The following is a 131,630-nucleotide window of genomic DNA, read 5'->3' on the forward strand; positions in this document are numbered from 1 at the left end:
ATCTTACATTAGTTTTAGGTGTACAGCATGATTCAATATTTGTATATGCTATGAAATGATGACCACAATAAATATGGTTACCATCTGTCACCATGCATAGTTACAAAATTTTTTTTCTTGTGATATGATCTTTTAAGATTCACTCTCTTAGCAGCCAATTGGTTTTAACAAGTACTGTGGTGAACTTGAGAGAGTAACCATGGCAGTTGTCTATGCCAGCCAGGCACATCAATACATAGACATCATATTTCTTATAGTAAGCTTAATAATCAATTTCTACGATGTTAATACTTCCCTCTTAGTTACATAATAAACTTTTCTTATAAAAAGCCAACCTTGCCTGAGACCTGGCCATTGCTAAGCCAGCATGGTGGTTGAACTTGTGTGACTAGAGAGATGAAAATTCAGTAGGGTTTGCTTCCATGCTATTCATGGATTTCTTTCTTTTGCATAGGTATTTTTTTAAAAGTGAGTTTTATTTTCATTTAATATTGCTCTGTTTGGATTTCACATTCCCTTAAGCATCTAAAAATGTCACAGAATAGGGTCATTTCCTTTCACATTAAATATCCAATCAGCCAGAGAATTCCAAAAAACCAAAATATTAAAAAATGAATTTGAACTTGGCGATTCCATTCAGTCAACTGTCTAACAGGATATGAGGGAATCTCTTATGTGCCAGACATAATTTTACACAGTTATCCCGTTTAACCCCACAGCCTTGCAAGGTGGTATCACACCCATCATCTGAGGGCCGCGGAGAGAGGCTTGCAGAGGGTAGTAGCTTGCCATGAATTTCACAGTTAATAAAAGGCCTTAGTGAATTATAAACCCAGGTGTTTCAGGCTTTATGTAACATAGTACTATTTAAGAGACGATCCAAGGCATGGTTATCTTGCTAAGAAAGTACCAAATTTGCTGGCGGTCAGGTGATGGGGTCAACACCACTGCATTTGGAAATACTGAGCAAATAATGGCGGTAGGGGGCATCCAGCCACTTCCTACATGACTAGTTGAAACACCTTCACACACACGTTGGGAAACTGTGAGATAGCTAAACTAAGGCTCCGGACTAATTTACTTAGCTAGCAGAAAGATGCAGTTTTTGAACAAAGGGGAGACCACGGCCTAGGAGGGGAATTAAAACAATTTGCTTATTGAAGCTGCTTGGTGCTGCAGTACTGAACGGCCAATTGGCTGCACAGAAGTCTTTTCCGCCCCGCCTGAATGGATAGAGCTACTCTACCCAGTGCTCACCTTCAGATGAGAAGGCAAGTCCCATCATAAAGGATATACACAGATCCATAACACATCCTGGCAGTATGTTTCTATAAGAAGTGCGGGATGGAAGGTTTCGTTAATCCGGGATGGAAAAAAAATATTGTTCCCGGAGCGTGTATTTTGGGAGGAAATTACACCATTGAAGTCCCCTTCTTGAGATACCCTTTTCCCTCCAGGTACATCATCCTTCTTTATCGATCCGGGGGGGTGGGGTGCGTACCCGAGGCTCAAGACCGGTCCCTCCGCTGGGAGCAGCGCGGCTGGCGCTGGGGTCCCGGGGCTGGCGGGGGCGGCCGTGACGCAGGAGGCGGCCGCGGCCCAGGTCGCGGCGCGGGGGGAGGGGGCAGGTTGCTCGGCGCGGTGCGGCGCCGGCCAATCAGGAGGCGCGGTGTTTGGGGCGAAGGGAGGGGAAAGGGTGGGTGGGGGCCTCCAGGTTTTCTCGGGTGCTGGGGCAGCGCCGCCTGCAGTTTAGAGCACAGGCGCGGAGCCCCGCGGGGGTCTCCGGACGCGCCCGCCCGTCCCGGTTTTCCGCGGCTCCCCCGCCCTTTCAGGCCCGCCCCTTTCTGCGACCCAGACGCGGCTCCGACGGCGCCCGGCCTCCTCCTCTTCGGGCTCCCCGGGTCTGCCCGCAGCGCGAGTCGCCCGGCCGCTCTACGCCTGGTGTCCGGGGGCGGAGTGGGGGCGGCGCCGGCGGGGGCGCCTCACCCCGGGCCGGCGGCGGTAATGTTGCTGCGGTTGCCGCCCTTGCGGCGGGGCGGGCAGCCGGCGGTGGTAGGAGCTGGAGTCGGAGCGCGCTCGCCGCTAGCCGGGACGCCGCCCTCGCCTGCGCTCTGCTCCCGCGGCCGCCGCGGGGCGCCGGGGCCCGGCGCGGCATGAGGAGGAGGCTGCGCGCCCGCGAGCGCTCAGCTCCTCGGCCCCCAGGGCCCCCGCGGGCCCCCGCGCGTCGCGCGCGCCGACTGCGGCCCCGGCGCCCACGCTAGCCCCGCGCAGGCACGAGACGCCGCGGCCCGGACGAGGCGGCGGCGCAGGCCTGCCGAGCGCGGGCGGGCCGCTTCCCTAGCGCGGGGGCTTCCCGTCCTGGACCCCGGCGGACGCGGAGCGCCCGGGCGTGCTGCACTTTGCTGCCCCTCTCCGCAGGGGCGCCGCGGCGCGCAGCCCGCGCCTCTCCCCACCTGCAGCCCCTCCTCCCGCCGCTGCCGGGCGGATAAAAGGCGCGTCCTTGCCCTTCCTGGGCCTCCTCAGGTCCTGCCGTCCCCCCGCCCCCCCCCGCCCGCCTTGCCTCTCTTTTCCCTCCTCCACCCCTTCCTCCTCTCCTCCCGCGCCTCCCCTCCCCCGACTCTCCGACCTCCCATTCATTCCGTCCGCTCCCTCCCCTTTCCTCCTTCCCGCTCCGGCCCTTTCCCCTAGGTCCTCCCCGCGCGGACCCCGTTGCAGTCTCGGGGTTCTTAGCACATTCATGGAAGTTTAGGGCCTGGATGGTGCCCCCAAGTCCGGCCTGAGAGCGCAGCCTGAGCTGCTGGCCGGGAAGAGGAAGATGTCTGTGCTCAAGCGGATGATGCGGGTCTCCAATCGCTCCCTCCTCGCCTTCATCTTCTTCTTCTCCCTCTCCTCGTCCTGCCTCTACTTCGTCTATGTGGCTCCGGGCATCGGTAAGCACCGAGACACACCCTCCCTTCCCACGGTCACACCGAAGGAGATGCAGGATGTTACTTATGGGATTTGGAAGGTGTATAAATAGGCGCCCGGCGGAAGGCATTTTATTTGAAATGTTACAGACGTGTCAGATAAACTGCTGGGGCATGGCTTTGGTGCATGAGTTTCGTTTGTGCCGGTTTAAATAACTTAAAAGACTGCATTAAATGGACGTAGCAAAATTAGGTGTGGTGACCCCGGATGCCCTGGTCGCTTTCATGACAGCTTTATTATTTAATATCAAGTCTTTAAGCTTAAACTCGGTGCTTAATTGTAGTTTTATTCAAACACCCTCAGAATACCTGGGTTAAAAATATGAAGGAGAAACCAACACCAGGGAATGTGATTGAATTCAAGAATGTATGTATTCTAGTGTTCTAGGTCACTTTTTCAGAATGGGGTCAGTGAACATTTGTGCCACACTTCAGGAATTTTTAGGCGATGAGTTTTCTTGTGGAAACAATGCTCCATTATTTAGTCTGCTTTTCAAGGGTAGGTAGACTCTGCTACCTGTTAGGATGATTTCCGAGATAATATAATGATTAAAGTGACAGTTACACAGATAGTTTGTAGTTTAACATTTTAACCTATTTATCATATTTGGGGCCACATATACTTTTTAAGTAATCTACTTGAATTGGCTCATTAAACATTCTAATTAGTCCCCTTTGGTTGAAAAGGTGCCAATATGGCATTCTAATGAATAAAAAGTAAGAACTTCGTATGGTTATGAAAACACATCATATCTCCAAAACTTTTTCTGAGTTTTTCCTGGTTGTTATGTATTTAATGTTAAGTATTTATGGTATGTATTTAATGTTAATGTATTTAGTGTAAAATATAAGTTTAATGTTCACTTAGTAATAGTGTGTATCTCCTGTTATTTCTTTTTAGACACTAGTAGTCTTTTGAGCCAGGGCCATTTCTCTCTGGGTCAGCCAAAAATGTATGGCTTCTTATACAGTGAAAACACCTGCAGAATTTTGAGGTGGCTTAGTATCAGGGCATTATCTTGTGTGATACTAGATTATTGTCGTGAATTGCAGGGGAGAAGGAAGATGCAAACCTCACGGAGACTGTTGCATTTCCTAGGGCAGAATCACTATGTGACTTTTTCTTGATTAAATTTTTGGATTCAAGTAAGGTGTGTAAACTAAGATAATGATGCTTGAGAAGACAGAAATTGTTGACACCTTGATGTATTCCAAAATAGAAGTTTGAGGTTAAAGTTGGAACAAGTATGAATATTTTAAGGTATATTTTCCTTTAATGCAGCTTTTTCTTTAGGCGAAATAAAACCCCCTGGAAGCCTGTAGTAGAAATGATAGCGGTAGTTCAGTGGACTTGAGAGTAGTTAGCCAAATTATTTGGCTAGCTTTTCCTTAAGTCCTCTGCCATTTTGGCAGTCTTAGAAATTAACTCTTCATTCTGCAGCCGTTTTTGCCTTGCCATGTAGCTCTTTATTTTTATTTTTATTATTTTTTAAAGATTTTATTTATTTATTAGAGAGAGAGAGAGAGAGACAGCCAGCGAGAGAGGGAACACAAGCAGGGGGAGTGGGAGAGGAAGAAGCAGGCTTCCAGCGGGGGATCCTGATGTAGGGCTCGATCCCAGGATCCTGGGATCACGCCCTGAGCCGAAGGCAGATCCTTAACGACGGAGCCACCCAGGCGCCCCTGCCATGTAGCTCTTTAAAGGTCGGAAATCTTTGGGTGACGTTAGTTAATCAGACATTTAACTTTGAGAGGTTTTGCAGAAAAAGGTTTTTTGCACTTAGGCAACAGTGTTTTTACTTTCTTGGTATTTTGAGTAACTTGTTGAAGTTATGTTACTCAAAACGTTAACCAAAGGAAATCAGAATTCTGTTACTTGGTAGTCATCCTTTTTTTCCTTGGTACATTGATATATTATCTGCAGATTCTTAAAATTCGATTGATATGAAATACTAATACATTTTTCTCACTTGTGTGTAAGTTTAATGTTTGCCATAGAATAATCACTGATATGTCATAAAAATTTGGCAGTTTTCTTATAGACAATTAGGTTGACACAGTTTAAGCTACTGTTTTTGTGGGTCTTATAATTTATAACCTAAAAAAATTGATTAAAGCTAGTAAAGAGAATGAAAACCAAAACTTATAAGTGCTGTTAATTTGTTAATTTGTATATATTTCCCAAACCAGTACTATTTAGTAGATTAAAAAAGCTCCTTATTTCTCTTTTATTGGGAAGCAGTTTTCCAAAAATCGCATGTTTGCCTGAAGGCTCAAATTTTATCATTGGCAACAAATACTGTCTGGTTTTTTTTTGTTTGTTTTTTTTTGTTTTTTTGGAGTGTCAGGCTCACTTTGTTCATTTTTGGGGAAATGTAGGTCAAATACATGAGTCTAGATAACCAAGTTTGTCAGTTCTTCAAAGTAAAAGTGATAGTTCATGAAAAATGTGGCTAGTTCAGCTCACAATGCAAAATCATCATGCAAGTTGATTTTCAGGGTAACCTGAGTGGTTATGCTACAGAATTGGTCTGCTACAGAAGTGCTTTATGTATACTGCCCATTTCGTTGCAGATTTCTTCTTAGTGAGATATACCCCAAACTAGCTAGGTTCTTACAACTAACTTACATGAGATTTCAAGAGAACCTTCTTGAAATAATGCATATTTTGGCCTGAATTACATCTTGGGGCAAAACTTGTCTTGTGACTAAAATATATGTGGTGTAAGAGAGTACTTTTTATCGATCCTACATAAATGTTTCAAATGTCTTCTGTTAAAAAGTCCCTCTTATTCCTATCCACATCAACCTGTTGTGTAGACACGAGTTTTATTTCCCTACATTTTCTGTCCAGAGAGCTATTTTTGTCACGCCCCTTCCCCCAGGCAGTCCTGTTCTTGTGTTTAGTTCCTCTTCCTTAGCCTTCTTCACCTGTGCTTCTCCCTCTCTCTCTCTCTCTCTTCTGAGCACATAGTACCACACAGTTGTAGACAACATAGCCTGTTTACTTTCCATTTTTTTCTCATGTTCAGCACTTTTTTGGCTATTTGAGTGTTACTCTGCAATGAGTTCCATCAAAGTCAAACCTCATTATTTTAAGAATAATTTGAAACATTTTCCTTGACATTTCTAATTCATGCAGGAAACGCAGGGGTAGTCTTTATATTACGAACTTTCATAACAAGGGAAGCTGGTCTGCAGACACCCACCCCCACAGGAAGACCGATTTTTCCCTCGCCCACCTGGTAGAGTGAGGAGCCATTAGTTGTTTCGCATTCTCTTCCTGCCTTTGTACATGATTGCAAAAAGGTGAGTGCAGTTTCCCCCCAAGATCTTGACCTGGCTGGATTGAGAGTAGAATCCCATTTAGTGTTTAGTTTCCAGTGCAGCTTCCAACACAACATACTTACGTTATCCTGCCATAGCATCATAGGAGAAGATGAACTGGCTTACGCGTTCATTCAGCAAACACAAGTGGAGTGTCTCAGATAGGCTAGACATTGTTTGAGGCACAGAAGATACATGACTAAGACACAGTTACTTCCCTCGTGCTACAATGGGGTGAGCACCAGGAAAGAGCTGTAGCCAGTCCTTGGAACTCCTGCATTGTGAAGTGAGTGAGGGCTGGTGGAGGATTTCCAGAGGGAGCTGGTGGTTCGAGTGGGCCATTTGTGGATGGATAAGCTTTATCTGGACTAAGCGGTGGGACAGCATGGCCAAAGGTACTTACAGAAAATAGGAGTATTTCCACCTGACTACTGCTTGGGGTATGTGGTGGCAGATCAGCCAGGTTGAGAAAAAGCCTTGGGACTCCCCTGCCCAGCCTAGTGTTTTGGTGTTGAGGTCTCTAAAATTCCTGGCAGAGAGAAGCTGGTCTTGACTCACATAGGTTTATCAAAGCTGTCTGTGATTAAGAAAAAAGTTGATGTGCCTCTAATCAACGGGGTAGTATTGTGGAGAAGATTGCACAACTCCATTGGGAGTGGGGTTTCGCTGTCTGTGTGACTCACCAGAGGTTTTGACCTTTCCTAGATGTGCTGACAGGTGGTTTTATTCTTTGAGTCGAGGTGGAATCTGGTTGGGGCACTTTGGTCTGGATTCTTATGGGCCCTTTAAGGAATAACCTGGCAAGTGCTTTGTTATTTGGGCCCCTAGGCGGTTTGTGCTCTGCTGGTACTGGTGTAGCTAATGGGTGGTCAGGATGTGTGGGTATATGTATAAGGGTTGGTGGTAGGGGAGAGGGTCGCTCAGTTAGGTCCTTGCTGACAGTCGCCTGACATTTTGCCTGGGTCTCTCTTGGCCAGCTCAGAAGGTGGCAAGTTGCCCTGCAGCTTTCTTGTCATAGCCCTTTAGCCTCCTGGCCCTGGCTGGGTAAGCCTGGTTGTGTTCTTTTTGAGCTGTTATAGTTTGCTTTGTGATTCAAAGGTCCTTTGGTTTTTTCCTCACCAAGTTCTCCGACCTACATGGCTCCTTCCAGGGGTTCTTTTGATTCGGGCCATGGTGTCAGCTGTTTCTTTCCTCTGGGCCTTCCTTTGCTGGTCACTCATCTGATGCTCAAATTTTTGTCCTGGGAGTAGCAGGAAACATCAGAAGTTTTGAAAAAGGGAATGATGCAATCCTTGGTTTTACAGCATTTCTTTTAGCATGGAGCACGGTGATAGAGAGCAGAACCGGGGGCAGTGAGACCAGGTGGGAAGTTATTTCAGTAGCTCAGAAGAGTAGAACCTGATCAGGGTCATAGGAGGGTCTGGGCGGATTGAGAGGATGGGAGTAGTGACATTGAAGGAAAGGGAGAAGCTTTAAGATGATGCTTGTCTTCCAGCTTAGGCAGCCGGGTGGCTGGTCGTAGGGAATGTAGATAGGCATGTGCTTGGAGGGAGCTGTTTTGGTTTGAGAGAAATGGAGTTAGGGTGCCTGTGGTATATCTAGGAAGAACTTGTCAGTAGGTAGGGAGATGGACAGAAGGACTTGGAGCCCAGGAGAATTGTCTACCAGGAGAGAGACTGGACTGTCTTCAGCAGGTAGGTGAATGGTACTTACTTATTTCTGTCCCAACACACCTGAGTGATAAAACCAATTCCTGTAAGCAGAAGTGCCTCACTGAGTCAGTTACTCTTAAACATGGGTTGGTACGGGTTAAACCAAAATATAGGGGAGGCCCAAGCGTACTTTGAAAAGTTTCCCATGAGACTCTGTTACCCTTTCATTCCCCAGTCCCAAATAGGCAGTCCTTGTGGTCGATACCGTGGAAAGTTTGGGTGGCCGGAGAACTTAGGGAAGCTGAAGAGAAGGTAGCCATGGATGAAACCTAACAGCTTAGGGCAAATGGAGAAATAGGAACAGGAAAATGAAGGGAAAGANTACGGCTGAAGTGAGGCCTTTGTGAATGAATGAATGAATGAATGAATGAATGAAAAATGATGATTAGCAAGACAAGGTTTGAAATGGGTTAATTCTTGGAAGGAGAACTACCAATTTGCTAAGTAGGAGGTCCATGACAGCTACTCTGAGAGCAGTTTTTGTTTTGACTGGTCAGATAGCCTCGAGTTGGGTAGTAAATCAGAGGTCCCATGAAAGTGCCCTACTTAGTGGAAAGTAGGGGAAGCAGGCTTTAAGGACCTTACAAGATGGGAAGACCTGAGCTTATATAAAGGTTTAAGGACTGAGGGCAGGGTTTGAAGATTTGAGAAGGGGAACAGACATGTGATCTAGGAAGACTTCATTCATTCATTTATTTTTTTTTTTTTTAAAGATTTTATTTATTTATTCGACAGAGATAGAGACAGCCAGCGAGAGAGGGAACACAAGCAGGGGGAGTGGGAGAGGAAGAAGTAGGCTCATAGCGGAGAAGCCTGATGTGGGGCTCGATCCCAGAACCCTGGGATCACGCCCTGAGCCGAAGGCAGACGCCCAACCGCTGTACCACCCAGGTGCCCCGAAAAAGATGTTTCTTAAGAGTATGTATAATGTAATAATTTGGGCAAAGAATATATGTAAATGAAAATATTTTGTTGGGGCGCCTGGGTGGCACAGCGGTTAAGTGTCTGCCTTCGGCAGAGCCAGTGAGAAATCCTCATAGCTAAAGAGTAACTATTCTAGAGTAGAGTGAAATACCATTTGCTGTGGAGGCATGGGTTGTGGGGTGGCACTAAACTGGTTTAGGGATTATGGAGAAGGTGAACATGAAGCACAGGCCAGAAGCTTAAGTTAGGTAATTAAAAGATTGGCTTGGGGGGCGCCTGGGTGGCTCAGTCGTTGAGTGTCTGGCCTTCGGCTCAGGGCGTGATCCTGGCGTTATGGGATCGAGCCCCACATCAGGCTTCTCCGCTGGAAGCCTGCTTCTTTCTCTCCCACTCCCCCTGCTTGTGTTCCCTCTCTCTCTGGCTGTCTCTCTCTCTGTCAAATAAATAAATAAAATCTTTAAAAAAAAAAAAAGATTGGCTTGGGGGAAAAATATTTCATGCAGGATTGGAAGATTTGAAGGCTAAGAAGTGAGGGAGAAATGGAAAGTTAAAAAATAAAACCAAACGTAGGGGTTAAAGCATAGAGTACAGAGGGGAGTGTGGGCTGAAGCCAGAGAGATAAATATGGGTCTAGTTATAGTGGTCCTTGTAAACTGGGTGTGAGAGCTTGGATGTTAGCCCGAGGACAATGTCAAACCATTGAACTTATATTTTAAGTAGGAGAGTGATGTGATCAGATTTTTATTTCAGAAATATTTAGGTGGTACTGGTATGAGTGGGTTAAATGGAACAAGACTGGAATCATGGGGAGCAGGTAGAGAGAGTGGGATCAAGTATATAGGTGCACTAATTTTGGCGATGGGAGAAGAGGACATAAAGATGTTTGTGGTAGCAAAAATTAGATGAATATGGAGAAGGAGATTGAGGGAGTTCATACTTGATTAGGTAGGTATCTGGGTTATCTGTTGAGAACGAGGGGCTCAGTTTATTTGACCACATCTTAGTATAGAGTGAACCGTTTCCTAACCTAAGTTAAGAGATTTTGTTTCTGCCTTGGACCATACTAGAGGCTTAGCAAAGAATTGTTGGGTGGCTGAATGTTTCGGATTAAATCACTTCTCTTGGTATGGCAGCTCCTTTGTCCTCTTACGAGCTGACTCATCAATACCATTGGGATGTTACATGTTAGATACCTTGGGAGAATATGGAGGGCCGGGCCGGGAATTAGAAACTGTAGAGAAAATTGGATTAGTCAGTATATTAGTTATCTATAACTTTGTGAATTACCCCCAAATGTAGGGGTTTAAAAGAACAAATAGATTATTTTCTCATAGGTGAGATGGGCCAGGAATCTGGACATGGTTGGGCTGCATGCCTCTGGCTCAAGGTCTCTCACGAGGCTACAGAGTGTTGAGTGTTGATCACCGTTGTGGTTCACCCATGTGGCTTTGGGCAGGATTCAGTTCCTTGAGGCTTGTTGGACTGAGGGCCTCAGTTCTTTGCAGGTTGTTAGTTGAAGGCCTCCGTCACTTCTTGCCACATGGGCCTCTCCATAGGGCAGCTCACCACCCCATCACTTTTGCCATATTTTCTTAGAAAAGAGTCGCTCAGTCTAGTCTACATTCAAGGGAATGGGAGGCCTTCTTAGGGACGTCCGACCCCGGTCAGAGTGCCGTTCTCCAGCAGCATACGGAACTCAGGCTGTGTGGTTTCAGTATAAGTGAATCTAAATCCTATGGACTTGTGGGAAGTGCGGTATTTTTGGAGGGAAAATTAATTCATTGAAATCTGACAATGCTAAATACTATTCTTTGTAGTTATTCTTTCATGAATAAATTTGAGGTCTATTAAACAACATGGCAGAGTGAGATAAGTGATAGATGTATTCTGCGGTAGTGTTTGTCATACTGCCTTTTAATGTTTATGAAAAGGAAAAATAGCCATGTCCGTGGATACTTTTAAGAGAGAAACTCCTAATCTAGGCTTGTAGTCTCTGTATGGTAGGTGTGGTAGGTGTTCCGAATACCGGTTGGAATTTAGTTGGGAACGGAATGGGTTTTTCTCTTGAGGCGGTGTTATATAGGATGGAGAATTTCCTAACCCATCGTGTGGCTGGCCTCTTCATCACAGGGTGTACTTCAAAGCTTATCAGGCACTTGGGTTTGTAGGCCTCAGGCTCTGGTAGCTGTGGTTGCCGGTCTCCCCACCGGAGCCTCTAGGTTTGATCCTCTGTTCAAGGGGCCAGGGCCGTGGGAACCTTGGGCACAGAGGCCGTGCTGTCTCTGAAGCCAAGCTTTGTGCAAAGAAGTCCCAGGAGAAAGATTCCAAATGTAGCCCACTGCTTTGTCCACTGTTGGGGCTTCATAGGATTGTCCCTGCCACACCCCCAAACCCTGTGCTCATGGAATAATAGCCTTGTTGTAAAGAAAGAGAAGGCAAGACAGCCTCCCAAAGATTGTCATTTGCCCAAAGTCTCACATGCTGTGGGAAGAGCTGAAGTAGACAGTTTTTTGGAACAGCTGAAATGTACAGCTTGGGATAGCTGACTACTTCCACTGTTCTGGGTGGCGGGATCTGGTCATTGTTGCCCTGGAAATGATTGGGGAAAATATGAGCTCTCTGTTCTTTAGGTGAAAGGAACACCACATAGAGGAGAGATGAACCTTTTTTTTTTTTTTTTTTTTTTTTTTTGGGATAGCGTCAGGTAGCAGTGAGGGTAGTTACAACGAGGCAGATTTTAAGAAATCAAACCATTCTAACTGAGCTATAAACAATGAGATAAGTGCCTCATAGGTGCCTCATCAGGCCGGGGGTAGATGACCACCTGTTAAGGCTGGAGAAGGTGCTTTGCTTGGGAGACTGGATGGACGTCTAATAGCCTCTTAAACTCAATGATGCTGTGTTAAACTCTGCAGCACCCTTGCTGACCCAGCCTAGGGGCAGACCTGCTCCTCCACCTCTCTCCCCTGCCCCCACCCCCACCCCCACTGGCTTTTGTGACTCCCTTTCCCTTTCAAGCCTGCGTTTCATGTTTGTCTTAACCTCAGCAAGCGTGGAGGTGGGTGGGGAGGCTGCAGTGAGCCGGTGGAAGGAGGTGCATTGCAGTGATTTGCCTAGAGCTGGGTTTTCCGGGGTCACATTTGGGAGTTCCCAAGAGCACTGATTTCTACATTTACAGTGTCCCCTTCTGGTCAGTTTTCCTGGCCGTCTTAGCCCAAGCTGGCGGCTGTTCCCCCTGCCTCAGAGTGCAGTTTGCCAGTTTAATCAGAGCAGCCTGCCCCTGCTATCTCTGTCATCCCCCTTACTCCCCCTTTTCCCTCTGGTTTTCCTTTCTTTTCTCTTTTTTTTAAATTTCTGGAGGACACCATAATTTAGTATTTAAAAGACTGTTTCTTTCCAGTCCTGCCTTTTGTCAGAATAACGACAAAGAGAATACTATACAGGTAACGTGATTTGAGTTGAAGATCAGGCCAATTCGAGGTTGAAATCCCATTAACATGCCTTTGCAAAAGTAAGAGTTTACTCCAGTTAGTACTAGATATTTTTACTTCATGTCTTGGATTCACTGGAGAATTTCAGGTAACACCTCAATTTTATTTTTCTCTAGTACGTGAATCCTGTGTTGGGCCAACTTGATTTGTTATGTTTCGTGAGCATACTTGTTTTAGGTCATACCAGAACTTGGCAAAGTTTGGCTTAAAGCTACAGCAGAAACCCTCCTCAGTTAAAACGGGAAAGCTAGCTTAAAGGATGTTCGTCAGCAGTTATATTTTTGGCTATGGGGCACAGCAAAATGTTTAGGAAAACATACTTAGTAATTTTAAATCTGAAATTTATAATTAACTTTTTTTTCTCCAGAGGCATAATAAATATGGCTTTTTGCTTTCATCTTTGTTTTCATGATTAATTACTCGAGTTAGTAAAAGTCTTTGGCTCCACCAAATCGTTGTGTGATACCATTACAACAGGAGGTAAACATAGATTCTGCTATGTCTGAATGAACTGTGCATAAATTAGAAAGCTGTGTAAAGAGGATTTTGTTTAATGTAAGTTAAACTAATATAAAAGGAAGATCCTACTTTTTTGGCTTGTTTCATATGTTAATGTTTAAAGAATTCGTACAAGCAGTGTCTTTCAGACATGAAAGTATTCAAGCCTTACTTAAAGTGGTTTGCATAAATAAATGTATTTCCTAGGTTTTATTACTAGAGATGCTAATTCTGATTCTGGTTCATTTTTAATACACATCCTAGGTAATTCTGGACCCTGGGAACTTTATTTCTGACAAATACCCCAACTGGTGGGTTAAAAAAAGAAAAACCAAGTGCTGGATAGGTTTATTTTTTGAAATTAATCATCTTATTATCATTTGATCTTTCATAGAAGTAAACTTACTTTTTAAAAAGCAGATTAACTTGTGTGTAGCAGCGTGTTTTACTGGAGTTAGAGATGGCTATCATGGTGAAGAATTTTTTTCCTTCAGAAAAGAAATGGACAGAATGGATAAATACATCCTTTAAGACAACCAGGATCATGCACTTCTTTGTGAGTCTGCAGCAACTGTGTGATTGAGTTATAGGTTGATCGGAAATTTGTTAGTGTTTCTAATTATTAGAAACATACATTGTAATTTACTTAATAAGATCAGTAAAAGTGATTAAAGCATATAGACCTGCATGTTAGCCAACGATTTAAAAACATCTGATACAGCATTTGGCTAGAAAAGTCCCTTTGTAATATTGTTTCAGGTAGGTGGGTATAGAAGATTTGTACTGTAACCTGTCGTCTTGATTGAAATGTTATGTCTTGTTTTATTTTTAAATATTTGAGGCTTGCTAGTGTTAATGTGACTTTACAGAGACCATTTTATATATATTGCCTTCCTGATAATTAAGTTAATTGCTCAGAAATTATGACTTATGCAATTTCCAGTTTGACTCAGAGGAAGAGAAATTGGACTTTTTTTAATTTTATTTTTGAATCAAGAGACCTAAGGCAGAGAATTATAAGGTGCCTTGTTTATTGATTTGAAAATATGCTCTGGCTTTGGAAATCTTTTTTAAAAATTTTACTTGAGAGAGAGAGAGAGTGTGCGTGCGCATAGGGGTGAGGGGCAGAGGGAGAAGGAGAGAAAGGGGGAGAAAGTCTCAAGCAGACTCTGCACGGAGCCCATTGATCTCATGACCCTGAGATCACGACTGGAGCCAAAACCAAGAGTCCGACGCTCAACTGACTGAGCCCCCCAGACCCCCTAGCTTTGGAAATCTTTGAAATTCATTTCTCACAGTGTCCCCTCTCTCCTGCTTGTCTTAAGAGTCATTTTTCTTTCATAAAATAAAGAAGTTTAAAGGTATTTTAATTGCGAAAACACAAAGAAATCAGGGATGATTGTAAAACATATAGTTCAAATACCACTTTTTTCCCTCATGATAGAATTCTTAAGAGGATAGAGATTCATTTCACATTCACCTTATGTACTCTGAAATCATTAATTTTCAACAGTTTTGTACATGTTTTCTGGATATGTTTATGGTTTGATCTTTTAATCTGTAATTTCATTAAGTAAGTTTCCTTACTGATTGGCTTTTTAAAAATCTATTTAATTGCCTGCAGTCTTCCTTCCTCGATTCCCTCATTTCCTCCTAATTTTACTTTTCTACAGTGTGGGCTGTAATGCTTAACTCTCTAAGCTCCTGTCCTGCTTTAAAGAAGTATGTGTTTATTTTAAGTGAATAACAGTGAACTACCACATGACAGTGCAGATCGATATCTTGTGTTAGATAGTGTTTTCATATTGCCAGGTTCGGAGTCTATTTTTAGAATTATCAGCTAAGTGTAAACTAGCCTGAACTGATGATCTGATTATTTCGAAAGTACTTCTGATGTTTTAGGCTGTTTAGGCTTCTTCAGGATTTGGGTTTTTACAGAGGAACCCCCTGGACACCTTGTTTCTGGTACTGCTCGGCGAACGGTAGGCATTCAGTAAATATCTGTTGAACAAACACATGTCTCCACCCTGAACATCTTTAATAATTCTGTTGGAAAAGTCCAATTTTATTTAAAAATACTTAATTTTGATCAGTATTCAAACACAAATAATCTCCCCAAATAACTTAAAACTGCAGGGTAGAAATGGTGAAAGCACCAGTGGTAAGGAATTTCTTGTTAATTTTTAGTGTCTTCGTCAGCAAAGCTGTTAGCCGTTGGCTGAGATCTGAAATAGATCTATACCGCATATAATCACGGAATTCATTATTCCTTGATAAAATGGGATTCTGAATGCAGAGTTCTTTCATTCTCTTTATTCATTAGTCAGCCCATGAGTCACTTGAAAGATGGGGAAGAGGTTATTATAGGTTGGTAATTATTTGCACTATAGATTTCCTTGAGCCCATACCTGGCTTTGAATCATTGTCACCGTGGTAAGATACTCGGCTTAAATAGTACTTTGACATAAAGGGAATTGTTTGTTTTACAGCCTGGCACAGCCTACAGATTTGTTATTTTTTTTGTTTTTAACCCAAGCAGTACTTTGGTCCTAGGCAAGGTATGAACAGTATTTCATACGTAGTCAGGCCTCATCCTAGGGTTTACAACATTATTACCAGAGATAATATGTTTAGCTTTACCATCTTGGATGAGTCATTTCGGGGAATTAGTTGAATAAGGGCTAGATGTGGGTAGAAGAAAACGTTTAGGCGTCTGAAACAGATACTTAGAAGATTATTGTGAGTTCTGAGAGATTCCGAGATACCGGATTCGGATATCTGTAGTAATATCCAGGGGCATATATAAGTGGTATTTTGCTTTTTTTCTGCATTGTTGATTTCTTTGTATGTTCTGTAGCTAACAGGGGAAACTATTTTCTCTCCTGTAACCTGTAAGTGCCCCTTCTGGTTTCCTCCTCCTCCTTGGACTAGTTGAGATCTGGCTTATCCCTCCTTTCTCACTCTCTCATTACTGTTTACGTTGAAGATTTTCTCTCTCTCTCTTTTTTTGCCCCTCCCTCTCCTCTATGACTTTCAACCGTTGCTTCTTCCAAACTGCTGCCTCTCAGAGACATTCGGACCTGTCCTTGAATCCTAGTTTTTAAATTCTGCCTATGCAACTTACTTCTGAGTTTGTTTTCCGAGCTTTCAAATGGGGAAAAGTTATACCCACGCCATGTGGTGGTGTATTAGTTTCCTGACTACCATACACATTACCACACACAGAGTGGCTGACAACAACAGGACTTTATTATCTCGTAGTTCTGGAGGCCGGAAGTCTGAAATCAGGTGTTGTCAGGACTGTGCTCCCTCTGGAAGCTCTCAAGGGGGATCCTTCCTTGCTGTTTCCGGCTTCAGGTGCCTGTTGGCATTCCTTGCCTTCCTAGGCTTGTGGTCACATCACTCCAGGCTCTGCCTGCATCTTTACATTGCTTTCTCTTTTGCGTGTGTGCGTGCATGTGTGTATGTGTGTGTGTGCGTGTGTAAAATATCCATTGCCTTTTTCTTATCTGAGCATTTGTCATTGGATTTAGAGCCCACTCAGATAATCCAGGATGATCTCCTCATCTCAAGATCCTTAATTACCTCTGCAAAGACTCCTTTTCCAAAGAAGATAACATTTTCACAGCTTCTGGGAATTAGGATGTGCACATATTTTCAGCCTGCTACATACAGGTGGTTTAAGAATTAAATGAAATATAATTATATGTATGTGTATTTAAATAAGTTTATACATGACCTTGGTAGGTACTCAATAAATGTTAATTCATTTCCCTTCTCTTTATTTTTTTTTAGAAGATTTTATGTATTTGTTTGAGAGTGTGCGCACACTCAGGGAGGGGCAGAGGGGGAGGGAGAGGGAAAGAATCTCAGGTGGACTCGACGCTGTGCACGGAGCACAATGTACAGGTGGAGGCAGAGATTGGGGTGATGTGACCACGAGCCCAGGAAGGCAAGAAATGCCAAGAAATGCCTGATACTGGGGCTCGGTCTCATGACCCTGAGATCATGACTTGAGCTGAAACCAAGAGTCGGATGCTTAACTGCCCCAGCCACCCAGGTGCCCCTCCCTCCTCTTCAGAAGCCTCTGCCCACCAACATTCTGTATCTCGGCATGATTTTGGCAGTTAGTACAGGCATATCTCATTTTATTATGCTTCACTTTATTTATTTAATTTATTTATATTTTATTTATTTATTTATTGTGCTTTGCAGATAATGAGTTTTTTAATGAATTGAAGGTTTGAGGCAATCATATTAGCAACCCATTACTGCCATTTTTCCAACAATATCTGCTCAACTTCATTTCTCTGTGTCACATTTGATAATTGTAATATTTCAAACCTTTTCATTGTTATATTTGTTATGGTCATCTGTGTTCTTTGATGCTACTATTGTAATTGTTTTGGGTGTCATGAACTGTGCCCATATAAGACAGCAAACTTAATCGATAAAAGTGTGTGTTCTGACTGCTTCGCTTATCGGCCATTCCCCATCAGTCTCCCTCTCCTTGGGCCTCCCTGTATTCCCTGAGACACCAACAGTATTGATATTAGGCTAATTAATAATCCTGCAGTGGCCTCTGAGTGCTCACCTGAAAGGAAGAGTCGCATGTCTCTCACTTTAAATCAAAAGCTAGAAATGATTATGCTTAATGAGGAAGGGATGTCGAAAGCCGAGATAGGCAGAAGGCTGGGCCTCTTGCATCAAATAGTTAGCAAAGATGTGAATGCAGAGGAATGGTTTTTTTTTTTTTTTTTTTTTTTTTTTTTTTTAGCGTTTTATTTATTTGAGAGAGAGAAAGACAGCATGAGCAGGGCAGAGGGAGAGGGACAAGGAGACTCCTCGCTGAGCAGGGAGCCCAGTGCAGGGCTTGATCCCAGGACCCTGGGATCATGACTTGAGTCCAAGTCAGATGCTTAACCACCTGAGCCACCCAGGCGCCCCTAGAGGAGTGGTTCTGGAAGGAAAGTAAAAGTGCTACGCCAGTGAACACATGAATGGTAAGAAAGTGAAACAATCTTATTGCTGAAGTGGGAAAAGTTTTAGTGGTTTGGTTAGAAGATCCAACCAGCCACCCCTGAAGCCAGCGCCTAATCCAGAGCCAGCCCCTAACTCTCTTCAATTCCATGAAGGTCAAGAGAGGGGAGGAAGCTGTAGGAGAAAAGTCTGAGGCTAGCAGAGGGTGGTTCATGAGGTTTAAGGAAAGAAGCCATCTCCATAACATGACAGAGCAAGATGGAAGCAGCAAGTGATCCAGAAGGTCTCGTTAATCAATGAAGGTGGCTACACTCAACAGCAAATTTCCAGTGTAGACCAAACAGTTTTCTGTAGGAAGAAGATGCCTTCTAGGACTCTTACGGCTAGAGAAGAGGAGTTAGTGCCTGGTTTCAAAGCTTCAGAGGACAGGTGGACTCTCTTGTTAGGTAGGGGCTAATGTAGCCAGTGACTTTAAGTTGAAGCCATTGCTCATTTGCCATCCCCAAATCCTAGGGCCCTGAAGAATGGCGCTCAGCCTACTCTGCCTGTGCTCTAGAAATGGAACAGCAAAGCCTCAATGAGGGCACATTTGTTTACAACGTGGTTTACTGAATATTTTAAGCCCACTGTTGAGACCTACTGCTTAGAAAAAAAGGTTTTTTAACAAAATATTACTGCTCATTGACAGTGTACCTTGTCAGTCGAGAGCTCTGATGGAGATACACAATGAGGTTAGTATTTTCAAGCTTGCTAGCACAATATCCATTCTGTAGCTTCTGGGTCAAGGAGTCATTTTGACTTTCAAGACTTATTTAAGAAATACATCTCATAAAGCTTTACCTGCCATACATAGAGATGCCTCTGATGGATCTGGGCAAGGTAAATTGAAAACTTTCTGGAAAGAAGTCCCCTTTCTAGATCCCATTAAGAACATTTATGATGGGAAGAGTTCCAAGTATCAGCATTACCTAGAGTTTGGGAGAAGTTGATTCCAGCCCTCATGGAGGACTTTGAGGGGTTCAGGACTTCGTGGAGGAAGTCACTGCAGATGTGGTGGAAAGAGCAAGAGAACTAGAATTAGAAGTGGAGCCAGGAGATGTGACGGAATTGCTGTAGTCTCATGAGAAAACTTGAACGAATGAGGAGTTACTTCTGATGGATGAGCAAAGAAAGTGGTTTCTTGAGATGGCTTCTACTCCTGGTGAGGGTGCCATGAAGATTGTTGAAATGACAGTAAAAGATTAAGAATATGGCAGAGATTCTGTTGAGGATTGATTTGAGAGTGGCAGGGTTTGAGAGGATTGATTCCAATTCTGAAAGAAGTTCTGCTGTGGGTAAAAAGCTGTCAAACAGCATCATCATGCTACCAAGAAATCACTGATGAAAGGAAGAATCATTCGATGTAGCAAACTTCATTGTTGTTGTTGTCTTATTTTAAGAAATTGTCACAGCCACCCCACCATCTGTAATCATCAACGTGGAGGCCAGACCCTCCACCAGCAAAAAACAAAAACCTGCTGAAAGCTCAGATGATGATTAAGATTTTTTGGCAATAAAGTATTTTTAAAATAAGGTATGTACATTGCTTTTTAAGACAATGCTGTTGCACGCGTAATAGACTATAGTGTAAACTTTTATATGCACTGGGGAATGAAAACATTTATTTGACTTGATTTATTGTAGTATTTGCTTTCTTGTGGTCGTCTGCAGCACAGCTGCAGTGTCTCTGAGGTATACCTGTGCTCAATTCAGATCACTCCCACTCCACTTCATCCCCCACTGATGTCCTTGTTGGTGGCCGTCAGGCAGTCTGGTCCTTGTCTTCCATCCTCCCTTGTCTGGCCACATCAAGTCCTTGTAGTTGTGACCTGTTCTCCCTTGCACCTCTGCAGACCATAGTCTTCCTAACCTCGCACTTCTGGCACTTTCTCACTGTTGTTAACATTACTTCTCATCTTCACGATGATCTCGAGTCCTCTCCCCTTTTTTCTTCTGTTTTTCCACACCATCCATCCCCTTACATCTTCGTAAGTTATTTTTCATTGCGGCCAAACTCTGCTCAAGTTGGGTTGTTTCCTCCTGGATGTGCCCCCTGTGCAGCCCAGAGCCTCTGGTTAGGCTGTCCCCTCAGTGGAAATGTTCTTTTCCATCCTTCCTCCTGTTTCTTTCAGTGCCTTAAATGTAAATGTACTCTTTCTTCCCTCTGCTGAGGCCACAGGCATGCTCAAGGTTTCTTCTGTCTAAAAAAACTTCCTCGACCTTGCTCTCACTTCTCTTTTCTGAAAATCGCTTTTACTTTGTCACTATCCACTTTACTCTTCCCGACTTGCCTTTTGTTTCCATTGCTTTCCAGAAACTCTTCTTTTACAGATTGACGGTGATCTCCTAAGAGCATTTTGAAGAGGCTACGTAGTATGGTGGTGAAGAGCTGGACGGCCGGGGCCAGCCTGCTGGGGTCTGAATTCTGGCTCTGCCACCAGCCATGTAGCCTTGAGCAAGTTACTTAACTCCATGTGATGGGAATAATATTCGTACCTACCGTTAAAGGGTTGCTTGTAAGGATTAATTAGGTTAGCGTATGTAAAGCTCTTCCTTCCGGGGGCGCCTGGCGAAGAGTGTGCACCAGGTATTAGTGTGTTATTTTTTTAAGCTATTATTTTTTAGTCTGTCTGCTTAGCCTCTGTGGTGTTTGATATGGTTGACCATTTCCTCTTCTCCACCGTGTTCAAGCTTAGACTAATTCATCTTGGGGCCTTTTATCTTCATAACCCTGTTCATGGTCTCTCTCCATGTGTCTGACATCCTTTTTTTTTTTTTTTTTTTTAAGAAATATTTGTCAGCGGGGGGCACACGCAGGGGGAGCAGCAGGCAGAGGGAGAAACTGGCTCCTTGCTCAGCGGGGAGCCCAATGCAGGACTTGATCCCAGGACTCTGGGATCATGACCTGAGCCGAAGGCAGACGTTTACCCGACTGAGCCACCCAGGCACCCCTCTCTCGGTGTGTCCGAACTTTACTTTCTTACCCGTTTTCTGGATAATTTTTTCTTATGGTGATTCAGCATGGTAGTTGCCACTCTTACATGAATGTCACTCCAAATTGTATTTCTTGCCCTTCTTTCTTAGCTCCAGTCCTGCAGTTACAGTGCACCTAACTACATAATCTCCCTCTCAGAATCAGCTCCTCGCTGGATTTCTTTTTTGTTAACGGACCTACGGCAGTGTATCGTAGAGGTCAGCAACGGGGTATTGGGACCAGGGGGATGTTGTGTCCAAAGTCTTCGAAGCTCAGGAAAGCTTTCCAGGTCACTGCAGACTGGCACATTCTCCTTATCTGGAATACTTTTTTCACTGAACAAAGCTGGATGTGGAAAGGGATGGGGAGACACAGTACTAACAAGTGCGTTCCTTAGTTTTCTTAAGTGGAGAATGAGGCAAGTTCATAAATGTCTTGCCTTGAAAACTCAAGGTAGGATGTCTAGAAGCTGTTATAAACTTGATTTTTGAAGGTTTTTTTTTTTTTAAGTTGAATGTATTCCTTCCCCTCTGCCCCAAAAAGCAGAACTAGGTAAGTTAAATTTATGTCTCACAAAGAAGAGGCAAATAGCAGATTAACTGAATTAGAGAACAGGGCATGATTTTAATTAAGCAGTGGTAGTTTTTAATGTATTTCTGAGTTGTCTCAAGACCAAAGGGTAAGGCTGAGAAAGATTTCCCTATTTTCTGAAATGCAGTTTCTTTTACTTGGAATAGAAATTTTAGACAACGATTTCTTCCACCTGGTTGGTTTGCCAATAAGCCGTTACATTTTATATTAATGGTAACTAGCCGTCATATAGTTATTTGAGTGTGGGTTAACAGTTTAGGGTGTTTAGAAATCAGACAGTTGGAACCATTCTCATACTGGTTTAGTGTGCCTTGCCATACTTTGACACATCTCATTCTTCCTGTTAACAACGACTCTATTTAAACAAAACAGCTTCATTCCCTAATGGGTTTTGATCTTTAGGGATTAAACCCATGAGGACCATTAACCTAAGGAATGTAACTCAATTAGCTGTAAATGATTTAAGATAAACTAATAGATTCTCCATTTGGAGAGCTTGGTGTCTTGCATTCCTTAATTTTTTCTCCATCCAGCTAATGAATAGTAAATGCATTGTTTTGGCAAATGGTTCACCTTTGTCACAGTTGCCATCAGTCATCATCCCCTGGTGTTTTGGAAGTTTTTAGGATAACTTGGCTTTGGTGATTCTTTTCTATACCAGATTTTTTCTTTGCTGCTTAAATCTGACTTAGCTTCACGATGTCAGACAATATTCTTTATATGAATAGGTGTGTTAAAAGTAAAAGGTATGTAGTTTTAAAAAAGTTCAGTTTCCAGGACGCACCGGAGTGCACTTTCCTTGCTTGGGCCAGTATTGTTTCCAGCGGCTCAGTTCTGCTGCCCCATGACAGGTCCTTTCCATGTTTTGGTGCAGAGCAAATGTCAGAAGATATTAGATCACTGATAACAAATTTCATATATAACTTTAGGATTCAGTGATCCAAGGTGTTGTAAACCAGTTGGCATTCGTTTTCTATTTGATGGTTTTCCCCTGCATCATTTCAGTGGAATTTTAGATCTCGGCTTCTGCTAATATTAGTTGGCTTTTATTGAATGTTTTCCTACATTTTTGGTTGGCTCTTCTTTTTGTTTTCATTTTTCATTTTGTCTCTTTTCTTCTTTTAAAGTCTGCTCAAGAGCAAAAATGTAATAAAAACTTGTATTTGTAACCCCACGGGTGTAATAAATTCAAGCCTAAACAAGTTATATCTAATTATAGGACTGCTTTCTAGAGAGGATGTAGACACGCTCTTAAAAATGATCGAAGTAAAACTTATGTGAAGCTTGGATTTCTGTTGTTTTCTCTGTTTGGGAATGAAGGTAAAAGGAGAAGAAGGGTCATTGTACTCTGCTCTTCTATTAGTTTTATTTATTCTGTCTTTTGTACTTTGAGCAAGTTAAAATTTACATTAAAAATGGGAAAGGACAGGGGTGCCTGGGTGGCTCAGTTGGTAAAGCGGTTAAGCGTCTGCCTTCAACTTGGGTTATGATCTTGGGGTCCTGGGGTTTGAGCCCCTCATCAGGCTTTCTGCTCCGTGGGGAGTCTGCTCCCCCCCCAACTCCTGTGCATGCATGCGTGCTCTCTCTCTTACATACTATCTCTCAAATAATTAAATAAAATCTTTTAAAAAATGGGAAAGGCGGTAGTAAACATCACAGTTTGCTCATGTCTCTGTAGCATCTCAAGGAAGTAGAGCAGGGCCCAGAAAATTAGTTGGCATTTAAGATTTTTTGACTTGGCATTCATTTTTTGAGAGTGTCATTACAATGTTCGGGGGCAGCTTATTTTAAAATTGAAAGAGTCATTAACTGAGCCTTACACGGTTTTGCCATGAAAATGATCGCCCTCCTCTTGAATGAGTGGAGTTTATGGTTTTTTGGCTGTATGCTTGGAGAACTGAAAGTAGAAAGGGCTTTAGAGAACATCTCATGCAATACTGCCTTTTTTAGGTGAGGACACTGAGATTCAGTGATGAGTGGTCCAGAGCTAGGCATTGTGCTCACAGAATCAGAACCAGAAAGAGAGGATCTTTTGATTACTTCTATGCTTCTCTGAGGAGCCCTGACATCTCAAAAGGCAGAGATTTGTGTCATCTTTGTAAATTTACCAATTTCTCCCAAAGCAAGAAATTAGGGGCCTAGTTTTGAAGCACTTACCACAAAGAATTAAATGTACCCACTTGAAAATGCACACTGATTGTGATTTGTCTGCTTTTACAATCTTGGTAGGTAGATTTGTGATGGACGGGGGTGCAAAAGGGCTAAGTAATTAACTTAGTAGAGAGAAATTGCCAAAATAGATATTGATTCTAGGTCATTCTGCCCCCTAACTCTCCTTGCCCAAACACATTGAGAATCTGCAAGATCCATTGGAAGATTCATATTCATACTAGATACTATGGTGATTTATGATATATTTACTATTAGATAAGGAATCCTTGCCCTTGTGGAGTTTTCGGTTCGAGGGAGTTAATATGGAATTAGAGAAAGTATACTATAGATTGTATATTTGTAATAAAATGCCTTTTTGAAATTTTAAAGTATATTTTATGGTAGAAAATTATTTATGGATAAAGGAATTCATTATGGTATTCAGCTAGTCTCATTCTGTTTGGTGGATATTACTACTTGAATTTTTCATTTTTATTGTTTTTAAAAAAAGCAGTTTGTTTTTGTAAGTTTGTTTTTTTGGTTTCTTTTTTTTTTAGATTTTTTTTTTTTTTTTAAGGAAATCTCTACACCCAATATGGGGCTCAAACTTACAACCCCAAGATCAAGAGTTGCATGGATGCTCTTCTGTTTGAAAGCTTGCCCGGCACCCCTGTTCTTCTAAGTTTTTGATAATGGGAAATAGTCATTTTATATTTCTGTTTTCCCTTTGGACATGTTAATTGAGTCAGTTTGGGTTAATTGGGTAGTTCCCTAGTCTGAATATTATGTTATTAAATTTAAAAAAAAGCTTACCGAGTTATGATATTTCCTCTCTTTTTTTTTTTTTAGCCAACACATATCTCTTTATGGTGCAAGCTCGAGGAATAATGTTGAGAGAAAATGTGAAAACAATAGGACATATGATCAGGCTGTACACAAATAAAAACACTACCCTCAACGGGACAGGTAAGATTGCTTGCTTCTTAATTGTGCTTTGTTTCTCCTCCTTGCCTTTGTAGTCAAAAGAAGTAAACCAAATCTCTCAAGCTCTGGTTTGGCCTGTAAGGCTCCTATTAAAGATGAAGGTGTCTCCTACTGAGTGTACTGGGAGATTCTATTGCCGCTTGAGCCAGGGCTGTCCATGTTTTAGGATGTGTAAAGGTGTTCTCACAGTGGTGATGGGAGTTTTGTATAAAGACACTTAAGTTAATTCTTTTTATTAAAGTTAACTCTTGGAAACATAAAATACAAAAAGCAGCTTATGCTTTTTCAGCTCACCTATGGTAGTTAAGAAAAATCAACCACAGAGAATAATTTGTCCATATTAGTCATTCTGCCATCTCTATGCCCATTCTAACTCCTAAAATGTTTTTCCAACCATGTTTAGAAAATACTTCTTGTTTTTAATTATAGAAGATTCGTAATAATTTTATGGCCTCTAAGGGGCTTAAGGGGAAATTATATAAAAGTGGAAATCCGTAGCTGCTCTTGTCTTTGAAAAATATTATCTGGAAGTAGAATGTCCATCAGAATCACATGAGGTTAAAGCCAAGTAATAGGCCAAAGTAGTGATTGAACGAAGGCAGAACTGATGCAGATAGATGGAACTATTGTGGAAGAACGCTCAGACTCCCATGTGGCAGTCTCTCTGCAGTGTTTCCTGAAGTTATTACATGTTCCTTCAAGGTTTCAATAACGGGTTGTCACTTGTTGCGTCCTCTATAGTCTCATTTTAGACAGTTAGAATTAAAGATTTCATTTGTGTCAACAGTTCTCCATTGTACCACTGTAAATGACAGACCGATACACACACACACACACAGACACACACACAATTAATAGGAAGTCCCTATCTGCCAACCGTAGATGTTCATTCTTCAAATGTGTGTTAAGGTGGGTAATAGTTTTACCCTTCTAAAAATTCAAGACTTCAAATTGATTCTTAATTTAATTTCCCACGTGCTTCTGCAAAATCCATTCTAGTCATTTGCCTGATTTGTTTTATGATGCCACAAATCAAAACACTCTTGTTTTCTCCCTTTTAAGTTGAAAGAAATTTCTTTTAGAAAGACTGTTGTTGTACCTGATATGTTAATAGTATTGTCAAAATCTCATTAACTGGTCTTGTTTTCATTGGTCTTCTGAATAGTAGGTCAATGTTAGGAGCAGTTTAAACATTATAAAAGCTTCTTTAGGACTTGTCCCGGTTGAATAAGTTGATTGTGAAAGTGTTCATTAAAAGTTCACTTAACTGAACAGAAATACTCAGCATCTTGGATGACTGTATTCATAGAAGGGAGTGCTGGGTATCTGTGCATAATTGAGTTCCTTTCCTGGGGCATGAATAAGTTTTATGTGGGAACTCAGTTGAACTTGATTAGGAGAATTGATTACTGGGTCAAGACAAACTCTCCCCTCACCTCACACCCCACAACTGGAAGAGAAGAAAAAGGGAAATCCACTTTTCCACTTACCAACTCATAGTTTCAATACTGACAAAGCAGCTACCGCCTACTTTGATTAGAGTTGGCTTACTTTTATGAACCTTTGAAAACTTTTCTCATGGTTCCTTTACTGGTGGTAAAACGGTTCACAAGAGACAGTCCATCATTGTATCAGCTAGGCATTGGATTTGGTTGTAAGAGAGACCCAGTTGCAGTGGCTTAAGCCCATGGGACTTTATGTTCTTCTATGAAAGAGATCTGGGAGTTGGATGTCTGGGGCCATCGTGGAGAAAGTCTCCACACGCCTTCTATCTTCTACTCTGTCATGGAGTTTTATAGTCTTCGAAGGTTGTTGTGGGGCTCCAGTCTTCCTATTTGTACTTGGGTCAGTAAGAAGGAGGAAAGGAAGAGGGAAGAAGAACAGAGGGACCCTTTTAAGGAGACTTCCCAGAAGTTTCACGTGGTATTTCTGCTTACTTTGCATTGGCCAGAACTTTGTTGTAGGGACTGTAAATTATGCTCTTTGAGCTGTGTGCATTGGTGCTTTGAATGAAATTGGGGTTCTCTTACCTAGGAGAAAGGGAAAATGGAATTTGAGTAGGCAACTCTGAGACTCTGCTGTGTTCATGTATACTGAACAATTCATGTAGTCAGTATTCTTACCTAGCTACTTGGAGACATAGCATTAAGAAGAACATCCTCTCTTTGTATGAGGATCTCTAGGCTTTTGAGAGAGATGGAAGCATACACAGTTACTTATAATGTAGTTGGTTATTTCTGCACAGACTTATATAGATATCACCTGCCAATAAGGTGTACTAAGAGCTAATTGAACTCTAGGGGAATTGATTAATATGTACTGACTCATTTAAAATTTAGCACTGGATGGCAAATAGGTTGTGATATTTCTAAATACATTTGATTTCAAAAAGGGGTTTTTAACCTTGTACCTGACTTTCTGAAGCACCAAATGTAAATAGATACTACGTATAATATTTTTGCAAAGAAATCACATACCCATAATCAAATGATGCTTTGCCCTGTAGCTATGGAGTTAGGCAAATTAAGGAAATACGATGTAATCAGTGAATAATTACCAAAGCAGATGATAAGGGTCATGCAATGTTAGAACTGGTAGGTTTGTTAGAAATAGCTGAGCACACTTCCTCGTTTGATGGCTGTGTGGTCTGAATGCTCAGACACTGCCAGACTGACACAGTAAGCCAGTGGTAAACAGACTAGAATTCTCACTGAGTTTCTGTACCTGCTTTAAGCTGCCTTTTGCAGGAAGAACAAAGCCCTTGAGAGCCTGATTTGGTGCTGTTCTTCTTTTCTTATAAGTGATAAGGTCCAGTGAGAGCTGAGGAGGGGACCTGTCCAGCAGTTTTCATTTTTCATTCTTCTCTGTTTCTCCTTTCTTCAGGTGTGGCTCTAGAAAAGAGGAAGAAGGCTGGGGGCCAGAACTCATTGTGTTTTCATCCATCCATTCATTAGATGAAATAATGTCTACATTTTAAAGCGGTTGTGGTAGATCCCGTCTCAAGTGCATCTATCATGCGTAACCTTTTAAAACTCCTGATTTTGAAAGCAGTGGTTATACCTGCTGGATCCAAGCACTTTTGTGGGAATAATGATTTTGTGGGTTTATTATAGTGTAGTCTCCAAAAGCTTAAATTATTGTTGGCTGAAAGATCAGTTGTGACGTGTTCATTTACAGTAAGTTTTTACCATGTTGTAGATACTTCGTTAGATACTGGAAATCAAAGGCAATTTGATTTAAAAAAAAATAGGTATTCAGACTAGTGGCAGGGGGTGGGTGGATAGACTTACACATAATACGTTGGTATGACATAAGCACCACTGGACATAGTACCCAAGGAGCGCAGAGACCCTCTGTAAGTCTGGCAGTGAGCTGGTCCTTAGGGTCATTTGTAATTATTTGGCCAAGAATAACACGTTTAGCCCCAAAACTTTGTATTTGAAGGAAGTGAATATACTGCTCTTCCATGTCTTTGAGTTTTGTTTTGTTTTGTTTTGTTTTCAATTTAGTCCTTTAAAAATTGATCAAAGAGATGCATGGATTCTTTTGTGAAAGACTCAGTCATTCTAGCACTAAAATAAAAAGTGAAACAGTCCTCTAGGCCTTCTGCTGCCATCAGACTCCCCAGGGGGAGCTTCCATTAGCAGTTTGTTTTGCAGAAATGTCTAGAGAGCTTACAATATCTCTGAGTTGCATGTAGATTTATAAATCATAGCATGTGGCTAAGAGAAGGGGCCCAAACATTAATCGCAAGATTAATTATGTAAAACAAGAAAATACTCTTATCTAAAGTTAACTACCTGACATTAAGAAATACTTGAGAATTTTGAGAATGTTAATATTTATCTGCCTCAGGATTATAAGAAAATGAATCTTCAGAACACGTAAAGGCCGGGGACAACCTTATTTATCTTCTGTGTTTAGCTCCTGCAAACGCATGGACTGTAGTAGCTGCCTGGTATAGTAGGAGTCCCCGGAAATGTGGAAACATTTTTTGAATATAACTTGGAATTTGATCTATATCTAGATATATTTTTAAAAAGCATCTAAAGGAAAGAATCAGAACTTTAATGGACTTACATTTATTTTATGTTCAGTATCTTTAAATCTTTTGAATGTATATGGGGGACATACAGAGTATGGACTGCTAGAGGGGTCTCTATGCTCTTGGTGTGTCCCTGGGCTTACAAAGCAATTAGTGTCCACTGAATACCCCTTCCCCTTCGGCTCGGAGGATTTTCCTGTGAAGTGCTTTCCACGGCTGCTCTGGAGAGAGCTCTCGGGAGCATTCTGGCACTGGGGCTTTCCCACTTTCCTACTTCCTGGAATAGGCCTTAGCGGTTGTACATCATTCGGCCCTACTTATCATCTTGGGGTTTCCTGGCAATACATACACTTATCTTAAAAACCTCCCCCATGCTCTGCCAAGTTTATAACTAGGATTTCCATGCAGTCCTTTGGAATTGGACTTTTTCCTCCAGCTTCTGAGTCCTCGTTGGTACCGGGACCCTTTACCCTCTGCTTAGCATCCTTTGCAGGGTCCCTTCCCGCAGGCGTGCCTTGGCTTGGAAGGTCCATCGTGGAGCCCAGGCTGCATCCCCTGTCAAGTCCATTTTGATGATGAGTGAATATCTGTGTTAGGCAAAAGGTGTGCAGGGTCGGTGTTTAGTGTTCTTTGACTCTTCTCATATACTTCATGTTCAATTGCCAGGATTCTACCATTCTTCCCTAGGGAGAGGGTTTAGCTTTTACAGATTAGTAAGGTATGTGGTTTTTACCTTTTGCCTTTTGCTTGCTGGTCATGCCAGACAGGCCTCTCTTTCCAGTCATATGCCTGTTCTCCTCTTTCTTATCTCTCTGCGTGCAGACCAGTTCAGATAGGAATAATTCCGTCATCAGAGCAGATTACTGGAGATTGAGAGGATAGCTTTGCATTTTCCTAAAGTGTCTGCTAGAGCTTCATTTCCTGTGGGTACACGGTTTATGATCCAGGAGACACTAGTTTAATCAGCTGTTTCCATGTCTTATCTCTTACTGCACGTTGGTCTCATTCTCTTGGACTGGCTTCCTCTGACATAGAGGAAACTGGCAGGTCACGGTTCTCAGACTTGCATCTCAGAACCTTGTTCCAGAAAGGGCTAAAACATCACCTCTTTGGTTCCAAGTTCAGAATTTCTAAAGTTCTGAATGTCCCGGGTTAAGTCACATGCAGGGCTCTGTACCAGTCACTCATAGCTCCAGCCACTGAATAGGTATATGGGCCAGGGATTGTTCTAAGCAATTTGTGCATTTCTCTTCCGAAATCTGAAAATGACTACATGCGGTAGGCAGAGAAGAGAAACCACATTGTCTTGCCCTGTACCACAAATCTCGTGCATGTTGGAGCAAGGAGTTGAACTCCACATTTGACTGTGGTGCTCTAACCAGTGTCTTCCATGCTGTATTAACTTGCAGTATCTAAAGATAACGGACCTAATGTAATACACAGCTCAGGGCTCCCCAGGGACTGCAGCCTATGAGTTGGGAACTTAAAGATTTAAAATGGACCGCGTTACAGAAGTAAGTTGAGTGGGTAAATCTCAGTTTTTTAAGTGTGGGGTGGTGAGAAAACATTACTCCCACCCCTCAGCCCCTTGGTTACTAGAAGCATTGTGCCGTGGCTCTGTGGTCGCCCAGGATACCCTTGGCCATTGCTAGCGGAGGGGATTCCCGGGTGTACTTCCCCAATCCCTTTTGATCTTGCTCAGCCAGGGGAGGGATGGGAGCAGGTGCTCTCATAGGGTCGGGGATGACCCTGCTCTGTATGTGTGCACGGATGAGGCCAGGCTGTTCTCTAGACTTGTCCGCGAGTTCCCTTGGGAAGTCACGCTCAGAGGTCCTTTCCAGTAGCAGTGACGGGTGAACGGGAGAGCAGCCACGGCGGCTGCATTTGCTTTCCTCTGGTTCTTTATAGATAATTGCCCGTAAGTACAGATTGCGTATAGCAGGTCTTCTTACAGTGATAGTGACATATCTCATACTAGGAGCAAAGCAAAAGGCAGTTTTTTGGTTGTAACTTTTTTCTCTCTCTCTCCAAGATTATCCCGAAGGCAATAATTCAAGTGATTATCTTGTTCAAACAACAACATATCTTCCGGAAAACTTCACATATTCACCATATCTACCGTGCCCAGAAAAACTGCCTTATATGCGTAAGTGTCATCTAGTTTTGACTTAACTGTTTGCTTGTGTTATAATAAAATAATAAAAACCACATGGTTTGGGCACGCCACACTCAGATCATGACTGTGGGTGGTAATGTTTATGTTACGTAGCATGTTACCTGATTGTTCTTTTTTTGAGAAAGCGGTTTTTTTTGGAGGGGGAGGGCGATTGAAAAGCTGAAGAAAAAACTCATCCTTTGCCCAGAAGTAACCCCTATTGTGAGTTTGATAGGTATTCTTACAGGTAATTTTAAAATTATTTCTTACATAAATAGATGCTTAGATAGAAAATTATAATGATGCAAAAGTTTTAAGAATTTATATAAATGGTCTTAAAATTACAATTCTTTCTATAATTTGCTTGCTTAATTTTTAAGAACTATCCATGTCAATGCATATCGATCTATTTATTTTCCTTAGCTACTGTGTAGTACACCCTTGAATAAATATACCACATTTCAATTACCGTTTTCTCTGCTGATGGAAATTTAGGTTATTTCCACTTTTTTGCTCTCACAAAGTAATGTTCTAGGGAGCAGCGTAGTACAGTGTCTGTGTGTGGTGCCTATGTGCTGGGCATGCATACCTAAACTGGAGTTGGTGTGTAGGCTGCTTGGGTTTGTACCAAAGCAGCTGGTCAGTTTATATCCCCAACAGCAAACATGAATGTACCATGTTGATAGGGATGGACTGCAAAATTTTTACTAGTCTGATAAAAATATTTTTTCTAACCTGTTAGATAAAAAGTGATATCCGTTGTTGGAATTTTCACTTTTCTTATTACTAGTGGGTTTGAGTAACTTTTTTTTAAAGATTTATTTATTTATTTGAGAGAGAGAGCAGAGCACAAGTAGGGGGAGGGGCAGAGGAGAGGGAGAGAGAATCTCCAGCAGACTTCCCACTGAGTGCTGAGCCGAATACGACACAGGGGTTCAGGACCCTGAGATCACAACCTGAGCCGAAATCAAGAGTCAGACACTTAACCGACTGAGCCACCCAGGCCCCTTGAGTAACTTTTGATATGTTTGTGAGTGGTTTTGAATTTTCTCTCCTGTGACTCAGTCGTGGGCTTTATCAGTTCCATATTGGTTAATTAGGTTTTCATATTAATTGATGGAAGTTCTTTACATATATTCCAGCGGTGACCTACTGTCTGCTGTATGTGGTTTGATAGTTTTTCAGAGTCCCTCGCTTGTCTTTTCATTTTGTTTATGGAATCTTTTATAGAAGTTTAAGGTTATGATGTTTCCAAGTATATCAATCATGTTATTTAAAGCTTTTTGGTCTTAAGAAAGCTTTCCTTATTACTTGAAGGCCATACAAATACTCTTATTTCCTTCTAACAGTTTTACCGTTTTGTATTTAACTTTTGTGTATAATATGAGATAGAGATCAAGATAGGGAATTTTAAATGTATATATTTTTTCAAAATTATGACGACAGTCCATCCTCATCAGAAAGCCCACCGTAATCACCCAGAAGCCGCAGGGCTAATCATTTTGGCGTTTTTTCCTTTGTCTATTCCCTTGCCCCTAATTTTAAGCAGACTCTATATGTAAGTTTGTATGTTGACTTTTATGTAATTAAAATTTAAATAAACATCCTTTTGAATTGCTTGTTTGCCCTTGGGTTCTAAAGTCCTATCTGAATGTGTTTTTTATGTCTTCACATGAGTATTCTTTATTGAGGAAGTTAGCCTTTGCCTGGCATATTTGTAGGATTTTTTCAGTTGAGTGTACATCAGAATCAGTTGGATAGTCTTTTAAAATAGAGATTGTAGGGCTCCACCGTCAGAGTTTCAGACTCTGTAGATCTCGAGGAGGGTCTGAGAATTTTCATTTCTGGCAAGTTCCTAGGTGCTAGTGATCCTTGGCCCACACTTTGAGACCAACTAATCTAGAATAGATCCTGGCTATACTGAGCCTGGGGAACTCTTATAATTCTTGGTCCCAACCCATAAGTGATTTTATTAACCTGACAGGGGGCATGAGTATTTACAAAAAATTCCTGCTTGCTTCTAGTCTTGCTCTCTCTTTGCTGTCTTATAGTAGAGAATGAAGCTGTGATCTTTGTGGCTCTACATTTGTCATGACTTTGTTATTGTAGCCTTGGTTTTCTAAAAATGAATGTTTGTCTGTGTAGTACCGAAACCACTAAGTAATGTTCTGTTGAAATATTGATTACAATAATTTCATTTTCATAATTTGCATATTCAAGGATTTATAGTTTTAGGAAATCTTTCTGTTCTTGGTGTAGTTGCCATTTTCTTAATTACTGCTTTATGGGTACTAGTTAAACTCTGTTTAAAAGCATCTGCCTGCCAGGCCTTCCTACTAGCCCTGTCCTCCTCCAGGCCCATAACTTGTTATTGCTCCTGTCCTAGGGCTTGCGGGATTGTGTCAGGGCTGCTAGGCGCCGCCTTTTCTCTGAATGTCCTGGTGCTACTGTTCCTTATCACTGCTTCCGTCAGTCTTGTGTTTTCACAAGAGAGGATCACATTGGTTTGGCAAGCCACCTTTTCACAGAAGGCGTCCGCATGGGCTGCTGGCTTTGGGTCCATCAGCAACCCCATGTCCAGTTAGAAAATCAGCCACATACCCATAACTACTTAGAAAGGGGCTATGGGTACAGCCAGTGTAATGAGACTTCTTGCAAGAGGGCCTTGCATGGACCATCCAGGAGAGCCCCTTCACTTAGTCATGTGACCTCTGCAAAGGGGAGCCTCACTTTACCTATCTGTAAAATATGGGAGTGTAATATCAATTTCACAGTGTTGCAAGGCTACAAAGAAGTGTAGTGCTTGAAGCTTGATAGACATTAGTTTGATATTCCCTTTCTTTCTCACTGCTTTGAGGGTGCCAGACTTTGTAATGACGAAGGGGGTATGAGAAACCCAGGAGAAATGGGTGGAGTTAAGGGGTTCTATACTTAGCTATACATCCCAAATTGATTTTTAATTAACAGGATTATTTTCCATCTGTCATAGAGAACAGCATACTAAAATACCTAAGTATAAAATCTTATAATATCATACAAAATAACTGAATACAATACCTCCCTAAATAATAGTTAAAGGAAGTCTGTGTAGGAAGAAGTTCTCCTTTGATGAAAACTGTGCAAGTATGATGATACTTAATTTTCCTACATTCACCAAAAGTGAAGTTAAGGCTTAAAATTGGTGTTTGATTATCTAGCTATAACTTTTTAAAAAATTTTTCTCTAGTGTAACAATGGGGCTAGCAACACTGCATTGCCATAAAGATAAAGTTGGAACTTTTCCAGTTGGAATTCAGATAAAATTGATTTCATGGATTTCAGCAATGTTTTACATTCAATCAGTTACACTCTAAAACCTATTTTAATGTGTGTTATTTATACACTATGAATGACTTCTTTGTCAGTGTTAGTATTTATAGATTTTCCAGAGGGCTTAATCCACTTTCAGCTTTTTAAAATTTATGTGAGACTCTCCATGCTAACAAAGTAGAAATTTCACTTTATCTAGAGGTTAAAAATAATAAGTGCTTAGGGTGGATGTTTTGATTTTTCTGAGTAAAGTAGAGCTAGAAAATGTCATTTGTGTACTTTTCAGAATGAAGGTAGCCTTACGTGGAATTTTCCTGTCTTTTAATTCTTAATTCAACTAGAATACATTTGCAGCAATGTTCATGTATTTTGTCCTTACTGTTGTGGAATAGTTCCCTTTAGGGTTTAAAAACCTGATAATTGCAATAGCTGCTAGACTTAGGAACATAACGAAAGCTATAAGGACTTTTTGAGATGAGTTTAAATAATTCAAATGAAAATCAGCAAAGAGGGAAAAGGTAAATAAATACACTTCAGAGAAGCTCAAAGACTGTTTAATGTGACAAACCATTGTGCATATGTTTTTGTAAAAAGAGAGACGGGAGCCATTTTAGAGTAAACCACATGTGGTGGCCCTGGGTTGTTCACAGGGACAGACAGAGGAGAAACAAAGCTGAATATGATCCCGTGTCTACCAGCCAGAGCAGGTAACACGCTCAGAGGAAGGCAGTATGCTTACTGCTGTGAATGGATTCTTGTGTGATGAAAGGAGTCAGTGGTTCATTCTAGCAGGAGAAGGGAGACGTCAGTGAGAGGGGATGTCTTGCAAGATCGTTCAGTGGGCAGCTGAAGTAGCAGTGTCAGAGCACGAAGGGCTCTGTGTTTTGAGAACAGAGGGTCGTATGCTGTGATTAGGGCAGGTGTGTGGTCGGGCGTGTGGGAGGTGAGGCTGGACAGGGAGGTGAGGGGCCTTGAGGGCCATGTGGGTTCTGTGAATCCCTGGGCATCCGTGAGATAGGCCTCGGAGGGAGCAGAGCCCCTGAGCCTATTTGCTAAGGGTTGATTTATGGCCTCTATGCATATCTGTAGGGTGAGGGTGCACAGTTTTCAAAGGGTTGGGGACAAAAAAGGGTAAAACAAAAACAAAAACCCCACTGCTTTAAGCAGATGACTAATGTGACTAAGGTGGTATCCAGAAAGATTATTCTGATGAGGAGCTGAAAAGTGGATGAGAATGGGGAAGTACTAGACTCTGGAAGACCAGTGAGGAGCTTTCTGAGGGGGCCAAGAGGAATGATGAGAGCAAGTGCTGAAACCGTGGCATTGGAGAGAGGACAGGGCACCAAAGAGAAGCACCAGGGGTGCCATTGGCCGGATGTGGTGACCAACTAAGAGATCAGGGCTCATGGGAAGGTTTCTGGCTTGGTGACTGGTCACTGAAACAAGTAATGCAGGATAAACATCACATTTGGGAAATGGGAAGTTAATGAGGAAGTTAGCATTGGGCCCCTTCTTTTTAAAGCTCAGGAGAGTTGATGTGGGGTCTGAATTTCATCAGCGAGATCCAGGCTGGAAATAGAGGAAGTGAGACAGGATACTAAGGGTGGGTCCCTGGAGAGCACCAGCACTTGTGGGGGCAGGGGGTGAGGGGGCATCTGTAGAAGAAGGCACACAGTCATGGGCCGAGAGGAGTCAGAGGACAGTGTCCCAGAGGCTAATGAGAAGAGTGTTTCAAGGAGAGAGTGTTCTGTCTTGTGACATACCTCAAAGCAGGTGGAAGGACGACCTGTGAAAAGCCCTTGAATTTGGCATGAAGAAGGGGGGGAGGGCGACAGCAAGCACAGTCTCAGTAGAGGGGTGGGCTAAGAGGCAACATATACTGTCTGGAGAAGTGACCCAGAGGTGTGTGAAAACTAGTTCATTAAAAAAAAAAAAAAGTTTGGTGGGAAAGGGAAGCAGAAGGGGGTAAAGTATCGGGTGGAGGTGAGGGCAAGGGAAGAACTCTTTGGGAAGATGTGGACTTGAGCGAGTTTTAGGCATTACAGAGAGATAAGAGATGGGGAGTATAAAGGAGGAGAAGGGAAGTATCCACGGAGCCAGATTCTGGAGAAATGTACAGGAAACAGAAATCTGCTCAGGTCAAGGAATTAGCCTTGGAAAGTAGGAACCGCTTCTCCCCTGAGGCAGGAGTACAGTTCATTTGGCGATGAGGTGGAGAAAGTTAAGGGGGTTCATGCCTGTTGCTTCTGTGTTCCTAGTAAAGTGGGAGGCCACATACATATGAGAGGTTGACCAAGAAGGACTGAGCAGCATGAAAGGGAGAAGAAAATATTTAAAAAGTTGTCATAGCGGAGTCACCTAATCACAAATGAAAGGTGACTAAGTGGTTAGCTGAGAGAGCCCGCCTACCCTGGGGGGTCAAAATGCACAGATATTGTGATGCTTGCTTTGTTGAGAGCTTACCGTGTTCAAGGCAATGTATTGGGTACTATCACTTAGGATGAGGTTAGTGTGTGTGCTTATGTGCTTTTCTTACTGGTGTTATTGGGTAGAGGATTCAGGCATGGACAGTTATTGCTGAGGCGTGTCAGGTCAGCAAGGGAGGGGAAGGAAGAATATTTGTGAGCGAATAGGTGTGGCTTAGTCCATTTGGGCTGCTAAAACAAAAATACCATAGACTGAATGACTTAAACATTAAGTATTTATTTCATCATCAGGAAGGCCGGAAGTGTTAAGATTAAAGAGCTGCAGCAGATTCAGTGCCTGGTGAGGGCCTGATTCTTGGGTCACAGATGGCCATCTTCTCACTGTGTCCCCATGAGGTGGAAAGGGCGAGGGATCTCTCGGATATCTTTTATAAGGCTCCTAATCCTGTTTATGAAGGCTTTGTCCTCATGACCTAATCACCTTCCAAAGGCCCCACCTCCCAATACCACCATATTGAGGGTTAGGATTTCAACATAGGAATTTCAGAGAACACAGACATTCAGCCTGTTACGAGGGGCTGTGATTGGGTAGAACTCACGGAGCTGTGTTTCTCTAAGTGTGCCCAGGGATCATCCGTGCCAGAATGAGCTTGGGATACTGGTTAGAAGTGTAAGCCTCTCAGCCGAACCTCAGATCGACGGGGAAGGTCAGGTTTCCTGGTTGCAAACCCCAGAATACAATCTGGCTTGGTTTGAGGGGAAGGGGTATCTGTGAAAGGATACTGGGCAGTCCTCGGAAAGCCTGGCTGGCCACAGAGAGGATGAGAGGCTGCACGGCCGCGATGAGGCCCAGACTCCCCCGAAGCATCTCTTGCTTTCACTCAGCAGAGTCACAGTTTCCACCATGGTGCTCGGGTCTGGAGACCAGAAGTGCCCCTAAAGCTGGAAGCTTCTGCCAACTGGTTTTACCAAAAGGTAGTTTTGTAAAGTGCCCCTGTCCTCGTGGTGTTCTCTCCTGTTCTGCTGGTGTATGTGGTCACGTGACTGCTCCTATCGGCTAGAGAGGATGGAAGAGTGGGTTCTAGCGTCTTCCTCTGGAAGGCAGGACTCAGTGGTGGGCAGTTCAAGCACTTGAAATGTGTTCACATGAAGCAAACACGATCCAGGGTTATCTACTGACAGAGGAGTTTTGAGAATGGGGCCAGTCACCGTCATTCTAAACAGCCATGCCTGCTGATTCTTAGCCATACCACCAAATTTAGTGAGCTGCTTTATTAGAAGACCAGATAGATGGGAAAAAGTAAGAATTTGGCAGAGAGAACTTGAAGCCAGAGCTGACTGGCTTTCAACTCTGACACTGCCAGTCGTTCTGGGTGACAGTGATGCTGAGGGGGTGAATACAGATCTGGGTTTGTAAGGATGATGGACAGGGAGGGGTGAGTACCTCCCTGTCAGTAAACAGGTCTGGATATTCGAAGGTGGTATGATTAACAATCATAAACTTCAAAGGGGGTGGAAGTAAACATTTTTTTTGTAAAGTGTAGGTGTAAGTCTGTGGAACACCTTCTTTATCCCTGGCTCCAAGACTGTAGACTTAGGAAAGTGAGCACTTAGCACAGTTTGGAAGGAAGAACACTTGTTCATTTAAGATGATTAGTGAGGTGATTTTCTAGAAAAAACACTGAGGTGCGGCATTTGGAAATTTCTTGACAATGAAATGGTTCCAGAAAACACATTTGAAATCACAGGAGGAGTATATGACATACTGTATTTTCTTTTTTCTTTTCTTTTTTTTCTTTGCTTTCCTTCCTTCCTCCCTCCCTTCCTTCCCTCCTTCCTTCCTTCCTTCCTTCCTTCCTTCCTTCCTTCCTTCGCATATATTTTCTTGACAAGACACACCATTAATTACATGATGGCTTTTTGGGAACAGGAAGAAGCAGTACACTAAATGCACCCATTGTGGGGTATGCCCTGTGTCAGTGTGCTGAAACATTAAACGAGTGCATGTGTCAGAGTTGAGGAAATAAGTAATAGTTGTGGACTGTGACTCTAGAGGAGGTCTTCAGCTTCTCAACAGTCGGGGACTAGGAAAACCGTGCGGAAAAATGTGCTAAAGGCTGTGAGACCTTGGGGGCTGGAACAAAGGCTCATTGGGTGGGTTAGAAGGCAAAGGTAGGGACAAAAAGCAAAGACTGTTACCTGCAGGTTTCAGTTAGTCATTCAGATTAAAGCAGGAGAAAACCATAAGCAAAGGAGAAAATTGGGTGTTAAGAACTGTGTGTTATGGGCAGGATTAGGGGATGAAAACTTGGGCTGGCTGGGGGCTGTTATTTTGGGTCATCTACATGTGGGACACCTTTTACACAAATGTCTTATAGATGTATTTTAGCTCCTGATGGAGCCAGCGGGTGGAGACACAGGTAGAAAGGAAGCAGAAGAAAGAGAGGTAAGACAGAATTTGGACGTGGCCAGCTTTGCCCTTCCTACCCATTCATTCATTCGTTCGTTCGTTTTTTCATTCATCCCTCCAGTGTGCAGGCATTGGTCATGCGTGGCTAAAAACCACTCTGTGTTTAAAATACTTAGATTTGGGGGGCGCCTGGATGGCATTAAGTGTCTGACACTTGGTTTCAGGTCATGATCTCAGGGTCGTGAGATTGAGCCCCACGTCGGGCTCCATGCTCAGTGAGGCGTCTGCTTGAGAGTCTCTCTCTCCCTCTCCTTCCGCCCCCTCCCTGCTTGCACACTCTCTAAATAAATAAATAAAATCTTAAAAAAAAAGAATTCTTAGATTTGGTTACTTCAGTAGTTGAGTAAGAAATTACTTGTGTAAACAGACATAAAATTCCAAAAGTTGGGGTGCCTGGGTGGCTCAGTTGGTTAAGCATCTGCCTTTGGCTCAGATCATGGTCTCTGGGTCCCGGGATCGAGCCCCATGTCAGGCTTCCTGCTCAGTGGGGAGTCTGCTTCTCTCTCTCTGTCTCTCCAATAGATAAATAAATAAAATCTTTTTAAAAAAAATTCCAGAAGTTGAAAAGCCTAAGTAATTCCCCATTGGGAATAGGCAGTTTCTAGTGTTGGCTTCAAAGGGGGCAGTGGGTGACTGGGGACAAGATGGCTGTAAGCGAATAGCCTCAAGCTGTGCTCAGGCAGCTGTCCAGAGGGTGGGGGAGAGCATGTGCTCTCTTATCATAACAATAAAAATTTGACTTCGGAGTGGAATTCACCCAATGGGATATTTCTTTAGGAAATTCAGGTCTTTCTCAACACTGTCATCAGATCGTTCGACTGTGCACATTTGAGGGCAAAGTGGTGATAAAAAGCCAGGGTATCCAGAGTTAGGCTTTAGATGCCAAAAAATAGATAATAGGTCCTAAGCCCAGTGAAGGAGTCACAGAAAGCTGTTGATTTATAGGGAAAACAACTCTCTGGCTAGAGATAATATATGCCTTAAATTTTACTTGAAATGTAAGAAAAAATGTAAATATAAGTAATTCATATGTATTGACTATTCTTTTAAGATTAAATTGTATTTTAGTAGAAAAAGTAATATCCTAAGTCATGTCATATGATACCTCAAATGCATACTACCATGAGCCTGTGGTTTGGTCCTGTATGTACCTGATGGACCCCAGAGCCATTTAGGTTTCCAAACTGTGTGGCATTATTGCATAATTCATCATTAAGAAATTATAGTAAATGTCGTATATAACCAATGGTGCAACTAAGTTTTTCTCATACATAAAAGAAATAGTTTGGCATGCAGGCTTTGTTGCCAGGACTAATGGGTAGCTTACAGTTGACTTTCATGCTTCCACTTGACCCCAGTTAGGGCCCTGCTCTTTCCTTTCTAACCCCATTTCTGCCTTCCAAACAGTGAAAAATCAAGACTTGATAAATTATGTTATTTACGTGCTGATAGCACTGCTAGATACACTGTTTTCAGCAAATATATTTATTTTTCGACCTTTTAATTTCTCTCCTTTTTTTAAAAAAGATTTTATTTATTTATTTGACAGAGAGAGACAGCCAGTGAGAGAGGGAACACAAGCAGGGGGAGTGGGAGAGGAAGAGGCAGGCTCCCAGCGGAGGAACCTGATGTGGGGCTCCATCCCAGAATGCCGGGATCACGCCCTGAGCTGAAGGCAGACGCTTAACAACTGAGCCACCCAGGCGCCCCTTAACCTTTTAATTTCTAATTGGGGAACGAGCACATGTGTCATTGGAAGAGCTCAGATTAGCACAGGTGCGGAGTGAAGATTGGGGGTTCTCTGTGAAGCTCAGTGGGTCCTTCCTCTCCAGTTGCCCTAGAAATCTCAACAAATGAAATAAAGGGGGCTAGGCTGGCTGACTGCTTACTTCTCTACAAGTAAAGAGAGATGTGTCCTCTCCTGGTTTCACAGCACAGGAATGCTTCTTTGAGTGGAACCTGAAGGGGACATCCAGTATGTAAAGGAGGTGAAAGTAGTTTCAGTGTGTGCAGTGGTAGGAGGACCCCAAGTCCTCCCTGACCACAGGCTCACCTTGAGAGGTTTGTTTGGAAACCACATCAGCAGTAGTTCCTCTGCTCAGTGCCTCTTCCAGGCCATATGCCCCTTTCCCGTCACTTCCTGTGCATGGGGTCTTTTCCCCAAGACCATGTGTTGAGAAGCAGGAGCTGGTGTATTAAGAAGACCCAGATTATGACCTGCTGAATGGGGCACAAGCCACCTACATGGGGTTGGCAGGTAGCTCCCTGAGCATCTGAGCTCCCACTTTGGGGATGTGAAACCCAAACCCATGGGGTTGTTTTGACGAAAGTTTCGGTTTCAGGACAGCCCCACAAAGGAAGTAGATTTAATAACTTACAGATCCCAGAAGCAAGGGGGCGCAGTGAGCTGGGAGAAGGGCAGCACTCTGTTCCACGTGGAGTGAGCAGGAGACCGAGCAGGGGAGCCAGCACCTAATCACTTAAATAGAGTGGTTGGGGCAGAGGTCACTTAACTTTTTTGTGGTCTTCATTCTACATGGTTATTTTAAAAGGTGCCCTAGCAGAAGCAAAGCAGGAACTTATGGCGGAAATCCTAAACTCAGGTCCTTATCTAAGTGTCCGAATTGGGGTGTGAGCAGGGTTATCATACTTTGAAATGCCCAGGCAACAATTCAGAAAAACAAAATTGTTTTTTCAGAAGAACAATAGTTGTTTTTCTCACCACATTGACCCCGTGATGCCTAGGCATTAATCTTTAGAGATCATAGGCACTATTTGGACAGTGGAGATGTTGGACACTGGCAGGGTTTTTGGTCACCCAGTGCATAAAACACTTGAGCAAAGCAAAAATGGCCATCAATAATATCAATAGACAAACAACAGTTTGAAATGCTGTCCGTAACTGCCCTCCCTGTTTGTTCGGGTCCAGCCACGAAAATAAGCCAAAGCCCCTGGATGAGGTTAAAGTAGGTATCTGATGAAACACTTGGATGAGATTATGGAATACTTGTACCTGTTGGGCCATGCCTTGTAAATTTGTCTGAAGTTTTCCAGAATTATTAATACACATGGAGCAGGTGGGGCCCTTCCCAGCACATAGAGCTCCTTCCCTGGCCAGTAGGTAACCTAAAATGGCATGGTTATCCAGAACTGTCTGTGCTAGAGAATCAGGTGTTTGTATCAGGGTTAGTCTTTGATGTCGAAGCCCCGTGTGTTCAGCAGGGCAGCTGACAGGTTGGTGTTTGTCTTAATAATTTGTTGTGTGCCCGGTGCGGTGGCACCTAGCCCAGCTCCAGTGAGGGATAGCCGCAGAGCTCGGCACAATATAACGGGGTTGAATTCTGCATGGTTTTGACGTGAGGGGCAGAGAGATGCATGTGCGGCATTGTGTTCAGTGATTTCTAAGGGAAGCTCCAGCGAGCCTAAAGTACGTTGGTGTGACTAGACAGGACTCTTGGGGGATGGCACGGAGGCAGACGCGTTGGAGGCTGAGCGAAGAAGTGCACGTGCAGAGAGCCACGTATGTGTGACGGCCCCAGCGCACTGCACCCACAGTGCACCCCGACTGCTTAATCAGGGAAGCCAAAATCAGTTGGAGGTTCCTCCTGGGTGGTTGGGCCTGAAGGCCCAAGACCATGGGGGTGGTTCTCCTTGGGACGGGGTGGAGATCACACTCATCCATGTGGTGTTGGTGTCGGTGCCTGGGCGGATGGAAGATTGTAAAGGGCACTGGGGGCCTCCTGCCAAGTATCACGTAGTGCTCTGCAAAGTGTCCTGCGTGAGAGCAGTTGAGCAGTAGAAAGAGGCCAGGCAAGCCATAGGGACACTTGGGGGCCTTTCTGCTGGTCAAATGGGGACAGGGTCAGTAAATCAGCTTGGTAGGCCACTAACTGGGGAAACAGCCTTTTTTGAGCCTGGTAACATGCCTAGCAATTATAGTGACCCCCAAAACGAGCTCTGATTTCTGCCTATTGTATAAAAATATGAAGACTGTTGGAAGGCTTGAATGGAAGGACTATGTATTATGTGTGTCCTAGTGGATAATTAGAGAGCTGTATGGGTGATTGTCCCCCAGAGGAGAGGCAAGCTCTGGGGAACTGCTGGGTCCACTCTTGGAGGTCAGAGTATGGGACCTCAGATCCTGCTGCCAGGGCTGGGACATTCTGTTTGCCCTCGTGGTGGGCTGGGAGTCTTTTGAGGAGCCCATAGCGCCTGAACAAAGGCTTCTGACTTGCGTCTGAGCTGTCTCGGATTAGAGACCCCTGATTTCCAGAGCTGCCCATACAGAGGGGCCTGTTGGTCATTGTATGTGGGAGGGAGCTGAGTCCAGGAGCCAGTCCTCCAGGGAGACTGATAAGGGGCCTGGAAGCCCTATATCTCCTAGGGCCCTCTGTTGGGTCACTAGCTGGAGGAGCAGAGGGGCCGTTTGCCTTTACTGGCAAATAAGATCTAGCCTTCAGGAAAATTATCTCTTTCATGTCTAGCTACAGCATTGATGTCGTCTAATGCCCATTATGCTGCATCTAACGCTATAGTGATTTGTAACAATATGGCCTTATAATTGAGGCGGGGAGGGGAGCTTTAAGAAGAACTCCTTTAGAGGGGCATGGGTGGCTCAGTCGGTTAAGCCTCCGACTCTTGATTTTGGCCCAGGTCATGATCTCAGGGTCATGGGGATCCAGTGAGGTCATGGGATCCAGTGAGTTGGGCTCCCTGCTCCACAGGGAGTCTGCTTCCCTTCTTTCTCTCCCTCTGCCCCTCCTCCCACTCTTACTCTCTCTCAGAAAGAAATAAATAGATCTTTAAAGAAAAAAAAAGAACTCCTTAGATTCTGGCCCCAAGGACACCTTCTGGGTTGGAAGTGGTCGGGTGCGGGGGGGGGGGGGGGAATCTGCAGAAGCAAGATGTTCAGCAAGATGTTATACGTATTGATCCATCCCAGTTTTACAGAGGAGGAGGCATGCTTCACCCAGGCTTGTCCACTCACAGTGAACCTGACCTGTTGTAACTGAGATGGATGGATGGGCCTGGGGCCCAGCCGTACGGACCCTCGTTAGGAGAAGCGGAGCCGCCTTGTCCTTACCCCTGCGGACTCCGGAGACTTGTTGGGGAGGTCTCTTCCTGAGAGTCTCTTCCCTTTTTTGTCTTCATCTCCTGCCTTGGTAGCTCAGTTCACTTGGGAGTGCTGTTGCTGTGGTGATAAGTCCGGAGTCTCCTCTAAGGTGTTTCTAATAAAATAGGCCTTTAGTACCTTGCGTGGGTTTTTTTTTTTTTTTTTTTTTTTTTAAAAATTTTTTTTTTTTTTGTACAAATTATGAATTTTGGGGTCTTTGGCCAATCTGGCTAGGGCAGGCATCTCAACTGCTGTAACCAAGAGCTTGGAGCCAGTTCCAGAGACCTGTAAGAGCCAATTAGCACTCTTCTCCTCCTCCCCATAGGCAGATTTTTCTAGAAAACCTTGACATTTCTATCCTGTGTAGTTACTTGTGTCTTTCTTTTCACACTGGCGGTTGGATGTTTTGGTTGTATGGGTAGTAACCTGGGATGGAGGTTGCCACTTCCCTAACTCATATACTGCCACCTCCTGTTCCAGGCTGTCCCAACCAACCCTCCAAGTGGTCGGGGTTCACCTCCACCAGTGCGACATGTGTCGCAAGCCTCAGGAATGTAGCAGCCACGATGAGGCATGGTGATAGGCCACACTGCTCAGTACAGCCCCGGCCATTTGAGCAGGGGTCCTACAAGGGTCTGGGGGTTTTTCAGCCTCCTCTGGGAACTCAGGAGGAGCTGCTATCCTGTGTTCAGGGACCCTGCTTTTAGTGAGAATTTGTTTTGCTCTACACCACGCCAGGGGTGGGACTCCTGATATCCTGTGGGGCTGGGGGATCATTTGCAACAGTAGCAAGGAATGTGGCAGCATCGTGGGTGCTGGCCCGGCAGCACCATGATACCCCGGGCAGAGCTGCCCCTGTCGTGTGTCAGGGCAGGCTTTCGAAGCTCAGCACCCCAGTCCCACCCACTACCACCGTAGGCCCAGCAGCCAGCCTCCCCTTGTGGCACTAATCTAGGGGAACTCTCCTTGCTCCTAGGATCTGATAGCCGCATCCCCTGTGCCTGCCTGGGGAAAGGAGGCAGAGCCCTGGTGTTCGTGGTTAGCTCACCTGGACCCACTGCTGGGACTTATGCATACGAGTATTACCAGTTACCTCCAGACCTGATACGTAGCAGGGACTTGTTTAGAGACTTGTGGGAAACACACATACCTCAGACTGGGGCCTGCTGGGGGTCGTCTCTGCAGGGGAGTGTGACTTTTACAACAGTGACAATTCAGGGTGGGGATTTGTGGCAACACCTGGCCGCCACAGTAGACAGCGGTGCCCAGCAATGCCACAGACTGCCAGCAAGCTGGGGCTCCTTCCCAGGGAGACGGAGCAGTCTTGAGAGGCAGTTAGTAAGCCATTTGTAGCTCCAGGGCTTTGTATGGGGATACAGACCGCACCCACAACCCCATCCTCATTGCCGGTTGTGTTGAGAAGCAGGAGCTGGTGTATTAAGAAGACCCACGTGGGGTTGGCAGGTAGCTCCCTCAGCATCTGAGCTCCCACTTTGGGGATGTGAAACCCAAACCCATGGGGTCGTTTTGATGGAAGTTTCAGTTTCAGGACAGCCCCACAAAGGAAGTAGTGTCACAAGATTTAATGACTTACAGATCCCAGAAGCAAGGGGACGCAGTGAGCTGGGGGAGGGGCAGCTCTCTGTTCAGGTGGAGTAAGCAGGAGACAGAGCAGGGGAGCCAGCACCTATCACTTAAATAGAGTGGTTGGGGCAGAGGTCGCTTAAGTTTTTTGTGGGCTTCATTCTACGTGGTTATTTTAAAAGGTGCCCTGGCAAAAGCAAAACAGGAACTTATGGCGGAAATCCTAAACTCAGGTCCTTATCTAAGTGTCCGGATTGGGGTGTGAGCAGGGTTATCATACTTGGAAATGCCCAGGCAGCACTCCAAAAAACAGAGTTGTTTGTCTCATCACACTCCACGCCACCCCACTGAATTCGTGTTTCCTCTTCCTGCTGTCTCTCTGATCACACTGTCAGTGTTCCCAGTGGTGGCAGTCTTATCTTGGAGGCCTGTCTCCTTCCCCCACTCCCATAGTAATGTTGCTGTGACCCCTGGCACGACAACGTCATGTCACTGGGTCGTCTTTGGCCTTCAGCCAGTAAGAGATGCGATTTCAGAGGAAAGAGCAATAAGCCCATGGGAGGGCTGCTGCGGGACTCTGAGGAATGTGCGTGGTGGGGCAGTTGGAAGGGAGGTGAACTCTGGGTACCTCGGGCGTTGGAGGAAGCAGTGGCCACTGGAGGCCCTGCCCACCGAAGAGAGAGAGAAGGCTTGCCTCCAGATTTGCCAGCGCCTGTGTGTTTGAGATGAGAACTAAACTAAATGAGGCTGGAGAGAGCTGTTGACCATAATGGCGATCGCCACTGTATCAGGTCCTGTCAAGCTGGAAAATGGGCAAAGAAATCGGTGTCAACAAGCACATAGAGAATCCCAGCTTCAGTGACTTCTCTGAACTGCCTGTAATTCAGCCTAAAATGACTATCATTTTTGCAGTCACGCATACCATTAAATGCGTCAGATTTATTTGTGTGAATTTTATTTGATTACGGTGGTAGATTCTGTTTTGGTCAGCGGAGTCTGTACTTAGGCTAATCAGTCTCATGTCGTGACCTGCCCTTCTCTGCACGTTCGCAGGTTATTCTTTCCTTTAGGTGAATCTTGTCACGTGGAAGGCCGAGTATTTGGTTATAAAAGACCACAAACATTGTCCGGAGAGCTGGCAGACATGAGAAGGTTGCACATTTTTTCCTCAGCTTACCCTTTGAAATGTGGACATTTGTATTTTAAAATACTTCTCTCTGGCATGCCTCAGTGCTTAGTGGAAGCTGCTGGTATTCCTGCCTACTTAGGAAGAAGGGAGGGATGGGAAGAGAGGCAGCTGTGAAGCCTTAGAATATAGAACCACAGGAGAAAGGGAAAGGGCTCTCTCCAGGAGGAGCTGAGGATTTTATATGGGGAATCAGGGCCACTCAGGCTCAGAGGACGAAGTGGGAAACCTCATTTGTTGGTGCATAGTTCATGAGACGAAGAGGGAGACAGAACTTAGTTCTGTAAGTTCTTAGTTCTGTTTTTGATGGAGTTAATGGGAATGGCTTTCCATCCAAGAGTCATTCCTGTTTTAGTGGCACGCGGCAGAGAAGCTGCTAGTAGAAACACCTCCAGAAATATATTTGTTAATTCAGAGAGTGAATGCCTACTAGGCCAGGAATATCTTAAAAGCCTAAAGTTTTCCGGTTTTACGTATCAGGTGGATACTGGGTAGGTGCGAAAATATGAATTTACTGAGTTGTGTTTGCAAATTCTCTGAAGAAATGGGAGTACAGTAGGGGAGAGTGATACTAGCCAACGTATATTGAGCGTGTACCTTTGTGGCTGATGGCTGTGCCTGGCCGTTCACACGCACTATTTTATCCAGTGGATGCAGCCACACTGGGAGGCAGGTCTCACCATCTGCTTTTACAGAGAAGGAGGCTGAAGCACCGAGAAGTTCAGTAGTGTCCCTAGTGCACAGAAGGTAGGATTCGGCGGCTCCCTGCCGGTCTAACTGCTTCGTTACCTCTCACGTACTGTGCTCTCATGCTGCCTGTGTGGATCACGTTGAATTTAAAAGACTTGAATAAGTTCTAAAATTACAATAATAAGCTAATTTGTAATGACATGCAAAAGTTTCCCAAAGAATAATAAAATATTCACTGTAGTCCTCAGAGCAAAAAGTTTAAACAATCTGATTTATCTTTGGCTGATTTACCAAAGGTAGTGGCGTGATCGTATGATGTATCATCCAGACCAAACCTGAAAGGGGGTGATACTAACAGTTATGTGGTGATAACAGGAATAAACCGTACTGTCCTGGTAACTAAGTTACGCCATCGCCCAACTGACTGTTGTTTGTCTTGCTTCATATTAAAACCGTTCTTCACGTGTTTGACCTTCTAGGGGGATTCCTCAATGTCAATGTAAGTGAAGTCAGTTTTGATGAAATTCATCAGCTCTTCTCCAAGGATTTAGATATTGAGCCAGGAGGTCACTGGAGGCCTAAAGACTGTAAACCCAGATGGAAGGTGAGGTGAATTTTTTCGTAAGTAATGTAATTGTTCCTGTGCGTCTGAGGGAGGAAAAGTGTGCTTGGTTCAGAAGATATAGTGAAATTTATTTGTCTCTGAAAATTTAAGACTTCAGAATTTTTGTCTTTAACGTGTAGGTATTCACAGTCCAAGGATGGTTTAGTAGTGTTACACGTGACGACTCCAAGCGTACCCGTGTGTTTACAAACTCTGTGCTCCTGTGTTGTCCCTCGGAGACCCTGCTCATAAGTACCTTGTTGGAGATTGGCTTGGAAAACAGATTTTTTTTCCTGTTTTCCCCGTTTCCTTCTCTGCCTTCTGCTGCTGTCCCGAATGATTACTGTCACCTGCAGGCACAGCCGCACCAAATCCTGGAACTGCGACTTCCAGCTGGGCTCACGCTGGGGTCCTCACAGTCCCAGAATCCTAACGAGGCGGCTCCGAGGTCCCGGGGGGACACAAAAAGGAAAACTTTGGGTTCTTCACCCCTATTTCATTCAGAAGGCAGAGCACAAGCTTTTTATCTTTTTGACACGTCAGAGTTCTAGTTAATGTTGTGTTTGAAAAACTATAAGGGAACGGGTCTGCCTCCGCTGCTTAAAATAAATTGAAATCACAGTTGCTCACAGTACTGTGAAAGTGGCTAGTGAGTGCACATTCCCGTACGGTGGTTACGTTTGAGTATTCACATAATTCAAGTGAAAACCACGTATGATTAAATCAAATGTGTGTCCTTAAGGATTGTGATATAGCCTTCATTTGGGAAGAGTTTTCAGTTCCTCTTTTCAATATTAGTATTTTCTAAAGTATTTGTCTTTTCATACACAAAATCACTGCTGAGGACTAGAATACAGATAAAAGCCCTCGGACTTAATTGGCCTTGAACTCTTTGTGTTTGGGGAAGTGTGTTATTTATATCTGCATCCGTAAGGCAGGACATTTATCTTGTCTAAGATAAGCACTAAACCCAGTTTTGTTGAATGGCGGTTACGAGATAAATAAATGCCTCATGACAAATTATTAAATAAATGTTTGGGTTTTTGTGCTTCAAACACATTGTAAAGCTGCTTAAATGGATTCCAGTACAAATTTTGGCAAATCATTCATTTTACAGTTGTCTGGTCAGATTCTGTTAATAAGTGAATCTTCATATTTCATGATTGATTTTTCTAATACTTGTAGATAAAATAGGGCCGAATTCACACAATTCTACTTTTTAAAAATGTCCTGGGCAAATAAATGATTTTTCTTACTTGGGTGATGAGTGTGTATATTGAATACTAATGAGAGAAAAAAGCACAATTAATCACAATGGCTGTGGGGTGGCAAGGTCTGTTGATGTGGGTACTGCATACTGCTCCAATGTACACGGTGTGGTATAGTGAAATAATCTGGGATTGAAAAAATTAAGTATTCTTGTTCTTTCGTCATTGGTCTATATCAGACACTGGATTTTAAATTTTATGGTTTTCTTCTTCTCATTTTCTGGGAGAAAGGTATATCACACACAGAAGTAGTTCCTGTTTAAAGATTTTAGTAGACTGTGAACTCCACGCGAATGACTAGGTGACAATATTGGAAGTGCAGTTCCTAGGAGCAAGCTAATTCAGGGATCTAAAAATAAGCTTATTTTATTTAGGAACCGTATGGTAATGCTGCTCTTATTTCAACTTGACGCAAACCCTTCTCAGAATACAGTTTCTAGTTCTGAGCTATGCAGCTAAAGGTAGGAGAGGAAATTTGGACATCATTCAGAGGTGACTTGAACTTGCCGTATTTAATTGAGTAAGGACTCTCCCCCTCCTCTCCCTGCCCCGGACTTGTTTACGTTCTCCTAATGTCCCATTCCAATCTTGGAACAGAGCTGAGGGAGAAGGAGAGAAAAAATTACTAGATTTATGTTACACATGTGCTACCAACTTGATTCTTCATATTTGATGTTCTTTTTTTAAAAAAAAATACCAATTAAGTTCATTGATGGCCAATTAATTGGAACTGAGATCTTCTAAATCTGATGATTTCAGCAATTCTCAGGTATTTTTGAACACTAGAGGTTCAAGTGGAAAAGTCAGCACACACTGGAGGCCTTATGGAGGGAGGCAAGCTTATTTCTATAAGGAGACTTGAAGGGGAAGATGGTGATGCTTTTCCAAACATTAAAAGTAAAGTGTTCACCTGTGGCATTGCCTTTCCATTCAGGGGTCAGGGGGAGGTCTGAACTGCTTCTGCCTAAAACCTAAGGGCTTAAAGAACCAGGCAGCTGCCCACTGCACATTATCTGCTCAGAGGCATAGGGTTCCATTTCTCATCCCAGATGGCTCAGAGACGAGTCTTAGCCACCTGTTCAGAACTACCAGGGTGTTTAGTAAAAATGACGATTCTTGAACGTAATGCTCAGACATTCTGATTCTGTTGCTGGAAAGGGACAAGAACCTGCCGTTTTTATCAAGTGCCTCCTGTTTGAGAAGCTCCTGTAGATACTGGAAATGGGGAGGCAGAGGGAGATGAACCCAGAAACACTGCAGGAGAATGAGAGCACAGCGGCTTCTCCTGTGTTCCGTCTTCGTCAGTGGCAGAGACCAGTGTGCCCTTGCTGGAGGCAAGCGTGAAGCTGGTCGTTTAGGGACACCGTAGCTGCTGGTGTGCTTGAAGTTTGGAAGTAGGACAAATACTTGGTGGGAAATGTATGTAGAAAACATTTTTCTTGCTAATCTCTTCATGGTGAATATAAGAGAAAATAAGCAAGTGAGAAAAATAGGTGCATAAATTCAGTAAGATTAGTGGTTTAAAATGAGCGCAAACTGAATGGGATAATTTTGCTTGAATAAGAGGTGGTGAGGAGAGATTCATGAAGACAAAGTGTTGTTTTGCAGAAGATAATGACCAGATGTTGTGTGTCTCCACTGGAAATGCATCAACAGGAGAGTGGCTCCAACAGTGAATTCAACCTTGAAATATATTATTGCAGAACACTGAGACCTTCATTTTCTAGACAATAAATTGTAAACTGTTGAGAATGTCATTCCACAGCCACAAGAAGGGACATGCGAAATGAATTTTTAAGATACTGGTTAGCTTTATTTTAATAAAAACTATTCAGAATATTTGATAGCCATCTCATTAAAAAATGGACATTTGTTTGCTATTAAGACAACAGTTTAGCTTATTTTGAATTTGCCAAGACAGTGGTAATTTCTTTTCTATTATTCTCAGTTTCTTTATAAGATTAAGAAAGAAAAACAACTCTTGATATTTTAAATGCTTCATTGAACAAACGACTGTATTAGGGACTATGACTTTGTCTTGTTTATTCTTATATGTTCAACTCATCAGTCAGTGCAGTTGTAGTTAATTAATATGGACTCCACAGCCATTTAATAGCTTCTTTCCTTAAATATCTATAATTCTCCTTAACTGCTTTTATAGCCCATTTACATTATGTCCTAGGCGGCTAACTTGTGGCCAGATTCAAAATGAGGAAGGGCAAGCTTGATGCTTATTTCTGCAGAAGATATCATGCTGTTCCCTTCAGATAAGGCCAGTGGTAGGGATCTGTTCTCACCATCTGACCCCTTTCTCTCCTTTGACTTTTCATAGCAGTTTGCTCTCCTAAGAGTGAACCGAGGGGTCCCTAATGGCTTTGGGAGTTGTATTGATTTGGGAATAGTGTGGCTCTGCTGGCAGTGGTCACTGACTCCCAGCAGCAGGTCCGAGTCACTGGGGAGGGGGCAGAAGGGACTCTTAGCTGTGGGGTAGCTTTGCTCCGGCTGCCTTGTCGTCCTCAGTTCAAGAGGTGTCTTACGGATGAGCCAGATGGGAATGGGATCCAAAGTGGGGCTGGCAGAGGCACCAGAACCTCTTGAGTTCCTACCACATACCAAGTAGAAAACAGTGTGAACATGAAGACAGCAGTGTCATAGTGGCCATCATGCCTTCCTGCTACCTCATCACCATCAAGGAAAATTAGTGGTGGTGTTTCTAGTTTAGACATTCTCAGTCTAAACTACATTTTGTGGGCTTTTTAAAATAAAACTATTTTAATAACTGAAAAATTTCTCTCGTTTATGATCCTGGTAACGTAAAATACACAAGTAAATGTTACTTTTTTCCATTGACTATGTCTAATGTCACGTCCTAATTTCACAAATAGGATTAGGTCCTAAACCTGTGCCCTTTCAATTATTTGCATTTATTCATTCACTGGTAAAAATTATTTCATATAAGTGAATTTCAATAAGTCCCAGATTTAACATTCCTACAAGATTTTCTGTTATAACCAGGTTAGACTGTTGGAATATAGAGTGACACATTAATATTGTAATTAGATATATTTTGACTGTTATGTTCTTTGAAAATCCAATGATTTGGGGATTTATAATTTGTATAAAACTTTTAATTTCAACTTGTATTAGAAAATTCACAATTACAATAAATCCAGCTTAGCTCAGAAACTGCTAAGAAAAGTAATGTTTAGAAAACATTTCATCTTTTTCAAGGGCAAAATCTAAATTGTAGGGCAGCTTAGTTTTTATGACAGAGTTTGGATCCAGGAAATAGAGGATTCGAATAAGTGATGGTTGACAATATTCATTTATTCTTATTTTATAAGAACACGTTTTAGATAGATGGTGTTTTTTAGTCTTGATTTTCAGAGTCCCAATACATTTTTTTTCCTATTAGAAGAAACATTGATTTACTGAGAAACTGTTTAATTTCCATATATGTGGGGTTTTTTTTGTTCTTTAGATTATGTAAGAAACATTTCTTTGGCTGTTTATAAAGGACATATTTCTCTGTTTTCTGCTGCTTACATTACTTTTTTTTGTTAAGCTTAACATTTTAATGTAATTTTATTATCAATTTCATTTAGAACTCAGCATTATCCTACCACCAAAATAAACATAACATGTATCAAAAATTTAATTGTGAATTTTGATTAAATGAAAAATGTTAATATAATTATGAAACTTCCATGATATATAACCCTAGGCCAGATAAGCCACATGTAGGATAGTAGATATTCAAGTGGAATCTCTTTTAAATTCAGTTTAAAAGCCATGAATTTATTATTTATGATCTACTTTAAAACCTAGAAGTTACTCTTGACATATCCCTTCCCCTGACTCTTCTTATCCAATCCATAATAAACCAGTCCTGTTAATTTACTTCTTAAATGTTTCAAAAATTCATGTACCTCTCCTCTTCACCCTCCCCTCAGTTCTAGCTACCATTGCCTCTTGACTAATTGTGTTAATGTCCTAAGCAGCTCTCTGACTATTTTGGGCTTTCTCCAGTCTACTCTCCATCCCCAAATGGGGTTTTATCACTTTTAATGAATCTTTCCAAAATTTCCCATGGTGTTGATAGAATAAAGACCACGATCTAAGGAGTGGCCCTCAGAGCCCACTTATACCTCCCCAGGTTCACAAGACCCTAAGTGGCACAAAGGCAAGGGCCATGTCAGTGTTTTCTCACTGTTGGATCTCTGGTGAGAAAATCCATAAAGGTAGGACTTTAACACCTTCAGAAATTTTTAAGGATCAGTTTTTCTTTTTACCTCCAGGGCTTGCTGCTCTATTTATTTACATACGTGACTATTTTGTTTTTGAAGGTGGCAGTTCTCATTCCTTTCCGTAATCGTCATGAACATCTTCCGATTTTTTTCTTGCATCTGATTCCGATGCTCCAGAAGCAGAGGCTAGAATTTGCCTTTTATGTCATTGAACAGGTGAGAATATTGTTCTTTTCTTTTTTTTTTAATTTTTAAAAAAAATTTTAAATTTTTATTTCTTTAGAGAGAGCATGTGTGTGAGTGGGGCACAAGGGCAGAGGAGAGGGAGAGAGAGAATCTCAAGTGGGCTCCATGCTCAGCACAGAGCCCTATGTGGGACTCTCTCTCATGACCCTGAGATCATGACCTGAGCCTAAATCAAGAGTTGGGCGCTTAACTGATCCACACAGGTGCCCCTAGGCTAGAAAATTTTTCAAAATGGTAACTTAAGTATACTGGAACTTAATAAACTCTTAGATATGGTGGGATTAAAAATGTTTAGCTTAAGGTGAATCTTTGGTTTTATATTTGGGTAAATTCTCATTTGGGATTGAGCGTGATCTATCTATCTATCTATCTATCTATACACATACACACATACACACATACACACATACACACACACCATGTTTTGTTAATGCATTTATCAGTTGATGTGCTCCTGTCATTTTTAATCATCATGTCTTACCTATTAAAGGGAAACAGTTTTCAAATTATTCTTCATATTACCAGCTAGTTTTTTCTCTATAAATATTTTTCATGTCTCAATATTCCATATATGCAATTTCTTTCAGTCTTATTTGAACCCCTTGAGGATATTTACCATACTTTTGATTTTTTCCACTTCTGTCATTGCCTAGTTTTATAAAGTATCATCTTGGATTTCTTTCCTCATCTTTTCCCTACCCCACCTCCCAAGCACTAGGGCACTTGCTGAATTTTATCAGTGATTTCTAGGTAGCATTTCTAAGATAGTGCATTTTGTTTGTGTTTCAAATATATTGTAGCTTGGGTACTTTTGGTTTTGACATTGATAACCTCATTTTATCCTGATATTCCTTCTTTTTACTCACACTGGACCTGACTAAAAATGGATGTCCTTACTTATCAGTAGACAGAAAGTGACCTAGCTTATATTATTAGATGCTTCCGGGTTTGTTTCTTTGTGGAACATATTCAAAATTTGTCCTAAGAGTATTACATATAATATGCTTTCCCAGCTCTTTTGTGGCTTATTCTAGATCTGCTCTTCACTTTTTGCCTCTGTTTTTTCCCCTGGAAATACTTGGTATTTATTATAATTTATGCTTCTCTGTATGTAAATCATCCTTTTAAGGTGATTTGTTCCTGTGCAGTGATGCATATAATGCGTATATACTTTCTAATGTGACAACCTATACTGTGAAAATTGATTTTTTTTTAATCTGATAACAAATCAAAATTTCTAGCTTCTTTCATGATAGCCCTTGTTAAAAAACCTCCAGGTCAGTTCTACCAACTGCTAGTTTCCTCTTTTGAAACGTCAGTGTCCTTGCTGTGTTGGGAGGTGGGATGGCTGCGTCTGCATTTTTACGGTCCACTGCGCCCCCAGCTGAGCGGTGAAAGAGGGCACTGGGCTTGTGTTTTCAAAGGCATGTTCTTCTGAGAGTCCAACACCACAGAATTATTTTGTGTGTGTGATGAAGCGACCTTTGCAGAGCAGCTAATATCCATATTTTATAAACCTCTTCAGTCTAAATCTCAGCCTTGATCAATATTAATTCAGGCCCATGTATTTGATAGCGGGTGGTTTTGAGGTAGTAACATTTTTACCATGTATGAAATAGAAGAGTGATTTTTCTGCTGGGCCGGTGCCCAGAAGCGCGAAGCAGTTGAAGAACAGCTTAGAACCCCTAGTGAAATATGGAAGAGTGTACACATACTTACCACTTCTTCTTTTCAAACTCCTAAAACGAGAGTGAAAGAAAAATACTTAAAAAAAAAAAGTGTTTAAAGCAGAAGGACAAAGAGATGGTCGTTGAGAGATTGCAACATATTTCTGGAAGTCAGGAAGCAGATGGGACACTAACAGCTCCCTTAGTAGAGCAGAGAATGTTCAAAACCATGTGCGTTGAGGGCGATTGTGACAAGCGTTGAGTCCGTTTGCTGGACAAAGTCCTGTGGATCTCGGCAGTTGAAAGATGTCGCCGATGGACTGAATTTACCCAGCTAAGGTAACAGGATTATTTAAAAGTTTGATTACAAAACACTCATATTCCCAGTTCCTCATCTTTGCTTATGTTGCAAGGTGATTACTCCACCGTGTCTTGTAAAAAATGAAAGTTTAAGTTTATCCTCTGGAGAAACCACACCAAAGGAAGTCCTAACTGTGCTGGCCCAGCTCACCTGGGGGGCCTAGGGTTAAGTAAGTTTGCATGCCAACCCTAGGGACCCTCAGGCCCTTTTCTCCATCTGGTTTTTTGAAGCCAGCAGTTAGGCATGAATCCCCCCACCCCCTCCAACTGAGGTAGGGCAAGAGTGGTGTCTTTGTTAGAGAAACAGATTAGCCCCAGGGAAAAGATGCCTAATCTAATATTTAGGCATTTCCAAAGGAAGAGGCCCGCTCACCGCTTTATCACCTCCATTTAGCCCTTTCCTTCATTCAACAATGGGGCTACAGCAGTGAACACAGCAAGGCAAGGCCCCTCATTCTGGTGAGGAGAGAGAGACAATAAATAATTTGCCATTTGTCAGGAGGTGTTCGGGGCTAAAAGGGCAAAGAGAGCAGTAAAGGCAGGAAGATGTGCTCTTTTTATACAGAGTGTTCAAGGAAGGCCTCTTGGAGGAGGTGAGGTTGGAGCAGCCCTGAGTCATGTGAGGGGATGTGGATTCCAGGCAAGTGTGTGGTGTGTTTGTGGAGAGGTCATCTGGACATCGCTGGAGCGGTGGGTGCGGGACAGTGTTGGGAGGGAAGTCAGAGAGGGCGTGAGAAGCAGCTAATGGAGGGCGGGGCAGGCCAGGGTGAGGACCTGGATTATCACAGTGAGGCTGGGAGACGCCGGAGAGTTTTGAGTAGTGCAGCGACGCGATCTAACTGAGGCTTTGAAAAGATGACTGTGGTGAGAGCAGATGGAGTGGGGCCAGGGCGGAGATGAGGGCAGCCCCGGAGCTTTTGCAGATGTGCGGGCAGGAGGAGACGTGGGCTTGTGCCGCTGGGGTGGCGGAGGGGGAGGCGAGCTGTGGCGCGGTTTGGCTGGCTACACTGGGTTGAAAAGTAGTAGTATTGCTGACGAATCGGATGTGCATCGGGAGCGATGGAGAATTGTCAGCAGTGCCAGGGCGTGTGTCTTCAACTAGGGTGTTGCCATTTTCTGGGCTATGAACGTGCAGGACACAGGGGAGAGGAATGGGGCTTTTGGTTTTTTATTTCAGTTTGGTTTGGGGATTTGCTTGTGTACATGTTGTGCGTGTGTGGCGTATGTGTTTGAGTCAAGAGTGGGATGCCACAGACCTCACATGCGTTCGTGGAGACTCTCCCCAGCTTTTTAGTGCCTCACTCTTAAGCGCAGATGCTAAGGCTTCTCAGAATTCGAAGAAAGTCTGCACAAAAGGAGACCAAACCAATCCAACAAGAGGGAGTGTAGAGAATAGAGAAAATGAAGGAAAATCTTAAAAGAACAACAAAAGCTCATAGTCAGTATCCACAGAGAGTAAAGATAATGAATCTGCAAAAATGGGACATCATAAAGGAAGAATAGTCAGAATAAGGATGTTATTGTAAAAGAAAATGCCCTAACTAAAACAAAACTTTTACAATGGCTGGAAGATAAACTTAAGAACATATCTCCTAAATAGAACCAAAACATAAGAAATTAAGAAGATCAACTGGTACCAGTATGGCATGGGGGTAACCACTTCCAAGATGGCCCTGAAGGATTTTGGCCTCTGTGTAGCCAGGCCCCTGTGTGGTCTCTTCCTGCAACAAATGTGGGCTGACTGGCACGGGCAGCCCAACTGCAGAATGGCAGCATGGGATTTCTGAGGGCAGGTCCTGAAAGACCTTGCTGCCTCTGCGTCGGTCTCTTGGATCCCTCACTGTCAGGGAAGCTAGCTACCAGGTCATGAGGACACGCAAGCAGGCCTGGAGGGGACACCGGCTTGGCAGCAGCACCTTGCTGGCTGTGTGAGCGAGCCGCCTCGGAAGCAGATCCTCCAGCCGAGGCCCAGACGTCACGGAGTAGAGAGAAGGCATCTGTGCCGTGCTGTCAGAATTCCCGGCTCACAATTAGCTGTAGACTCACTAATCCGAGTTCTGGAAAAATAGAGCAGGAAAAACCTGGGCAGGGAGTGGAGGGGAAATGACCAAAGAAATAATATAAGAAAATTTCCCAGAAGGAAAGACACGTCTTCAGATTAAAGGAACTCACATGTACACACGAATAAAATATAGATCCACTGTGAAGCATGTTATTTTGAAATTTTAGAATACAAATTAAAAAAAAGATATCAAGAAGGTTCTGGAGGAAGAATTACCAGTGATTATATATCAGGATCATAGGAACCTTCTCAGTAATGCTGATAGCTAGAAAATTGTGGAGCCATGCCTTTATAATCCTAGGGGAGGGATGCCAGGGGGCTCAGTCAGCTAAGCCTCTGCCTTTGGCTCAGGTCATGATCCCAGGGTCCTGGGATCGAGTCCTGCATTGGGCTCCTTGCTCAGCAGGGAGCCTGCTCCCTCTGCCTCTGCTTGCCGCTCCCCCTGCTTGTGCTCTCCCTTTCTGCCAAATAAGTAAATAAAATCTTTAAAAAAATGATTCTAGGGGAAAGTGATTTTTAACCTAGAAATTTTTACCCAGCTAAAATGTCAGTCAGGTGTTAGGGTAGACTGATGGCATTTTCTAGCATTCATTGAGTAAATATATATATAGATATTTATTACTAAATATTATATATAAATACTATAAGTTTATATAAATATAATATAAACATATATATATGTTTACATTATACATATATATGTTATATGCATTTATATATAAATATACATTATATATAATATAGATATTAGTATATACATATATGCATACAGATGTACATTATATGCATTTATATATACATATACATTATATATAATATATTATTAATATAATTATATAAATATAATTTATATTTATTACTATATATATATTTCTTTTTTTCTTCTCATGGACCCTTATTTTGGAAGCTGCTGAAGGATATGCCTCAGCAAATGGAGAAAGCCAAGTCAGGGACAGGACAGGGGTGATGTTAGGGAACAAAGAAGTCCTAGGATGAGAGGTGCCCATGGTCAGACCAGTCCAGACTGGAGCAAGAATTCAGGGCGGTGGAAGTTGAAATTGGGCTTGAGAGGGTGGAAAAGGAATTGATAGATGACTTGATGTGTTTGAATTACATCAATTATTAATAAGTAGAAGGCATATCTATTGGGGCTTTTGCACAGAGTAATAATACTTACATAGAAAACTAAGAAAACAGAAGCTGGTTATTATTAATCCCAGTTTGAAAAAGAAAACAGAATTGTAATTCACTTGGCACTCAAGAAATATTTATGCAGTCCTAATAATGTAAACACTATTGGTTTAGCCAAAAACTGATATAACTGTATTGGGAAAATGTCTGGAGAAGCAGTGGGTGGGGTGGCGTGAATCCTCAAGTGACCATGGTACGAAGTCAGGAGACAATGTCTAACGTTAACGAAACCGGGAAATGTCTGAACTCTCATTACCTTGCAGTATGGAGAGAAGTACTAGAGTAAACTACTAGAGGAGGTGAAAGGCTCTGCTTATGGAAGATGAAGATGGGTTAGACATAGAACTTCTTATATATAAAGTATTATGTCCACATTTAATAAAAAACAATTTTTTCAAACCCTAGCGGAAAGGAGTTCATTCACATTGATGTTGATGTGCCAGTAATGACACTATAATTTAACTCCCTTCCTTTTTGTTCTCCTTTTCACTGGTGAAGAAAGAAGCTGTAAAAAGTAAAGTGATTTCTGTTACCTCAAGTTAGTGCAGGACTCAGGACTATAGATTAGTCATTTCTCACTCCCGCGGCACCTCTGGGGATGACTGTGTCTGGTATCTCCTCTGCTTCTGTCATCATCCTGTTTTGTTGTCTGGTTTGGAAATGATTTTGAGAAATATTGCTAAGGCGTGGATAATTGCTCTTTAATTTCCTTCAGATACAGAATGAGGCAATTTAATTGCCAGTGCACCTTCATATAATTTCCCTCATAAGTAAAAGGAAGTGGATATTCCATAGGAAGTAGGGTTCTGTGTAAAAGTGCCTGTCTTCTTTTCCCTTAAAATGTTCTTGGTCTGTGTCATAAGCAAGAATAATAAAAATAAGAAGTGTTTGTTTGCCCGGGCACTTTAATAGATTTTTCTTAAAATAAAGGAAAATAGTTGTAATGAAGTTGGGTTTTGTGTATTCAGTTCCACTTGATTTTGTCTCTAGAAATGTCTGTGTCTTTATTGTAAGTATTAACAGTGGGGAGTTAGCTCTCGCTGGCCTTGTTCCGTAAGCGGGGAGGCCTACCGCTTGTCCAGTCCCAGTTAACTTCATACTTCTCTTAGTCTTAACACATATGGAAAGCTTCACTAAAAAAATGCAACCTATATTATTTTTAATGGTTTTGCTTTTTTCCCCCGGTCATAAATGATCTATATTCTCATGTATTTAAAGTAAAACAGGAACGTTCTGTAAATGCACTAGGTAACAGCAGTGTGTTCTTATATGTAGCCAAAGCACAAAAGAATGTAGTAAGTAGATCCAAACAGTGTATTGGAAGATCCTGACATGTTTTTTATTTTATCTAGTTGATTTGGATGTATTTACTATTACTATTATTTGACCTCGATTCAACAAGTTAGAAAGCCATAGAAAAGTCAGATGACAAAGCCTGACTCCGTTTCTGTTCTCCTTTGTGAAGACTGGCACACAGCCTTTTAACCGTGCGATGCTCTTCAATGTGGGCTTCAAAGAGGCCATGAAAGACAGTGTCTGGGACTGCGTCATCTTCCATGACGTGGATCATCTACCCGAAAATGACCGAAACTATTACGGCTGTGGAGAAATGCCACGTCATTTTGCAGCAAAGCTGGATAAGTACATGTATATGTGAGTAATATGCATTCCTCCTGATAGCGGACAGTATACTTACGTGTCATTGAAGTGGTAGCTCTCTTAATGTGCCTGGATCTGAGAGGGCTCAAAAGACTAAGAGTATCTTTAACTGCACTTCGTCCTCACAGGGAGCCAGGATATAGAGTCACTTGCCCACCGGCTAGGTGCTTCCTCATGCAGAGGTTCGCATGTGGGTTGATGGGAAAGAGAACCTGGGTTCTCTGTGAAGCAAATGTAGATTTAACTTCTGGTTCCACACTTACCAGAGATAGGACTTGGTTAGTTCCTTCTGTCTCTGCATGTTGGTTTTCTTGTTCGTTGGAGTAGTAGAGTCCGTCCTAGGGCCGTAGGAGACCACACACACCCGTAGTAGAGTCCGTCCTAGGACCGTAGAAGACCACACACACCCGTAGTAGAGTTCGTCCCTAGGGCCATAGGAGACCACACACACCCGTAGTAGAGTTCGTCCCTAGGGCCGTAGGAGACCACACACACCCGTAGTAGAGTCCGTCCTAGGGCCGTAGGAGACCACACACACCGGTAGTAGAGTCCGTCCCTAGGGCCGTAGGAGACCACACACACCGGTAGTAGAGTCCGTCCTAGGGCCGTAGGAGACCACACACACCGGTAGTAGAGTCCGTCCTAGGACCGTAGAAGACCACACACACCCGTAGTAGAGTCCGTCCTAGGGCCGTAGGAGACCACACACACCCGTAGTAGAGTTCGTCCCTAGGGCCGTAGGAGACCACACACACCCGTAGTAGAGTTCGTCCCTAGGGCCGTAGGAGACCACACACACCGGTAGTAGAGTTCGTCCCTAGGGCCGTAGGAGAGTAGAGTCCGTCCCTAGGGCCGTAGGAGACCACACACACCGGTAGTAGAGTCCGTCCCTAGGGCCGTAGGAGACCACACACACTGGGCCTGCCCTGTGTAGTCACACGTAGCACATGGCGGCTCTCTTTTTTTTTTTTTTTTTAAGATGTTATTTATTCATTTGAGAGAGAGAAATACAAAGAGATAGTGAGAGAGAACACAAGCAGGGAGAATGAGCAGGGGGAGAGGGACAAGCAGACTCCCAGCTGAGCAGGGAGCCCCACGTAGGGCTTGATCCCAGGACCCTGGGATCAGGACCTGAGCTTAAGGCAGACGCTTAACCGACTGAGCCACCCAGGCACAACCTCCCCCAACACATTTACCCACATCTGCCTATCTACTGATCTCAGGTTTCTCCCAAACCACTGATCTGGGAAAGAATAATCTAACTGGCGTGGGAAGCCCAACAGCGCCACAAATGCTTATCAGCCCTGTTGAACCCCAACTGGTGCTATAACTGGAATCCTTGCTTCTCACATGTAAGCCTCATGCAGTCTCCTGGGACAGTGTGATTGTCTTTGGGGTCAGTATTGCTGTTAGTGTCTTTGGGTGCCTTTGGCCAGTGGGGCCAAGATTGCTTTCTTCTGCACCCAGTGAGTTCATGCAGGAGCTGCTCCCCCATCTTCTGTGCCCACACCGGATCTCAGCTGGCATACAGCACTTCTTCCCCACAGGGAATGACATGAGAGTCCTCCCACAAAAAAAAAAGAAATCTGCTCTCTCTCCTTCTCTGAGGCAGCTTTGCTCTAGTCCTGGCCGGAGTTCTCTCAGCTTGGTTAATGGATGGTGTGCATGGTCATATTTCCCTGCTGGCCCCCCACATTGACCGGACCTCCGTACAGGCTCTGGCATGCCCCTTCCCAGTGGCACGTTTGGGGCCACAGGAGTTTACTCAGAACTAAGTCTAGGGATGCTACCTTGAGTTCAGAAAACCAATTTATATCCAAATGATCAACTTAGTTTGACAAATTTGAGTTAGGGAAAGGTAAGGAAAATAAAGCCAAATTTTAAAATGTAGTAGTCATGTCTCAGAGAGAGACAAGTGCTGTATGACCTCACTGACATGTGGAATCTAAAACAGACAAACTCACAGATACAAAGGACAGACTGGTGGTTGCCAGAGCGGTGGGAGGGGCTGGGGGAGGCTAAAGGGGTTAAAAGGTACAAAGTTCAGTGTCAGATAAATAAGTCCTGGGACGGAATGTACAGCATGGTGACTAGAGTTAATGATACTCTATATGTGAAAGTTGCTAAGAGAATAGATCTTAAAAGCTCTCATCACAAGAAAACAAAGAATTTTGTAGCTGTGTGTGGTGATGGATATTAACTAGATTTATCGTGGTAATCATTTTGTAGTGTAGACATGTGTGAAATCATGTTGTGCACCAAAAATGAATACCAGGTTATATAGGTCTATTATATCTCAATTAAAAAATCATTTATCTAAATATTAGTACATTTCAAAATAATGTATTTGTAAATACCGTGGGTATTATTGTATCATACCAAACAGGTATGATTATTACAGGAATAGGCAGCTAGCTAGTCATTTCAAAATTAAATGCTCGAGTTGTATTTACTGATTTATATTTATCCTGGTCTATGTAATAAATAACACATTTATAATGACGTTCTGTTAATTTAGAACACTTTATGAGCTTAACAACGTCTAACATCTCATTGACAGCTATTGATGTATTCAATCAAGTTTACTTTGGCGTGGAAATCTTATCAATTTTTGAACACTGGGTTGTGAGTCTTACAAAGTAACAGTACTGAATATTAAATTTCATTTATTGTAAGTGTTTTACTTAGTGTTTTACCTAACACATTTAGATGTTTCGCTAGACTGTGAAAATGTTTTCTTTCTTGGTATACTTTACATTTCCCAGAATATGATTTAATCAGCACAATTGTTTGTATGGAAAATAAGAATATATTTTGCAAAGCACATTATAAGACTGAAAACTTGATTTCAGATGGCAGACTGTTTTGATTTCATTTTTAGAATGCTGTATTCTGCTTTCTTTTTAGTCTTCCATATAAAGAGTTTTTTGGTGGTGTAAGTGGACTGACTGTGGAACAATTTAGAAAGATCAATGGTTTTCCTAATGCCTTCTGGGGATGGGGAGGAGAAGATGACGACCTTTGGAATAGGTATGTTGAGGTACAAATTGCTTAATAATAGAATTTGTATAAATTTCATTTCTATTAGTTAGATTGCACTTTGGTCTTCCAAGAAAAGATTTTCTGGGATGGAAAATTTTTGAGGTTTCTAAATCCTGCTTTGTGCTTCTGCTTTTCTTCATTTAGAGTGCCTTCTGGAATTATTGACCACTCGCTAATGATAGCATTCTTTTGCATTTCGAGTTGAACTCATGTAATGAATTTTTATGTTACAGTGTATTCCTTCATATTTTTATTTCCATGTATTGTAGAGTTCACTACGCTGGATATAATGTAACAAGACCAGAGGGAGACTTGGGAAAATACAAGTCTATTCCTCATCACCATCGAGGTGAAGTCCAGTTTTTAGGACGGTAAGTTTAATATCACTTTCAGATAACAAGGTTTCAATATTATTTGATATATGAGAGATTTGTTAAAAAAAACATTGCAGCCAAAAAAAAATCTTCTGCAGGGAATTTTCTATTGATCTTATTTTTCTTTATAGAAGTAGAATATTTTTGTGCTTGTTTTGAAGAGATATACATATATATTTGTGTTATATTAAAGAGCCCAGTTAACTATTTATATGAAAAGTGTTTCTTTAACATAAGATGTATTAGTTCATAAAACATTTTATTTCTTTTTTTTTTTTTTTTTTTAAAGATTTTATTTATTTATTTGACAGAGATAGAGACAGCCAGCGAGAGAGGGAACATAAGCAGGGGGAGTGGGAGAGGGAGAAGCAGGCTCATAGCAGAGGAGCCTGACGTGGGGCTCGATCCCACAATGCCGGGATCACGCCCTGAGCCGAAGGCCGGCGCCCAACCGCTGTGCCACCCAGGCGCCCCAAACATTTTATTTCTTAAGGATGTCTAAGTTGTAAGTGTGAAAAATAAATTTTTCAGGAGGCGTTTTAAGACTCGTAAAAACGCTAATTTAGATAATGGTTTTGAAAAATTTTTAATCATGTATGAAAAGTAAGAATTGAAAAAGCTTTAAATGCTTTAATTATAAGAACGACCTTGGGCATATTTGTTGTCAGTTTTTCTTTTTGTACGTGTTGCTGTTATTTTTCATTTTTTTCTCTGACACCATAGGTATAAATTACTAAGATATTCAAAAGAGCGTCAGTACATCGATGGGTTGAACAATTTAATATATACGCCAAAAATACTGGTTGATAGGTTGTATACAAATATATCTGTAAACCTCATGCCAGAGTTAGCTCCAATTGAAGACTATTAAATAGCTCTCGTGGCAAGACAGACAGACTGCAGTGCCGGCTGGTCAACTTGGAATGTGCTCTTACTGGAGGTCAGTGAGTGGACGCGTCGCGGTGCCCTGCCGTGTGAGAAGAAGAGCCAGCAGCCCTCAGTGTTTACAGCGTGAGAGTAGAGACATCGCCATCCTTCTCTGAGACACACCCCCATGGCAAGCACGGCAGAGACCCGATGCCCTTGCTGAAATCTGGAAAGGAAGAGAGCTCCCTACAAAGAGAAAATTTTTATACTAAAATATATAATTTAATTCAAGAGAATGCTTTATTTCTGTTTAAACATGTTTTGTATATATGTGATGTAAATTAACGTGTTCAAGTTGTTGAAAAAGAAGATGTGTTGCAGTTTTGCATGTAATTGGTTATGCCTTTATCGGACTTTTATAGACATTTTTTATTTGCATGGAAGAAAACAATGTAAATTCGCGTCACTAAGCAAAGGTTAACCCTTGTGTGAAATGAAGGAACTGTCAGTAGTTGACAGGCAACTGCTACAGCAAACTGACACTAGTTTTGAGCTTCAGACCTCCAGCCTTTTGTGTGGAAGAAGTCACAGCTTTTCCTAGGGTTTTACAGGGTAAGAAGAAAGGGCTTAGACCACTTTTCTTCCTACCGGAATTACCTGTTTTTTTCCTTGCTTGCAGTCTCATCAGATTTTGCTAAATCACAACCACATTGTTGATGCACATTGCATGAGTATTACCAAGAAAATCTTCAACATTGTGATGTAACATGATATAAAGGACCTCTTTATGTTAACTGTCTTCCATGTATCTTTGGTGTAGTTGTCAGGGATTTTGTGCCTCAAAAAATCTTCCCGAGGTTGTGTGTGTTTGTACACTGTATTTTTTTTTAATTCATAGCACTTTTATTATTTCTAGTTCAGAAGAGCCAAAAAAACCAATTTTCATTAAAAAAAAAAATCAAAACTTTTTTTTTTTTTAAAAGAATGAGCTATGGAAAACCCAGTAGTACTTACACAAATGAGTTGTACTATTAGATAAGAAATTAAATGTTCTATTTTTATGAAGATAAATGCTTAATAAATAAAAACAAACTTTAATTCTCAGACTCATAGAATTTCAAGTTTTGAAGGGAACCTTTAATGTCGGCCAGTTTTATTAGAACTATATATTTTTTTCACTTTTAAGAAATTATGTTTCTGGGGTTCTTAAAATTGCCTCACTGAAATAATTTAATAGGATTATATTAAAACATAATCAGTTATTTAAATGCACTGATGTTCTAGGATACTTCTCTGATAACAGGTCTCACTACCCGACATCCAGTATATTCCTTGATCTTAAATTTGGATTAAGTTTTCATGGTAAAACCAAACAATATCCTTAACTTTGAAAATTATCAACTATAGTTAACCAAAGATTCTAGAAAATATCTTGATATTTTCACAAATTTAAAATAAAAAATTATGTATCTATAAAATGAATCTTCAAAAACAATGCAGAACAATAGAAATCTGTCTGTGAGGGATGTTGGGATAATATTTGCCTCATGGATTGTTTACCTAAAACAGAAATATGGTTATTTATCTCAGGTTGAAGTTTAATTTTGAAGTATCATCTCTTATGGCAATATTAGTAATACAAACGACCACAAACCAAATCGTAACTTAATTGAAATTCTTACACTTTGAAAAAAACTGATCACTCTCCCTTATAATACCAAACAGAATTTTCCATATTTATTTCTCTAGCAATATTTCCAAAATATTTATCTTCCATTTTTTTGGTGGTACTCAAAAATCACGATAAAAATCAAACCTTCTGAAAAGTAAGAGATTTGTTCTGAATTTGTGTATCTCTTCGTTTTGGTCTCATAGCCAATGCAGTTTTTTTTTAATTTGGTGAAATGAAAGTCGGTTGGGAGTATTAACATTTGTGATCACTTAATAAGATAGTAGGGGCATAGGAGCAGAATTAACCCAATAATGCTTAATATTTTTTTAATACTTACATATTTTAATTGTGGGGAAAATTAGGGCTGTTTCTCTGAGTCTTATTCGTGAAACATATTTTTTGCTTTTTAATGTGGAGCTGCCCACATTTTGGAATCCTCATTTTGATACACATTTTACAGTTTCAGGAGAACTCAGTTCTGCTAGTATCTGCCTTATTTTCTTGGATTAAGTCTAATAGCCAGTTTTGTTTTATGAGTAAGCCATGTTGTTTTGTTCTCTTCAGTTTTGAATATGGTATGTCATCCTGTGAAAATCGTCTCATTAGTTTGTTTTTTGCTCTCCCCCCCTTTTTTTGTTGTGCTTTTTAAGTGCACACCTGAAATTGATTTTTGCCTATAAATGACTTTTTTATGTTTCCAGAAGAGTGATAGTTTTGCTCAGTTATCTTCATTTTATTAAAATAAACCTATTCCATAAAAATTAACAAATACATTGCAAATGGAGGTTCTTTTTATCGTTCTGTTTGGTGGATTTCTTAGGGAACGTATATTAATTGCCTACTCTGTATCAAGTGCAATGCGAGGTATGTCAACAGAAAAAGTCTTTTATTTCTGAACAAATCAAATCAAGCAAGTTGAAACCTTTCTAAAATTATGAAGACATCCTCTGATAACTTACCTGTTGTATTTCTTAGTTTCAAAGTCAAGAAACACATATATGTGGACATGGAACTATTATGAGGTCCCAATGGCACTAACTGGGAAAGTTACGTAGTGCCTTTCAACTAGACAGAGAAGTAGTGATTAATGGGCTTGTTTGTAGAAAAGAGAGGGAAAAGTGTACACATGAGTATTTTTTTAAATCTATATTTAAATTTGTATTTTGTGAAAATGTGTTCAATCAGAAAACTTACAGTATTATGCAAACACATAATTATGTGTTAAAAACTTGCTTAAATTCCTTTTCCAACCAAAATATTGATATCCATTTTAAAACAAAATGGAAAAATAACCAATACAATATTGTCCTTCTTTTGGAGGCTTCCTGCAAGTGAAAGCAGATTTTGTGTCATTTTATTTGGCCTCTGCTTGTATCTGTTATATTTCTCTGTGTACTTTTCAGACAAATATTAGTTTTGTTGCCTTGTATTTGCAAGTATGCCAATTGAGAGATCTAAAATGGCCATAGTGGTGTTTATCAGAAAGAGGAAGTGTACTTAAGATTATTTTATTAGATCCGAAAGGCTTCTACATAAATGCACTGAAATAAATGCTAGTAATTTCTTGTACTTTTTTTTTTTTTTTTTTTGCTTCTCATGGAAATGTTTGTACTTTTTTATCATTGTCTTTTATGAAATATAATGTTCTAAAGACTCCGTGTGACACTGTAATTATTTTCGCTCCGGAACTTTTTTGGGGTTATCTGGGTGTTTTCCTGATTTTGAGGCGAGCTGTGGATGAATACCTTGGTGGCACTGGAATGGCAACAGAAGCATAAAGCAACCACCGTATCTGCCTTTGCGACAGTTTTCGGTACATGCATTGATCTCATAGCTCTTAACTCAGAAAAGACACAGTAATATTTAAATATTTTGCATCAGTACAATTAATCTGTACCAGGAAGAATATTTAAGGAGTCGTTTTTAACATTTCTTCTGCTTGCGCAACTTGAGTAAACTAAGCTGGTGTGTTGTGCTCGGCCCCCTTCTTGTTTTCCAGGTATCAAGTAGTAGTGAAGATCTTTAAGGCAAATAATACCTAGGGACTAGATTTGTATCTGGACCTAGAATGTGAGATCATGACTTTTGTCCACTTATTTGTGTAATGAATTATTATTGATTTTTATGTATAGTATAAGCTACTGGGATATTGACCCTGTATGTCCCAAATAATGCCAATCGTGAAATAATAATTATTTAGTCTTTTAAATCATGCAGAGCCGTAAAATCGAGTTGGCTTAGTCTGGCCCAAGCTCCTACCTATGGTATTAATGTGTCCTCTGATGAAACATGCCAACTCAGTTTAATGATCTTATAATATATATTTTTGTCCTGTCTTAAGCACATGGATTTAAGGTTGTGGAGATATTCTGGACCCAAATTGTTTCATTTAGAGAAGGCTGTTCTTGACCATATACTGTTTTGCTCTTAATTTAAGTGACTTTAGAGAACATGGTGTTATATCACTGAAAATTATACTACAATTAGAAGAAAAATATATAGGTCATAAAAATACAACTTGTATCTTTCTCAACACATTGCTCTAACATATTTTGGTAGACCTGAATTCCGTTGCTAATTTCATCCTCCTAACTCCATCAGTTGAAGTCTTTGATCTCCAAGAAGTATCAGGCATTACCTACACTTACGGAATTTACTGTCTTCTGTGGGTAAAACAGACATGGAAACAACTGAAAAACCTACATACTATGAAATGAGGCGCTCAGTTGGGTCCCCTGGAAACGTTGGTTTTATATTTTACTAAGGCAGTATTAGGCCAACAGAGCATCTTTGGAGGAGAAGCTTTTCCCAAAGCACAGACGGTTTCTTAGCTGTGAACCCTATACGTCGGAAGGATAGTTGAGATCATTGTTTGTCTACAATGAATCTTGAGGATTTACAGTCAACTTTTAATAGGACTGTGTGGAAGGCAGTGGTTATAAGCAAAGACTCTGGCATCAGACTGACCTGAGTTTGAATTCAGAGATCCCCCATGACTCACTGTGACATTTTAGCAAAATTTTAAACCCCCGTGGGCTTCAGTTTCCTGATCTTACAGGTGAGGATGATAGGGACTACCCAAGGATTGCTGAAGAACTTACATGAGCTAATCCCAACAGAACTGAGCCCAGCGCCTGACACGCTGAGCAAAAACTCGGCTTATACTTAAGTCAGTTTTCAGCTCGAGGGTAATAAGTTTGACTTTAATGCAAATTATCTTGGATTATATTTTTTAAATGACATTGCATTCTTTGATTCTATTAGGAAATGAAGTTAGTGATTACCCTACCTATACATGGTAATGCATGTAAACAAGAAAACTGGCAAAGGTGCAAAATTAAATTTTAGCAGTACTAGTCATGAGGAGAAATGTAGCAAGTGGGAATCAGGCTCCATTTGCTCAGAGGCTGTGTGATTTTAGGGAGACAGTGTGGAAGCACCTGTTAGGATACTTTGCCTATGGAAGGCAATTCAGTAACATGTAGCTTCTCTCAGTATTGTGACTGAAAAAGTTAAATGCCATGTTGGCCTGTACTGCTTTTTTTTCTCCCACCTTGGCTTTTGGGCTTGGCTTTTTCACCTGTTTTCTTCCCAGTTTCCTCAGAAGACCCTTCTTTCTCTGCTTTCCGTTCTTTCTCCCTTCTCCTTCCTCTGATCAGTAGCTCGATTTCTAGGACAACTGGCCAAAACTGTCCAGTAGAATGCTCTAGAATGATGAAAATGTTCTGGGACTGTGCTGTCCAGTATGGTAGCCTCTAGCCACATGTGGTTGTTGAGCACTTAAAATGTGGCTGGCGTGAGCCAGAAGCTGGCTTTTTAATTGTTAAATCTTAGATAAATGTAAATAGCCCCATACAGCAGGTGATCTCTTATTCTCGAAGAACTTTAACCTCATGGTGTCCCCAAGTACATGCAGGAGGCTCTTAAGCCAATGTCCAGCTTAGAATTCTTAGCTCCCGACCCACATTATCAACTTTTGGGTCATCTCGACCTGCTTGTTCACAGAAACTTAAAACTCCCATGTCCTAAGCTGAATTTATCATATCCATCTTCAAAACCTAGTCTTCCTCTTGTTTTACCATCCACTTGGTAACTCAAGACCAAATTCGTGAGTCACCCTCCCCTTGCTTCTCTGAACTATCAGCGTTAGCTCCACCTCTAAAGTCTCTCTTCAATCTGTAGGGTCTTCTGTTTCTACAACAACTGCGTGGCTCCTCCCAGTCTTGTCTTAACGCAAAGGTATGCTTTCTGTTTTAAATCTGTCTTCCATCTTGACACACAAAATTGTGTCTTTTGAAATACTACCTTGCCTTAAATCTTTCAGTGGCTCCCCATTGCCTACAGGAAAAGGTGCAAATATTTCTGCTTCTCAGACCGGGGCCTTAATGATCTGGCCTCTGCTTGCCTCTGCAGGACCAACACCTCCCCTCCCATCCCTCTCGAACCCTTTTTCATTCTCCAGTTGCCTATGAACTACTCCCGCTGGCCTTTCCTACCCTCATCCACCAGAGGGTCTCCTACATCTCTTAAGACTCAAGCTCCTGGAGCACCTGGGTGGCTTGGTTGTGAGTTCAAGCCCAGTGTTGAGCTCCACGCTGGATTTGGAGCCTGCTTTAAAATAAATAAATAAAGACTCAAGCTCCTCTGGAAGCAGTCCCTGGCCAACCCAAGTACAGTTTGCTGCTCCCCCCCTTGCACTCCTGCCCTACGGTACCACAGCATTAAAGTGTGTCTTATGCTATTACATTTGTTCATGCATTTTCTTTTTCTCTCAAAGACTGTTAGCTCTTTGAGGGCCGCAGTCTGTGCCGTTTGGTTTTGTAACCCGGCATCCTGCATGGCACTCAGCGAATGAACCATCCTGTCAGGGCAACACTGTTTGCCATCTGTCAGGACAGAACACTCCATGGCATTCTAAATCACTGTGCTATTACTCCTTATGCCATACCTACTGAGAGCTGTATTCAGCAGATCAGGACCTTAATTAGGACTATTAAATGCCCTCATCAAGATGTGTTTCAACCTACCCATACATCTACCTGAATAGGGAGCCAGGCCCAACTTTTTACTCAACATATTTTTAAAATTTAGAAGTATTTACTAAGCTTTAGAAAATTAATGTAGGGGCGCCTGGGTAACTCAGTTGGTTAAGTGTCTGACTCTTGATTTTGGCTCAGGTTACCATCTCAGGGTCGTGAGATCGAGTCCCACATGGTCGGGCTCCAAGCTCAGTGGGGAGTCCGCTTGAGACTCTCTCCCTCTCCCTCTGTCCCCCCCCCCACTCTTTCTCTCTTAAATAATAAATAAATCTTTTTTAAAATTTTATTTAAATTCAATTAATTAACATATAGTATGTTATTAGTTTCAGAGGTAGAGAATAAATAAATCTTTTAAAATATTATTATATATTAGTATATAAAAGAAATAGAATAGTGAAGAATTCACTGCCAAAATTTTTATTAAATTAAAAAATACCCTGGGAAGTGAAAGTCATCCTTCCCGTAAAATAAATATCACAAGACACTACTGTGTTGATGGAAGAATGAGCACAGATGCTGGAAGCACCTGTTGACTTAATACCAGAGAGAAGGTGTAAATTTACCTGTGGAACATAATTTCTATCTGAGGCACTTCTTAAAATGTATTTAGTTGATTTCCAAAGACTTTATTTTACACGGTTATCCCTCCCCCCTCCTCCCTTTGTTCACCTGTTTTTCCTTCTTTCTTCTCTTCCACCACCACTGTTGTTAGAATCAGGAAAAAATCGTGGCGGGGATTTATTTTCCTGGAGTCTTTACGAAATCCTGTGAGTGCTTTTGTTCAGGCAGCACAAGGTCACCATGGTAACCAGACTTCCCCTTCATTATTGTCTTATCCCTTGACCTTGTATAAATGTCATTTTGCATTGGGTAATTAACCAGTCTTTTAGCCTGTCTGGCAACTTCTGGCAGCCTTGTTTCTGGTCTCTCCAACCCCAATATGTCCGGGCATTTATTAAGCACCTGCTCTGTCAGGCACTGGGCTGCGCTGAGGACATGAGAGTGGATAAGGCAGTTCCTTCCTCCAAGTAGGCTCCAGCCAAGCAGGGGAATGCTTGCCAAGGGCTTCTCACGGGGCCACCCCTTTGCCTCTAAATATTTTACAACCTACTTGGAAACTTGATAGAAAAGTGGGCAAAGTCTTGGACAGGGCGTGTAGAAGACAGGAGTTCACAAAGAGTTGCATCCACAGGCTCTGTGAGGGAGAGCATCCCCTCTACCATGGAGAAGGTGGGGATGGGGAGGGGAGGGGACAGGGTTGCCGGTTGAGGGCGGAGAAGGCCCTGGCTTTTCTGGAGTACTTTCTGGAGAATAGACACGTGTGTGGGATAAGTGTCTGCCTGATGGCCTGTGCTCTTCTAGGCTCTTGGGCTACAGAGAACAAGCTTTGTTTCGGGGGGAGCATTTCTGGGCTGCAGACATCTCTGGCACCCAGGCTGGGATATTGAGGGGGCAAGAAAAAAAATCCCAGAACTCACACCTGGGTTTTTTCTCGTCAAGTCCCCATGTCCCCTGGGAATTTGCCTTTCAGTCTTCTGGTGGGGTTTCATTGTTGTTTGGTGATTAGTGGGAGAAGCCAATGGAATGCTTTACCCCATCTTGTCCCACTCCTAGAAATGTCCCCGACAAGGAAAGTTCAGGAACTGTCCTGTATCTTGACTGTGGGACAGCATGGATGTTGTGACATGGCATTATAACTGCATGCAGGACTGGGAAAAGGGTGGAGGGATCTCTCCGCGTCCTTTCTTACAACTGCGTGTGAGCTCCAATGACCTCCAAGTTAAAAATTTTATTACCAAAGAGGTAAAGTGCCCTGTATGAAAGCTGATCGACTCGACTCACAGTAAGAGACATCCAACTGAAAATTACATGGAAGCACCAATTCTGACCTATCCGATTGGCAAAAATCCAGTAGTTTCACCGACACAATTGGCAAGGCTGTGGTGAGCCTAGTACTTTCATACGTGAGGTGCCAAATGTCACAGCCCATGTGGAGGGGAAGCCAGCAATATCCAACAAAATTACTAAGCATTTGCCCTTTGTCCCAGAAATCCTTTTTTCGGCGTCCCTTCTAAAGATACATCTCTGCAGATACGAAATAACGTGTACAAGTTTATTCATGGAGGTTTTATTTACAACAGCAAAAGATGGGAGCTAAGCAGAGGGAACTGGGTGAATAGTCACCCACACACTGAAGCACCTTGCAGCCATATGAAAGAGGGGGCCTACATTCTATGTCCTGATTGTACTGGTTGCCAGGCCAGTAGTGCCTGTGGGAAGAGATAAGGTGCACAAACTATATAAAATGCTGCCTTTTGTGAATGAAAGAAGGGGAACTAAAAATACATATGTGTGCTTGCTTCTCTTGAACAAGAGTCACTGGCAGGATAATAAAAATTGTGGTCTGTGTAGGGGAGGCGAACAGTGGGGTGAAGGCCGCAGGGCTCCAGCGAGACTGATTCTTCCAGTGTGATTTTATAGAGTTAGGAACTGGCATTGTGTCAATGTTTTGACAAAATCAAAAAATTGAATTTACAACAAACCCTAAAATCGATTTTCAACAGAAACAAATTAAAAAATGTATTTGGGCAAAGCAGAACAAATGTGGTCTAATGAGTGTGTTCATTAGTAATGATTAACCTTAGCAAGAATAAAGAAAACAATTCTTGTTTGATCATGGCTGCGTTATGCAAGTGTCGCTAATACCGTGTTTGCGTGTCTTACGGGCTTTAACTTCTATTCTTCCCACTTTTACCACGCATTTGTCTGTTCTGTAGATCATTGACTTTGTATTGTTAATGCGACAAATGTAATAACTTCTCTTTTGTGGTCACAGCAGTGGGTTTAGCAGCCCGGCTCACGGTCCTTGCCCAGAGAAGCTGCCTTAACCACCTCCTCGAAGGCCGCGTCCCCCGCCCCGTCTAGCTTCACCGGCCACTGCCCCCTGGACGAAGGGTAGGTAGAGCCTTGCCCAGAGAAAGCACAGCAATACACAGACCAGGCCAACCAGGTTCTCAGAAGTCTGAAGGGACACAGGGACTGAGGGAGTTAATTAGGGGGTGGGGACCGAGTACAGATTTCCTTCCATGTGGTAGGTGAGCGGGGAAGCTGGTCTGCAGAGAGAAGGAAGAAGACTTACATTGGGAATCATGCAACCCAGAAAGAGAGAGAGAAAAAGGTAGTTACTTTCATTCCTGATGGCTTTCCAGACCCAGTCCCTCATGTGTGTCTGTGTCCCTTCTGTGTGTGTTCTGTGAGATACATATGAATCCTTAAATAAATCCCTCATCATTCAAGTTAGCTGCGCTGAGTTTGTGTTTCTTAAATGAACCCCTCGTTGAGACACATCATTTCTCTTTTAGAAAGGGTTTTGACCTCATTCAAATCAAGTTTGATTACCTTGATCAGAGTGACAAGCTATTCGTAATCAAGGGTATTCAAACCTCTATAAAAATAGCCCTACTGGAGTGAGATGTCTTTGAAGACAAGAACCATTTCTTTTTCATCTTTACCTGGCACTCCTAATGGGAGTTCAACTAATACTTGCTACGTGACACTTTTTTCGGTTATGGCCCTTAGAGCATGGATTCAATTTGGGTTATTTGTTTATTTATTTGTTTTTCAAACAACCTTTCCCTAAGATGACAGAATGTAGAGTCTTTCAAGGGGTACAGCTTCAGTCTGAGTTGGATTTCAGGAGCTATGGATATTCTGGAACAATCCCCCAGATATCTGGCCCTCATTGGTCCTTGTCTAGGAAGTCCTGGGAAACTGAGGCACGGGTTTCCCATGGTTTGGGAACTGTTTGCATGGACGACACTCTGGGCTGGTGGGTCTCAATGCTGACTGACATTAGAGTCAATTGGGGAGTTTCTTAAACTGTAATCACACCTGGGCACCACCTCCGGAGAATAGATTTCACTGGTCATGGGTATTCTTGAAAATAAGCCCAAGTGACTAAAATGCAGCCGGGCTTGAAAACCAGGCAGGGAACCGTAAGTCACTGAAGTGGCCTTGCAGTTGATGTACTCATGGGGCTTTCACAGATGTAGACCTTGGTCCAGGCTGATGGCGCTGAAGTTTGGGAACCACTGCTTGAGGCCAGAACAGGCTGACATAGACCCTGCGGAGTTTGTTTTGGTCCATGCCCCCCCCCCCTTTTAGGTCATAAATTATTGTTATTTCCAGAGAAAGATGCTGGAGACTTATGACAGACTATTTATTTTAAAGATTTTATTTATTTATTTATTTATTTATTTATTTATTTATTTATTTATGTGAGAGAGAGAGAGAACGCATGTGCGTGAGTGGGGGGAGGACAGAGGGAGAGGAGAGTGAGAACCCCAAGCAGACCTGTGCTGAGCAGGGAGCCCAGTGACGCGGGGCTCGATCCCACGACCCTGAGATCATGACCTGAGCCAAAATCAAGAATCGGTCACTCAACCGACAGAGCCACCCAGGTGCCCCATTATGACAGACTATTTAATAAGACTATTATCTTGACACGTTTTTGACTATTTCATAGGACAATGTGCTCAGTACAAAGTTCACGTAGGTAATATTTCACATGCTCCATGTTTATGATGGGCCAAGTACTTTCTAAGCCTGTTTCATGTCCTACCTCATTACTGGTCCTCACGACCACCCTGAAGGAGTAAAAGTAGGGATTTGTTGAGAAGCCACAAGAAAGAGATTCAGTGGCAGAAGAGCAAAAGTTAAATGCGGCCCCTTCGAGATAAATCAGATTGCGGAAGTGGTTAAAGGACACTGGGGGCTCTAAGGAAGTAGAATAAGAGACAGTGGATAGAAATTTTATAAGCCCCAGAAATTTACAAGCCTTATGAAAACCTTTCTAGAAATTAATTCATGACTCTAGACTCCAACCTTAAAGTTCAACAATTTATTAAAATTAAGGAAAAAAAAGAACAACAAACATTGTTTTTTTAAATCTGCGGTCTGAAGGGTTTCGCTGCTTCTCAGTTACAAGGACTATGGTATTGCTTTTCTAGTGAGCTTTTGTAAGGAAATAAAATCTATCCAAAGGCTTTGGAGAATACATCGGGGGAAATAATTGAGTACTTTTTTAATAACACATTTTAGTAGCTACTTATCTAAAAACTTCTTTTGTAAGTCATTTCCTGGGAGTAAATGTAATTTTTTACTCTAGGCCTAGTAGCTAAAGTATTATAATTACCAGTCCCATGGGGAGGACGAATTGACTAGGGAGCATGAAATCACAGAACTTTAGGTCAGGAAGGAACTTTACAATCATCCAGTTCATTTCTTTTCCTTTCTCTTTGTTGTATTGGGTACCCATTAAAACAAAAAGAAGTGGAGATGGAATTTACCACTCCTCCACGGGGCAGTTGTAATGTTCCCATCACTCAGTCAATCCCAGCCACAAGACCGGGTTTAAAGCACTGATCAGATCAGTTCATTGCCTGTTTTTAACTTGACACTAGCTTCCCCTTTACCCATAGTTTCTTTAACTTCTTAGCATAGACCTTCTGTCCTCTGCTATTCGATGTGAAATAGCCCGCCTCGAATTAAACCAAGTTGCTTGCCTTTCTCTGTTTCATGGTCTCTCAAGTCTCTGTCCCTCTGCAGTTCAGTCTCCCCCCAGGAAAGGCTTTTCCTACTTATTTGCCTGGTGTCTCCTACTCAGCTTTTAAGGACGAGCTCAGACGCCCCCTCTTCTTGAGGCCTCCAGGCCCCCAGGAATCAGGGCAAGCTTTTCTGTTCTGCTGCCATAGCATTTAAATCTCTTTATGGCAATGCTGACTTCCTTTCCTCCCCTCTACTTTCCTTCCTCCTTCCCTCCCTCCCTCCTCCCCCCTCCCTCCCTTCCTCCCTCCATCCTTCTCTCCCTCCCTCCCTCCTTCTCTCTCTGTTCAGTCTTTCATGCCCATCTCCATTGCTAATAACACGAGTTCCCTGAAAACAGACTTGGTGTCTTAATTCATCCTTCTGGCTCCAGCACCCGGCACAGGGGCTGCACACATGTGTGTGTGGAAGAACCGATACACGTGCCCTGCCATAGATTCAAGGATGCAACCCCCCGCCCCGCGCCCCCCAAAGCTTCTATGTGCTAATTCCCAGAATCTGTGCAAGGAACTTTGCAGGTGTGATTAAATTAAGGATCTTGAGATGGAGACATGATCCTGGATTATTTGAGTGACCCAATATAATCACAAGGCTCCTTGTAAGAAAGGGCCGTGAGCCAAGGATGTAAGGGGCCTCTAGAAGCTTAGAAAGGCAAGGAGAACCACTCTTGGAGGTCAAATATCCAGAAGGAACACAGCCCTGCCAACACCTTGATTTTAGACTTCTGGCTTCCAGAAGTGTAAGGGAATAAATCTGGGCTGTTTTAAGCCACTGAATTGGTGGTAATTGGTTCCAGTGGCAATACACTAATACACTAGTACACATGCCTAAATGAATTATGGATCAGACCTTCCAGACTATTAGACATATTTTTTAAAATGGCTTATTAAAGGGAATAGACAATACACATTAAAAATAAAGTAAATACAGGGGTGCCTGGGTGGCTCAGTTGGTTAAGCATCTGATTCGATTCCAGCTCAGATTGTGGTCTCAGGGTCATGAGATCATGCCTCACATCAGGCTCCGCCCTCAATGTGGAGTCTGCTTGACAGTCTCTCTCCTTCTCCCTCTGCCGCCCTGCTTGCGCTCTCTCTCTTTTTAAAATAAACAAATTAAAAAATAAATAAATACAGGACAAATGTTCATCCTTTGTAGTCAAAGAATAAAAATTCAAGCAATCACAAGATATAATGATATATCTGCTGAAGCGATAAAACATTTCCAATAAGCAGAACTGGTAAGGCTTCACGTTATAGAATTTTTTGCATTAATATGTTCATACTCCAATCTTACTCCAAATAACATGCCACAGTTCTTGAGAACTTAACAAGTTCTGTGAATTGTTTTAAACATTTTTACATGTATTATGACAATTGTCATTTAAAATAACCCTTTGGAGGGGCACCTGGGTGGCTCGGTCATTATGCGTCTGCCTTCGGCTCAGGGCGTGATCCCAGGGTCCTGGGATCGAGCCCCACATCGGGCTCCCTGCTCTGTTGGGAGCCTGCTTCTTTCTCTCCCACTCCCCCTGCTTGTGTTCCCTCTCTCGCTGGCTGTCTCTCTCTCTGTCAAATAAATAAATAAAATCTTAAAAATAAGATAAAATAACCCTTTGGAAGTGGTGCTGTGATTATTTCCATTTTACAAATGAAAAAACCCAAGGCATAGAAAGCTGATGTAATCTGTTCAAGATCAAACAGCTTGTAATGGTGAAGCCAGGACTATTTCCCAGGCAATCTGATGCCCAAGTCTCCACGCCATCTAAGAATTAGGTACTTCTGGAAAATGTTAGGTCACTCACTAAATTCAACAGAAGCAAAATGCTGTATGCTTCTTAAAGATGTTCATTGTAGCACTAACTACAAGTCCCCAAAATTGAGACTCAGTATATGACATTACGAAAGTGGTGTAAATTTTTCAAAACATAAAAATTATAAAGATTGTATGGAAATATGAGAAATTGTTCATGACAACATAATTAAAGCATGAAAATAATGTTACATTATGGTTGCAATTTTATATAAATATGTTTATAGCATTCTATTAGTAAGAACATTCTATTGCGGTATAACTATGTGCTGCTATAATTTTAGTTTCTTGAACATTATTACATTCCTTTCAATAAAAGTATACTAAAATAATTATCTTTGAAAAAACCCTGCTAACTTTATTCTCCATAAACCATGGGATTGAGTCTTTCAATTTAATAATGTGCATGAGAAAGCCTATTTTGGAATCATTACTGATTTTTTGGGTACACGTTTTTCTCTTATCAAGAGAAGATGGATATTTCTACAGCTGTATCATTTGAGACATTCTTTTTTTTTTTTTTAAAGATTTTATTTATTTATTTGAGAGAGAGAGAGCGTGCGTGAGCAGGGGGAGGGGTGCACAGGGAAAGGGAGAAGCAGACTCCCCGCCAAGCAGGGATCCCGACATGGGGCTCGATCCTATTACCCCAGGACCATGACCTGAGCCGAAGGCAGACACTCAACCAACTGAGCCACCCAGAAGCCCCTTGAGATGTTCTTGGTCACAAGTAGCAAAATAAATAAATCAGTAAATCCAAAATTGTTCTAAAATTCAAAGTTTATTTAAAAAAAAAACTTTTTAGAAAATATATATAATTTTTTAAAAGCCATTTTTATAAATAAAGAAAAATTGATTTAAAAAAGCCCTGAATCAAACACACTTAAAAAATAAACTATTGGTTAATGCCAATGAAAATTCAAGAAATATTAAATGCTTCGGCTGCTCCAAATTGTCACCAAGCCTTGCTTTCTGCCTTTCTGGGACGGGCTTCCTCCTGAACATCACCCCCTCATAGGACGGCTACCAGCCCCTCCCGGGCTGCACTGTTCCAGGGGAGACGTCACATTCTTATCTCATCGTGAAAGAGAAGTCCCCGGTTTCCCTCTGATCGGACCATGTTAGGTCCCTGAGCACCCCTAAACTAAACACAGGGGCAGAGATGATGAGATTAATTCAGACAGAAAAACTCCTTGCTCCCACTCCCTTCTCCTAGAGGATTTCCATTGCTCTTCAAAGGAAACAGAATGGATGGAATGGTTGCTGGAATATTCACTATAGAGCTTTCATGGACTTTTCTGTGTATTTGCCTCTGTACAGAGGAGCCCCAGGTGGGAAGGGCCTTGACTCCTGGCAAGATGCCAAATTCTTAGGCAGGACCCTGACTCTTGATTTCGGCTAGGTCCTGATCTCAGGCTCATGAGATGGAGCTCTGTGTGGGGTTCACTCCCTGTGCAGGGCCCTGACCCCCCATGATGTGGGGCTCCCACCCTGTGATGCTGGGCTCCCACCTGTGACGCCCCTCTGTGGCCTGGCCTGGAATGGCAGTGGGTCTCTACCTTTGAAGATGCTGAAGCAGAAGCCACTCTGTAAATAGCCTTTGTTTTTTATTTTTTTTAAATAATATTTTTTTATTATGTTATGTTAGTCACCATACAGTACATCCCTAGTTTTTGATGTAAAGTTCGATGATTCATTACTTGCGTATAATACCCAGTGCACCATGCAATACGTGCCCTCCTTACTACCCATCACCAGCCTATCCCATTCCCTCACCCCCCTCCCCTCTGAAGCCCTCAGTTTGTTTCCCAGAGTCCATAGTCTCTCATGGTTCATTCCCCCTTCTGTTTACCCCCCTTCCTTCTTCCCTTTCTTAGCCTTTAGTTATAATTTGAATGCAGGGACCCTTTTGTTCTTTTGGCCCCAGCCCTAGGCAGAACATTTTAAATAGACTGTTTTCTATTTTAAACATTCCCAGTGACTAGATTCTTGACATCAGTTCCAGGATGTAGAACCGTGGCACTCAGGATTTGAACTAGGTTACTCTCAGGAGCTGGGAGTCTGCCAGTGTTTCCCAACAAACTGGTCCGTTTCTTGTAGATTGATAGGTCATGCTGCCATTTCTCACGTGTCTATATGAGGGGAAAAAACACCCTGGTAAATCCCAGAGACCTTGGAGGGGCTCACAGAGGAGCTGTCTGCCTGCTCAGAGTCAAGCCGTTCACTTATCCTTCGGCAAATGTTCGCTGAGCACTGACTAGGTGCTGGACACTGCTCTGCAGACGCTTCGAAATCCATTGCAGTGCCTTTTCCAAAAACGCTTTCCCGGGAAGGCTGTGGAGTCGGGTTCATTCAGCTCAGCCCCGCTCATCCAGACCGCTGCCTGGTGCTCTCGGGCCGGCCCCGGGGTTCTCTCCCTAAGCCCACCACTGTTTTCCACAGCAGGCTTGATGCCTCCTGGGGAGTGACATTAGTGGCAGGGCCAGCAGGTGGGTGACAGCTGAGCCGTGAGGGACAGGCCACATCTCTGGCGTTTATGTAAGCAGGCTGCGCGGAGCCCCTGTCCCCTTGCTAGCTGCCAATGGTTCCAGAACAGACCTTCAGCGTTTGCACTGATTGCCAAAGATAATTACCATCGGCCTTGGCTTTAAATTAACTGGGGCAGTTCTAACCCACCATGAATGGGCAGCTGGGAAACAGAATTGATGGGGAGCTTATTTCCATTTTGAGAGGCCGTAAGAAGTAGTGGGGCTAAGGGAAGGGTGTGTTCCATGAACTGGGAAGTAGGAGGAAGGAATGGCTGTAAAGCTGAGGGTCCGGGTGAGGCACAAAATTCCTAGGACGCGCCATGTCTGAAGACAAAATGTAGTTTAAGGCGTAAATACTCTGAATGTCCTTGTTCGACAGGTGCTATCCAAATGTTTCAGGAGCTATTTTAATACTGGCGATTTTTGTTTTCTGCCCATATGTGTGCCCACAATGCCAACTCCCAAGGTATGAGATTAAAAAGTGGCTTGATTGCTTCAAGTGCAGCATGGTTGAAATTGAAGTCAGCATCTCTGGCTACAGATCTGCGCTTCTGCCCATACTCCTGAGCGCTGGCTCGCCCACCCAACCCACTCACCGCGATGGGTGCCTGAGACTTCACGGACTCCTCGAATTCTCCCCATTCCCACCACAAAGCCAGCATTGCTACCTGCTGATTTTCTATTCTAAATACCTCTATAGACATGGAGGTCAAGGGGGGAGGGGCTGGGGAAGTAGCTCACGCGTGGAGGAACTGGCCTTAGCGTTATCACAAGCTGGTTTGGTGTTCACCATAGGGCAGTGGCGTTCCGTAGGACATGACAGTATCGCAGAACATCAACATCCTCAAGGTTGCTCTGAGACCACGACAAAGACAAAAACCAACATCACCGTGAAACCCACAAAACACCAAACCTCCCCTCTATTGAAAGGAGTCACCGCTTCTGCTTTATTACCAATTACAGTTCTTTCTCTTCTCTGATCTGCCCTCCCTACACATAAACCTCTGCGATGCCCGTAGAATTGTCCCCACTTTCAGACAGCATCCAATCTAGATGAAGTCCCACTTCCTGAGACTTTCTCAAATCATCGAATTAAAGCCCAACTCCTATAACAGGTTCTTTCCAACACTCTCAGTGAGACACTCTAGGGTTCCCCATGGAGTGTGCTCTCCCTGGCTTGAAAGAGTCGTAAACCCAAGTGGTTCAACTCCATAAATGTGCTCCTGGTGGATCTGGGCAGGAGGCAGACTGGAGACACGCAGCTGCAAGCCAAGGACCCCAAAGATTACCAGCGAGTCACCGGAAGCTAGGCGGAGGCAAGGAAGGATCCTATCCTACAGCTTTCAGAAGCGACGGGGCCCTGCCAACGTCTTGGTTTTGGGCTTCTCACCCCCAGGACTGTGAGACAATAACCTTCTGTTGTTTTAAGCCACCTGGTTTATGCTGGTTTGTTACAGTTGCACCAGGAATCTAATACACAAGAAAAGACCGAGAAACTGTGAGGGGTTGGAGGCCACTAGGAAGTCTTACGGCAATGTTGTTTTCCCAGTTTTGATAATTGTACTATGATATGTACGACGTTAGCATTAGAATTTGGATAAGGAGCTCTACATACCATTTTCCCAACTTTTCTTCTCTGAGGCGAAAACTAGTTCAAAATGAGAAGTTAAAACAACAGGGCCTGCGTAGCAACGTTTTTTTCTAGGTAGGTCTCCTGAGGCAGGGGAAACAAAGTAAAAATAAACTGTTGAGACTACATCAAAATAAAAAGTTTCTTCACAGCAGAGGAAACAATCAACCAAACGAAAAGACAACGTACAGAATGGCAGAAGATACTTACAAATGACCTATCCGATAAAGGGTTAGTATCAAAAATATATAAAGAACTTATACTACTCAAAAAAGTAATGTAATTAAAAAATGGGCAGAAGACATGATCAGACATTTCTCCAAAGAAGACATCCAGATGGGCAACAGACACATGAAAAGATGTTCAACATCAGTCACCCTCAGGGAAATGCAAATCAAAACCACAGTGACATAGCACCTCACACCTGTCGCACTGGCTAAAATCAGAAATACAAGAAACAACAAGCGTTGGTGTCGATGTGGAGAAAAAGGAACTATTGTCCACTGTTGGTGGGAATGCAAACTGGTGTAGCCACTGTGGAAAACGGTATGGAGGTTCCTCAAAAAGTTACAAATAGAATTATCACATGATTCAGTAATTCCATTACTGGGTATTTACCCAAAGAACATGAAAACACTAATTCAAAAAAATATATGTACCCCTATGTTTACTGCAGCATTATTTGCAATAGCCTGATTATGGAAGCAGCCCAAGTGCCCACTGATAGATCAACAGATAAAGAGGAAGTGGTACCCGCGCGCGCACGCACACACACACACACACACCCCACAATGGAATAGTCAGCCATAAAAAAGAATGAAATCATGCTATTTACAACAACATAGATGGACCTATAAGGTATAATGCGAAGCGAAATAAGTGTCAGAGAAAGACAAATACCATATGATTTCAATCGCATGTGGAATTTAAGACAAAAACAAACAAAAAAAGGGACAAATAGAAAAACAGACTCTTGGGCACTTGCGTGGCTCAGTTGGCTAAGCATCTGCCTTTGGCTCAGTCATGATCCCAGGGTCCTGGGATCGAGCCCCAGCGCTGGTCTCCCTGCTCAGTGGGGAGCCTGCTTCTCCCTCTCCCTTTGCCCGCCCCCTTCCCCATGCTTGTGCTCTTTCTCTCTCGAATAAATAAATAAAATCTTAAAAAAAAAAAAAAACCCAAACAGACTCTTAACTATAGAGAACAAGCAGATGGTTACCAGAGGGGATGGATGAGATAGGAGACGGGGATTAAGAGTAACTTCCTGTGAGAGCACTGAGCTCAGCTATGGAAGTGTTGAATCACTGTGTTGTATGCCTGAAACTTGCGTAACGCTTTATGTTAACTATACTGGAATTAACACACACACACACACACACACACACACACACACACACAACAGGGCATAGACTTTTTTTTCTTAAACAAGAAACAGTACTCGGGCATTCTAATTTAATCACGCCGCTTCTCTGCTTGAAGCCCTGCATTGGGATGAGAGGCCCACGCCCCTGTGCCCGTTTGCACTGCGGGTTATGGGGCAGCGCAGAAGGAGTCTCACAGGCCGGCCGCTGCCCGTCAGCCTGGCCTCCCTGCTCGGGCCCTTGCGCTCCAGCCATCCTGACCGCACTGGGCTCATCTCTGCGGACTCGCCTTCCCCCTGTGGGTGTTCATACGACTCCATTCACTCGTTACCTCTTCTCTGAGCCTTCCCTTCTTGTCCTCAGGCTGCATCAATGCCCAGCCACATCCTCACGCTGCAGAGCGCGGCCCTGGGCCCCGAGGAGAGCCAGGATGCCCGAGAGATGCCAACAGGTGTCGAGGGAGTACAGGAGCATCGCGTTTCTTTTCTGTTTATCTTGGTAACCGTGAGAAAAATATTCCTTTTCTCCATGCCCCTCCAAGTGCTGAGGGGCTGGTCTCACCCCAGAGATGAGCCTCCTGGCTTTAGCGGTGTGGCATCCTGAAACATCAGAAAGGTTAAATGGGGGTGGAAATGTACGAATCAATTCATCTAGGGGTGCCCAGATTAAGAATTTTTACCTGTGAAGTCTGGCTTCAAAGGCTCAGGACGTCCCATTGATTTTAATGGTGACCTCTGGTTCCCTAACGGTAGGATACACCACCCAGGAAAGACTTTCAACAGAGGTAATCTTGAAACAGATTGTTGCATATAAATGTCCCAATCAAATTATGTTCCGTTGAATATGTTTTATGTGGAGAGCATAGCAGCAGTTTTTTGTCTTATTTTTAGAAAGGCCAGGGACATTTTATGAGAATGAATACCTTGCCTTTCAATGACACTGCTGTTTACACTTACCCTCCACCCATTCACACACATGGACGACACTCAAGTCAAGTGACATCTGAAAGAGCTGTGACTCAGAGCATTTCCACACTGGTGTCCTGGAGCCGGCAGGTAATGCCTTGTGTTAAATTTTCAGGAATTTTATGAGCTGATTATCAAACACTGCATTAAATTATCTTAAAATAAAGGTAAGAAATACTCAAATCTCATTTCTTTCTAATCATCTTCTGTACGCTCTTGCTGTTGCTTACGACTGCTGCATCTGCGTGGTGGAAATCTCCACCACACCATGTGCTGCTCGTCCCGGCTCTGCCTCAGGACACCATGCTGCTGGCTTGGAATTGGCCGTGGTGCGGTTACTTACACCAAGACATTGGCAAACACTACAAATCTGGGCTGACTTTTTTTCTCTGAAGGGTCTGTTGTTAAACATTTACCATCAAACACACATACACACATGCTTACTTTATTGATTTTTATGTTTTTGTATATGGAGATAAATTATTGATTCAAATATTAGGAAGTCTACATGGGTTGAAGAGGTATTTTCACTCAGCTCTCCCTTGAGGCACTGGGTGCTTTTTAAACCACGTCATCATTTTTTTCTGGACAAGGCAAATGAAACCCATTTTATAAGCTAATATTCATTCCTTTTTCTGAATTTCCTTGTATACCACACCACTCCAAATCACACTAACCCACACCTCAAACCTTCATTTCTAAAATGAGTTGGTCTGGTTCCCCTGCTTCCGCTTTTAATCAATCCCATGAGCCAGAGAGAGATCACAAGCAGTCAAGGGGGAGGGGCAGAGGGAAAGGGAGAAGCAGATTCCCTGCTGCGCAGGGAGCCCAACACCCTGGGATCCCAGGACCCTGGGATCATGACCTGAGCTGAAGGCAGATGCTTAACCAACTGAGCCAACCAGGCGCCCCACAAGTTTAGTTTTCTTAAACCCAGCTTCCATCATGTCATTCCCCTGGTCCAGACCCTTCAAGGCCTCCTTATTACCATACACAGGCTTTTCAAAGAATGGATGGTAGTATAGTCCCTGTATTAGGGTTCCCCAGAGAAATATAAATATAAATATACATATAAATTTAATAAATTTATATTTAAAATAAAAATTCAATCATATTTGTATTTAAATACACACATATATATAGAGAGAAAACGATTCACTTTAAGGAATTGACTCATGTGATTGTAGGGGATGGGAAGTCTGAAATTTGCAGGGCAGGCCAGCAGGCTAGAGATCCAGGGGAGAGTTGATGTCGCTGTCTTGAGTCCAAAGGCAGTCGGCAGGCAGAATTCCTTCTTTCTCTGGGGGCCTCAGTCTTTTTCATAGGACCATCAGCTGATTGGATGAGGCCCACCCACATTACGGAGGACAATCTGCTTTACTCAAAGTCCACTGATTTCAGTGTTAATCACGTCTAAAGTAGTTAAAGGGCACAAACTTCCTGTTATGAGATGAGTAAGTTCTGGGGGTGTGATGTAGGGCATGGTAACTATAGTTAGCAATACTGTATCATATACTGGAGAGTTGTTAAGAGAGTAAATTTTGAAAGTTCTCACCACACACACGCACACAAGAGGTGACCATGTGAAGTGAGGAATGTGTTAACTAACCTTATTGTGGAATCTTTTTACAATATATATGTTTATCAAATCACCATGTTTTATGGGGCGCCTGGGTGGCTCAGTCATTAAGCATCTGCCTTTGGCTCAGGTCATGATCCTAGCGTTCTGGGATCAAGCCCTGCATCAGGCTCCCTGCTCAGCCGGAAGCCTGCTTCTCCCTCTCCCACTCCCCCTGCTTGTGTTCCCTCTCTCGCTGCCTCTTTCTCTGTCAAAATAAATAAATAAAATCTTTAAAAAAATCACCATGTTTTACATTTAAACTTACACAATGTTATGTGTCAATTACATCCCAATAAAGATGGAGGGAAAAAATGTTAATCACATCAAAAAATACCTTCACAGCCACGCCTAGAATGGTGTTTGACCAAAGACTGGGTACTGTAGCCTGACCAATTTGACACATAGAGTGAATCATCGTGGTGCTCCTCCTCTCATTTATCTATCCCAGGGTGAAATCTTTGGCCACATCCTTATTCCTGAGGTTATTGGGAAATTGATACAACATGATGAAGACCCTTTTGTTTTAGGGAAGTAAGAGATGTGTGTGTTTCTGATTAGTGGGAAAGGCCATGAATGGAATTAATTAAGATACTCTTATTTCTTGGGTATTTTTATGGGAAAGAGAGGAGGGCTGATGGGAGGCCACCAAGGTTGAGATGAAGCACATATTGTTGCTTTTGTGCATTTTTGGCGGGATTTTCTTATTAGCGCTCATTGCTATTTCAAGGGTTCGGGTGAGCAGCTCCTCACCATCTGAATAATCAGGAACCCACGGACTACTGTGGCAAATCTCTCTCTCTGCCTTTCAGGGCTTTGCACAGCTCTCTGTGTGGCTTTGGGCAAATTACTTAACCTTCTATAGCTCAGCTTTCTTATCCCAAAAAGACTTCTGAAACCTAGCATTCGGTGATTTTGTAACCTGAACTTACCCATCCAATTATCCCCCCATGATTTTTCATCTCTCTGCGTGTGACGACCCAGTTCCTGCCCTCCTTTTTGCAATGATCACACCAACCTCCGTGAAGATATCTCAGCTAATGTGCTTTTCTACAGCTTAGATAACTAGTCCTCTGTCCACCACATCTACTTTTCAAATACAACTTGTAATATCTTTCAAATACACAGGGCTTTAATAAACCAATACTGAATAGACAGACCCCCTGCGTCATACAGTAAACGATGTGGACGTGCAGTTCACAAGAGGCTCGAATGGCCAATAAGCACAAGACAGTATGTTCAGCGTCACTAGGGAAGAAAAGAAATCTAAAGAAATATTACGTGTAAATTTTGACTTTCAGAATGACATACTTCAGTGACTACAAGCCCAGGATACAATTTGGAAGAATACCATAGGAGGCTACATTAGTTTCCCAGGGTTGTTGAGTGGCTTAAAATAACAGAAATTTGTGGTCTCACAGTTCTGGAGTTTAGAATTCTAAAATCAAGGTGTCAGCTGGGCCACACTCCTTCCAAAACTCGTAGGGGAGAAGACTTCTGTTGATGGCTATTAATCCTAGGTGTCCTTGGCTCACGGCTGGTTGTTAGTCCATTCTCTGCCTCTGTCACCACATGGCCTTCTCCCTGTGTTATCTGTGTCTGAATTTTCCTCTTGTAAGGACACCAGTCATGTTGGCTTAAGGCCCACCCTACTGACTTCATCTCTACTAATTACGTCTGCAGACTCTGTTTCCAAATAAGGTCACATTCACAGGTACTGGGTGTTAGGACTTCAACATAACTTTTTAGGGGACACAATTCAACCTGTAACTGTGGCCGTGAAAGGCATAAGCCAAGATACTAACACATAACAAAGAGCAAAGGGAGAAAGAATCATTTCAGTGGAGGCAGCAGGGACAGAGGACTCTCAGGGACCAGGCAACACATTCTGCTTTATGCCAAGATGCTACATAGCTTCCAGAAGATAGATGACATTCAGAAAGGAAGGAGAAGGCTGAACGTTAAACTGGAAGTCAAATTGAGTTGATTTCAATGGACAAGATTCAATTTGTTGATGCCAAAAAGAAATGAGGCAGGAACATTAAAAAGTTAAATTCAATTCAGATACATATATGGCATATTTTCAATCTGCTTGGGCTATAAAAATCCATAGCTATTTAACAGCGGCCAAATTGAAATGTAGCATTTTATTAGTAGGCAGGTCAGTGACCAATACAGTCATTGTTAAGTATTAGATTGATTCTTATAAAATTGCCAATATTTGACCATTTAATCTATAAAAATGTCAGTTTGATGTGGATTGGCCTAATATACACGGAAAAAGGACTTGCTAACCTTGTTAACAGAATTAGAGGCATTGATTTTACCACATGGATTTGGGGCAAAGCTTAATGAATACATGTTAAAAACCTACACTCCACTTTCTTCAAATTTCTTCCTCTTTCTACACGGCCAGCTAGAGCATGGCAAGATTTTAGCTTTGAATTTGGCAGAAAATGGAATGACTGCTTAGGTATGTTTAGGCCTAAACCTTGGGTCAGACCCAGGTTGTCCTGGGGAACCCTGGTTGGAGATTGTGCCCCAGAAGTAACTATCTCTGCCCCAGCCAAATGGGGGACACCTGTGACGAGTTTCCCAGCTTGGGTCCATATTGTCTGGAACTATACCGCTCGGTGTGTCTAAGGGAGACCATGCGACAAATTCTAGCTGGGGAAATGTCAGTGAGAATCATCAGTCTCACTGCAGCACAGGGGGGAAGAAGATCATACTTTGTCTCTTCCCCCAGTCTGCCGACTGGGTGTCCCTTCAAGCCACAAAATAAACAAATCTGGGCCCTGAGTTACCATTTGGAGGAAAGCCACCCTGGGGGTCAGCAGACGAAGAATTCCTTCACCGGACTTGGCGCGGGGGAGAAAGAAACTGTGGTTTTGTGAACCTCGGAGATTGGGATTGTCATTACGGCAGCACAACCTAGCCCACCTTACTACCTCCCACCCGTCAACATCCTCAATCTCCATCTGTTCCCTCCATTTACCGCGTCGTTTCACTTTGTGTGGGCCTTGCAATCTCTGCTCTCTCGACCTAGAATAACTCCTCCCTTTTCTAGCTGGTAAACCGCCAAGATTCAGAAGTGAAATTTATTCAGTGTCCCTGTCTGACTTCTCCCGGCTGTTTGCTACGCCCTCTTTCCTCCCCTCGCTGAGCCTTGTACCCCAGCCTCGGTGAAATCACATTGACATCGTCATCTTCTCCAAAGTCTGTGAGCTCTTGAAATGCAGACACTAGATCTCATTCTTTATGTTCAGGGCGCCTAAAATAGCACTTGGCATGTAGGGTTTCTCAGTACATGAATTTTGGATGAGTCTAAGTGAATCGGGGTGTGAGGGTTCTCTGATTACATCCTCTAGTCAGCTGACTGTGGGCTGCCGTTGGTCAGAACCGGATTAGAGACCTTGAGTCACTGCAGGTCTGTCCCGGCACAGCTGGGCACTGCTCTCAAAATCAGGAAAGCACTTAAAGGGAATGCACAGAATAAAGAAGTGGGTCCTCAGAATTTGTCTTTTGCTATTCAGCGAAGGTTAGAGGAAACAAAAGCTTTCTCTTTCTCAGAATGTGTGTTTTTAATGGCCGTGGACCACGTCAAATACGTGCTCAGCTCGAAAGACATTGGAAATTGGGACTTCCCTCCAGAATTCAGCCAGAGACTTCTTTGAGTTCCTTTGCTTCTCTCTAAAATTCAAATTTTTTTTTTCTTTGAGAGGACAACAAGGGAATAAAAAAGTGAGCTCAAATGAAATGAGAAGTGCTTTAATAGGAACATTTTATTGTCTCTGCCCGAGTTTCTAGCATAGCTTATAAAGTGAAAACACTGCTTTAATAAAAATGGAATACTACTGGTTACACAAAATCCCGTCCTTTCAGCTTCAAATCCACCCAGGGAGGCGTCCCTCATTCTTTGGGGCTGCTGACGAGGGCTGTGGTGGAGTAGGAGTAGGGGCTGAGCAGGGCCGCGATGGTGTAGTGGCGGAAGCCAGAGTCGTTCGCTGTGAACACCACCTAAGAGAGAGCACAGACAGGGTCCGTTTCTATCAGAGCCTAGAAAGGTGAGTCACCGAGAGGGAGACCACTGGACGTCCAGTGCCAAGTTAATTCATTTTATCTTATGGTTTCTTTTTCTGGAACAGATTGAACAAAAAGCAAAAATCCAAATATGCCAGTAAGAAGACTTCATGGGAGACTGATGCAGCCCTTGGAACGAGATTTCATTCCTACCGCCTGGGTAGCCAGGTCTCTCTCTCTCTTGCCTGTGTTTGTTTTTTGCAAATTCACACTAAAAATCAGGGTGGTGTTAGCCTGACTGAGGGAAATCACAGAAAGCCTAAATGTTCTTGTCCATTTTCTTGGTTTTAGGAAAAGGAGGAGGAGAGGCAGTAACTGGCATTCAGTCGTCTGAGGACCGAAGAACGGGGACTGCCATTCTCACTGCACACCAGAGACCTGGAATTGTAGAACTGACAGGGAATATTCTTCCCATTTTAGAGATAAGTAAGTAAACCAGACCTCTGAGTTAGGGTTTGGCCCAAGTTGATACAGGACAGAGCCAGGTTAGAAATTAAGGCTTCTGTCTTCAAACCCAGAGATTTTTCTCCCTCTATTCCTTTGCAGTTTTTAACACGAAGAGCAAGTATGTGTTTATGTGTGTAAGAAGCAATGAAATATAGAGTAAAAGCAGTATGGGGTTCTCGTTACCACAGCAGAGTGTGCAGGGTCACGTGGGAATTTTGAAATAGACACACCTGGGTTGGAGCTCATTCGAGCTTCCTGATTGGACAGATTGCTGACCAAAGTGTTGTTCCAGGTGGTCATGTACTTCAGGCAGGGTTAGCAGAGCTTCTGAGACCCAGGCACCGGGGGAGTCTAGATGCCAGAGTGAGACAACTAGGCAGGAAGCTGGCTCAGGAGAGAGATGGGGGGCAGCGAGGAGGCCTTTAATCTTACTTATTTTGTATACAGGCCTTGGATTGAGCTTTGGACACATCCTGGATAAATGAGTTTTTTCCTCAAATGGCAGAAGGAAGCCTTGGTTGTTTGAAAAAAAAAAAAACTGACTGAACCATACTGAAAATAAAAACAGCATGAGGGCAAGAGGAGGGAGGAATCACCTTGGAATCCTGAAGGAGAAAAAAGCATTCCTTAAAGGCCAAGCGTCTGGAATCACCCAGGGAAAGCTTCTGACACTGACCTTGGCTTTCAGCTCCACTTGATTTTTCCTCAAAACTGTAGATGGCATAGTCTGCGCTCACAGTCCCACCAAGTGAAGAGGACGACTAGTTCTGCAGGAAATTTCCTAACCCTCTCGGTGAGTAAAACGGGGCTGCCCGGGTCACAGGCGAGGGAGCAGGTGGCTGACGCAGAAGTGTGGGAGGCCTGGGTCAGCAGAGGCTGGCGGGGAAGGAACTCACGGCTGGACCCCCAGCACCAGCCACAGAGGGGGACCCGGGACGTGCAGAGCAGCAGTGTGCTTTCACGTATGAATTTCTAGCATTTAGCAGAGTGCTGGACACATAGAAGGCTTTTATTTTCCTAATGTTAGTTGAATGAGTGCTAAGGGAGTCAGGACAGACAAGGAAGCTAACATCTAACGACGAGGAGCAACACATCGTGGGCCGTGTGGCCGTGAATCCTCTCGTTAGGCTGAGCCCAGGGCAGACAAGGGTTCCAAGGAGCCTGATCGTGTGTTCTGGGGTGCAGGCCGAGACTCTAGGGGCACGCGTTTTGTGGTAGGCGCCTCCAAGCCCTGCACCATCTAAACTAGTCTGTCTTGCTGCGCCACTGAGGCGGGGCAGCCAAAGGCTTCTTGGGAGATGGGGACCCCCATCTCCCTGGATGACTTGTGAGCCCCAGAAGTCAACCAGGCTCCCACGGTTTTTCTGGCAACACCGTCTACCAAAAGAACCATTTGATGTCAATTGAAAGTCTCATCCATGACTAAGCCACAGAGGATGGTTCCCTTTCATGCTGAGCTATTTTTGATGCAGTTATTTGATCTTTGACTCTGGCCAGCATGTCTGGATTCTCTTTCCGTGATAGCCATCTGTTTTAAATGACTTAAGGAATTACAGACAAGGAGGAGGCACCAAGACTGGGCCGTGGATCACTTGAAGGTTCCTACAATGTGGCTTGATTATTATTGTTTTTAGCCTGACTTCTTACAGGAAGAAGGCTAAGGCACACCTGAGGCTAAGCCCAGCTGGGGCCCTGTTGGTCATTATTTCTGCTCGTCCCTTTACTAGACTCTGGGCAAGTTATATCACTGCCCGGTGCCTCAAATTCTTCCTTTGTAAGATGAGGATAATAATAACAGCCCCAATGGTCTGTGGAGGAGGATTGAGTAGGTTAAATATAGAAAAGACAACAGTCTGGCACGTGGTGTATCCTCGACCAGTGTTATCTCTTGTGTTGCCGTTATCATCTTGAATTTGCTGTCTGGGATTAACAACAACAAAACAAGGAAAATACTAAAAAGCAACGTGCGTGTCTCTACGCTCTCACCTCTGCATATTCATGGAACGGAGAAATGCCGAGTGACTTCCAGTACGACTTGGTGTCTAATTCCACCTTGTATACCCCTTCCACAAACTTCTCAGCCGTTGTGAGCCCATGGAGCTCGCCAAATTCACTGGTTTTCCTAGAAGGTGCAAATTACAGGTTAAGTTAGGCATTAGGGGAATGAATGCCATGGCAAGGTGACACCACAGGCTCGTGCACACGCGCACATACACACACACACACACACACACTCACGACTCAAACACACAGCAAAACACACTCACATACAGTCCTTCCCATTCTGGCATATACAGACTCACACCCACAAAACTCATGCGCACCGACCACACACAGACTCACACTCACATTGATACACACTTGCAATGCACACCCGAACACTACTGTCCTACTTAATTTCACAAAAATCCTCATAAAGTCACCAGGTGTATGCTTCTCAGAAAAATGTCTGCATCAAGTCATTCTTTTCACGTGTCCAAGACTGTAAATGCAAGAAAGAGGAGCCATGTCTGCAACTGCACTCTTCCAACTGCACATCCCAGGAACACATTTTCAATGCGCAGCATTTCAGAACTTCTCTGAGCTCTGGCAATGCAGGGTGTGGTGAAAAATTTGGTGGCGAATGGCAGTTCATGAGTCGTCACACAGCAGGAGAACACAGGCAGAGGGGAAGAGTGCAAAGGATGGCATAAACCACAGAAACTTATTTCCTCAGAGTTTTTAGGTGACAAATCCAAGATCTAGGTGTCACCAGGCTGGTTTCTTCTGAGGCCTCTCTCCTTCCTTGAACATGGCCACCTTCTCCCTGTGTGTTGTTCACACGGCCTTTTTCTGGCCTTGTACATCTGCATTGCTGCTGTTTCCTAACTTCCTCTTCTTGTAAGGACACCAGTCATACTGTATTAAGGTGCCCTGCAACGGCCTCATTTTTAACCTAATCATCTCTTTGAAGGCCTCATCTCCGATGGGTGAAGAATCGTAATGCGGTTCTTGAGATTCAGTTAAAGCCCACAGAAATTTTCCTTCCTGGAGACGTAAACACTTAGCAGTATCGCTTGGTGCTGAGGGTTTCTTGGCTGCTCATTCGTTCAGTGAGTTGGTTTAGGTTTGCTAATGTGCATTTTCTTTGAAATTCGTGCTAAGGGAGATTGGAAAACACTTTATGAAAATTGTGCGGTGGCCGAGGAAGGTGAGAAGTCACTGTTGCCCCTGACATTGGGTGATCGGTCTGTGGCCGTGCTCTGCTTACGTGTCTTTCTTGTCTGTGTCCTTTTGTTACCGAGAGCACCAGCCTCCAGCCTGGCGCGGAGCAGGTGCTCCACGAGCGCTGGTTAGACACAGCTCTGGATTCTGGCGGATCCAGATAAACTACAGACGCGTGCCTTGTCAGTGCCGTCCCTCAAGTCCTTTCCTTTCATTAATAAACTGATACAAATTGTTCTTCTTGCCTAAAATTCCAAGCCAAGGACACTCAGCTTGAGTGTTTTGCAAGGGCACCGGAGAATCTGTGACACTCCTGAAATTGATTAATACGTGTGTGTGTGTGTGTGTGTGTGTGTGTGTGTGTGTGTGTGTGTGATTTCCTAGGCGCAGAGATCACAGTTTTCATTACCTTCTTAGAGTGGTCTGTGACCCAAGAACGCAGTGGACCGCTACTAGAGACAGAGGAGAAGCTGACTCCTTTTTCCTTTCCCGTCTGTCCCTTCTGGGCGCTCCCGGAGAAGCAAAGCAAGAGGAGGGCACCCTCCCCATGGCCTACTTGACCCCTGCCTGCATTCTCAATCTACTTGAAGATTCTTCAGCGAATGGTGTGAGGCACTCTCTCTTACAAGCGGCAGGGGAATGAGCTGCTAGAACGAGGTCCCAGGTCCGGGCTTGTTGGGTAGCTTACCCGGAGGCGAAGGGCTCCCAGCTCTCATCAGCAGCCTTTTTGAACACTTTCACGGCCACGTTGACAGCAGGGCTGCCTCGGACAGCGTCTAGGACCTTGACCATCAGAGGACACTTGGATCCACCAGAGCCCTGGGCATAGAGAAGACCAGTGAGAGGTCAATAAAACCGGTAAGAGTGAAAGGATCTATTCTTTTTCTTATTTTAAGGTTTTATTTATTTATTTATTTATTTATTTATTTATTTAGCTCGAGCAGGGGGAGGGGGAGAAGCAGACGCCCAGCTGAGCAGAGAGCCTGACACAGGGCTTGATCCCAGGACCCTGGGATCATGACCGGAGCCAAAGGCAGACACTTAAGCAACTGAACCACCCAGGTGCCCCTGAAAGGATCTATCCTTGATGGTGTTAGAAACCTGGAACAAGGCAAGATGTACATGCCAATTGCATTTCCAGCAGTATATATGTTGATAGTTAATGAGCTCCCCTTCTCAGTGTAACAGAGACATGAGTGCTCCCAGAGCAAGGCTGGTTTCTGCCTCCGTACATGCTGCGATCGACCGGGGATGTGTCTAATGAATTTTAAGGGAGAAAATAGGCCCTCTGAGAGCAGTTGCTTTGTGAAGCCTCGCTATTTGAGTGGAATTACTGAAAAGATGTAATGTGCCATAGGACCCAATAGTTAGTTTCTCCCCCCTAGAGCATTTTAGTTCTCTGTTGCTGTAGTCATTCCCACTTACTAGTTGTAAAGTCATGCCAGACTATTTGATGACCCATTTAATAGTATTAGTTAATTCTTCTAGAGGACTAAAGAATTCGGTATTTGACTAGAATGGTGTCTGCCAAGCCTTTCAAAAATTAATCAATAAAGACATTTTGATTAGCTGAAGGGAAATGAACTTTATAAAAGGATCCATTTCTGAAAACGTGATATTGGTAGCTTCGCGAATATCACGTCTTTATTTCTACCATCTATCTGAGGAAATGGAGCGGAGGAGCCAGGACCCTGCAGGCCCAGGGCACCAAAGCAATAGCGGGGTGCACCAGGGTCCCAGAGCTCTGCAGAACTTGACTCATTTTGAAGTTTGAATCAATGACATTTAAAAGCCCATGCGGGGTACCCTTGTCCTAGTAACAAAAGGCGGCTGGCAGAGCTGAGAGAAGTCACTTCTTTGCCTAGTGGACCTAAGGGTCTGTATAAAAGGACTTCGCAGAATCGAACACTCACCGCAGGGCCAGCCTCAGCCACGAGTACCAGTCCGGCGAGGCAAAGGAGGAGCAGACGATGAGAAGCCATCCTGCCAGGAACGCGAGGGCCTGTGTGGCGGCTGCCCCCAGCTTGGGGCTTTTATGCTCACTTCTCCCAAGCCATGCTGCTGATCCCTGCCAACTGACTCCAAACCTGCTGATTCTGATTATTGACTTAGTCAACAAAGAGAGAATAAGTAACTCACACAAATATGAACCTTGCCTAGAGAGATTAGAGTGTAGGAACATTAGCTCTATGAAATATTCTTATGCGTAACAGGTCATTGCCCGGCTAGATCACCAAAACAAAACACACAAAACCAAACATATTCTTCCCCCTGCTTGGCTGGAGGCAGCAGCAGCATTCTTGGGATTTTTTTTTCCCTCCCTTACAGATTTCTCTGCGTGGTTTTTTGTTTTATTTTTTTTTTCATTTTCTATATGTTTTGTCTTTCGTTTTAGATGCTAGACGCAAGTTGTAATACTCTATTTCACATGGAACGACGTTCGGCCTCACAGAGTTAAATACAGTGCATTAGAAAACATCACTTGGTATATGTCGGGCGGGGGGCGGTCAAGAGGAAAAACCTTTGACAGTGCTTGTATTTTAAAAAGCCTATGTTTTAGCCAAACAAACTCATCTGTAAGCTTTGCTTACTCAGCCATTTCTCCACCGGTTTTTGTGTTCTTCCCAGACAAGGTTCATCTCAACCCAAGAAATAATGATATATTTCAAACTGGCATTAAAAAGCCTAAAATACAGAGAACCAGATATCCTTCTTTTAAAAATGTTTATTTATTTATTTATTTTAGAGAGCAAGACAGCATGAGTGGAAGGGGCAAAGGGAGGGGGAGAGAATCTCAAGCAGACTCCCAGCTGAGCAGGGAGCCCAACGTGGGGCTCGATCCCACGACCCTGAGATCATGACCTGAGCTGAAACCGGGAGTCAGTTGCTTCACCGACTGTGTCGCCCAGGTGCCCGGAAAACCAGATATTCTTACTGCTTCTCCTGTGTTGATGGGCAGGAACAAGGCTACCCAGCTGGCTTTTAAACCTCAAGAATCATAATCCAGGGAAGCTGACTGACTCAGTGGAGTGTGCAACTCTTGATCTTGGGGTTGTGAGTTTGGGCCCCATATTGGGCTTAGAGCTTATTTAAAAAAAGAATCACAATCCAAATTTCTTGAAGGAAGTGGAGAGGACTGTGAGAACTGGAAGTTATGGTTGACAGCATATTCTCTTCCTCCTCCCAACTTACACACCCAGAAATTATCACTATTTCATGATTCACTGATCAAGTATCAACTCGGGTGTATGAATGCGCACGTATGTGTACGTGGCTTTGTTCGTTGATTCATTAAGACAGGTTTGTCTTTACAGAGACATGCGGAAGAGAGACAACAATTTTGGACAAATACATGTCAAGGATGGGTCGAGTTTGGAGCAGCGAGGGCTGGGAGGGCATTCCCAGAGCTGACGGAATCAGGCTGAAAGAAAGCTGATAAGAGATCATGAAGGAGAACGGCTTTCAGGGCGTAGTGGAAGGACAGGGAGGCATTTCGGGAATATGGAAATGTGCAAGTGACTTGGGAAGGGTGGGGTGATCACAGGAAAGCAGCAATGAGCAAATCCGTTTCTGAGCATAGCTAGAAATGGAATCTTAGAGCCTTAGAGTCGGCTCTGAAGTGGAGCTGGAAAGTGTTTTGAGTTTGGAGACAGATAAACCTGAATCATCCAATTCCTACTTCTATTGCCCCATTTCCAGGATGACTTTCTGTGAGCTATTTAGTAACCCAGATGTGTTATGCTTATGCATTTGTAAAATAGAAATATCTAGGGCGCCTGGGTGGCTCAGTTGGTTAATCCTCTGCCTTCGGCTCAGGTCATGATCCCAGGGTCCTGGGATCGAGTCCCACATCGGGCTCCTTGCTCTGCTGGAAACCTGCTTCTCCCTCTCTCTCTGCTTGCCACTCCCCCTGCTTGTGCTCTCTCTCTGTCAAATAAATAAATAAAATCTTAAAAAAAAAAAAAGAAATATCTAATATTTTACTTTAAAGGACCTTTCTAGTAACTTTTAATATGAGATGATACAAAAGCTCTGGTGTCAAGGATAGACATGTATGGGCTGTGGAATGTTTCTTTAAATATTCTGAAATAGTTGCTAAAATTAAAAGTTGAGACACGTTGCATAAAAATTTGTGTTTCTGGCTTCTCTTGAAAAATTAGAAAAGATGGCAGCTCTAGGCCCACATTCACACATGACAGTGGGCTCTCACTCTCAGACATCACAACTCACTAGGCCTCCCTCCAGCTCTGAGGCTAGGTGACATTTCTAGTGGCCCAATCAGGCTCGAGCTTAGTTCTTTCCTTACGTGCCCTTGTTTGAGACATGCCCGTGTTTGTCTCATCTATGTTTCTACCTGGCCTCTTGGCAACTTGGGTTAGCCATTGCTGGCCTTCCAACAGCCATTTAGATAGTGAATAACAGCTCAGTTTTTTATTTTTGTTTTTGTCTTTTGTTTTGCCAAACAGACATCCTCACCTCCTTGAACGACTCCTCTTCAGACACAGTTTCTGGAGCCCTTATCACTTAGAACTTCCCCCTCTGTCAGACTCCCACTGGCTCCTGTTTTTCTTCAAATGGGATGCTCTGATGGGGGCACATGACCCAGATGGGATCAGGCCAGCACACTGGGCATTGAGACCGTTACTTCCCTTGACAAAGGGGCTCCACTGCCAAGGGTGCACCCTGAGAGCATTTGTACCGAAGTAGCTATGACCGCCCCCCTCATCATGACACTACCCGTTGTGACCTGTTAGTCACAATGATCTAAAATCACCATATATTATCCATCGCCCTACGCTTTTATCATTTATAAATTTGACTTTATCTGTTTTTCAGCTTTATGGAGGTATGCTCGAGAAATTGTAAGCTATTTGAAGTGTATACCGTGGTGATCTGATACATGCATACGTCGTGGAAGGATTTCCCACCATCTAATTAATTAAAACATCCATCACCTCACATATTTACCTTTTTTAAAAAAGATTTTATTTATTTGAGAGAGAGAGAGAAACAAGCGTGCACACAAGTGGGGGGAGGGGCAGAGAGAGAAGGAGAAGCTGAACGTGGAGCGGGACGTGGGGTTTGATGAGGGGCTCCACCCCAGGACCCAGAGATCATGACTGGGCCGAAGTCAGATGCCTGACTGAGCCAGCCGGGCGCCCTTTATCTTTTTTATGTGAGAGAACATTTAAGTTCTACTGTCTTAGCAAATTTCAGTTATATAGTATAGTGTTACCAACTAAAGTTCCCATGTTTCACATTAGGTCCTTAGACTTTATTCAACTTGTAGCTGAAATCTGTACTTTTATCAACTCTTATTTCCCCCACCTCCCAGCCCTGGCAACCACTTTTCTACATTCTGTTTCTGAGTTTGACTTTTTTTTTCTTTTCTTTTTAATTTAGATGCCACATATAGGTAATATAATGTAGTGTTTGTCTTTCTCTGGCTTATTTCGCTTAGCATAATGCCCTCTAGCTCCATCCATGCTGTCACAAATGGCAGGGTTTCCTTCTTTCTTGTGGCTGAATAATAATCCGGTGTATTTACATACTAATTTCATTTATCCATTCATTTGTCAATTGGCGATAGACATTTATGTTGTGTCTATATGTTGGCTATTGTGAATAATGCTGCAGTGAACATGGGAATATCTCTTTGATACCTGATTTTCATTTCCTTTAGATATGTATCCAAAAATGGAATTGCTGGATCATATGGTAATTCTATTTTTAATTTTTTTGAGAAACCTCCGTACTATTTCCTTTAGTAGCCAAACCAATTTACATTCCCACTAACAGTGTACAAGGGCTCTCTTTTCTCCACATTCTGGCAAACACTATGTCTTTTCTTTTTGATGATCGTCCTTCTATCAGGTATGAGGTGCTGTCTCACTGTGGTTATCACTTATAAATTTTAACCTAATCTGGTAACCTATGTTTATGTCTTATCATCTCACCCTGTTAGTTCTATCTTCCCCTCCATCTTATTGACACCATTCAATAGTTGATTCTGTCATTCACTGCGTTAGTGTGCCCTCCAAGCCTTGTCCTTGGCCACTTTCTTGCTTTTGCCTTCTGAAGTGTCATTGATCTGGAAATCATTAATAAAATTTGAATTTGAGCAAGACAAGGAGGTGGAGGGAAAGCGGAGTCATGCAGAGTACAACGAGCAGCGTGCATCTGATTGTTGAATCAACGATAAATTTACAGAGATAGAGGTTATTTTTAACATAAAAAGAAGAGAAAAATGTTGGCAGAGACCTACAGATCAAATGGAGATGGTCTAAAGTGAACGTTAAGAGAGTGCAGGAGAAGGAGCTACAGTGCCTTTTAGGTGAGAGAAGAGCAAGGAGGAAGGAAAAAAGAGAAGAGGAGCGGAAATGCATTCTCGGTCAGAGGAACACTTGTCGGAAAAAATGGCAATGATAAATACAAGAAAAATCTAGTGTTTCCTGCCTGAGAGGCAGTCTGTGAGGATGACTGAAGGTCACATGGATAAACACAGGCACCCTAACATAAGAGGGCCTGCCTTTCCTGTGTTTGTTTGAGTTTGTGAAAGCTCTTGTAGAAAGATGGCTACAGGGGATCCACCAAGAGGGATGAGTTAAGGTCAAAGGTCACCACATTCCTGGAGTCCTAAGCGGTTGCTGTAGAAACTGTGCTCTAGGGCGAATATTAGCAGCAGTAAGAATCCATTGCCAGAAAACAAAATGTGCATTGTTGAGACATTTATGCTACAAATGTGTCTTCTCTTCCTCACATTCTGACCATGGGACTATAGGGTAGATGTTTAACTGAGGTAAAACAGACTAATTTGATGACGACATTCCTCCTATGATAGACTATGCAGTGGTTGATGGACAGCTCAGGCCTGCTCTTAATTTAAGGTTCTTCTGCTCTCTCCCTTATAATGAACAAACTTGTTTATTAATATTTTTAAAGTACAAGAGATTAACTCTCTTTTTCTTCATTTAGTTTCTGAAGGTGCCTGTGAACCGCTAGCCAGGGATCTGGTGACCCTGAAATGCTTATTAATTTTACTGCAAGTAAGCTGATTAGCCAGAGTGGAGAGGTGGCTGGCCAAGTACTTGGACTGGGTCTCCGCGGAAAGAGTGGGGGTGGGGCGGTGCCTTGGATCTTTGCAGGGTAGAGAATTCAATTTCGTTAGCTCTTCCAAGGTGAATAAGCCCCGTGGGTTTGATTAAAGGTAAGCAAATCATAAAAGACTCATTTTAAAACCATAATACCAATTTAATTAATAGTCAGATGGTTGCTGAGTAAGCAAGGAATTACAGCAAAGGAACTTGACCAATTTTTTGAAAACATTTTATCCAAAGTACTGATGAGCCTAGAAAAGTTTCCTTACTTCACCGTAGAGTATGCTTTTCTGGTGCACAAAATGCTTGTGTCTACCCTATCTGGCATGTCTTTCCTCCGAGATTGCTGAATAACCACGAAAAAGCCTTTTCCTTTGTCTTCCCTTCTTTCACTGTCCATGTGGACGATCACGCAGGTAAAGGCTAACATTAGCTAGGATACGTTAATTAGACCACATTTTATTTTTTATTAATTGTAATTTTAGTTTCATGGTTGAATCTCAGTGCCCGACCTAGTTGGGAAAAACAGTTGGGAACTCCCCAGTATAAGAATCTTCCATAGCTCTTATCCTGCATGCTGCCGTATTTGGGGACTGTATCATTGAAAGCAGCAACCATGGCCCCACACCAAGTTCTAGAACTGACCCTGTCGCTATCTGGGAGACTTTAATTTACTTTATGCCAGTAGCTCTGATGATTCAAAGTCAAGACACCCATGCCTGGGTCCACGTTCACATCTGTCTCAGCAATCACACATTTGTTAAGGATTTTATCCATAGGTAATTATTAGATGAAGTTAGAGTTTTAGTTTCTAGAGCCACTCAGAGTTCACCCAGCCCTACTTACGATGGAAAGAGGTACAGACAGGAGAGGAGATACCAGGCTCTTATCTAGTTGGCAGGTTTTCTTCGTATTTCTGTTTTTCTCTGTAGCTTTCATGCAGCTGGTGTGGCAAAACAGGCCTGAGGTTGCCTGCCCCTTAGATGGGGCTACGTGGCCATATCCTGTGAAACATAAGAATCAGGGTATGGCCTGATGAAAAGATAGTATGGAACAGACTACTGTTTTCTCCAAACATGTCTTTGTGATTGGCTGAGAGCTTAGCTCAGTTCACCAAGAGACTGCCCTGGGGTTTGGGTCCATTGTACCAGCTAGAATGAAAAGAGATTTATTCAGTTGATTTTATCTCTTTACCCATATCACCTGTAGAATCAGTTTAGAGCCATCATCCAGGATCCATGGCTCAGGATCCATATTTTGGTGACTTTTATGTATCTTTCAATTTTGGAAATATGACTAATAAAGGGATAGCTTCTGTTCATCAACTGATTAAAAAACAAGCAACTATTGAGCATTTTCTGACTGTGTGCCATTTGCTAGCCATCACCCTGAGAAATATCCAGAAGCACAGGTTTCAAAGTTGCTTATAATTTAGTTATTTTTATTTTTTAATTTTTTAAAATATTTTATTTGAGAGAGAGAGAGAGACAATATTAGTGGGGGAGGGGCAGAGAGACAGACTCCCCACTGAGTGAGGAAATGGACGTGACACGGGGCTTGATTCCAGGACCCTGAGATTACCACCTGAGCTGGAGTCAGATGTTTAACTGACTGAACCACCCAGGCACCCCCTCGAAGTTGCTTATAACTCAGTTATTAAGAAAATATATTTGCCATTCAATGGGAAACAGGTGATGAGGTAGGCAATTTATTCAGAAAAGGAGGAAGTCACTTTCAGGCTCATGGAAAGCTTCTATAAGAAGTGAGATTTAAGGGGTGCCTGGGTGGCTCAGTCGGTGAAGCATCTACCTTTGGCTCAGGTCATGATCCCAGGTCCTGGGACCGACCCCGCAACAGGCTTTCTGCTCCGCAGGGAGTCTGCTTCTCCTTCTGCTCCTCCCCCACCTGCTCGTGCGCTCTTTCTCTCTCAAATAAATAAAAAAATCTTAAAAAAAATAAAAGAAGTGAGATTTAAGTTTTATCATCAACGAGAAATACAACCTAGGTAGGAGAAAAGGAGCAGTGCGTGCGATTTGTGTCCCATACAAGTAAGGAAGCATTTGAGGGGTAGATGCTGGATGGGGCAGAAGAAGTTAGTGGCATGCACACTGTGGTACATGGAATAGAGGAAAATCCGAAATCCAGGATTAGGAACCGAGCATAGAATTTGATGGAAGCCTCAGTTTTAAAGGGCTAGACAGAGAGGTTAAGACCAGGAATGAGAATAGTAATGGGGATAACAGAGCAAGCAGGTCAGGAGGGGTAGCTGGAATTCCAGAGCCTGAAGTCTGATGGGGTCTGGACTGAAGACGATTCTGGATGCTGTTCTTCCCCCAATTTTCCATTCCTGTAGGAATATAAGATCTGGGGCACCTGGGTGGCTCAGTTGGTTGGGCGTCTGCCTTCGGCTCAAGTCATGATCCTAGGGTCCTGGGATCAAGTCCCGCATCAGGCTCCTTGTTCGGCGGGAGCCTGCTTCTCCCTCTCTCTCTGCTGCTCCCCCTGCTTGTGCTCTCTCTCTTTCTCTGTCAAATAAATAAATAAAATCCTTAGGAAAAAAAAAGAATGATAAGATCTGTAATAGCACTTAGGGTAAATGGAAAAGTCTGCTCCATTTGGAGGTGATGAGCCTACTGACTGGGGCTCCCCAAGCCCTACCTGGCAACTCCAAGGGCAGAGGGGATCATCCCTATACATCCTGTATCCTCCATTTGTTACACATGGATTGCGAATTTCAGCCATTGAGACCTAGGTCTAAGTGTTTGGTTATATTTGTTGTCGCTCTTGCTGATTTTATTGGGCCCTTGGAGCCTACTTTGTGAAGGATAAGGAGGTGGTCTGGGCACTGAGCTGTTGGGACAGAGCGCCACGGAAACCAGAGTGAGCCAAAGTGAAGAAGTGGAAGAGTATCAGGTAGGGCCTGAGGATGCAGAGCAGAGCGGAGTCTACTGTATGGATGTGGACTGTATAAGCCTAAGCAGAGGAGCCAAAACACAGCTCGGAGTTGGACTGTGCAAGCTCTTTAGTGCTTTCCTGAGAAGTCTGAGTTTTATTTATAAGCGAGAACGTAAACCTTCCTGATAATTTTTGAAAATCTTTAGAACGATGCTGTGGCCCGTCAAATGGGCAAATACATACTCTTAATAACTAAATTATATGCAACTTTAAATATATGATTTTGGTATCTCCCACTGTGATGGGACCCCTTGGCTCACCTTCAGAAGGTGTTCAGTTATAGTGAGCCTGGAACACTCTGCCTCATGAGGTCAGTGAGCTCATTGTCACTAGGAGGTCCATGTGAATGCTCACTGGTCATTGGTCACAGGTATCATTTCGATGTCATTGACTTCCTTTATAATCCTCTATATTTAATTTTCGGCACAATGAGGTTAAGGACCCGGGCAAAAAGACAGAATGAGCCCCAGCCCAGCACCACTTGGCTGTAATCTAATGGGGTCCACTGGCATACATGGAAAAAGAGAATGGCAGTCATCCCTGGGATTGGTTAGTCGTGGAAGGAAATTGTCATGTTGGCTGTTTGGATGGAAGATTTGTAGTTTTACGGACGGGACTTTCCCCAGGGTAAAGAAGAGTGCTCTGGAGACTTCCCATGGAGACAGAAGACATGTTGCCATCCTGACCTGTGAGACCGTTGGGTTTGTTACGGAATATCACTACACCGAAATGTTTATTTATGCTTCAGCATCTGTGAGCTTGGTCACCAAAAGTCCCATCTCTGAGATTTTAGATGAAACAGTGGTTCCAAGCTCCCACAGTTGACTTTGGACATTGGTTGGCCCACGTGAATTGGCAAATCCACACAGGTAATGCCTCTGAGGAAGAAGACCAGCTGGGCTTCACGTGGAGAACTGACCTCCTACAATGTTACGATAGTAATAGGGCTGGTGTGGTGTCACTGGTTTCCAAGGAAGGGACATTGTTCAACAGACAGAGTTAAACAGGAGGCTACCAGAGGGACAGGGTGTTGAGGAAGATGGAGGGTAAAAATGATTTTCCATTTTAGAACTTAAGAAGATTAGAGAGTGTCTCTCTGACAGAAAAGACATAAGGCAGTGAATAAAAATAGCAGTGTAGTAAACCGAAGGTCTTATTTATGGAACGAGAGCATTTGCATATCTAAAGGCAGAGGGCAAAGCGACAGTTCAAGTTTCGCCCTACTCAGATGGCTCTGCAGCAACATCACTGCTCATCCATTTTCCACGGAATCTGTTCTACAAGCTCCTGCCAAACTCATCTTCTTAATGCACACCTCTGATTACATCACCTCTCTCTTCAAAAGCTTTCTCTCGCTCCCCATGGCCAGCCCAATAAAGTCCAATGTCCTCTGCGTGGCATTCAGAGATGGCCGCGTCTTAGCGCTTCTCCATCTTCATTTATTGCTGTGGTTCCTCAAACACCAGCTGAGCACTGAACGGTTCCTGTGACCTGCCACCCTGTGCCTTTCTCCCCCACCCTTGTCCACTCTCCTGCCCACTTTAACTGCCCGAGGGGCAAACAAAGCTCCCAGAGGCTTTTTAGTGTGTGAAAGACAACCCTGTGTGGAGGGTGAGGCTTGAGGCAGACGTTTTCAGAGAAGAAGGAGCTTTGGGAGCCTTGCAAAGTGCTGGTGAAGGCCATGGTCACAGAGAGAAAAAGCCAGATGAAAGACAGTTATGAAGGTAGTATTAAGAGATTCTGGTGCCATTAGCAATGGAAGGCGAGCGAGAAGAAAGAGTCAAGGAGTCATGACTGGAGTACTTTAGCCTGGGAGGCTATTTAGATGATCAAATTATTTGCTCTTACAGCCAGAAATATGAAAGAAAGTGAATCTAGTTTGGGGCATGTTGAGTTTCAGGGGTTGAGAGCCAGGCGTCCATGTCCAGATGGTGGCTGGGAAAAGCCTGGGAGATGGGGCTTGGTGGGGGTGGGAATCAGCCTGGGGCTGGAGAGTCAGAGTCAGGAGCATTCGGGTTGGATTCCAGCATTTGGAGGTCACTGAGAGCCATTAACAATGAGAGGTTCGAGAATGGAACTCCGGGGTCAACTAACGTTCAGTCAGTGATAAAAGCAAGAAAAGCCTGAAACAGAGGTTTTTCCCAGGCAGAAGTTTATTTCTGTCTTGGGAGGTACTTTCTACCTCTCTTGAACATTTATGACATTCTTCAGGCTTGTTGTTACTCAGTTTCTCTGTCCAGAAACAATAGTGCCTTGAAAGAAGAGGCAATGTCTTCTTACTCTTTGCACCCACAGTCCCTCGTGCAGGACGCGGCACATGGGAAATGCCTAATAAACACTTCTCGAATGATTCCATAAACTGACGAGGTCACTTCCAGCTGCAGCTAGGTTTTGCTTTCTGTCTCAGTGACTCAACACTTGCATTGCCCTCTATAACTGACTTGCTGCATTTCTGATCTTGGCCAAACAGTCTAACTGCCATTTGCCTATGTTCTAGGTTGCACGTGCCAGACGGAGCCAGGCTGAGTCTGAGCTCCTGTGCTCCTGGTTGCATCCCCTGACCCCGTACCTTTGTTTCCCTGCCTGCTTGCCGGGGCCCATCTTCACCCAAGGGATATTCCATGGACCTCTATTTGGCTTCTGTATTTGAGGACTCATTTTCTTCATCTTTGATGATGGACTCAAATTCAAAACTTCTTTACTATGTATGATTCGGCAGGACTCGCTGCTGCCTTGACGTTGGATTGCTTCTAGAAGACGCACTCAAGAAGACAATTTCACCTCGATTTTTACTTAACTCAGAACAGGTTTGGAAATGGGAACAAACTGCTTTATTCTGAGCTGTTAGAGAAATCTCTTGTGTCTTTGGGGTCAGAGGAGGAACTTCTTCCCTACCACACATCCTGGATCAGTGTTTCCTAAAGCATTTGGCCCCAGACCAAGAGGGTCAGCATTCCCTGGAAACTTGTTAGAATGTAAATTTTAGAGAGTCACCCAAACATACTGAATCAGAAACTCCGGGGGTGGGGCCCAACCATCTGTTTTGACAAGATCTCCAGGTAGTTTTAGTGCGCTCTGTATTTTGATATAACTCATGTTAAGGAGTGAGGTTGGGCCTTGGAGTCCAGAGTCCAGTTTCTTTAACAGCTCTGCCACCACCTAGGTGGGTAACCTTGGCCAAGTTCCTTCACCTTTCCAGACTTCAGGTTTTTTTCTTTGTAACATAACATTTTTGAGTCAGCTGAGCACAAATTGGAGTCCTAGTACTCTATGGCTCTTTGAACACCACAAAGAGAACAACACAAATTCTCACGGTGTTAACAGGGGAGAGTTTCAGGGCTGGTTGGATACATTAAAAGGGCTAGGCTGGCCGGTGACCAGGTGCCTGCGGTCTCTAATGACCTCCAACCTTGTTCAGAAACAAATCCGCTTGGCCAGGTGTTCATGAGGCAAATAAGAACCTCTTTGCCAAAGTTCTGTGTTGAGAGAGGTTAAGCGAATGATCTACGACATATGGGTTCTGTTGAGTCAGGGTCCCTTACACTGGTATAGAAGGAACTATTTGCAGATATTAGTAGCTTAGGGAGACTGATGCATGAACAATGGTCAACCCAGATTTCAACAGGCAACAGAATTACCCAGATAGTGGCTTAGTGCTGCTTGCTGCTGTGTTTTAGTTACTTATGAATTCAGCAGAGGAGCTCGTTCATTGTGTTCTCAATTTAAAGAGTTTAAACTACAAGGTCACTCTGAAAATGAGTGCTGATTCTTCTAGAGAAGTAAACCATGTCATTAGCTGCCTGTATAGTCAATACAATTCCCTTGGAACACAACTCAGCTTCTATTTTTTTAATGCATATTCATGCCAACACTATAATTCTTCAGTTGGGACAAATGTCTGCATAAAAAAACAAAATGAATATATCCATAGCTTTATTGGAGTCACGTATAACCCCAGTTGGCCTTTTTCCCACTGTTTAGTTCTGAGACCCGCTCCAAAGTCTTCATGAAGATAAGTCGGCTGGCACTGGTGGGTTTGGATCAGCAGTTTTCCCAACAGCACAGCTGGCCCCCAGCATTTGCAATCTCTTATCCCCATTCCTGCAGGTGCTGTGGGGCTGAAGCCGGCTGAGACAGGTAAGCTGCCCCATCTGGCATCACGCCCATTCCCCAGAGTCCCTCACTCACTAAGCTTCTACCTGGAGACCTCAAGGCCTGTCGACATGCCATCTATCGACTCACTGCCCATTTTTATTTATTTTTTATTATTTTTTTTTAAAGATTTTATTTATTTATTTGACAGAGAGCGAGAGAGTACAAGCAGGAGGAGCAGCAGAGGGAGAGGGAGAAGCAGACTGCCTGCTGAGCAGGGAGCCTGATGCGGGACTTGATCCCAGGACCCCAGGGTCATGACCTGAGCTGACAGCAGATGCTTCACTGTCTGAGCCACCCAGGTGCCCTCACTGCCCATTTTTAAAGACGGTTACAACTATGAATAAGTGGGACATGCCTGCTCATAGTTGATTTTTAAATCTCTTTGTTGGCCGTGCTGGGGAAGGGAATATTGATGAAAAACTCAGCAGAACTTTTGTGTGAAGGAGGCAGTCTGAATTTTTGTTGCCACCACTTTTTTAAAGCCTTCCAGCTATCTCCCCACTTTCCTGGACCAGGGCCGTACTTAGATCTGTCCACACCCACCGTGGCTATGGGGGCTGCTGGGCAAACAAGTCTTTGTCTTGCGAGGCAGCCAAGCAGAGGGGAGAATGCATGGGCTTTGGTGTGAGGGAATCTTGGTTTGCATCAACTTTGCTGGACCCTAACTGTCTCACCTGGGTTTGCTGACACAGTCCGAGAGGCTTAACGTCCTTCCCCCCTAAACAGCGATGAGAATAGGGAGGATTGAATGCACCAGGGGACAAGAAGCACAGCGCAGTCATGGGTGCACAGTCATTCACGATGTTGGTCTAGTGGGTAGAGGTGGATGGGGAGACCGGCATGTTTGCCTTATCTTTTGTTTAAGCAATTTAATCTTTGGCTCTGTTTGTCGTGGATACTCTGCAAAGGAAGTTGCAAGCCCGTGGCTGTCCATTTCCAGGGCGCAGCTCTTTGGATAGGAATCACTCTATCGAAACCCAGTTTCAGATCCGTTTCATTTTGGCCCTGAATGCCATCCCTGTCATCATCAAATACGGAAGTCCTGTCAGAACGTGGAGTATTAGCGAACTCGGTAGTGGCCTCTTGGATTACGACACATGTAGAGATGTAAGTAGTTACCAGGGCGTTCAGGCGGTGTCTGTTTATTTCAGTGAGGCTCACTACGCTGCATGGCTGTCGCTGCAGGTATTCCGTGGAAATAAAGATAGCGAATCAAGGAGGAGGAGCGCTGCAGTCTCTGTTAATGCGGGAAATATGATGAGACGTGATGGCCTCCTCCTCCCAGCCACGCAAAGATAGAACTCTGAATGGTCAGCATTGCGGAGGGACAGCGGTTGGAACCGGGCCTTGCTGTTTATTGTAAGCTAAAATAGAACTCTTAAATCATATTGCTTAAGATCGAGGCTCCCAGCAAATAGGCCAAGGGTGACAGTTGCATCAGTAGCATTTAAACTTTGTCCTAGGCTTTGAGCTTCTGTGATTTCAGAGGCTTCTGTTTGGCAGGCTCAAAAAATACCCATTCAAAGGAACTGACTCTGCAGCAGGTTGAGCTCAGAAATGGGGAATGGGGACCCTGGGCGGCAGTTAGCAGAATATTACCTGACCGACTGGAGAGAAATATCAGCATTTGGCGTGTGGTTCGGTGATTAGAACCTTTTCTAATATGACATAGAAATTCTTTTTTTCTTTTCATGTAAAAAAATTTCTTGCACCTGAACCTCTATTTAAAAAAATTATCTATGACGAAAGGTTAATAAGAAGGCAGCATTGCCTTGAAACGACTTTGTGTTTTATAAATCAAATGTGCATGTGTTTTTTTTGACAAATGGTAACCCATTTCTGGATGACATAACAACTTCAATCACCTTTAGTAGTTTGTGCCAAGGATTGGCAGGTCCTTTGCCCCATCTATGAGGCCCACGGTGAGTGGTCCTAAAGGGGGGACTCTCCAGGTTTCTTCTGCTAATGCCCCCCGTCCAGGACAGTGTGCAGGCGGAGGGGGTTCAGTGAATGATGCTGATCTTGCAGCAAAGCTGGAGATGAAGTCAAGCATCGCCTTGCTCTCAAGCATCTAAAACCTCTTGCCAGCAGAGTGTGTTAGGAGCCAGGTCCACACACTGGAAACCAGAAGCAGGTATAAAGGACTCGGCCGGTAGTTCACACCGGGAAAAGGAGAGGTGCCGATGCTGGGTTGCAGGATTGAAGAAGACTGTGAAGGAAAGCTTTTTGGTGGGGGCTGGAGTAAAAGAGAAGATCTGAAGATCCAGAAAAGACAGAGGATTGAGAGGGGGAATTTCCTGACCCTTGGCCTCTCTAGACCACCTCTTCGCCTTCTCAACGTTCCCCTCCTAGCTCTCCCCTCTTCCCTTATGCCCCCATTTCGTCCATCCTGCTAGTTTGGCGTCTCTGTTTTGTGGCTTCTAGTACTCCTGGCAGAGAATGAGGAGGGTCACTCTTCCACAGAAGGGCATACTGAGTCAGCCCCAGTATGCCCTACCCTTAGCTGGGAGGCCGATCAAGATGGGATCCTGGGAAGAAGGGTCCTGTAGACCATTCGGAGTCTAAAGTCCTCAGGCTCACTGCGTAGGATTTAGGACCCTTAGGCACAGTCACTCTGAACCCACTCTGGCTTTCTCTTGCTGCTTACTTCCTGCTTTTGCCCCGCAGTTGTGCTAGATGCTTCCCCCTGTGCAGCTTTTAGTGACAAATCAGAGATTAAGACCTAAACCTCCAAGGCGGCCAGTCTCCTCCGAGCTGGGCTCATGGGAGGCGGCTGCTCTTGCTCGAAAGTGGCTTCCTTGCTTCTTCTGGGGCTGTCTGCACAGGCAGCGACTTTCTGAAGAGGAACGGGCTTGGCAGTTGGGAGCAGCTGGGAGCTGGGGAACAGGGGACATTCTCGGAGCCCTGGTACCACGTTTGGTTGGAGTCTCCGCTGAGATTTGATATTCAAAGCCATCAACTTCATTTTGCTTGTTCTTTCAATTTAGAGCTTGAACTTTCTGGGAAGGCAGTATAAAAACATGGTTTATCTGGGGATTTCGACAATGCTTGATTTCCTTTGAGAAGGATAATCTGGATGTGAATGTGTAAGGGTTGCAATTTCAAGTCCGCAGGGGGCAACTAGGGAAGTGAAAGCATTTAAAGAAAATGATGTATGCACAAAAAGAGGCATGTCTCACCATTTGAGCTCAGGAAAACTGGTCTCGTCCCAGCTTCCTCCTGCCTCTAGGGCTGGAGTGGCTGGATCAGCAGAGAACGAGGAGTGAGAGGTACTCAGCACACGTTCCTCAGAAAAGACAGAGCAGATGCTCCTTCAGTGCTGTCTTGCTGGGGCATCATTGTGGCTGTGAACTTTGGGTGTTTGCATCTCTTTACCTTAAAGATTTCTCTTATTCGTGAGTGGGATTTGTTATGCTCTGCTCTTGCAGAGAACATCTTGGTGGGCAGTCACATGTTACTGTGAAGTTGTTCCAGGATCTCCAGGCCTCCTCCTGCCCCAAGTGGAAGACAAGCTGAGGTCTCCCAGAGGTAGATAAGAGTAGCATGGTGTAGAGGAAAAAGCATGAGCTTTGGGTCAGACAGCCCTGTGTTCAAACCCTGTCCTTACTACCTGGTGGGTGATTGGAGAAGTTTCTAGTTCCTCTTCAGCCTACATCAAGGGGATTGGGAAGGACTGGAGAAAACAAGAGGTGGAATGTGCTGGTTTAACAAAGAACCAGCTCTCAGTAAATGTCTATCCCTTCCTTTTTTTTTTTCTTCCATTTGAACGGCTGCTCATAATACCTAGTTTCAGTGTGTTGCTTTCATTCAGCCAGGCCTTGTTCTTTAGCTGCCCCATTATGGAAACCTAGAATGACTGGCTTGGAAGGTACCTCCGTAGTCCCCAGTACAATCCCCCACTTTACAGATTTGAAAACTGAGGTCCAGAGAGGGCAACAGCTTGCATAGGGTGGTACCAACAGCCTTCAGTGAGGGCTTGCTATGGGCTGGGCGTTGTGCCTTTTATCCTTACAATAGTCTTGTGAGATGCTTTTTTAATCTACATTTTACAGATGACAAATGGAGAAAGTTTTGGGCAATTAATCTACACTCTACCAATCAAGGCCACACAAACCTTCATCGAGGAAACCAGAGCTGTGACTGAAACAGACTCTCTGGGCTCCGCCTTCTTCTCCATCCAGCAAGGATGCCTTCCCAACACCTGAATGGGACGGTCGACTTCAAGGTTTTTCTATGTTCTCTGAGATCAGGAAAGGTCCTTAATGAGAGGATCACCCACAGAGAAAAATCTAGAAACATTTTTAAAACTTTTTAAAAAATGAAGAGACTTTACTTTTTAGAGCAGTTTCAGGTTGATAGAAGAATGAGTAGAGAGTATAGAGAATATCCATATACCCCCTCAAATGCCCCACCCCACAACTCACGAGTGGGTACATTTATTATAATTGATGAGCCAACACTGATACATTATTATTAACTAAAACCCATAGTTTACGTTAGGGTTTGTTCTTTGTGTTGCATATTCTGTGGTCTTGACAAACGTATAATGACATCTATCCATCATTGTAGTGTCACACAGAATGAATTTACTGCCCCCAAAATCCTCCGTGCTCTTCCTATTCATCCCTCATGCCCCCCAACCCCTAGCAACATTGATCTTTTACTGTCTCCATAGTTTTGCCTTTTCTAGAATGGCATAAGTTAGAATGATACTATATATAGCCTTTTCAGATTGCTTTCTTTCCCTTAGCCATAGGCATTTGAAGCTCCTCCATGTCTTTTTATGACTTGATAGCTCATTTTCCTTTATGGCTAAATGATATTCCATTGTCTGGATGAGTTACAATTGTTTATCCATTCACCCACAGAAGGACATCTTGGCTTCTTCCGGGTTCTCGCGTGCAGATTTTTGTATGACAGAAATGGTTTTCGATTTGGCAGGTAGAATGACTGGCCCAGCCTTAAGAGTAATCTCAACTTCTCCGATTTCATTTATTTGTTTCAATCTGGTTTGCTTCCCTCATCACACACAAGGATTCCTCATTTCGCTGAGCACACGCTCCTTTATTGAAAGATGAACAATCTATATCATATAATGGGCAGAACTCCGGGGCTTGGGAACCTCTCAGGACTTAAGTTCACACAATGTCCCCTTGGGCCCTCAGACTTAATTAGATTTAGGGGAACTTAGATTCAGAAATAGTCAGCAGCCTTGGAGTCTTGACCCAAAGAAACATGTCACGTGGAAGATTCTGACACTCAGCTGGCCATTCAGGGCGCTTTGGGCATGGGCAAGATTCTTAGTAACTTTCAATCCCATTCTTCCTTCTCCTGAAGTTGGCTCAGGAAAGAACAATTTCTCAACAGCTAAAGCTCTCCAGAGCACCATGGGGAGTAAATGTGTGTGTGTGCATGTGTGTGTGTGTGCGTGTGCGTGTGTGTGTGTAAGTGTGTGGGGTGCGGCCAGAGGTAGGTAAGCAAAGAGACATACTCCACATGTAGACTAGGAGGAAATTACCTGAATTTTAATGTTTTGTTACTATTTGGCAATGGGGCTGTGGAAACCGGCATGCTTCCCAGTCGCCCTGGGGGCTCAGTCCATCCCTTTCTTTTACTGAAGAGCTGAGACTTGCATGCTTCCGGGGTTCTATTTGCTCTTATTTTTACGCAGCCATTTCTCTTCTCACTGAAGATTGAACTTTTCTTTGCCTCCGTAAGAAAGAGCCCTGCTCAGAAGAGCTGCCTGGGACAGCCTTGCTGGTGAGGCCACATGCTGTGTTTCAGACATTCGTTTTGTTAGGCTTCTTATTTTATTATGGTTTTAAAATCTTTCCAATAATCGCAGTCAACTTTAAATGAACCTAAAAATATATTCCTATGGCCTTTTGGGAATGATTTCCTTGGGCGATCAAATCAAAATACCCCTTTCTTTAGTTGTTAATATTGGAAATAAGGGAAGGAACTGAGAGAAGGCAGAAACAAAAGAAAGCTGACATTTTTTTCTAGTGTCATTGATGGAAGAGCCCTGCACACGTATTCTAATAAGCTGTGTGTAAAAACATGCTCACGTATGTGTCTACATTGAGAAGCCTGGGTGGCTTATCGTACTTGGAAACGACTACATAAAGGGGCCCAATCCGAGATGGGGTGGTGGGTGGGTCCGAGGGCTCTGGAAGGTATGGGGGTGGGCCTGGGGGATGGGGCCACACTCAGAGCGGCTTGATGTGGATACCCGGGTCAGAGAGGCGGAACTGTACACCTTGGCCGACCTGGTAAAATTCCCACCTGTGCCCACAGTGGAAATTCGATGATATTCTCCCTATTGATAATGGCAGCCTCTAGCATGTAGTGAGATAGAAAGTATTTTGTTAGAAGGGTTATCCATTGACAGGTATAAGCATTGCTATCATAATTACCGCAAAAGACCTCCATGCAGACACATACATAACTAGAATTGACACAGAAGACTGTCTAGGACTCTGAAGAGTTTGATTTTACTCCTTCTCTGGGCATTGATTTCTTCTTAGTACTGTTTCTGATTTTCAAAGTTTCCCCTTTTATGGTGTATCTACATTCAGCTCTAAGGAATCACATAGGGGAAAGTATCCTGTAAATCAAGAAAAAGTCCCATGAGGCTTTACTACCTATAATCTGGACAAAACCCCACGTGTGCCCATTTTATCTTTTTTTTCCTGCCCAGAGGAGGAGTGAGTGGGCCAGGTTTGGACAGCATGGCGTGGGCCCAGCCTGGCAGTGTCAGGCCTGGGGCATGAGCTTAGCTAGGGTGCAGACTGGGCTGAGCAGGAGTCATATTCTGAAGGAGAAAGAAGGTCAAAGTGGTGTTAGTGCATCCGAGGCCTGACGATGGACGTGAGGGGCTAGCTCTCCGGCAAGGTCGAGCAGCCAGCCAGGAGCGGGCAGACTCCGACAGCGAGAGCGAGGGGGGCCTGGGGAAATCAGGGAGGTCCCGTGAGACCATCCGGGCCCTGTGTGTGGCCACTGGGTAGCCTTGTGCAGATAAGGGGCTGTGAAGGGGCAGCGAATTCCTCACAAAACTGGGAATGTGAAGATTGTGCCGAGCTCAAGTGTAAGTCTGCGGGTAACACAACACCTAGGCAAGAGTGGTTTGAGCCACGGGTGCTTAACGTGTGTCACAGCTTTGGGTCCAGCTTCTCTGTGATTCTCTTGGCTTTTTCCCATAGGCATTCAAGGTAGCCACAACAGCTGTCCCCATTGCATCTTCCTACAGAAGCAGCCTGAGGCCCGAGGGCATCTCTGCTTCTCAGGGAGAAAAAAAAATTTTTTTAAAGGTTTTATTTATGTGACACACACACACACACACACACACACACACACACACACACACACACACAGAGTCCCCGCTGAGCAGAGAGCCGGATGGAGGGCTCGATCCCAGGACCCTGGGATCAGGACCTGAGCCGAAGGCAGATGCTTCACTGACTGAGCCACCCGGGCGTCCCATCAGGGAGAAAAATCTCTGCTCACCTTTTCCCTCTGAGCCTGTCAGCCAGGATGGGGCCACAAACCCAGATCCCAGCTACAAGGGAGAGAATTATAAAGCCAGTGCCTGGTATTTTAGACGTTTTAATGCCCTGGGGTCTTTCAGGTCTTGTTCAGAAAATATAAACTTCAATCTCATTGCTGTTTCACATCTCAGCCCCTTTTGGATTGTTCTTTATCCTGGTGGAAAGAACAGTCATAGGTGCACCAAACTACTCCTGAAAACCCTCAATGTGAGACAAACAGGAGGCTGGTGTTGCCCAGCCTGTCGCTGCCCATATCCTGTCATTGTTGGGGATGTAACTGGAGATGGCAGGTTGTGAGCGAGAACTCTGTGCTAAGGAAGAAGGGAGGCTTGGGGGGAAATGTTAGTATCAGTAATGGGACGTGTAGGTCATAAATTGTATGCTCATCAGAGAATCTGTCACATGCCAGCTACCATATGACAAACAGACAAGCTATGAAAGGAATTTTAAGATCAGGTCCCACTGTCAGAGTCAACTTTTCCCATGGCTTTCCCTGAATTCAGCTGACTTTATTTGGCACTGCCATGTGTGCACGTGTCTAATAATAATCCTGTAGCAGGATCAAAATTTATATGCAGTGTGCTGGATTGTTCTAAATCCAGCTTTGTTACTTGAAGAACGATGTGTTCCAGTATTCCCTGATCCCTCTGTGGTTCATATTTAGAGGTGGCCACCAGGGACACTTGCATGAGGTTTGAGAGGCAGAAGGAAGTATTGGCCATTTTTCTTGGAAGCTCTTTGCAGGCTGATATGGTGGTAGCAGGACGGGCGGCACCCAGCAGGTTCCAGCCTGTCCTTGCTGCTCCTCTGTCCAGCTCTTCTTTCCCTCCCTCCCCTGCCCTCTTCCTTCCTTCCTTCCTTCCTTCCTTCCTTCCTTCCTTCCTTCCTTCCTTCCTTCGAAAGAGAGCGTGAGGGGGGAGGGCGGGCAGAGGAAAGGGGAGAAAGAGAATCTCAAGCAGACTCCCTGCTGAGCACAGAGCCAGACATGACCCTGAGATCATGACCTGAGCTGAAATCAAGAGTCCGCTGCTTAACTGACTGAGCCACCCAGGCGCCCCTGCAGCTGACACACAGTCCGCCACCAGCCTCATGGTTGTGGATCTGCAGTGGCTAACACCCCTTCTCCTCCTCCCCTCCCTCACCAAAAAGCAACCCTATTGTCATTGGCCTCAGTGACCCACCAGCATCCCGCTTTCCTGTTCCCCAGCTGGCTCTGACTGGTTCGTGTGGCTAGTGCTTCCAGATGACTAGATCGTGACTTTTCTCTGATTCTCTCACTTCCCCTTCCAGATTTTTCCTTTCCAGAGTCCTCCCACCATGCGTCAGGTCTAACCCCACACTAAATCTCATCCCACGGTCCTCAGGGCAGCTCTCCTTTCCCGAGCACAACCTGATGAAGAGATGCCGCTCCCCAAACATACACAACGCTGGCCTGCAGTTATTTTCTCTAATTCACGTTTAAAACCCCTATTTCAGGTCGCCTGAGTGGCTCAGCCCATTCAGCGTCTGCCTTCAGCTCAAGTCATGATCTCAGAGTCCTGGGATCGAGTCCCGCATCGGGCTCCTTGCTCGGCAGAGAGCCTGCTTCTCCCTCTCCCTGCTGCTCCCCCTGCTTGTGCTTTTTTCCTCTCTCTCTCTGATTAGAAAAATAAAAAAATAAAAATAAAACCCCTATTTCTACCAGTGATAAGACGGGGTAGGATACGGTTTAAACTTGCCCAAGTAAGGACATTCTGTCTCTTGTAGTTCAAAGCAATCATTTCTGGGTTAATTTACACTGTTGGGCATTCCCCCCCTTCTTCTTTCTAGGGGCAGTGATCCTGGGTGTAAGGGGAAATGTGCCCATCTTCCCGGCGGGGCCACGCGTTCCTGACATGCTAAGCTCCTTTGCTGTGGCTGGAGGTCCCCGGATGCCCTGCACGGCTCTCGCTTGAGATGTGGTGACTTCCATGTGGTCCTCTGGGCCGTGTGCTGGGACCTGCTGCTGAATTCCAAGGGCCCTGACATTTGCCTCCCCTGACCAGGTGGCAGCCCGCTCTGGCCTCATCTCCTGGCCCCACATCTCCACCGGCTCACCTGTCCTCCCAGCATCTCCACATCCCTCCACTGGGGCACTCCTGGGTTCCTGAATCCCATCCCAAGGCTGTGCAGAAAGCAGGGTGCCATGTCAGAAGCATTTTGGAGGCTTAGACAAGGTTAGGGGGGATCCACAAGCAGGGAAGAAAATATTTCTAGAAGTCTCCAGAAGGTTGAAGAGAAGATGTCGTGGGAATGGAGACACACCCTGGGAAAGCAGGGAATCGAGGTCAAGGTTTCCGAGGTAGAGGAGTTCTAGGAACTGCCTGGCTCAGAGGTGTCCCCTGGAGTGGGAGCATGACAGGGTGGAAATGGAGTTCAGGGGAAGTCACCTCCCTTAGTGCAATCTGACCTTGTTGAGTGTGCTCGGGAGAGGGTTCAAGGAGAGCAGCCTGGAAGCCCTAGGGTTTGGGGAAAAGGAGAAGGAAGCCCAGGAGAATAAAATCATCATGGATTTTGTTAGCCAACCTCCTGAGTTTAAACCTACATATCTAGGGTCGAAGGTCGATCCTTTCGTCAAGCCTTGCTTTCCTCAGGTGCTAAAGGGGGACAGTGAGAGCCCTTCTGCAGGACGACTGAGAAAGAGCATACCACAGGTGCTTGGTGCACGGTAATCCAGCATTAGACATATTTGTACTTGTCGTTAGCTGTCAGTTGCTAGAAAGTAAAAGAATTAAAATGCATCACTGTATTTCCTCAAGATGCCTTGCACTTCCTCTTGGATTTCTAGAATCTTATAATTTATGGTACCTTGAATCCAGGAAATGTATTATTTGCTTCCAGTTCACGCAGGTGCAAGGGGATAAGATACAAGTTTGGTGCATCTTATAATTTATGGTACCTTGAATCCAGGAAATGTATTATTTGCTTCCAGTCCACGCAGGTGCAAGGGGATAAGATACAAGTTTGGTGTTCTTGTTTTTTACCTCATTTTGCCACTAGATGGCGTGTCCATTCTGCTATTGCTCCCCCTACCCCCCTGCCACTTAGTGACAAAAATAGAGCTAATACTTTGAAACGGAAAAATTAAGGTAATTTTGAATGGACAATCATCAAAACACCAAGTTTCAAAAACAGAGAAGTCCCGATTTTCACACATCACACTCTGATGCCGTTGTTTCTTTAAATATCTGCTTCCCCCCCGTGAAACTGTAGGTTCCTTGCAAACAAGGAATGTGTCATAATGATCTTTGTATACCCAGGACTTAGTCTGTCTAGTGTCAGGCCCAGTAAATGCCATCCTAGTGAGTGATTTAGAAATTGAACCTGGAGAAGAGAAAGGTCCACATGAATTCCTGGTGCATGTCAAGTTAATGAAAGATTAAGAAAAGTCTAAAGAAAGATAGATGCTTCTGTTACGAAGAGTACAAGAAGACAGTCACTTAAAACAGTAGCGTGAGGTATTCCAGTGAGACTCAAGGAAGAACTTTTCTGACACAGAAGCTGTGAATAGGAGCGAATAGCAAAGAACTATAGAGGCTCCCCTCCTTTTGTTGGTCGGTAGGTGCCCCTGAATGGGAGAATAGAGTTAGCTGACCTTCTGGGCTGGATTCAGCTCCTTGGACACTGTTGTTTTGAGTGGTTTTTCTCACTTATTGCAAATCACTGCTGTTTTCTCTGCTTGTGAAAGCGAGCCTTGGCAAAATTTTTGTAGTCTTCAGAGCATTTCAGAGCTGATGCTCATGATCATGGGCTGGTGTGGATGTCTGCAGGGGTTCAGAGACTAAGCGAGATGGGGACTCCCCCCTCCCCCCACACCAGTCCAGAATCTGGTCTCTTTCAAAGACCTACATGAGTTTTAGAAACCAAACAAAGAAAACTTGTTTTGCAGTGAAGGAAAATACCAAAACCAAAGCAACAACAACTTTGCCTGACCTTTAAAACCCCTATAAGCCTGAGGGCAGTTGCTGTACCTTGTAAAAACTCTGATCTTTTGACTAAAAAAGAATGCTAATCAGCCCGGCTGTGCCAACCTTCGTTTGTTACCCGTTGCTAAGTGAGAGCCAAAGAAGATTAGCGATCATAGATCATAGGTGAATGGAAATTTCTGCCCTGGGCTTTTGTTTGCAGTGATGAAAAATAGTTTAGGGTATTTGAGGGGAAAAACCCTCTTCTGTGTCTTTGGCTTTTGAATTGTTTTTAAAGAGCCCCTCTCTGTCCCAACAGACTCAAAGACCTTCAGAAGCAACACATGGTTTTCTGCCTTCCCGAAGCTTCCCTCACTCTTGTCTGTTATCATTTCTTTCTTTTTTTTTTTTTTAAGATTTTATTTATTTATTTGACAGAGATAGAGACAGCCAGCGAGAGAGGGAACACAAGCAGGAGGAATGGGAGAGGAAGAAGCAGGCTCCCAGTTGAGGAGCCTGACGTGGGGCTCAATCCCATAACGCCGGGATCACGCCCTGAGCCGAAGGCAGATGCTTAACCCCTGTGCCACCCAGGCGCCCCGTCTGTTATCATTTCTTTAGCTACATGTCTGATGATGGAGAAGGCATGAGATAGATCGTCCAGCGGGACATATTACATACGTGCTCGCTCCCTTAGCTTACTCCTCTATAAAATGGGAGAAAATAATAAGATGTATCTCTACGATCGCTGCGAGAAAATCAGACAATAGTAGGAGAAATGCTTAGTTAGCCTAGTAATAGACCAGTACATACCTCGTACTATTCTTATTACTACACCGTTATCCCATGTCAGTGTCTCTGTGGGGCCCCCGAGTAGGATTATTCCAAAGTGAAACACACATTTATTTTCTCTTAAAGACTGCCTGCAGTTACAATTTTTGACCAGAGTGAGCACCACTGAGCGACGAAGGGCCTCGCACGTCTGAAAGCTTTACCTTGCAGGGTGTGCACGGAGCTGCACGCCTATGAACTCCATCCACCCTTGGTTGCTTGTCTGAAAAGTGGGCCATTCAGCCTCCTGTAGCTGATGCACGTGGACAGCAAGGGCTGTGCAGTGGTCAAGATCCGTCCCAGGTTCCCTCGTATCCTTGCAATTACTGAAAGTAACTTAGGAGCATCTCTGTCCTGTCACTGTAAAGTGCCTCCTTAATCCAGCGTGTTACTGCATAGAACTAACTGCCTTGTATTTATTTATTTATTTAAATCTTTAAGATTAAAAAAAATTTTTTTTACATAGAATTGACTTTTAATGAACTCTACCAGTAACCTACTATTTTCAATTTTTACACGATAATCAGCCCTGTGATGGACATCCTTATACATACATCTTGTCATAATTGTAAGATTATCTCTTGAGGTAAAATTTTAGAAGCTGAGCTGCAGAACCTGATTACTTTCTGCTGGGTTGTTAGAAGTATCATAGGACGCATCTGGTAACACAGCTTCTTCATCTCCCATTGCCAGGGCCATGTGAGAGTTGGGGAAGGATCTGGAGAATTTGTTTGCCTCTATGTTCAGGAAGAAAACTAATTTTAACTTTCTGATTTTTAGTTATACCAAATATTATTGGAGAAAGAGAGAGAATATTCTTTTTAATCATTATCTCTCTTCATTTCCGTTTCATCCTTACTTTTGACTGTGAACTGGGTAGATAGATTGCTAAACCATCTTTCTAATTTTTAAGACTAAATCCTGCACTAGTAACAACCTAGTGGATTGCACTACCCTTCCTGAGAATATTCCAGGTTGTGTGGGAATTTTATTTCTCTTCATTTGCAAGGGAAGCTCCTGGATAGACAAGCTCATCCCTTGGAAAGGCAAGAATCCCCAGCTATCTCTTTAACCACCGATTTAGCGGTTCTCAAAGAAATCTGAAGAATGCTTTGTTTGTGTGCCTTTTTCCTTCGGCATTCACTTCTAACTAAATGCCCCTTCCCAGCGTCTCCATTTCAATTCTCAGAGAGAGGAATGAACTGGACCAGGTATTCACCATCATTCTGTTGTGGGCAGATCTTCGAACATGTCTGTCTCTCGGGCTTCAAGGCAGCCTATAGATGGCTACTCTTGGGTCCAGCATCCCTCTCTCTAATCAGTTTGTGTGTGTGTGTGCGTGTGTGTGTGTGTGTGTGTGTGTTGTCCTAGTCCATTGGGGCTGCTGTAACAGATACCATAGACAGGGTGACTTATAAACAACAGGAATTTAGTTCTCACAGTTCTGGAGCCTGGCCAAGTCCAAGATCAAGGTGCTGCCAGATTCAGGGTCTGGTCAGGACCTGCTTCCTGCTTGACAGGCACTGTGTCTTCACATGGTGAAGGGACAAAGAGCTCTCTGGGGTCTCTTTTGTAAGGGCACCAATCCCATTTATGAGTGCTTTACCCTCGTAATGCCCGCACCTCCTAACACCCTCACATTGAAGGTTAGCCGTCAACCCGTGAATTGTGGGGGTCCCATTCAGTCTGCAGCAGGTGTGCATTGCTTGGAGAGGAAGGACCCGTAACGCTCTGGCTGTCTGTGTGTGGCATTAGCAGTCAGTGGACCTGTATGGCTGCTCTTACTCAGGATCATCAAACTGAGGTGGGGGGAGGATTTGGTAAAAAGGAGCTCCTGATGATATCTAAGCATTTACCCTATGATGAAGGAATTGCAATCCTAGTTATCTGCCCACGGGGAATAGAAATACGTGGCCACAAAGACTTGAATAAGAATGTTCCTATAGCTTTATTCTTGATGACGCGGAATCGTAAAACAGCCTCCGTGTCTATCAAGATGCAAATGGATAAGCAGCTTTGGCGTCTTTATTCTGTAGAACACTAATGCCGATGAAAAGAAATGCATCACTGATACTACACAGGTGAATCTCAAAAACATTAGGCTGAGTGAAAGAAGACCTATTGGGGCGCCTGGGTGGCTCAGTCATTAGACGTCTGCCTTCGGCTCAGGGCGTGATCCCGGCGTCCTGAGATTGAGCCCCACATCAGGCTCCTCCACTATGAGCCTGCTTCTTCCTCTCCCACTCCCCTGCTTGTGTTCCTTCTCTCACTGGCTGTCTGTGTCAAATAAATAAATAAAATCTTAAAAAAAAAAAAAAAGCCCTATCCCAAAGGGCACACACTAGATGACTCCATTTACGTGAAGTTCTAGAAGAGGCAAAACAAAATAATACAAATATAATAAAAAATTTGTTGCCTCTAGGGGGCGGGAGTGGGGACTGAGGCATTAGTATTTTCTGGCGTGATAGTAATGTCTACGTCTTGAAAGGGGTTTGGGTGACACAGGTGTATGTGCTTGTCAGAACTTAGCAAATGTGCACTTAAAATTGGTGCATTTCATTGCATGCAATTTTTTCTAGGAGAAAAAATGTAAACAAATCCTGAGCTCTAGTTAAAATATATGGACATGACATATTTAGAGCGAAGTCTAATTATGGCTATTATGTCATTTGAAATTCATAAAAAATAAGATGGATTGGTGGATGGATAGAGAAATAGGTAGACAGATATGTGATAAAGCAAGAATGGTAAAATGTTTAATGGTGAAATCTAGGTGATGGAATGTGGGTATTCATTAAAATTCTTTCAAATTTGCTGTGAGTGTGAAAAGTTTCCTAATAGTATTTTGGGAAAAATTCCTCACCGTGCAAAATATACCATTCAATTAATTTCAATACTACTTAGTTTAATTTAAGGGCAACTCAACAACAAATGATAATAATTGAGCATCTGCCATAATATAATATATGTTATATTATATACTGAGGATACAAGAATAAATACAGACTAAGTTCTTGGCTCAGAAAGCTTACAATTTCCTAAGGGAGACCAAAGTAAATCAAACTCTCATGGGAAAAACCGTATGTCAACTGTTTTCTGGAATAGTCTAATTTCAAATACTTTTATTATATTTAAGTGTTAGGGGATTCGTTAAGTAAATGGCCAATGTTACTTTGATTGCTTAACTTTTTTTAAAGATTTGATTTGATTTATTCGACAGAGATAGAGACAGCCAGTGAGAGAGGGAACACAAGCAGGGGGAGTGGGAGAGGAAGAACCAGGCTCATAGCAGAGGAGCCTGATGTGGGGCTCGATCCCATAACGCCAGGATCACGCCCTGAGCCGAAGGCAGACGCTTAACCGCTGTGCCACCCAGGTGCCCCTTGATTGCTTAACTTAGCAAGACTTTTTAAATAAATAAAAATCACAAATCAGAGGAAAAAATCTCTTGTCAAATGCTGTATTCTAATTTTGTTTAGTACAACCTTTTTTTTTTATGTGTGTGCCATAACTGTATCCTACTTCTCTGTTGGTTCTGTGACCTTATTGACATAACATTTAAAATTAATGGGGAGCCTGGGTGGCTCAGTTGGTTGAGCATTGGACTCTTGGTTTCGGATCAGGTCATGACCTCAGGGTCATGGGATCCAGCCCCACCTCAGGCTCTGTGCTCAGCAGGGAGTGTGCTTGATATTCTCTCCCCCTCCCTCTACCCTCCTCTTCCCACCCTACCCCCTACCACTCTCTTGCTCTCTCTCTCAAATAAATAGATAAATCTTTAAAAGAAAACATGCAAGAATAGAGGCACTGAGAATACCTAGAAAATGCAATGGAAGTCAGGGAAAAAAAGAAGTTAATATTTAACATTCACATGGATTGGAATAATCAATTTCCCCACCCTCTTCCTTTGATATCTTGCATCTGCAGCCCATCTTCCTCTATAGCCCGAGGGCTCTTTGATCACACGATTGTCTTGCTCGGAAATCTTCCACGGGCTCTCTAGTGCATAATGCAGTCTAACAGCCTTAGCCTGTGGTCTGTACCTGCCTTTTCACCAGACTTCTGCTGGGCCCACTACATGTCGTTTTCCAGACACTAGCCACCCTCACTGGTGTGACGTGAACCTCTGATCCGGCTGAGCCCTGTTTATGTATCTTCATTTTTCATGAAAAGTCCATCTCTCTAAGAAGGGCTCTTAGTTAAATTCCACCCCAACCTCACAGAACAATTAATCTCTCTAAGCAGTCTTGGAATTTTCTATCTTTGATGGCTTGTCTGCTGCGGGTTGTCTTGATTTTCAGAAGAGGATGTTTGTAACTACCACCTGCACTACTGTGTGGGCCCTTGGAGGACAAGGGCTGGGCCTTACGCATCTTTCATGAACTTAAGAGTCACTAAACAGAGCTCAGCACATAGTGAGAATTGAACAAGTGTTGTTTAATTGAATCTCAACATTTATTCTTAAAATTAACCCACACCAGGCTGAGTGTATTATTTGTAAATGCATTGGCCAGGAACATTTCCTCCAAAATGCAGCCCCCCCCCCTTTTTAAGATTGATTTATTTGAGAGAAAGCAAGAACTCAAGCACATGAGTGAGCGAGTGTGGAGCGGCAGAGGGAGAGAGAGAATCTCAAGCAGACTCCCTGCTGAGCTCGCAGCTGGTCCGAGGGGCTCCATCTCACGACCCTGAGATGGTGACCTTCGCTGAAACCAAGAGTTTCGGATGCTGCACTGAGTGAGTCACCCAGGCATGCCTGAAGTGCGGCCTTTCTAATAGAACCAAAGGCTCATGATGGACCTTCAGCTAGACATTTTGTATTTCACCACCGAAGGAGCCATATGGGTTCTATTAGGCTTCTGTAAGTCTGGGCCAAGCTTTCCAGGCAGTCCTGAAACAGACCACATTTTATCTGGGAGGAGCATAGTTAGAAAAGGCAGGTATTGGCCTTTGTGAGTTTGCACTGCTTATCAACTTATTAAATTGCTTAATTCTTTTTCTTCTAAGAGGTGACGCTGATCGACTTTGCTCCTTTTGCTGCGTGCATAGTGCCATCTTGTGGCCCTGGAGCATATAACACTCATTTACTCCAAAAGCGAAAGAGACAATGGCTTTTGAATGTGGACAGGCTTAGATAATTGGGCTTCTGTTATTCATCTGTTTCTGTAGCCAGAGGACCTCCAGGTGGAGAAACATGGGATTTATGATAGGTGAATGTGCACGTAGTTTACGGCTAAGCCAACTCAACATGGACTTTATCTAGCAGGAGTATATTTAGAAGCATTCATGAAGTTTGTATTTCGTGCACTTCCTCGCTTCCTTCATAGGTTTTCCCCGAGGGGTGTTTTCCCCTCCTCAACCAGGTTTTTGTCCTTTGAGAGAGAGCCCTGTAAAACTGGGGCCACAGCACCAGGCGTTCTTGGAGGGGTAAGGAGTGACAAATCTCCAGCCAGGTTCACCTCGAGAGGGTTGTAAAACCAAACTTTCTTCTAGAGGAAGCAGCAGATGAGAGGAGGTGGGATGTGTGGGTTTCACCCTAATGTTGGCCTTGGGTAAAAGGGCAGAATAATAACACAAATAATACACGGAGTAAAATCTCTGACAGTCCAAGTTATCAGCCCATAGAAAGAAATTCTGGAAGAAACGTAAGAGTCCTTGAGCCATTGCGAAGAGTTCCCGCTACGCACTAAAATAATTCTCTTCACACCAAAACCCCTCAAACCTTTCTCAGAGTCCACCGATTAAGACTTTACGATGAGAAGAGAACTTGGGTTTGGGATGCAGCCAATTAGAGGTTGCGAATTAAACGAAGGATGGACAGGTGGGACGCTGACATCATCACACACAGGCTTAGGAAATCCGTTTTGAAAACCTCGCTGGATTTTCAAAGTTCACAATTGTCTTGTTTGGGTGAATCACGAGGAGACAAAGATCAAAAGGGCCCATTCCTGCCTTCAGTGATCTCAGTTTCTAGGGGCAGGGGCATATGAAGCAAAGATAAGACACATGAAGCAATTAGAGTGATATAGGAAACCATGTGCTTTTTCTTCTTTCATCTGTATTGTGCCTTTTCCCAAAAAAGTCCATGTAATTCAACAAAATATTTTGGTAAAATAACGCTTTAAAAGGAAAAATTGGAGCAAAACAAAGAAGGGGTTGAGCGCAGGCAGTACATCTTCTGAGAAAAATAATTAAATAGCCTCACTGCTAAGTTTCCTAAGCCACCTGACCATTAAGCAAACGACAATTGAAGAAATTTAAAATATCGATAATTTCTGCTTGTTAGGGTAGATAGGGGGCTATACTAGTGGTTTATTATAAAGTAAGCAAATATTAAACCAATTCCACAAAACGTATGAATATTTATGAGCAGACAGGCACAAACACAGTCATATAACCAGATTTTGTAGCTCAGGGCACGTCCACTCATTGCACCAACGAAAAATCACTTCTCTCCCTTATGTTAATTAGCAAACCCTCTGATGGTGGATTTTAATAATGATATTCGAAGGGCTAAGTAACCACCCCTGGAATTTCAATTTGTGATTAAGATTCTCCGAACGCCACTAGTGTTAAGTGGGATAAATTAGAAATAATTTGGGCACAGGCTTATCACATACCTGCTACTGAAATATTTTGAAATGAATTTCATGGACATGATACCTGAAGTCCTAATGAAGAAGCAGATCAATATAATTTATTTTAAGGTCTTTGTATCCACATTTTTAACTAGGAGGAAAGACAGAGAAAGAATAATTCGTACTGACTTAAATTTAGAATATAAAAGAAAACCAGGAAAGGCCACTGTGCTATGTATAGAAGCCTCACAAGTAAGTAAGAAAAAAAAAATTAATCCTTAGAATGAGTTACGAGGGAAAGGATCATTATGTTTCCCGTAGCTTATTGGAGTCATTGGTGGTGCACGTACTGCAGATATCCGAGGAAACCGAACCGCAGTGCAAAGCACGTGGCCAGGGCCCCCGAGCTGGGCATGTTAGCTGCTGTCAACAGTACTTAGGTCCATGGCGGATGTGTTTTTGCTTTGATTACCTTTGAAATCTCTCTAAAGGCTCAATAAATACTCTGCAGTCTCCTCATTTGGGCTGCTTTCACCCCAGGTTTCAACTTTATTACTGTGACAAGCAATTTTTATTAATAATTAACCTAATAGTGGGATGAAGAAATTCATGCATGGCAAAAAAAAAAATAATACAGCTTTTCCAGTGAAGCCTGGTTTGCTCACCAGGTCTGACTGGCTGAGTTGTGTTCCCTCAAAATCCATACGTTGAAATCGTATCCACCAGTACCTCGGGATGTGACTCGATTTGGAGATAAGGTCTTTACAGAGGTAATGAAGTTAGATAGAGGTCATCAGGATGGGTCCTAATTCAATCTGACTGGTGTCCTTATTAGAAGGGGAAGTTTGGACATAGATATAGATAGAGGGAAGACCTGCGAAAACACAGGGAGAAGACCGCCATCAACAAGCCAAGGAACGAGGCCTTGGAAGACACAGACCCAGACGACACCCTGATCTTGGACTCCTAGCCTCCAGAATTGTGAGAAAATAAATGTTTGTAGGTTAAGTCCCCCAGTCTGTGGGACTTCGTTATGGTAGCCCAAGCAGACTAATGCAACAGGACTTTTACTGTGTCCCTGAGTGTCCCAGGGGGAAGCAGATGGACGTGAGGGGAGTTTAAGGGGTCACATACACACAGTGAGGCAGGTGAAGAGAACCACAAGGCATAGTCCAGGGCCCTACACTGACACAATCGAGGAGGGAGCCATCACCACCAACAGGCCTCAAGGAGCAAGGAGAGGGAGTGGGTCCTGGAACTCAGAAAAGGAGTTTCTGTACAGAGAGAGATGCCAGACAGGTGTTGGCAGAGGGAGAGAGGGGAAGACGTGCCCTGACCTTGTATTTCTCTTTCTGGCCATTCTCCAGCCAATGCTTCCCACTGACCACACCCAACTCGTAGCCAGAGGTCAAGGATGCCTGCCGAAGCATCCAGAAAGGACAAGCTCCTGGGTCTCAGAGCAAGGTGTAAAAGAAGGGTAGAGAGTGGACATAAAGAGGCAAATGGGAAAATGTCCAGCCAGGGGCGTATCTGGATTTTTAATAGAAACACACCTTCCTCATCTCATTGTCTCTACTCGGCTCTCGGGTTGGTGGACGTTCTGTAAGCTGTAGAATGATGAGTCCATTTCAATTCACTAATGGACTTGATACAGGTTTTAGGATATTTGTGCCAATAATGTACCACAGCCAATAGGGCGGGGGTATGGAGGAAGGTGGAGGGGACAGAAGGCAACAGTTGAAGGTCAGAGATCTAGTGATGTAGCAAGATCCACAAAATGAAAGTCCAAGGTTGATGCACGTTGTCTGTGAAGTAGTAGAAGAGTTGAAGGTGGACTCTGATAAAAAGACATACTGTAATTTCTAGAGCTCTGCTGCCCAAAAAACCTTTCCACAGCAATACAAATGGTCTAAATTTGTGCAATTGGTAACCACTTGGCACATGGAGCATAGCCCCAAAGTGTGAGAGTAAGAACAAATCTAAGAAAGAAAATTTAAATTTTTCTTGGTACAAAAAGGGAGACACTTGCCCTCCCTTTTCTCTTCCTCAGAGCATTTACTTTATAAAACTTATCATTGCTAATTCTTTCTCTGCCCTTTTCAGATACTGCCAACATCTTCTTAAAACTCAACGATCTTTTTGTCAGCCTTACAAGCAGCAATGTCTTTCTCTAAGACCTGGGAGTCATCCCTTTGAGCATCAAGGATGAGACCATCAAGGAAGACAGCACCTCTCTCTTCTCCATGAGCGTCTCGGCAACACAATGGCCACCTTAATTGCCAGGCGAATTTAAGATGCGTCGTGTATGACCAACGGTGCCGGCAAGTGTTGCTTGAGGACAAGTCCTCATTGTGTTGTGAACATGCATGTAATGGGTTGTGTCCGCTGGGCTATACAGAGAAGTGAGATTCCTGTCTTTGCAATTTCTTTATGGGTTGCCCGTGATGCACATCTCATTCTGGCATAATGCTTATTCAGTAATGAAACTGTCTTCTTTCTCTTCTACTCTTGTGCAGAGCTTTTTTTTTGGGTTGGATTTCCTCAAGAGCCACCAGTAAAAAAGGTCAGTAGAGGAACTACGGTGGAATCCTAGAGGACCCAACACACAAAGGAAGGCAGGAAAGGAGCAGAGAAATGAAAAACAAACAGACGGGACCAAGAGAAAACAAACACCAAGATGGCAGGCCTAAGTTCATCAAAGAATAACTGCTTCAAGGAGACTAACCTCCTCCCCCCCATTCAAAGTCAGGAAGTGTTACAATGGATAAGAAAGCAAGACCCATCTCTATAGGTATAAGAAATACACTATAAATATAAAGTTGAGAGTAAAAACGTCCAAGATATAAACCATGCAAACACTAAGCGTAATAAAGCCAATGTGGCCATATTAACATTAGGCAAAGCAGATTTCAAAGCAAAGAATATAATCAGAGACAAAGAGAGGTATTCCAGAACGATAAAAGGGTCAATTCTTTGACACAATAATGTTAAATATATTTGTACCCATTAAGACAGGCCTAACAAGTTTCAAGATACAGGTAGCAAAGCTAGAAACAATTAAACGTGGAGTAGGCAGGGCCACAATCAGCTGGAGATTTTAATATCCCTCTCTCAGCAGTTAATAGAAACAGTAGACCGAAAAAATCAATGATGATGAAGAGGACTTGAACTCCACTAAAAGAGTGAAGCCAAGGAATTTTGGTATGCTAAAGAGGTAAGATTTAATTACCTTAACACTGTCTTTGGAAGCACCTCATTTCTAGGTGTTACTTGCTAAGTAACATCTTGCCGTAGACATGGCTGTGGTGGTGATTGGAATACGGTCTGTATAGATCAACCAAAAATTGCTCCCATGTGCCACTTGGGGTGGGAGCCCTGAGGTCACAGA

At 43.4% G+C, this 131,630-nt stretch overlaps 2 protein-coding genes across 2 annotated transcripts; one reads left to right on the forward strand and one right to left on the reverse strand.

Annotated features, from left to right (window-relative positions):
• The first annotated feature begins 2,458 nt into the window (after window positions 1-2,458).
• On the forward strand, window positions 2,459-70,418 carry B4GALT6 (beta-1,4-galactosyltransferase 6). The gene is made up of 9 exons (XM_008690958.2): window positions 2,459-2,930; window positions 24,503-24,619; window positions 30,715-30,828; window positions 48,095-48,219; window positions 53,834-53,950; window positions 60,726-60,913; window positions 63,827-63,949; window positions 64,231-64,332; window positions 65,059-70,418. Exons 1-9 carry the CDS (start codon window positions 2,816-2,818, stop codon window positions 65,204-65,206), a joined length of 1,149 nt encoding a protein of 382 aa, XP_008689180.1. The 5' UTR covers window positions 2,459-2,815; the 3' UTR covers window positions 65,207-70,418.
• A 20,809-nt stretch (window positions 70,419-91,227) lies between these two features.
• TTR (transthyretin) lies at window positions 91,228-97,446 on the reverse strand. The gene is made up of 4 exons (XM_008690947.2): window positions 97,070-97,446; window positions 95,845-95,975; window positions 93,939-94,074; window positions 91,228-91,442 (listed from the first exon to the last, which is right to left on the reverse strand). Exons 1-4 carry the CDS (start codon window positions 97,136-97,138, stop codon window positions 91,335-91,337), a joined length of 444 nt encoding a protein of 147 aa, XP_008689169.1. The 5' UTR covers window positions 97,139-97,446; the 3' UTR covers window positions 91,228-91,334.
• Between the last annotated feature and the right edge of the window lie 34,184 nt (window positions 97,447-131,630).

Source organism: Ursus maritimus, unplaced genomic scaffold (genome assembly GCF_017311325.1).
Source record: "Ursus maritimus isolate PB19 unplaced genomic scaffold, ASM1731132v1 scaffold_18, whole genome shotgun sequence".
Lineage (NCBI taxonomy): Eukaryota > Metazoa > Chordata > Mammalia > Carnivora > Ursidae > Ursus > Ursus maritimus.

What these genes read in the sequence shown, in the direction of transcription:
- B4GALT6 (XM_008690958.2), top strand. Translation starts at nt 2,816, where the DNA reads ATGTCTGTGCTCAAGCGGATGATGCGGGTCTCCAATCGCTCCCTCCTC. An exon ending in CACTACCCTCAACGGGACAG is followed by an intron (nt 24,620 to 30,714) that starts GTAAGATTGCTT and finishes TCTCTCTCCAAG; the next exon opens with ATTATCCCGAAGGCAATAAT. An exon ending in AGAAAAACTGCCTTATATGC is followed by an intron (nt 30,829 to 48,094) that starts GTAAGTGTCATC and finishes TTGACCTTCTAG; the next exon opens with GGGGATTCCTCAATGTCAAT.
- TTR (XM_008690947.2), bottom strand. Translation starts at nt 97,138, where the DNA reads ATGGCTTCTCATCGTCTGCTCCTCCTTTGCCTCGCCGGACTGGTACTC. An exon ending in TGGGAGCCCTTCGCCTCCGG is followed by an intron (nt 94,075 to 95,844) that starts GTAAGCTACCCA and finishes TGCACCTTCTAG; the next exon opens with GAAAACCAGTGAATTTGGCG. An exon ending in CGTTCCATGAATATGCAGAG is followed by an intron (nt 91,443 to 93,938) that starts GTGAGAGCGTAG and finishes GCTCTCTCTTAG; the next exon opens with GTGGTGTTCACAGCGAACGA.